Genomic DNA, 115,799 nt, shown 5'->3' with positions numbered 1-115,799 from the left:
CACATATCAACTGCATAAATATTCATATTAAAAGTGAAAAAAGAATAACTAGACACAAAGCAGGTATAGTTAACACCGAAATAGTAAACAAAATGCCACTATTTCTGACTATAATGATAAAAAAGAACAACATAACATTTGATGTCCAAAGTATAAGTTGCTTTATCTGTTTTTATTTGAATGTATTTGAGATGCATAAACATGCTATAAAAAGTTAAGAAGTGCGTAGTTTAGTTCAGTTAGATTCTCATATCAGGCGGAATTTATCAGAGTATTCTTATTAAGGAGCCGTCGTTACAAAAATCTGTCGAGAGGAGAACCAAGCATAACAAAAAGCCAGAGACCACAAAACCAGTCTTAGTTTGTTATTTGGTTGTTGCACTTTAAAATTTGAAAAAAAAAACTTGAATTATGTATTCTATTGTTTCCGTTCTTTTTTTGTTTCATTCGGTTGGTGATAAGTGAATGGTGTTCTAAAAATTGAAGATCAATACACAGAAAACACAATCGTTGTTTTAAAACATAGGATAAGTTGACCGAAAAAGCATCACTTGTTTAATTGGTATTTTTTCATCATAAATCACATCTAACATAGTTAGTGTCTGAATGTTTATGGACTGGTACTTAAAGTACACCGATTTGACAGTCATTCTTTCATTCCTTGTACTATCCACGGATATTCAAGATTAAGAGCAAAATGAAATGGAAAAACTATTGTAAACAATACACAGTAAATGGGATTAAAAAGCAAAACGTATTGTCAAATGCAACTGAACAACAACAACAAAATGTTGACTCTGACATAGTCTCATTATCGTATTTTTCTAATCTAGACGTTCAATGTACATAAAGTTTAAAAGTTTTTTTATGTCGAATCAAACCATAGTATTCATCAAATCAATAATTGGTCATTGGCTTCATCTGATTTTGCGGAGGAAGATTAATCAAAGGAACCAAGGTTAACGCGGTAATCAAAATAATGTAATCCAGGGGCAAAGACCAGACATGGAAAACAGCCATACACACCAAAGAACATAAAGTAACTAAAATATACAAACAAAGTAACAAAAGCAAATGAGCAACTCGGACTAAAAACTAAAAACTGAGAGCATGGACCAGGTGCATCTTTGCTTTTTTAGAAACACCCGCCGGGTGGCTCACAAAAAGTCAAGTCCGGGTTAGAAGAAAGAGGAAAGGAAAAATATGACAAGTTGAACAAATCAGTTTTCATGGCGCAGATGGATACACCGTAGCGATCCTCCAGTTCATGATGACGACCATAAATCTTCTGTAGTGATGACTTGTAGCAACATAACCCTGTTCCAGCAGCCTGTTTGTTAAAATTCTAGCGATATACAAAAAAGTCTTCGTAGTTTCGGCAAGCTCTTGCATAGGTATGAGCTTTGATATGAACACTCCATACGCAGATGCGGCAGGGATGTTGGCAAAGATGAAAAGAATGTTGACAATTCTGAATGAAAAGTCATCACGTTTGTCGTAAAGTTTTCCTTTACCATCGATTTCTAAGTGTAGGTCAAGATATGAGGCCGATCTTACAGTGTCTGTAGTATCCTTTATCTCAACTTCTTTGGGTAGATGCGATGTATAAAATCCTCATGTTAGGATTGTTTACAGATGATACGTCATCTATATACAAGTCATTGAGAAGTTTGTATAAACATTTTACAACAATCTCATGTAGGCATCAGAGTAACTTACATTGATTTCATTCTGTTTCAAGTAAAATTGTATATGATACAAATATATCACTGATTTCAAGATTTGTGTCCCTTACCTTGGGTCTACATCCTTAAATAACATAATTAACACTTATGCTACGAACATTATTTGACGTTCGAAACTGACTTCAGACGCTGTGGTCAAAAGGAATTATTTCAACTATACGAGTGACAATGAGCAAACTTGTTGAGAGAGGTTGAATCTTAACTGATACAAATCGTTGCTGAAGAAATTAGAAAACATTACAGCTTCCTACAGTATAACTCGCAGATTTTACTGGCTAAAACCCATACTTAAAAAAACTATATCGCTTTGAGAAATAAAAAAACTCATTCATTAAAATGTAAGTAGCTGTATCTCTCAAAATTGTCGTCCTTCGGAAGAGAAGCACCCGGATACAAATTGGTACCTATAGCGTGATATAAGTGAACTGTGTAGAAAGCTTGCAGTTTAAATATCAGTGAAAAGGTTACGTACGGCATACAATTTATACGAAAATTTTGGGTATGGCATATGTGCACTGAGGCTAGGTGGCACACGACTTTAGTGCTTTCACACACATTAGTCTCCATGTGTATACGAAGCCTTAACAAAAATCAAAATATGATGACGTAAGTGAAGAACGTTTATATAACATTTCAATCTTAATTTAACGAAACAATTGACGTTTTCATACATGTACGCTACTTGACGTGTGAATAACAACCCTACATTAATTAGTAGATTAAACACCGAAAAGTTCGGGTGAAACAGTTCTTAAGTGAATCGTCGTGGTGTTGTAAATATTCGTCACATACGGTGCCCTTAACTTATTAGAAAATTGCAGTAACTTTGTCCATGTATTGTGTTAGTACATGTTTGTACTATGAGCAAAATTATGTTCGTAAAAATTGGTTCGTGGATTGTACAAGTTCATTTTCAGTCTGTGGATTTGGCAACTTTGTGGATTGGATTATAGTTTCTTTATTATATATTTTGTAATCTCAGTTTTGTTTTATATTTCGACACATTTTAGAATTAAATAAAAAACTGACCTTATTTTTTGTTGGGTCGTTTTAACATTTTGTATTGAAATAAGCATGCATCCGAGATTCACTTGATATGGTCCACTAATTAACACAGGTAAAATCCACCTATTGTTTAAGGGGGCACTTCTTTTCCTACTGACTAGCATGTCAATTTGAATTTATTTTTTTTACCTCGGTTTCTTCTATATAGACGACGTAGAGTCTTTAACAATCATAGTTTCGGGGGATTTTATAAATTGTATCAACCCCTAAGAACTTGAGATAATGGACACTACAGATATTCTGAATTTAGCATCATATCTTTACGTACACTTAGAAATGGATAGACCAACGCAATGACTCTTCGATGTCAATTTTTCTTTCATCTATTGGAACATCGCTTCAACACCTTGGTTATGGAGTATTCATATCACAAGTAATACGTTATACCAGAGCTTGTCTTACTTGAAAGCCATTTTGTACCCTGCCAAACAACCTGCAATAAGGTATCTTGAACAAAGTTATGTAGCTATCACTACAAAATTTATATAGTCGTCATCATGGATTCGTGGATCATTATGCTGTATCCATTTGCACTATGATAACCGCTTTGTTCACCTCTTCATATTTTTCCTTACCCTTACCTATTTCGTATATCCCGGTCATGATATTTTAAGAGCAAGTCGGCGGGTCTTTCCAGACAGTTATAGGACGCTTACCTTACAGTGTACCTGGTGTAGTTGAGTCCGGGTTGCTCATTTACACTTGTTTCTTTGTACGTGTTATTTAGGTTATTTCGTATTTTTTTCTTTTGTTATGTGTGTCTGTTTTCCCTACGTAGTCTTTATCTTCAGAATATATTCTATTGATTCCTCGATTGTCCTGATATACACGAGGAGTCAGTATAATGTTTTTGGCACTCTCTGACGATTGATAAAAGCATCACAGCAAATGTCAGATCAGTTTTCGGTTTAACTTACATAAAATAAATGTTACTTTCGAATAACTTGCAATAATGGTTTGCTTGTAGTCATACGGACATCTGTGGTATAATTTAGTGTATATTTGTTGAGAGCTTATGCTGAACCTTAATAAGAGTGATTTAAGAGAGGGGTTTACATGGTTCAAATTTGATGGCATTAAACCGCCATATCACAAAAAATATCGTCTGGTTATAATCAGATGTCCAACTTTATATTTTTATTTGTATAAAAAAGAAAACAAACTCACAGCCTATATCGACAGTTCTACAATCTTAAGTCTTATACAATATTCAAAAACAGTCATAATATATCAAACATGCGTTACGAGTTCGAGATTATTTCGATTTAAACTGTTCAAATTACGCAATTTACATGTATATATAATACGTAATTAGTATGTGTGTCTTTATTGTTTTATATTTATGCATGGATGTTCAAGTCGTTTCATTTGTTGAGAATTTATACTAAGCCAACTGTATTTATTTACCGATGTTTCAATCGAAAGTATATATTTTTGAATTGGTTTCGAATTTCGGGAGTTATCCACGCTTATAAAAAGGGATTTGATAAAACATTTAATGATATCGGCAAAAATAACAACATTTAATTCTCCATTGGGAGCAGCATCCCAGAAACCATGTCTAACCAACTGAAAACGACCAAGGGACCTGTGAACATTATGACGGTTACAGCCACAAACAGACTTGTAATAAAGCTCTCAATTCCTACCCCTATCTCGTCACCATTCGGTTGCCTTTGCCGATCTTCCCCTCGTGGTTTTCTAGATAAATGTTTCCTTTCCCTCCTTTGTCTTCTTTTGCGTTTTATTGGTAGTAGAAGTTTCGCATTGGCCTCTGTCAGTATTAGGGTCATCTGGAAGGAAACTCAATTTCACCATGTCTGATCATGAGATATCTCCAACTTTTCTTGTGCCATCGCCGTCTACAATATCAACATTGAAGACGTTGTGTTTTCTCGTTCTCTTTTTGTGTCAACGATATTTTGAAAGTGATTTTTCGGTGTCCTATGTAGCAAAAAATATCCCCCCAAAAAATATTCTCAAATTGAAATACCCGTAAACGTTTTCTGGATCACAGCTAGCAACAGAAACGCCTTCATATTCTCGAGGCAAGAATGTTGTAGTGAATGTGAATGCACATTATATTTTTCCTGTCGATTTTGTTATTCTGAAAATATTAGTAGTTCAAAGCAATCCTCTATCTGCAGCGTTTGTGAGGTATTAGCATGAAACAGCAAATATCACTAATTATAAAAAAACATGACTTTTTGGAAGATAATGTCAAGATGTTTTGTCGAAACTTCTAACATTCTACATAACAAATATAGATCTAATTTTTTGCTATCTTTTACTTTTTCTTGTTTATCTTCAAACAATTATAAGGTCAAATTTGAAAGTGACCATTGATCTATGATCTTGACATTTTTAAACATGTAATATATCCTCTAAGACCAACAGTGAAGGTCCCATGTCTGCACGACTTACGGTTTTCAAGTTTCAGAAGCCAACCTACCTCGTTTCGTTTTGTCAATTAGTAGTGCGGTCTGTTTCCGAACAATGTGCAGCTTTGGGGTTTTGTCTAACTATAACGACTTACGGAGATCCGCGATTATATTTTAGAGATGAAAATAAGCACACCATGTCTCACAAAAATCATAAATCTCTTTTTTGCAATTTTGTTTTAAAATACGCACCGAAAATTAACATGAATCCTGTGTAAACCCTTTCAACAGTAAACGTTGTTTTTATGAGTCTGTTTATAGATATCCGGCAGTATTTTCATTAACTGATTTGGACAGCATTTATACGCTGTTGCAATCAAAAGAGACAGAACGCAATCTCTTATTTGAAATTTGTTTGTGTTTTACTTTCCGAGTTATTTTACCTACATCATTTAAATAGATAGTCAAAAACTATTAGATTTCACCCACTGCCTATCCAGATTTACGAATGGGTTTAAGTTCAACCCTGTTTGAAATAAACATTTCCTTCTCTTATTCAGCCGATTGTCTTTTTTCAGGCGGTACAAAATGTCCATCCTAAAATTGGAGGCTCAGTTATTAAGTTATTAATATATTTGATAATATATGTTTAGCATTGGAACGTCATTACATTGGTTAGATAATTTCCAGAGATGAACAGGTGAACACGCTCAAACGTAGTCCAAATAATTAAGCTGTCTTAATTTTCCTGGGTCACCTTCCCACTACTGATTGAATGCATTGGCAAACCTAATGATTATTTGGAGTAGTGTCAACTAGTAAACTAGTTCAAAACGATATTAAATATCGTACATGCTTAACAAATGTAGGCCAGTAACGGAATGATTTGTCTGCTCCATACAGGTACAGCGATCATATGTGCATTGCTTATATGAAATATCGCTCCTCTAAATCTTGTTATAACAATATCTACTTGTAATTAACCGAGAAGAATTCCCACTTTATTGTTCTAAATGGTAAATTTAATTTATTTAGGTTAATGTAATCCTAACAGGTTTTGCTTCTGACAGGTTTCACTATAGATGGTCTCTGTAATGTAAATGTGCCATCTGGAGTCATCCGTAACACTGATTGCAATGAATTGGTATGCTTGTATTTGGTGGATAATCCAAAGGCAATGTTCCATGTATACCGTTTTAAAGTGATTTATCTTGCCAGACTGTACCAATATAGTCTTGAATAATGGGAAATTCGAAATTAAGAATTCCCTATATCACAGTATTTTCTTCACGACTGTTCACTAAATTAATTTATGGCGGGTCCGAAGACATGGAGTTAATCTCATCACGACCAAAATTAAAGATATTTGAACAACTACTTTTTTCATAAACTTATCAAAGTGTTTTAAGTACCTTGGTTATATCACTAAAGTTTCCTTTTTGTTTTGTTTCACTTGTTTTAATTCGTAAAATAGACGTTCACATTATATTGTCAGTAATCGTCATTTTGTTTTGTTTTGTCTTGTCTTGATTTTTTTTCTTTCTACTTTTGTGTGTGTGTAGCTTTAGTGATTGAAATCTACTTACTTGTTATTTACTAGTAGGTTGTTGTAAGACTTAAAATCTCAATTGCAGAATCTGTGTCCAATTTTTAGGTAGAAGTTTCATATTGGCCAATCAATCCAAAAGACAGTAAGACACCTTTAATGGTAATATATACAAAGGCCGATCGTATCTAAAAAAATTCCCCTATATTTCAAAAACAAATCCATACCAATTATTTCATATTCCTATATGTCATCCATTGCATCCCAAATTTTCAATTATAAAAGGCTATTGCAGAACCTTGATATTGATTTTTTGTCAGAATGGTTAAAGGCCGTGAGGTATTTATTTTGAAAGGAATGCAAGTTTTAAGTAGGTCAATGAGTGCCAATGCTACTTCAGTTTTCAAAGACCCTGATGAAGCAAACAAATTGTCTACTATACATGACAAATATGTTGTCGTACCCGCAGACAAAAACCGCAATGGAATTAATTCTATGTGGATCCTAACGAATTCGAAAGATCTTTTGGCGATAATCAGTTCAAGACTATTGTCAGAATTTAATAGCATTAAACATATGATTTTTCAACACTGTATACTTCTATTCCACATACTCAGTTAAAGTCCCGACTTAAAAACATTTTTTTTCCTTTTTCGTCTACCCGTCTATAACCTTGGTTATCTTGATTACTCTTCCATAATAATTATAAATTTTGGATATGTATTGTGTGGTATATTGTATGATGGAATATTAAACTTAAATGTATGGGACTTTACATGTTTTGATAGTTATCTGAATAAGACAAGTAGCTTTTAACACTTATGTTTTAAAGTTTAAAGAATTTGTTTTAACACATTTTTCAATTTCAACTAAAACACTTTTTAAATAATTACAACAATCAAACTACTGTTAAAAGTAATACAACAGTTTATATTTTGAAAATTTAGTCAATGGGGCCAAGCCAATAGCATTGATTGATATACAAACTGCATTCGTTTTCCCAGGAATGCTTTTCCATTCTGATAGTGGAGATATGTGTATCTAAGCTTAAAAGAAGGAAACTGTCACTTCATGTCTGTTCGTCTTACGCCCCGTGCAGGTCCGGTTGTCAAAAGAATAGGCCTGCAGCAGCGCTAAGCTTGTCGTAAAAGGCGACTAAATAGTGCTCAGAAACCTAGGCTAGGCGCTCTACTCACAGAGCAACTGTGTTGTTTGCCCTGGGCGATGGAATGGGGTACCCCTGGCGTGTTACATATTTGGATTATCAGGCTATAATGCGGAAAACATGATTGCAAACCATAGTGGTGCACCGTGTTGGGAAAGATGCCACGTTTCTCGCTCGTGAATGAACCCTGCTGTGGTATTCGATGGGAGTAGGAACCTTTGTGCTTTGAGGCTAAATTGCCCAACCTTACCCATCCCTCTCATTTTTGTGGCAATCAAAACTTGTCGACCCTATTTATCCTTGTGTTCCATCTTTTTTTTTATTTCATCATCATCATTTCATGTTCATTTTATCATCATTGATATACATATAAGAACATCAAATGGTGTACTACATGTGGGAGTATCGTGTTATGCCAGTATTGTTTTTACAGTTCATATAGCACCTATAAACTAAAAAAGAAGGAAATAACACTTCTTAAACTTTTGATCAAATTGATATATTTACTTAAAGAGTGTCATTTCAGGATTTTTAAACGAATATGTAACAAAATAAAAAAAAGCAGGAAGGTAATTAAGTGGCAGAGATTCGATCATATGTACATTTACCTTACATGTAGAAGAGACAATCAAAAGCATCGCCCGAAAACAGTTTTTGTTAATGTAAAAATGTATGTGTGTACATGTACGCAGAACCAAGCTGGAAGTCAATTAAGTCAATATTCACTATCCTATTTTGTTGGTCAATCATTATTACTAAATGGAGTCATAGGTGATAAATACTGGAAAATTTGTTGTCATATTCAAGAAAGTAGTTTTCGAGTGGCATTAGTTAGAATGTAAGATTGTTTATTGACATGGTCTGTTAGGGTCCTGAAACATAACGAATTTCAGTTTATTCACTTTCTAATATATGTTGTTAAACAACAATTAGCTTACTTTCTTTCTTTTATATTCCGAACCCGTATATGTTCGATCAAAGAAAAATTCGTCGTAAAGATTGAAGGGCAAATGTATTTTTTATTCATTATTTTTTATAACGAAACTTCAATACCAAAATTGTAGAATTATACAAAATCTATTGCTTTGTAATAAGGGGAAGTATGAATAGATATACTGTTAGAATTACACTATTTCAAAATGATTACAAGATTGCGTGACACTTATAAATAATCATTAGAACATCTGTTTTATAAAAGAGAAAACTGACAAAAATATTAACCAAGACAACGACGGACGCAACTTGTTGCATACGGAACACCAATTAACAAAAAACAAGGTCAGTAACAACCTTTATTAAATTATTGTCCTAATAGGGAACCATACTTATTATTTCAATATTTCTTACGCTTTGGACTGTCTGTTAGAAACCTCAAATTCGAATAAAACACTTTTACTGTCACCGAATAGACTGTGTTTTTCCGATTTGCGATAATTGCTTGTAACAAAATCGATGTTAATTTAACAACCGCATCTTTCATGGTTTTACTTTCTTGCGATGAAGTTTGCAAAGTAAACCGTTAAACTTAGGGTATTGGAACAATGTGTGTATGTGTCGTACTATTTTTAGGGTATTGGAACAATGTGTGTATGTGTTGTACTATTTGTATGTGACAGGGGTCAATGGGTGATGGTGCAGTAGCATGTTGTCCTAATGAGTTATAAAGCATATATTGGATAATGAAGTGTCGTTTTGAAATTCATTTCTTTTCATGATTTGTTTTGTTGCATTTTAATTGATTGAACAAAGACCCTAAATATTTACAGGTTGGTAAAATGCTGATATCCGTAGTTTTTGTGTTAGTACTGTTTATTCGCAAAGCAGCAACATTTCCATACCTCTCTAATGAGGCAAAAGAAGATTTGGATAAGTCCAGCAGAGCCCTGATAAACATGAGGAACCATTTAGGGAAGACTATTTCGTCGTTAGAGACTGACAATTCTAATCTAACTAACTTCATCAAGTTATCCGTTGGGAAGCAGCTTAAAACTGCCAAGAGTGCCCTTGTTGCAGTTGACAGTAAGATAAGGACAGTATATGACGACTTCAAAGCTTTAGGAAAGGATCTGAAGAGTCAGTTGAATAACATTCATGTATCGTTTTTAGTCATAAGAATAATTTTATTGAGACTCAATGGAATGTAACATTATAACGAGAATCACAAGTACATTTGTAAAATCATGTTTTGTAAAAATACACGGAATGTTTTAATAAGAAAAGAAAAACAAGAAAGTTGGAAAAAAAACCAGGAAGTTTATTCTGATAAGATTTCGTTTCAGATACGAATTACTAAATGCATGTAAATACAATCCATTAACGGAAATAATGAGCATGTTATAGATCTAGAGTACGTCCGATTCCAGTACTGATTCTGAAACAAATCTGAGATAACTCTTCCTTATCGGTGTGGTACCTTCATAAATAAACTGTTGCAGATCCATGGTCGGTGATTTGAGTTTACATTTTCAGCGATCATATTGTCCTTATGATATTGAGCAGGGAACCAGATTAAATGTACATATTATTAATTGTAGAGTCTAAGTGGCACAAATACAATGGGCATTGCTATTATTATGGTACTACGACAACAAATTGGTTTAATGCTGAGGTATGTAGTAATTGACAAAACAAAAATAATTAGGGTATGAATAAAAGAGGCAGTATGACAGTGATTTGATAATAACATACATGTAACATGAAGTATGATACCCTAAAAACTATGATTATAAATATCTTGATGTACATGCACATATACCAAGGTAAGAATCCTTCCTCACTGTTCAACTTGTTATTTAAAACCCTAACCAGCATAGGAAAATATCTAGCTCTGATTATATTATTCTAATCAAAACACATATTTTTTGACATAAAAACAACAAAATACTACTGGTTTTTTTGTTGGTTCTTGTTTTCGATAAATTTGGTTGTTTTTTACTTCACGTTGTTAGTCGTGTCAACAATCTTTAGAGTGTGTTTGTTTACGTCACTAGTCGTGATATAATATTCCCGCCCTCCGTGGAGAGCCGATATTTGTATTTCGAGAATCCGTACGAATTATGAATCAAAACCTACTTAAATAAAAAAAAAGAATATTATTTGGGCTACTCATTGGGGGTAAATTGAAAAATGTGAAGGTCATGGTGGTCTTTTAAAATATTACAGAAATCATCTGCATCTTGTTCGAAGGTAAAAACAAACACACAACTTTTCTTGAAATGTCTAGTTATCTTGTGTAGATGCTTTAAATAAAATAATTGCTTGAAATTTTACCTGTTTTCACAGAGAAATTGCAAAGAAATGGGAGGATATTTGGCACAAGTAACCAACGCAAAAGAAAACACAGAATTGTACAAGAATATGCCATCACGAAGTATGTATCAACTATTGTAACAATCTAGCATTTTTTTTTCATAATATTCTTTTGTTCTTTTATTCAATATGCTTGACAGGGATTTGATTCACATGCTATAAATGCAACAATTTAATTTGTGTCTTACTACAGGTTACTATTACTGGATCGGTTTGACGGACCTGGTTGAAGGACAATATAGGTGGAGTTATGATCAGACACTCTCTACATATAAACCATGGTATTCTAGTTATGGTAAAAGAGGAAGCAGTTATAACTGTGTGGCAATGTTGCATAGTGGTTACAACGGTCTATGGATAGATTACCCATGTTCTTCAAGCTATTACTACATATGTGAGAGTAACTTTTGTAAGTATTATAAAACTTGATCTCAAGCCAGTACTAATTCTTATTGTAGAAAAGGGCAAATTGATACGCCCAAAACATTGTTGAATAATCATGCGATTTCATAAATCTGATTTATTCATTGGTTTATAGACGAATCTATGAAAGAAATATTGTATTGCATGTTCCATTTTTCATGTTCAGACTAGCAATAACAATTGTCGTTGAATATTTTTGTTGGATTATTTCAGATTTTTAATTTCTTTGTTTTCTTTTCAGGTTATTGAATAGAAACTTTAGAAGTTCAATAAAGTTTCGAATAAAGCTACAAAGAAAAGCAAACATGTTGTTACTACTCTTACAAAATGTGCCATTGTCTAATTTATTTCACAAAAAAACAACTCTATTATTGATTTAAACACAAACTCGCAAAGAATATGGAAGGCCATATGTTATAACTTAATTGTAAATCAAAAGTACTAGCACAAACATTTCGTCGTTAATATCGTGTCATTTATAAAATCCCGAAAACAACATTCCCAGATATGCAAAAATTGTCTGATCTTAGACTTTATACATGTACCTACTTTCAAATTTCAATTTGGAAAATGTAATATAGAGAAGAACAAGAGATCTGAAATATACACCAAGATAGTTGAATTTAGGAATGAACTTAAATATTTGAGTTTAGCTATTCCGATAATTTAGTGCACAACAACACGATTTGATATGAAATAGAGATGTGATATGAATGCCAATGGGACATTCATTCACCAACATTTATGCAACGATCAAATAAACTTCTACAGGTCACCACATGGTTTTAATGATTACAAAAACCATACCACAAAGCAAACTCTAAAAAATCCGAAAAATAAATGAAGTGATACTATTCATTAAAGCTAACAAATCGACCTAATCCATAGAAAAACATTAAACAATTAACAATGAACATTAAAACGCGGCCACTGGACGACAGGTTTATGGCTTGGGACAGGCACATAAAGTATGTGGCGGAGTAAAACATGTTTGCGCTCAACCCACTCCATAATTTGGGACAATGGTGGGTAAATACAACAATAAAACGAAGTATGAAAATCTGTTGAATTCAGATTCAACTTTTAAGGTCGATACAGATCTAGAATACAAACATTTTTAACAAATAGGAAATAAAACAACCAAAACAAATAGATAAAAAGACAACAAGCTGTATTTATTTCGGAAGATTACTCGCTTTTTCTGTAAGTTAGCTCAAAGTCTAAATGCGACTGGTAAGCACACCTTGTTAACTCAATCAAAAGATAAATAAAAACACATGGACAACAGGATTATTATAGGAATACCCCAAAATGTGCGTTTCATCCAATACATATATATATATATAAACACCTCATGGCCGTACACTTGTGGTAAATTCTAGTCCAACGTTATCATTCTGATAAGACTTTGGATTTACATGACTTAAGGTTCATAGCATAATAGTACGATGAGTGACCACGATTCTTTTAAAACGGACATTAGTGGAACTGACCGTGATCAAATAAATAATATTCAATCATAAGTAATAACGGACAGCCACTTTAATGATCAAAACATGTTAAATTTGATAAAATCAAGGAATGGACATAACCATCGCAATACTTTTGAAAAAGTCATTATTATCTTTACTTATGTTAATGACCTAAGACCAATAAGAAACTCCCTGTTCGATCTGAAAAGAAAGCAAAACAAATCGAAACAGCATTTAAAACTTTTTGAACGAAATCCGAACATGCATATCGAATACAATGGCAAAGAACAAAATGATATTGCATTTAGTCATTTTTCTCTACACTATCTAATAAGACTTCAAACATTAAGCTATATCGATCGGGAATCGAAGGATGTATTTCATGGGTGTCAAACAACGCGTAAAAATGCATTGTCTTATTTGATGGTAATGCTGATAAATCTGTTGAACTTGATAGGCCAGTTAAGACATTCCTGGAACAAAGGTGCTCATGTGACCATTACTAAAATGTTAAAGAGATCTTAACAAAAGTGGCTAGACTATCTGAAATTATTATTTATGAAAATTTAAGCAAAGTAGAAAATGATAGCCAATTGAAGTTTGACCAGTGGGTGCTTATGCACTGTATTATGTCCCTTATAAAAATTATCAAAGAGGTTCACACTAGTCGTGATACAATCACTCATCGTTACTTTTTAATCACTGCATGTATACTCTTGAGAAGTACACTTAGGTCTCTACATTGAATATGGGAGGTGTTATAATAAAAGGACACTGAAATTGACAAAAGCAGTTGAATTTGAGCGTATATTGTACCAAACTTAAATAGATGTACTATTGAACTTCGAGATCAATTGCGCGGACGTTACACTTACCGAGGTAGATGTTTATTGACATCTTGACTAATCAATTGCATGTCTCTTAGAATTCAAGCATACTGGCAGGTTAATACAGACCATATCTTAAACTTTTTAAACAGAGAAAAGCATGGAAGTGATGGATAGAAGAAAATAGACTTAGGAATAGTAACAGTTCATCATACTGTTGTAAAAAAAATTAGAGAGTTTAAGAAAGGGAAGATTTCTGGAAAAGAAACTTTGGCGAGATGAAAAATTTTACAGATGAAACCATCAAATGAAATAGACATCGGTGAGTTTCGTCGAACATTTATAGATTTTTGCTGTTTACGAATGACAAAAAAATGTTCGTAAACAACAAAAATCTATAAAGCTTTATTCAAAACTTTATTAAACTTTTGAAGCACTTATTTAATAACCTGAACAGAAAACAAAGACATTATAAAAGTCTGAAACAATGCGAAGAACATTCGAAGGCAACAACTGATAATAATATATATCAGCTATTGGGTTAACATTTAAGTAATTTATATTATCATCCAACTGAGTGGACCCAAAAGTGCACGAGTAAGATGACACTAGCATCCAATGTTCTTTTTCGGAATAGAAGGTGATATCACAATAAATGAAATTTATGAATAATCTAACAATCTGGAGGGCAACAATACACCTGAGCCTGCCGGAATCCAAAATGAACATTTAAATAAGCTTAGAAGCAAGATGTTAAATATTTAAAAAAAGCTTCATAATATCGTACTTAAAATTGAATTTCGTCATGGGATGAATATGCCTATCTGTAAAGGTAAAAACGAAGACAACACGTGCATGACATTACCCCACCCATTGGATATCTTGAAGAGAAGATGAAGAAAATTCTTGAATCTCAGAACTTTTTTTAAAGCCTCATTTTCTTCAATTTTGCATTGTAAAGAATTATAGCTCTATACTTACAATACATTATTTTGAGATGAATACTGTAATCTGATTGGTTAAAATAATTTTTTTATATCTCAATGGATAGAAAAATATCGACACGCCCCATTTCACTTAAATTCAGAGCTACTTTTCTCATATTTAAAGATAAAAATATGTTTTAAAATTAATTTATAAGAATTGTCGCGCAATAAACAATATGCACATGGAAAATTTATGTTATTTTTCAATAGAAAAAAAATTTATTATCGCCAATTCTTAAATATTCTTCTTCATAGATTCAATATGCCATTATGTTGAACGTCAATTCTTGATATATGTTGCTTTCCTTAGAAAATGAAAATGCTTTTGACAACATTTGGCTAAATGGTTTACTATACCTACTGTAGAAAGTCTTTTGTTATACTAGCACAGTTGTATCATCTACGAGAAGAATCGGTAAGTAAATTTTCTTTATTTTAACCTAAGTTTGTATTCATAATTTTGAATAGTAGGCCATTGATGAAGAGTGCAAATAACCAAGCCAATAAAATGCTTGGCAGACACCTTGATACAAGGAGATTCTGACTTGTTAACCCATTTGCTTGAACATACGGGGTAACTGTCTTGTACAAAGCAAAAATAATTTTCCATTTTAGATATGTCTGGTTTTTAACCAAAAGAAAGTACAAATCATACCGAATTCGAGTTCAAACTAGGTGAAATTAAAATTCCAAATAGAAGAAGTGTGATGTGACTTACGCTGGTACACTCATTGACTCATCTTTAAATACAACTGTGCGACATAAACTGCATACAAAACACTGAAACAGAAACTGCATTCTTTATACAATGCAGGAGTAAGGAATTAATCCAAATTTATGACCTCTGTGACATGGAAGAGAACATTGTTATCTACAACACTGTACTATTTGATGTGTAGGGTCAAGTATCTACCTATGAAATTCAGTCACTATAATTGGTACAACATTATTTTTGCAAGAATTTTACTTAGAATTGCAACGACTCGTGTATTAGTAGTTTCGGATTTTGGTCGCTAGACGGATTACTGGATAATTTTAAATTGTAATCTTTTGGAAGGCTCTGTAGAGTAAAACAGAATGCCATACACACATGTTTGTACACAAATGTTTGACACTTGCGTATGTTAACCTTTTTTCGGAGGTCTGGACAAACATTCCATAACTTATGCTAGACTGTTGTTAAATATAATCTTGCACCGTTCCTACTAATTATTTTATATATTCATTCATTCCAAAATAAGCAAACAAATGTGGTATTAAAATGTTATTCAAACAATAGAAATCTATACAGAAAATAAATGGAAATTGTCATTAGAACGAAGAGAGGAACTAGTCCGTTATTAGGTCATAAAGCACTAACCACATAATAATCTTAACCTAGTTTTGACGGAAAACATAGGTATGATAGCAATTAAATACAAACAAATACCAGTTTTATAACTTGTAAATTTCGATATTGTTGCACGCATGTTTCAAAAAGAAAAAACGGACATTGTAATCTCTTTGGAAACATGATTTCAATTCTCATTGGAATTACAGTTTTCCTCAGGTCTTTGGACTCTGAATCGTGAAAGAGTAATCAAGGGAACCAAGGTTATAGTGGTAATAAAAAGAATGTAATCCAGGGACAAAGACCAGACATGGAAAACAGACACACACAACAAAGAACATAAAGTAACTAAAATCATACATACAAAGTAACCAAAGTAAATGAGCAACTCGGACTCCATTAAAAACTGGGAGCATGGACGAGGTGCACCGGTAGGGTAAGAGTCCTCTGTTTTTCTAGAAACACCCGCCAAGTTGCTCATAAAAAGGCAAGTCCTTGGTAGACAAACGAGGAAAGAAAAAACTATGACCCGTTGAATAAATCAGTTTTCATGGTGCTGATGGATACATCATAATGATCCACGAGTTCATGATGACGACCATAAAACTTCTGTAGTGATGACTTCAATTTTGTAGCAACATAACCCTGTTCCAGAAGCCTATTTGTTAGACCTCTACCGCGATACAAAAAGTCTGCGTAGTTTCGGCAAGCTCTGGCATAACGTATGGGTTGTGATATAAACACTCCATACGCAGGTGCTGAAGGGATGTTGCCGAAGATGAAAGGAAAGTTCACAATTCTGAATGAAAAGTCATCACGTTTGTCGTAAAGTTTGGTCAATAGTTTCTAAGTGTAGGTCAAAATATGAGGCTGACTTCACAGTGTCTGTAGTATCCTTTATCTCAAATACTTTGGGGTAGATGTGTTGTATCAAATCCCCGACATTAGAATTGTTTAAAGATAATACGTCACATATATAGCGGAAATTGTTATAGATTAAAGGATCTAGCTAAAAGATATTCGTTCTTTCTGATCAGATCAGATATAAAGTCAGATCTTTCGAATTTGTCAGGATCCACATTGAATTAATCACACTACGGAGTAACAAGTGTTTTTTTCCCGACATTTGCGATACCAAAAAATAGTATTAAAGTACACTTATTGTATAAGAAGCGGAAGTATAACCTGATACACTGTTAACAATACAATGTGTTTCAAATAATTTCAGAATTGCGTGATAGTTAAGTAAAACAAAATCATTACAACATTTGTTTTAAAGAACAACAACTTGACAAAAATATCAACAAAGACAACAACGGAAGTGACCTGTTGGAACATCCGTAATGACAATAAAGTCAGTATACGATCCGTAATTATCATTACTAAATAACTTTTTTTTCAATTAATTCACTGGTATTCTGAGTTTTAATACTCTCATATGATGCGGTCATATTGCTTAATTCTTCTTCACCGTCCGTTCATTGTCTGTTAAAAAATGAAAAAAAAATGGTATCATTTAGGGTTTTATTTTTATATGCAGGTTGATATGATGATATGCACACCATCTTTATTTTTTTCGAGTTGTTGACAGTCATTTCATGTTTTGAGAACTTGGATTGTATTTAAAATGAAAATTTCAAATGATGTTCTTCTTTAATAAGCATCTTACACCTACTCGTAAAAGAGGGCTTACGCTACGAACACATTTCTGTCCATCTGTATATTCACCCTGGACAAATATTTTCTACGCATGAGCTCGTTTTGAGACAAGATCTTATATTATGAGTTTGTAAGTCTTGTCTTAATAAGGAATCAAATTTCACGCAACTTGGTTTCGTATAAATAAAAAAAGTTTTTCGCTGCCCATTCTTAGTCCAAAAAAATATTTCTGTGCACAGCTTTGATGGGTTCGAAGTACGTCGTCTTTTCTATGAAGCACCAACAGCACCTGTTTAAAAAATCTAGAATATATTTTTTTTTAAGAATTCAGGTTATTGCTTTTGACGACGAAGTGTTGAAGCTCGTGATAAATTTACTATTATGCTATTAATTGAATTTTTTGTTCCCGTGGTCTAAATACCACAGCGAAATTTTGACCCCTTATAATAATTTGACCCCGTGTAAGATATTTTAACCCCCGCAATATTTTGATCCCTACCGCAAGTTGAATAAAACAAAGAGATTTTAATAGCACAATAGAGGGAATAAAATATCAAACCAGTGGTTAAATTATTGCAGCAGGGAGGTTTATTGTCATAAGAAGGATTAAAATATCGCAGAAGGGGGTCAATTTATCAAAACAAGGGGGTTAAAATATCGCAGCAAGAGGATTACATTGTTAATCATTACAGCAGGGGTCTAAATATAAAAGTTGGAGTTAAATAGCAGGGGGTTATAACATCAAAACAGTGATGTAAAAATATCGCAGCAAGGGGTTAGAATATCACAATAGGGTTTTAAACATCGCAGCAGAGAAATAAAACATTTGAGCAGAGTGTTTTATTTAATATTGCAACTGTAGGTTTTGCATCGCAGCAGGTAGTTAAATTTGTTGCAGCATGGGTAAAATATTATAACAGGGGCGATAAAATATTGAAGCAGGAGGATTAAAATATTGCAGGAAGGGGGGTAAAATAACAGGGGTAAAAGATCACAGCAGGGGGTTACAATATCTCAATATGGAGTTAAAAAATCGCAGCAGGGGGGGGGGGTAAAATATCGCAGCAGAGGGGGTTAAATACCACAGCCAGAAGTAGCAAAGTATCACAATAGGAAGGTTAAAATATTTCTGCAGGGGGGTTAACATATCAGAGCAGGGCGTTAGATATCACAGCAAGGAGGATTGTGAAATGCTACATTACGGGGCAATTTATAATTGTTAACTTGTTAAGTTAGTACAAGTTATATTCTTTTTTCTGCAGTTCAGTATTCATGCTTTTTTTGTATGTTTTCGTGTCTGTTGATATAACAGGCACCAAAAATCAAGAAAAGCGTATTGAGCTATAGTTTTATTTATTTTTACATCCTTATGAATAACATAATGTAAGGTCTGAACACCTTTTGTTTAAAGGAATACCAATCAACATTGTATATAGCAAAGACATTGCATGAAGGTTTTTTAAATGTCTATAAGATTACTAAAGCACAGTAGCTGTTGTATAATTGCTATAATTGTGTTTTTCAATATAGTTACAAGGCTATTGATTTGATTTTGTAATACATATATATTAGAATAAACATTTACATAATTTAATAAAGACTACTAATTACAACCATTAAGGTGAAAATAACTGACTTAGTTTTTTCCTTCTGGAAAAAGATAGATGACAATATAAAAAAAAAATATACATGTACATATAGTGTCATACACTTTTTCTTCTCATGTGCGCACTCCCCAATATTTACAGTGAAAGCTACAGGTATTTACCCTCTTGAATCCTGCTTCCTTAATTACATGTATATTGTGGGAAGGGTGGGGCTCTTTTGGAAATAACAAACAAACTAAGACGTTATGACAACTTATCAATTAGAAAGACATACTATTTTTTTTTATTTAAATGGCGATTACCACGCTTAACCTTCTTATCATATTCTAATGAAACTCGAGCAACTACCTTAGAAATAAATATTCTTTGACGGAAACATCCACTTCGTCAAAACTTTCAAAACGTCCAAGACTGAAATGTCCCAGGCCAAATGTCCTAGTCCGAAGCGTCCAAAATGGCCGAAACGTCCTACATTCATATTTTACCAGTAGACCTTTACAGAATAGACCATTCATACTTCAATTATGTTATAGGATTAAAAACAATTACTTTAGAGTAAAGGAAAAACGAACATTAATGTTATAATTGATAAATATCATTAACACTATTGATCGAAAGAAAGACAATCTTTGTAACTTTTATGTTGTATTTGTTTTTTTTATTTCAAACCATTTTAAACATAGAAAAAGAAAAGTTTATTTGCATTTCTACCAAGGAAAAACAAAAAAAAACATTGTTTGTCAAGTACACGTTATTACGGTAATGTTAAGCTTTTTTTCAGCTGTTTTAATAATTATAGAGGTTTGAGTGTTTTTTCCTAGAAAAGCATATAAATGATTCAGATAAAAGTAATGACCTTGTATTTCAAATCTGTAATAAGTTTGACAAACAATGATGTTTTTTACATCTTTCTCTTTAATTATCATAATAAGTAATATTGTGACCCCCTGCTGTGGTACTTTAACCCCCTTTCTGCAATAAATCCACTACCCCGTTATGATATTTTATCCCCATGCTGTCTTATTTTACTCATTCCCTGTGTAAAATTTAAACCCCCTGCTGCAATTTATTAACATCCCTGTTATAGTATTTAACCCCCTGCCGTGATAGAACAACCCCTTGTTATGATATTTTAAGCCCCTGCGTTGATATGCTTATCCCCTGCTGCGATATTGTAAGCCCCTGCTTTGATATGTTTATCCCCTGCTGCGATATTCTAAGCCCCTGCTTTGATATGTTTACCTCCTGCTGCGATATATAATCGCTCTGCTGGGACATTTTAACCACCTTGTGCAGTGACAACAGAACATTGCTAGACCGACAAACATGTCTGGTAAAATTGCCCTGGTCCTGTATAAACACGTAGTGATATTTTTTTTTCAGTTGCTCAAATAAAAAAAAAATATGTTCAGAATATGGGATTTGGTCATGTAAATTCTTATGGTATTTCGCATTTACAGCTTTTGCTATTACTTGATCCCCCTTATGATAGCTTTAACCCATTGCTGCGATATTTTAACCAACCTGCTATAATAACTAAATCTCCTGTTGCAATTTTTTAAACCCCCCTCCCTGCTGGGCTAATTTACCCCCGCTGTTTTGATTTTTTAACTCCCCTGTTATTTAATTCTAGCCCTAAGTGGCGACAATTTACCCCCTTATGTGATAAATTATGCCCCTGTTATGACATTTTAACTCCCATGCTGCGATATTCCCCTTTTTGCGATAATTTACTCCTCTATTGCGATTAATTAACCACCTCTTATGATTATTAAACCCCCAGGCTGGGATATTTTAGCCCTCGTGCTGCGATAAATAAAAGAATCGATATGGAGAGTGCCATATACTGATCTATTACATCAACTATATCCTCAAGGGTTAGCGGTCCGCGGGGTTATATAGGTCGAGGGTTGATTCCACATGTGAATGTCATTTTCGTTATATCATATATTTTAACTATATTTCAAGTATGGTCCGTAAAGAGCTGCGATATAGGATATATGATATAGGTCTAGAGGTGTGATATAGAGTTTGCAATATATAGGTCTAGAGTTGTGATATACGGTAAACGATAAAATGCTTAAACAGTAACTTATAATGTATATACAGACACCGTACATATTTACCTTAACATATAATAAAAGTTTAACAAATGTTATGGTTATTTTATTGTTTAATGCAATACTGAGACATTACTGATATTTTTATAGCAGTTTCAAAAACGTTATCGTTAACGCAAACATTAAAACCAATATTAATGATTACTCTCACAAAACATTTATTCCTAAAAGTAGATAATTGATTTTTTACGGAGCATTTTACACAGAAACTGGTATGGTAAAATTACAAATGTAAACGGAAAAAAGCCTAGGCCTTATCAATGGGAGAAAAGTGTCGGGAAATTCTTTCAAAAGGACAATAATTTGCGGCAAAATAAATTACATAGAAATGCCATTGAAGCTGTCTTTAATATTACACCATGTGAGTTAAATGGTCTTTATCTAAATTTAGAAGAAATCTAGAACTTACCATTTTTAATAGTACGAGAAAGAATGACAATTGCCTACATAATCCATATAAAATGTAACAAATGCCTTTGTTTAGGCTCAATTATCTCGAAATTAAATTTGGTAACCTATGATTTTTACGTTAGATTCTGCAGTATGTTTATTCAAGGTTATTTTTTTAGAAAAAAAACCAGGGCAATAGAAATATTAGGTGTGATCTACCTTAAGGAAATTATGGTTAACACCTCTCTCATACAAATAGAATATAAGATTCCATTTGCGAAGTTAATCATGAAATCACTTGTTTTGTTTTGGAAACCAGTTATGGTTTAAAATTACTAAACTAAAAGCTAATAAGTGTCGATGTTGAGGTATGGCTTTTTTTTAATCAATCTTATTTTCTAATACATGAATTAAATAACGACTTTAAACAATTACAGGCTTGTGAAATGGTGGTAATCCTAGTTTAAGTATCAGTGTTGTTGATAAGCAATGTATCAACACTCCCATACCTGTTTAATGAGGCTAAAGTAGACTTTGACAGGTCCAACAAGGCCTCGATAGACTTGAGAAATCATTTAAAGACTATAATGTTACTTGAGGATGACAACTCAAAATTGACAAGCTCTATCAAAAAGCATTTTGGAACCATCACGTCATCCGTTCGAAAGGAGCGTAAGACTGCAAGGAGTGATTTTATTACAGTTGACAATAAAATAAAGAAAATAAACGGTGACTTGAAAGTTTCGACAGCCTCGTCGATACTAGAATAGTGTGTGGTGCAATACTTTTCGTCAATAAAAACGTTGACTGAAAAATCTGCAGGGTATGTCATAAAGTGAATTAATCGGAAATCAGATTTCTTCTTTGAAACTAATCATTATGGAGAAATTCTCAAATTAGGCAGCGGATGACATCGCAAAGGCCCGGCGACTCTGCCAGCTTTAATTTCTTTCGCATGTTTTCTTTCACTATCGAAATATTAGCCGTCGCATTTTTAAAATTTTTAGCTGAAGTTGCTACCGTTTAATGCAAGGTAAAACCTTCAAGCGTAATTTGTAGAAGTGAAAATAATGTGACAAAAATTATCTACATTGATGATTTTATAAGACTCTTTTGCGATGTTAAGTTTTGTTGATACTCGATTAGCGTTATACCGGTCAGTGAAAAGATGTAAATAAAACACTTCCACACCATTCTGTTCTAGAAAATGAACTATACCAAAACGTGGCGATTTCACAGTTATACCGGATAAGTAAAACCTAGACGATTGCTTTCTCGTTTTAACTCCTACAAACACATCATGATCAACTGGGGTAGACTCATCCGTTTTATGCGGACCCGTATTTTGTTCATTTTACTTGCTCCTGTGAGAGTCATCATTCCCAACATGTACAAGTAGTATTAATTTGCTGCTCGTTTTAGCATTGACCTTGTGCTCGGCATTTATCGATTTGTCAAATACATGTATCGCATGTGTATAGAGTAATGTCGATTTCCGATGTGTTGATCTATTCAAAGAATTCGATTGTTCGTTTACTAGGTGTAGCCATTAGGGCATATTAACAAGTAGTTTGAGATCATTCGGGGATTTCTGAATCCCAATATGAATTTTATTTTGTCTGTCTAACTCTGGTTTGAAGCTTTTGAAATTTTCAGTAAATGCATTCAAATCAACATCGTCAAATGCCGTATTGTATGGTGCTAAAATTTAGTCTGGAGTTATAATGAAACGATTTGTGCTATTTGTCTAGTAAGATTCTATTTTATTTTTTGCTTTCTGGCTTTAATACCATCAATAGTTTTTTTTGTATAATTCTGTTCTGCTTTCTCGAGAGATGTAACTCTCTTTAATATTATTTCAATAGCAACTTGCGTACTTGCTAATTATGTGATTGGTGGCCATGGGGTTTCGTTCTGATTTGAAATCATCGTGTTGTTCTCTTTTTGAACACGCAATCAATTGGGTGTTATCAACCATTGTTGGGGAATAAAATCTCAATCTTGCAAATCCGTTTGGGGAGAGGCGAACTCTTTTTGATTCACGGCCACTGTTGATATTTTGAGACTGGGGAATCCATACCTCTGTCAAAGTTCTTACAATGTATAAGTTCTCGGGTGGATGTGCATTATAGGACTCGATTTACAAACCATCTTTCAAATTACACTGTTCTTTCGGCACAGAACGTCTAGTATTGGAACACATGTCCACATTTTCATCTAATCACAAAACACGACTGGCACTGTCGTTTCCAATTGTTTTTCCATTATAAATTTTAATGAAAATGGCGTTATTTCTTCCATTCATTCTCTCCGGTTAAAAAGGTTGGTAATCGCATCAATATATTAATTTGCAAATGCTTCACCCGTAGCAAACAACTGAATAATACAACAAAACCTGCCGATAAAGACATAGCTGCAGGGAGCGTTTCATTATTTGATAACACTAACACTAATTATTTCTCGAAACTAACAGACATCAATACCACCAATAAGCTTGTTACATGATCATCAATTGATACATATATTTAATTTAGAATTTCTTTCAGAAGAATGCACGATCTGTAGCAATATATTAAATGTTATCGCTATTTTGTTTAAAATCCATTTGATCTTGCTATACGATCATTTTCAATTTCACGCCAGTCGAATGATAATGAAAATTATTGCTAGTTTCTATGTCCTCGCGTAACATACAAGCAACAGCGTAGGAAAATTTGACGACCAAAGTAACCATCTGTTTGTTTACTGCGTATGATATAATAGCTAATTTGTGGCAATATTTTATAGTCTACAATGGAAAATGATTAGATACAGTAACCTACCCGATTAGAATGAATATATCCCAAAGTTATTTAATAAACGTTAAACTCTACATGTTTTTCAAGGAGCATTAACAGCATAAAATGTATATTGTCCGTTCATTTCTTTCCAAGCTTTCTAATGGAAGAATCTTAAAACAGAATGCGCATACATTGTATATGTTTACATATTTTATGAATTTATTGCGCTTACAATTTTTAAATGTCTTTCAGAATATGATTACTGTGTTGTGTCTAAACCATTCATGTTATGGTTCGTAAACTAAATTGTTCATAAAATGTGAAAAAAAAACTTGATAGCGTATTTCTTATCAGAAATAAGAATTTCAACAGCAAGCACAAGTGATGATTCTGCAAGTGGATTTGACAACACAGTCACTAAACCAAGTATGTGTTTTTATAAAACATTTAAAGATAACTTTCATTCAAGTCTAACATTTGTTAGTTTATTTTTTTGTATTTTGTTTTTCCTGATTATGATAATTAAAAATATTCTATCATTTAATAGTGAATTATACGGCAGCCAAGAAGTGACATACATAAAATAATAGTATACTGCTTTGTCCATTACATATACAGTACTACAACAGTAAGCTTAAAGAAGTTAATTGCATTATCATAAGGAGACCATCTTTGATTTTTTATTACAAATATGTTTACGTCTTTTTCTGCCTGTTATTGCCACAGTTAAATCATATATTTTGCCAAAATAAATGATAAGTATGATAATGTGTGCATGTTAAAAGAAGGAAATACTTTAATGTTCTAGGAGTAATGCACAATGAGGATGCACTTGCTTTTTGACTTTCTCATTAAAACTTTAAGAGATTGATAGATAGCTTAATTTTAAAGAATAAGGAATAGAACAAGATCTGAGCAATATTTTAATGGAAATGGAATATCCTGAATGGTAACAGTGAACTGATCATTATACATATGTTTAAAGATTTTGGGAGATATTTTGAAAATACCCGATGGACGATAAACCAATCTAAATAGTAAATATGAACTATTTGATAAGTTTATCTACCAAAATTATTATTGGTTTGATTCTTACACTCATGATTTCACGCTATAATTGAAAATACGAAAATGGGATGCTCCACAAGTGAAAATGAAACCGCATTGTTCAATTTTAAAACTCTTATTCTCTGATACAACTTTGCAGAATTAAAATTATCGTTGGCATGACAGTTTGTAGGAAGTCCTGTTCATAAATTGTGGCTGGTGTTTTGACGTGTCAAAACATTTTGGCTGTTGATAGACTTTTATTGGATAACGCTTACTTGCAATATGGCAGATGCCACTGGCAGAGAAGAATTTGCTTACTCTTCTGGAAGCACCTGATGTCACATCCGGTTTTTATCTAGGGGTTCATATTTCTTGTGCTTTATTTTGTTATGTGGCTTCTTGTTTTCCTTATATTCAGTTCTTATATGTAAACTATTCTGTTCGGTTTGCTACAATGTGTATATACCTTTAGATCAGATCATTTCTGTTTCCTATGGTTCAGGCCATGCACTTGGATTTTGATGTATTTGAATTATTCCATTGTTGACGATTCGGTAGTAATTACAAATATTTTCTACTTACAAACATAGGGGTTTCCTACAGTTCCTGAATCATAGATTTGCAATAAAAAAAAACTACATACAGGTCCTGTATGGGATATACTTCCCACTTGCCCTATACCCCATTGCCCCATCCCCCATAGCCCCATCCCCCATCGCTCCATACGCTATTCCCTATAGCCCCATACCCCATTGCTCCGTCCCCCATTGCATCGACTTATTTCCTGTTGTCAAATGCCTTTCCCCATTCCAAAATGAAAAAAAGGTTAAGTAAATGTTTTATCAAACCCATATAATGCATTAGGATGCAAACAGTTTTGTGCAATCAACATCGATTTTAGAATCTCGCCGGCAAGTTCGAAGATTACCGGAATCACGGGATATTTGCATTGTTTACATGTTTTAACCATTGTCTCATTCTTGAAAATGAGATATTTTTCAAAATTAAACGAGTGCAAGCAACTAAAATTGCCTTAATGGTCTAAAATATATATATTTTTAAAATGTTAAAATTGTTAAAATAACCATCATATGTGTGGTTGTGATACATTTATTTAAATAAGATTTCTCACAAATTACATATTTCTGCAGATTGAAAGAGTTTGAACAATTTCATTTTCAATAATGGTCCAAAACTATTATTAAAAACATCACAAATGGCAGTATTAGTACCCGGTTGGTGGTTGCGACACTCATATTTCAGTCAAAAATCTTCAAAATGACGTATTTTTGCAAAGTGTATGTATTGTCATTATTATGTTGATGGCTGTGATACATATATTTCAGACAAAATTTTTGAAAAAGAGATAGTTTTTTGCAAATTCAATTAGTGCGACCACTGGAAATTACCTTTATGGTCTTAAATAATTGTTCATAATGTTAAAATTGTCAACATAAGCATCATATGTTTGACTGTGACATATTGATTTCCATTCAATTACTTAAAAATGACAAATTTCTGCATATTGTAAGGATGCGAACAGTTTTCATTTCAATAATGGTCTAAAATTCTTGTTAAAATATTAAAAACGGCAACATTATTATCCTTTTCGAGATTGCAAAGAATAACATATTACTGCCATTTTTTTTTTGGTCTTGTTATTATTGCTCACTGTGATTAATTTGTCAATATTAAAATCATACAAGTGTCTCCAACACAAAATTATTTCAGTATAAATTTTCAAAAATGATTTACGTTTAGAAATCGTATGCGCACAAACATTTTCAATCAATAGCAAATGTACTTCCGGTTAATATTTAAAAAAATGTCAATAAATAATGAACTGCGACACCTGTAATAATAAAAAGATTAGTCTAAAACAAGCTTGTTAAAAAATCACTTTAATTGCTGTCATAGAATTATGATATGTACGTTGCTTGCGGAAAAAGGCAGAACAATTTGTTGACCAATCAAAATTATCCCCTCGCCCAATTCTCATTGCCTTATTCATTTACCCCATTCCCAATGCTACATTCCCCATTTCCCCATCCCCGATTGCTCCATCCCCTATTCCCAATTGCCCCATCCCCTATTCCCCATTCTCCATGCCCCATTGCCCCATACCCGAAATAATGGGAAGTTTATCCCATACAGGTACTGCAACCAGGTGAGCCATTAAAGTTAATGGTAGTCTTTGCGTCAGAGGATAAACATGTTTAACTGCATTAGGCGTTATTATCATAAAGATAGACTGAAATCATCCAAATATTTAGATATAAGAAACAAAATTGTTCTAGATTTAAAAAGAAATGTTGATAAGCTCGAACACATTAAGTAGCTGCATCATAAAATATTTAAAAGTATATATAAAGATTGGCTATACCAATCACTTATTCAAGACATTATCTATATCAAAATATCAAATACATTGCAAAATATCATTGACATTTTAAGTCACGAGAGCTTTGAGAAGCCATCCCTTGTCGTCGACGTTTTAAAAAATTGTTTCTCCTAAAACACTTGATCAGCTTAAACCACAACTTAATATAATTCTAAATGTTGATTTGACACCAGTGTTAAGCTTATAATTGAAAACCCCAAACAAATATAAACATATCTGAAACACCTAATTGTCTTCAATTTCATGAAATTTATTTTCAAATTTGAAAGTTGATCTAATGACCCCTTTAAGAGTCATTATCCTATCATACAATTCTGAACATATTTGGCAGTTTGGGTTATTTACTTCAAACTGTAGTAACTGGCTTCATCATATTAACTGAATTATCTTAATAAAGACAAGATAATTCATCAAGTATAATGTTAGCAAATTTAGATCGCTTTTATGAAGTTTGACTGTTTTTTTGTCTTTGTAATCATCTATAAGTGTTCCCTGTGACTAAACATGCACCTGACTAATTTGAACAGTATTCGGTATGCTAAACCTGGTTGTATTTTGACCATAACGTGTGTGTATATTTTGTTCTGATAGAAGCATAGGCTGAAATAAATTCAAATGTAACAAAGGTGCCCGTTTTAATTGTTAAAACGAGAATTGAAATAGTGAATATGTCAAAGAGACAACAAAACCACCGGCATGAAAAATGTCAGCTCAAGGCCGACCATCAGTCGTCAGTGAACGACGAGGAACCCCTCACATCCGAGGGCAGCTTCAGCTGGCCCGAAAACATTATACATAGGTACAGCCAAATAAGTGCCGCTATGTACTGTAGCAATATAAAAGTAAACTAAAGGTGTAAACGGAACAATAAATACAGAGGCCAGAAAGTCCTGATTAGGATCAGGCGAAAAAAATACCAGGGAAACAAAAAAAAATAAATTAAATATGTACACACAATGTATTATAAGAGCAGCTAAATCCTGACCTCAAAAACATCAAGTGAATGTGATGAGCCAATGGTTTATAACATGTGTAAAATTAGACTACTAGTTCAACCAAGTCATTGACTTCATATCCACATAGTAAACAGATATGCTTATTTTGAGAAGGTTAATATAAATTCATTTGAACAGGCACATCCTGACCTCAATAAGTATACTTACAATACAATGCAATGTATTTTGTATATATATGTACACGGGTTTAATGAGCCACCAGATAATTCAAAACTGTATAAAAGTAATAACTTCTATGGAACTACAGTAACAAAATGCATGTAAGTAGGTAGAGGCAGGCAAATCTTGACCTCCAGCCATGCCCCTTATTACAAAATATTAAGTCACAGGGTCTCTAAGAGATAACTATTGTGTTTGTCAATAACTAATAAAGCTGTATACATTGTATTTCAAATCAACATGAAAATATACCATACAATATCATTGCTATAAAATATCACTCAACGAGTCATTACAAATCTTTGAATAAAATTTTGTTTACCATTATTATTGGTAAAACTAAATGCGCATTGATTATTATGAATTCCAAAATACTGCATCTGATAAAATACAGAGTTCGATTAATATCGTATTACACATTAACAGTCAACGTGTCTCTCTCTAACACTGGCTTGATTGTAATTACAAAGTAGTTTGTTTTTTTTTGTGACGGGAAGTATTTCTTGTCGAAGAATTTTAAACAAAAGCATATTACACGGTATTGACCAAGTCGAATTCGTCCTTTTTTCGCGGTAAAAATCTCGATTCCATGTCTTTAGTCTTGAAGGAAATCCTAGACTTCGGGTGGGCTTCCTCCTTTCTGAGCATGTCGACGGCATTAATGCATTTCTGGAAATAGTTTTTCTCTAATACGGGTTGTAGTTGCTTTTTGGCCGTGTGGTTTGTACCGGAATTAACCAATTCACTCAAATTAGGGGTTGATACATTCAAACTCGTGTTTCTCTTCAACATGTCGATATATTCTAGCTGGATACTGTCATTTGATGTTTTTATGGAGTTAATTAAATCAGCATTGCATAATTGATGTCGGATATTAAGACACTGATTACAAATAAGCATTTTATGTGGATAACAAATGTGAGTGAATTCACTTTTTCCATGCAAGTCACAAAACATCGCGCCAATCTCAATAAGCACGTGTGAACTTGTCATCTTCATTGACAAATGATATTTACGACACAGCAGACAGTACTGCTCGTTGCAATTGGTGCAATATACACATGCCATGGTTCGCTTGCCTTGTTTCTCACATGGTTCGCACTGATATTCCTAAAACAAATATGTTCGACAATTGACTAAATATAATTTATACTTTTTTTACATTTGCACAAGAAATGCCACAACTCAGCATTGTTTGGACATGTATCTTATTTTTTTCAACCCACCGACGATAGGGGTACATACGTTTAGGGTAAAAGAATACCGCAACGTTTTTGTAACCAGCACTTTATGACAATTGCTATTGTTTCATGTATAAACTTAGAGTATAAACACAAATAAACGAATTAAAAGCAAAATTACGTCAAACATGTTCTTTATTAACTAAGTCGTGATGACGAACGTCGCATTTGCATTCGATATATCGATATGTATGAATAAAAATATATTAACATTTTCTTTTTCATATTGTTGTAATGAATAGGTTAGGTACAACTCACCAGACCAGTCCTGTTGTAAACATCGATAACTGTGCACATGTTTCCTGTTGACGGAAACAAAAATGTCGAATGAGTTTATTGATTCAAGCTGTATGAACATGCATATCGGTAAGTTATACAATTTGTCAAGGATGGTAAAGAGCACAATGAATTCTGACCATGCACATCTTTAACTTTTAGAATATCGGATGTAAGCTAATGTAGGATGTAAACTGATTTCAAGATCACATTTATATTAACCTTTCTTACACATATACAAGATCTGGTTAACGTTTTGCACGCCCATAACTCAAAATGCATGCTATCTTCAACTATATATCAAAGGTACTAATAACAACAACAACAAGAAGAAAAACATCTTCTATTAGAAATAACCACTATAGTATATTCATTCTCTATAACTCTGAATAAGTGTTGACATTTGTATCAGAATGTTAGAAGATTTAAGAAATTGACAGATTTTACTGCCCTTGAACTACCCATTTGCAATGCATTAAAATGAAAATCTAACTATATTATATCCCAATATCTCTCAGACAATCCTTGATTCTGATGGTACGAATAACATATGAAATTAGGCTGCCAATGTGGTGTTATTTATCATGTCACACAAACTGCATAAGTCTTATAGAAGTTGTTTGTATATACAATCTAATGTACCCGATATGTAAGTCCCGATTGGCATGCTCTCCATTTCATCTTTTTGATTTGGTGTCTCATCTGAAAATGAAACTGGTGCTATAGTAAAAGTTCCGGTAAAAGTCTGATATTCATACATCCGTTCATACATGCATGAACGACCGCAAATAGCTGTTTAATCCTTTAATGTATCCAATTATATGTTTAGTTTGATTATGAACCAAATCAGCAAAAGGAAAATAATTTGAACATTGTAAAATGGAATCAGAGTTACTTACCCTGAGTTGTGTCAACTCCATCGGTCATGGTTGCCTGACTATTCATCGTACATTGTTTCTTATCTTAAAACGTAAACAAAAATTAATCAAAGATATGATATTAACATAGATAAGACAATATTTATTTCAAGTGGAGGGGGGGGTGCATTAGATACCTTGTTTAACTTTATTTTGTATTGCACATATTAACTGAGATATGATGCAAAAAGCAGGCTTGGATTAAAAAATCTTAATCAAACACATATTAGATAATTCCGTTGCTTGAAAGAGTAATCAAGAGGTTTAAGTTTATGGCGGTAATCAAAAGAATGTAATACAGGGACAAAGACCAGACATGGAAAACAGACATACACAACAAAGAACATTAAGTTAATAAAATCATACATACAAAGTAACAAAAGCAAATTAGCAACTCGGACTCCAATAAAAACTGGGAGCATGGACCAGGTGCACCGGTAGGGTAAGTGTCCACTGCTTTTACTAGAAACAAACGCCGATTTGCCATAAAAATTCAAGTCCGGGGTAGACAAACGAGGAAAGGAAAACTATGACCCGTTGAATAAATCAGTTTTCATGGTGCAGATGGATACACCATAACGATCCACGAGTTTATGATGACGACCATAAAACTTCTGTAGTGATGACTTCAATCTTGTAGCCCTGTTCCAGAAGCCTATTTGTTAGAGTTCCAGCGCGATACAAAAAGTCTTCGTAGTTTCGGCAAGCTCTGGCATAACGTATGAGTTTTGATATGAACACTCCATACGCAGGTACTGAAGGGATGTTGCCGCAGATGAAAGGAAAGTTGACATTTTTGAATGAAAAGTCATCACGTTTGTCGTAAAGTTTGTCAATAGTTTTCCTTTACCATCTATTTCTAAGTGTAGGTCAAGATACGAGGCTGACTTTACAGTGTCTGTAGTATCCGTTATCTCAAGTTCTTTTGGGTAGATGCGATGTATCAAATCCCCGAAATTAGGATTGTTTAAAGATAATACGTCATCTATATAGCGGGAACTAAGATTGCAGGATCTAGCCAAACGATATTCTTTCTTTCTGATCAGATCAGCTATAAAGTCAGCCTCATAAGAGTGAAGGAATAGGTCAGCAAGTCAAGGAGCACAATTTGTTCCCATTGGAATGCCGACCGTTTGTTGAAAAACACGTCCACCACACTGGACAAATATGTTGTCGATTAAAAATTCCAGCATTTTGTAAACATGTACCTCTGTATATTTGGAAGATGATTGGGAATTATTTCTTACAAAGTATGAGGAATCCCTACCAAGAACTATATATCTGTATCTAGGTGTAACATCTGTTTTGGAAAAACAACAATGTATAATATTTGTTTATATATAAGTCGGGATTTTAACTGAGGAAAACTGAAAGTTTTATTACTAGTGAAGTATTGGAAGTTTATTTATCATACGTGTTACAATGTTGAAAGCAAGGTAATGGACATTTACTGAAACGGCGTGACACGTTTGTTTTGTAAACAATAGAGATCTCAAAATATAGCGTAAAACCCTGCGAGCACTTACTCAATAATGGAAGGGTCACTTTTCATTGTCTTCATCAATTGTAATCGTTCACCATATGAAAGCAACAGAGTCAATGATGGTTCTATTATATCACGATCTTAGCACACATAGAAATATCAACATGTTCAAAATACCAGTTGATTGTATGATGCATGTAAAATGACTGTTTCAACCACATTGCTTTTGGTCAGGCATTGAAGGTCATCATTGAAATGTCATTCACAACGAATGGAATGGTTATTAATACGTTAATATTTTCAGACTAACATTAGCGACATAGAGCGACATTTCAACCGTAATCAAATGACCTATATATACGTCACATAATTCTGTTGATTTGTTTATTTGTAAATATGATTCAATTGTCGTTTTCTTATTATAAAAGTTACTTCCAATTAAAATGTTATAATGTGTTCATATGTTTAAAATATTATTGTTTAAACAGTTTCAAATAAATTTATTTAATTGTGAAAGAAAATGATATGGAGGAGTAATTGAAAGGAACGAATATTTCGTTTCCCAAAAGAGTGCCTCACTAACAAAAGCAATAAGCATAAAGCATAAAGCAGGAATTATTTCATTGTAAATTCATATTGCAATTACCTAAAAGGAAAGTTTTTGCAGTAACTTCGTGTTGTCTCCCTCCATAAAGATCTTTCTGTTCTTGAAAATCCTCTGGAAAGCCTAAAACAATGATTGTATTCCGTGATTTAGTATATGCTATTTTTAGTTTTGTCCTTTTCAGCAATCTGTTTGGTTACATTTATTAACATAACACACAGCAAATCACAATTACATTTTGTAAACAGCAACGACCTAACCTAATAAATTGCAGCGTCAGTTTTTCGCAATTTAAAATCTAAGTTACAAAAAAGAAAGGGCAATCGATGTAATAAAGTAATTTTATAAAGTTATGGTCTAGATGAAACCAACAATGCAATTATTTGAAAGCATCTGTCATCGGCATACATGAAAAAAAACAACTAAGGTAAGTGTTAGCAGCACTTGTCAAGCTAAAATAGTATGAATAACTCTTAAAAGTTATAATTTTGTTACCTAAAACGCCTAGATATGCACAATAAACATGTAACACAAAAATGAAACAAAAATAGGATGATAGTAAACATGACTTAAACGCAATAATCATCTACAATTGTGGCTTTGCCCTTTTGGCATTTTTCATTCCGTTTGGACAAATCATGTCGGTATTTTTATATCAAAGTCTTTATGCACTACAATGTCTTTTGTCATATGCTATTCACGTTACTTGTTTTCTTCGTTTAAACGTATAGGCCATATCTTAGCATCATTATATAAATATTAAAAAAAAAATAAAAATAAAAAGAAATTGATGTACAGCTGTAATCTTAGCTTTTTGAACTTTGTTCATTTGTACTTGAGTTTCTGTGTGATTCTTTTTTTTTTATTTAAAGTAGATCATACCTTTTATTGCTAGTAGATAAATTTTCAACAATATTTTTTTTGAAAAAAGTAAAGTTATATTACTAAATATATATATTTTGGTGTTTTAACGTTGGCCCAATTTAGTATAGCAGTTTAGATGCAACACAATATTTGCCTTCATACATCCGTATTTGCTTCCTTGTATTTTACTTTTCTTGAGACCGACATACATTGTTGCATCAAGAATGATATTAAGTGTTTTTAACATGTATGTTACCAAAGTCGTTTCGACGTTGGTTCAATGTTGGTTCAGTGTTGGCACATTGTTGTTATTACAGAAAAACATAAAATAAATTGGTTGTTCAGAATATAGTAGGGCCACCGTTGGACCAACATTGGGCAAATGTAGAACCTTTTTTATGATATGAAAGTATTTAAAATGTCAATATGTCGTGTTTAACCATATAGTTGACAAGTAAAAACCGTTTTGGTTAAAAATAAATCAAGAAGAAACATTTCCATAACTACGGACTACTACATTGGGCCAATGTTGGGCCAACGCCGTCTCGCCAACGCCAACTAAAAGCCAACGACCCAACCATCAGCAAACGTTGGCCCAACGGAGGCATGCTGTCTGGGATATCGATTCTATAGGGGATTTTACACATTTAGCAAGCTTCTAAAAACTGGTAGGTATAATACCCTAAAACCTGAAATTCGTTCGTAATTCAAAATGAAACTGTGGGTCAATTAACTATCTTTCTTTGCAATACAAAAAAAAACCATTAAAATTTCATACACATTTCAATAGAACATTTTCCCGCCAATTACATCCCCTGTAAAAGAATGTTCCCGCCAATCATCTCGTTTTGAAGGCTTTTAAAGAATGTTTTTTTAATTCAACCACTCTAATTATCATGTACAACCATTTGTAACAACTTATTGTAATACATCATGTCTGTATTATTTTGCAAAATTATAAAAATGTGTGCTCCGTGCTATAAGTATGATCTACTTTAATTTGTTTATTTTTGATGTTAACTTTTTTTTCTTTTCTTGACGTAATCTTTGTTCCTGGATTATGGTAATACGGTTTTCTTCCGACATCTTTCCTTCATTTTCAAAGACTGATTTTGCCAGCAAATATTTCATCTTAATTATGTACCCGAAGCCATTTCAGTGCCAACTGTTATCCTATCGTTATCATCTGAAAAAAATCGTGTGCAAATTGTATTTATTTTGCATTGCAAAACCCGCTTTTAGGATAAACGTATCTAAAATCAAATCATTTAAAGGCACTAATATTATTTTCAATACTGTAAAGCGATGAAATATTAAAAACAGTTTCTTAATTTCATTGCATTTATCTCTTGTTAGACGTGGTGTGTTTTACAGAATACTTGATGCAAATGTAATCGATGAATTATTTTTGTGTATTAAGACAATGATTGCAGGATACATTATTTATATTCTAAGTATACCTGGCAAACAGTTTGCACTTCCTATAATGTTTGTAGAGGTAATATAAACAAAAAAGAAATACGACTTTGGTATAATAGATAGACATACCATTATCATCTAAAAGGCGAGTTTCTGCAGTTAATTTGACATCTATACTTTCCTCGTTCTGTTCAGGCAAATTTCCTAGTTATAATACATTTTCAGTACATTAAATAAAATGAGAACAACAGACATTCTGATCTTTAATGTATTTTTGTGTTTATTTCATCATTTCCAAAAAAAAAAACAAAAAACAAAAACAAAAACAAAAACAAAACAAAACAAAAACAAAAACAAAAACAAAAACAAAACAAACAGATTGGACGTGTATAATTCAATACTAACGTAATTTTGATTGTAAAAGTTGATTGTAGGAAATGAGTAAATGTTATAAATTAACTATATGTTCTGTTTTTGGTTATACAATGTTAAAAAAAAGGTTATTTGTTTGATAAAGAAAAATTACCCTAAACTTTACATTTGAAGACTTGCAATAATTTACTTACGTTTAATTCTTTTTTTACATTTTCTCGTCATGAAGACGACGACAAGAAGACTGATAATAACTACCAATAATACAATAGCAAACCATTGCAGTGGATGACCTATATAAACAACAATTAAAACATTCGAAATTAATATTGATTGATTTACTATATCAATATAGACATTAAACGAACTTCATTAATAACCAATATAAATGATGATAAAAATAATAGATAAGTGAACGATAGCTGTGTTTAAAAGTTAAAAGACCCGTGCAGGTCCAGGTGTCAAAAGAATAGGCCTGCAGCAGGCTAAGCTTGTCGTAAAAGGCGACTAAATAGTGCTCAGAACCTTAGCCAGGGGCTAGGGCGCTCTGCCCACAGAGCAACTGGGTTGTGTGCCCCATGTGGTGGAATGGGATACCCCTGGCGTGTTACATGCTGGGGTTGTCAGGCTATAATACAGAAAACCTGACCGCAAACCATAGTGGCGCACCGTGTTGGGAAAGATACCATGTTCTTCGCACGATAAAATACCCTACTGTGGTATTCTCCCGGAGTAGGAACCATAAGGCTCCGCTACAGGAGGCTAAATTGCCCGACCCTACCCACCTCTCTCTATTTCCAGTGGCAATCAAAATTTGTCGACCCTATTATCCTTGTGTCCCATCCCATTTTTCGTTTCATCATCATATCATGTTCATTTTATCATCCACTTCATGTTCATCGCCTGAATATAGCTGAAATATTGCTGCTCGGGCTTTAACCCCAACAAACAATCAAACAAACATAAAAGTTAAAATGAAACCACATACAAATAACATATTAATTAAACGTAAAAACATTAAATACTATGGGCCAACATTTTCGGCATTACGGCCTTCGTCAGGAGCAAGAAGTATTAAAAAGAAAATTGACAACTGCCGACCCACACCACAGAGACGAGGTGTCCTCTAAAATTGATCTTGATCATTGTAAAAAAGTTGTAAATGAGTTGACAAAAACAATTTGGATAATGGTGATTACATAATGCGGGTTATGACATTCATTCCAAAGGGGATGACAGTCTAAAGAAAGCTTATGAAACGTTGTTCGTTGTTCATCTCATTGATGTAAACAATGTTCTATCAAATTAGTCTGGACTGTAAGAATCAGCACTATGTTTGCAAAGTTTTTACAGCCTCTTTTGTGTCATTTACAACATTTTGACAGAAGCAATAGACGCTTTAGAGAATTTCATTGTATGTTCAGATTTTAGAAGTGTTTGTGCTTTGCATTTTTTCATGTGCACTTTATATTTTTGTTTTGTTCTTCAAATTTTTATATGGTCCCAGGCGGTGCTGTGCGTTTCTTTTCTTAACGTAATGCTGTATGATGTGCTCCCTATAATGTCGGTTATCGTCTTGTATGTTTTTTCTTATCTTTAATGATAAAAATATCTAATGACCGTATCTCTTACTTTCCAACTAACTATTAACATGTTGAAACAAGAGAAACTTGGTCAGTGTTCAAATATCTCCTAAACCTTTCAAAAGATGGGATTGGAGAGTTCAGTCATTGAAGTCCAACATAGGACCTTTTCTGCAACTTATGATTGAAACCACTAAATATCTTTCTACAAACCTTGGTGATTCTTTCCGTATTCGTCGTTTGTATTCCCTTGGACATCTTCCGCTGTAAATTTATATAGTTTACGAACAAGTTAAAAGGTTTATTTATAGCATCTCCTCATACAAAAACTATAAATTTCTATAAAGACAGAGTTTTCTTTTGTCTAGAAAATTTGAATATTTTAACAGTTCATCAAATTTGTTAAACAACAAACTTTTTGTCTCTCTAGTCGTTCTTCATTTGATGATAATTCTTATATTAACAACTATTCAGAACATGAAGAACATATATATTTAAACTTACTTGTCGTCCAAAGTTTACCCGGGTGAGATATATGCTTAACCATTCTTGTTCCATTCTTTATTACTTTAGTTTGTGTTTCCATTTGTATGTAATCTACAAATAAATATGATATAGTTTCCATGATTATAAACAATAATTAAATTTTCTTGCACATTTCATGGTTTTCATGACATTAATGTTGACATGCTCATGCATAGTGCTTTAAATTGATAAAAGTGAAAAAAAGTTTCTGAAACCATTTCTGTTATCCCAGAAAAATGAAAATGTTTTACAGCTAGTATTACCTGTTCGGTTAAATTTTATTGTTGCCAATTTGGAGAATTTCGCTGACGTTATTGGATCAGAGAACATCATATCACAAGAGAATGATGAATTTATCGAGGCATTCATATGAAACAAAGCAGAAAATTCGTTGCCCGAGGCGGAACATCCACACACACCGGATTTGCAATGTACGCTAAAATGCATGCATTTACCGGTTCCTTTATCGTAAGTTACACTTATCTCAGATCTCCCATTTATATGAAATTCTGCATTGTGACTAACTGGTTCTTTACAAGATGAACATGTGAGTGCTATCATACTTGTACTTGTAGGAGTACTTTCAAGACTTACATTTGTCTCGTTTATGATTCCTGAAAAGAGAGAGAGAATGAAAGATAAAACAGAGACCTGCTGAAATGTAATATTACAATGCGAGTTTATCTTTTCCGGCTTTGTTGCAGTCGTCTTACAAATACAATGAACTTTATTTGAAATTTACAACACGAAAGTAGTTCCCTTTGCACCAGATTTGTTTCCATTTTATATTCGATGTTATTGTCTAATGTAGATCAAAACCAAAGTCTGAAAGTTTTATCACAAGTCCATTGACAATATGACTATAAAGACATAGCTTAAAACAGGTCCTACTTTATTTCGGTTTCAGGTCATAACTTATCCAAAATATTTCAGATGTGTTAAAAAATCGAACTGTAATTGCAATGTCTTTGAATATATATTACACGTAAATAAAACATATTTTAGTTTTCTGATGAAGTCTACTTGTTATAGACTAACAGCACAACCTATCTTAACCTCCACTGTAGAAAAAGGAGCTCCACCTATTTGATGTTCCAAATATTTACTACTTCTTTGAAAAGGTTTTTGCATACGTGTATAAACTAATTAATTTGTAGCGGTACAATTTGAGATGACTTCGAGAACCGAATCACACATTTTAACGTCTCTACTCTTTGTTCAGCAAAAGAGTGATTGAAGAAACTAATTTTCTAGCGAAAATTAAAGAATTCAATCTAGGAAAATTACCACACAGGCAAATACAGACACACCCAACAAACAACATAAGATAACCAAAAAAAAAGTACAATGAAAAGAAAGGTACGCGTCATCAGCTTTTCTACAAACACCCACCAAGATCATAACAAGTCAATTTCGTCTTGACATTCTATGAGCAACTGGACGAGTGTTTCTAAAAAAACAGAGGATGCTTACACTATCGGTGCTCCTGGTCCATGCCTCCAGTCTCTGGTGTTTCTTTGTACATGTTATTTTAGATGTTTCATGTTCTTTGTTGTATGTCTGATTTCCTTGTCTAATCCTTACTTTTTGATTTTCGTTGGAATCCATTTGAACACTTTTTCCTACCAAATGTTTGTTTATTTTCAAGTTACTGACATAATACATTTTCATAAACACATAATTTGAAAAATATTATGATATTTTTTGTCAACAATCGGCACTAAGTAGGAAGAAAGCGGCATAACAATGAAATATGTCCTGAGAAATAATGTTTCAGATTAATTAAGCATAAGAACCGTATTTTTTCACACCGAGTTAAGCATAACACATAAAAAGAATAGGGTATTAACATATTTTGAACCTGTTGAAATGATATGATTTGGATATTAATGGTACTTCTTGTTTAAAGCAATGAAATTTATGGAATAGATTTCTCATTACTATATATAATGCAAGAAAAAATAAGTAAATGGGTTTAATGATTTTTTTTTGGGGGAAAAAAGAAAATATAGTACCATGTTAATGAAAATTTTGCTTTTGTGTCTAAAATTTAGATAATATCACTTAAGGGAACGGCAAAAAATGAAAATACCATGGTAAAGAATTAAATAAAGATTTTTATAAAAATTGTTAATCAATTTTCTGGTGTATTTTTAAGATGAAGCGTAATGTAAATAGAGTTCAACGCATTCAAGGCAAGAGAGGGTTCTCACACTGTACCCCTAAACTGTTTGTCGACAGATAATTTTCGCCCGAGAACACAGGTTTATCAGCCCAAAAGGTTTAATCTCTTTACCTCCGTGACGTGTTTTTGCCATTGGATTGCTGTACACTACAGTTGCGATCACTTTTCGATTATGTCATTGAATGTTATTCGATGCTGTCATTGAACATATCTTAACTGTCAGAAACTGTTCTGACCCCCGACATATATTTTCATGATCTGTCAAGGCTTGGGACAAGCTCGGTCATAATATGTCATGGGTTGTGACACTTTCCCTGTCATGAATAGTTTTAGGTATAACTGTTCTGTTTTACGTCTTTCTAAATAGCATTACCAAGCCAATCATAGAAGATAAATCCACTTCTATATGACGTGAATTAGAAGAGTTCCTGACAGGTCCTGACAGATTCCGACAGTCACTAGCTAGAAAATACTTATTTGAGCGATGGATCCTATTTTTTTAACTAGTTTCTTTTCAAATTTGACAAGACTTTTATGTACAGTATACAGTACCAACAAACATTGTTAGTACAGCCCTAGCCTTACCTGCCTTACAAGGCGCTACGCCCTGACTTTTTAAAGAATTTGGTCTGAAATGTATGGTCGTAGTCATCAGTATGATACAGATTACCTATATTGACACTTTTTATACATTTTATACCACAACTTTAAAACGTGTTTACACGCGTACATTTTGCAAGAATAGTTAAATTACGATAGTTATAATAAAAAAACCAAAAAAAAAAAAACATTTTATTCTATGGATCGCTATTACTGTCTTAATTGGTCAGTTATATTCATACGCGATGCTGTTTTCTTTATGTTCGATACTTTCTTATTTATATGCGGTTGTATTATCATTATGCAGTGGTTTTATCTTGATATGCGGTGGTTTTACTTTTATATTCGGTGTATTTACCATTATATGCGGTAGTTTTATTCATATAGGCGATGTATTTTTCTACATCAGTACTTGATATATTATTTTTTATTTGCACCAGACTTGGTCAAAAAGTCTAAATTTTTGTGACTCAATTGTTTAAGCGTCCAAGCCTTCGTGGGATAGCATGTGTAAACAAACTAGACATATTTAGGTATCATCATATAGCCCAATATCTTAGCCTTACAATGGTACCAGGGACATTGCATAGCAATTAGTGTTTTGGGGTTAAATGAAAAATGTACCCATATCCCTACGAAAAATCGCTAAAATTGACTTATTTTTCGGTGGCAAAATCCCCAGAGTATTAATGCTTCAGTAAAATCTAACTAATTTGGTATTTTCTGTTTAGTAGTACCAAAATTTATACTACTGGGGATCTTAAGATGTTTTTTTTGTAATTTTCGTTGTCAGAATTTATCCAAAAAAGCAAAAAAAAAAAAAAAAAGAAAAGAAAAAGAAAAAAGGGATTTTCGAATTTTCCAGCCCATGTAGTGGACTTCATGGAATTCGGATCAGATGAGATGTCGGATGAGTAAAACGTCGAAATGATTACCAAGGTTCAAATTTATTTCATAAAGAGCCAACGCTGCAAATTAAAAACCTTAATTATAGAGCTATTTCTTTTGTATAATTTTCAATATTGCTTTTGACCTATTGCTAAATACTTAGAGCATCAAATATTAACCTCTTCCCTTTGCACCTAACTCACCAAATGCACGTTATGAACATAAGAGCACCACTTCCTTACCAATGATATAATTATTATTCATGATTTCAGGAGACGGATTAATATAAGACTTTAAGTCTTGTTTCTGAGTCCTGTAATTAGTTTGCGATTGTAGTTCATTTCATTCTATTGTTTTGCCTTGGTGTTAAAATATGCAAATGGCTTAATAAATATGTTTAAACTAAGTCATTGAAGTCATGCTTGCTTAAATCGTGCATCCTCATTTTTCTATTCAGAACACTTTCAGCAACCAAAAGAATCTTACTAATGTCGTCCATATATATATAATTGTCAAGTTGCGTTCTAATACGTTTTGAAGAAATTCTTCTGGTATCTTACCTTTTTCACCTTTTTTTACTTGGTTTCGACTTCCATAAGGCAAATACTTCAGACGTAATTTCATCATTGTCCCATTTTATAAAATGCTTTATGAGGGATTACAATTAGTACAGGGAGTATTAGGGTTGGTCTTACTATTTTTGCTTTGATATCTCATATACTCAGTTCCGATTTTATCAACTTCCCGCTGTATCACAGTATTGTTGGTTCAAAATGAATTTTTATGTGATATAGGCCATTTCTCCCAAGGTCAAGAAAAAGTTAAGATGAACTCAATTAAAAGTAGCAATGATCTACTATAAAGTTGTTGAAGTGTAAAATACATAATGACATTGCAAGATTTTATACAGAATTAATTTTAGTGAATGTTTTATTAAAGTAATTTACCTCACTTTTTGCAAGCAAATAATGGATGTTACTGATGCTCTATTAAAAAAAAAGGTTGAACAAATGAACGCTTAAATGCTGTTGTAGCTGAAGCCAAAATAGATATTTTACGCTACAAGTGCCTACTCTTTCTGGGTCGAGAAAACAAACTACCATGATACAGTGTAGACGAACCGAAAAAACCCCTTTGCCTTTGAATATTAAAAGTATTGTTCAAGTAAAAACGCATTAGTGAGATGTTTTACAAATTCTTGAATATTTTATTCAACGAACTAAGAGGCCTTTTAGGACCATAAACGACAAACTGACACTAATCTTTAGCGCCTTATAGATATTAAAGTAAGGAATAGAATAATATTAAAGCCAGAAAAAAAAATCATGTCTTAAGTCATACACATTAAACTTCAAAAACTATTATTTGTCTTCTTACGATGGCATAAACTGTAAATGCGAATATTTACGGCAAGAATCAGAAATATCGACACAGTTTTAGTTATGAATTTTCTTATGAAGACGATGAATAATTTCTGTTGAAATCCGCTGAGAAATGTTCAGTGGTGAAAATATTTTTTAAAAGTGCCTTTAACGTTTATAACGACGACGAGGGTTGAAATAGTTAGCGTCAGCTCATATGCAACTTTTTGTCTAGGGATTAGTGAGCCATAAAAGGGTAAATTGTATACTGTTCATACCTTTTGAAACAGACACGATTGATGTAAGGATTTCTCTGCCGATTCGACAACTCCATTCTCCATCGTATTGCCAAAGGTTTTCTCTTTTTACATAGAATACAACTTCGTTTGTTGTGTAGTTAACTCTCACGAAATTGTTATTTTTGGATGGATGGCAAGTTTTATGGTTATCAAAAAAGTGCATTGAGCAAAGTCTATTCCATGATTGTCCATTAATGATATGGATTTTGAGAAGCTAGGTACCCTGCATATGAATTGTATACTATCGTCGTTGTAAAGGTCCCACGTCAAACATTTTTGTACGGCGGATACAAGCAATGATTCTGTAAAGACATTTGGCAAATATTAACTTATTAAAAAGCATTTTGTAAGACAATGAAGTAGTTACTTGTCTTGTTTCGATTATATATCTTTTGTAAGCTTATCTAACGAACTATATTGAATTTGTATTTTGTATATAAATTTGGACATGTTATGGAAACTTTCAATTATCAGTAACATCGTCAAGAAAAGAAAATAAACAAAAGCATCGTTTAAGATTGTACAAATCCATACAGCTAGGAGGAAGCAGCATTTCAGACAAAGACAGAAACTAAGATCTATATACAATTACAAGAAAAATGATAATAATAAAGAAACAAAAAAAAAAAAAAAACAAAAACAAAAACAAAAACAAAAAACAAAAATAAAACAATATTAAATGAGATACTGTTGCAGAACCTCGAGATTTAGGACTTGACTGTTTTTGCAAAAACTCTCCGTTCAAATTTGGTTCTTCCGGTCACATCGTTACGGGAGATTTGACCATCATCGAAAACGAATCTCTGCGTAATATCCTTTCTAAAGGTCCCCAGTACCGTGAACCGCGCTCAATAAATTGGAATTATAACTTTAAAGTTCTTATGGAAGCCGTGGAAGACTACGCAAGAAAATGGATAAAACGAGAACAAAAAGACATTGATTCTCTGTCAGAATGGTTTGTTTTGTTTGTTTGTTGGGGTTTAACGTCCGAGCAGCAATATGTCAGCTATACTCAGACGATGAACATGAAATTGATGATAAAATGAACATGAAATAAAAAAGGGATGGGACACAAGAACAATGGGGTCGTAAGGTCCTTAATTTTGAAACGAATGAACGTTTTAAGTAGGTCAATGAGTGCCAATGCTACATTGGTTTTCAAGGACCCTGATGTAGCAAAAACATTGTCTATTATACATGACAAATATGTTGTTGTTTCAGCAGACAAAGCCCAAAACAACATTGTTTTTGCCTGCAAAACGTTTTACATCCAATGATTATTATCAGAGGTAGACATAGAAAACAATAGCAGTGATAAGACCTACACTGCTACCACACTCTCTAGAAGAAATTGTGGAAAACCATAAATCTGTGCTATCCTCTTTTATTCTCTCTACCAAGGACGATGTACTGGATTCCTAAACTCCACGAGAATCCATACAAACAAGGGTACATAGCTGGATCTGCAAATGTACCACCAAACCTCTTTCAAAACTTTTAACTTCTATACTCACAGCTTTAAAAGAGGGGTTACAGTCCTACCACAACACTTGTTACTCCCGTGGTGGTATTAATTCAATGTGGATCCTGAAAACTTTGAAAGATCTTTTGGAGAAAATCAGTTATAAACTATTATCAGAATATCATAGCATTAAAACCAATGATTTTTCAACACTGTATACTTCTATTCCAAATACTCAGTTAAAATCCCGACTTAAATTCATTATACATCGTTGTTTTTCGAAAAAAGATTGTACACCTAGATACAAATATATAGTTCTTGGTAGAGATTCCTTATACTTTGTAAGAAATAATTCCAAATCATCTTCCAAATATACAGAAGAAGATGATTTTCAAAAAATGGTAGGCATTCCAATGGAAACAAATTGTGCCCCTCTACTTGCTGACCTATTCCTTCACTCTTATGAGGCTGACTTTATAGCTGATCTGATCCAAAAGAAAGAATATTGTTTGGCTAGATCCTTCAATCTCAGTTTTCGTTATATAGATGACGTATTATCTTTAAACAATCCTAATTTTTGGGATTTGATACTTCGCATCTACCCCAAAGAATTTGAGATAAAGGATACTACAGACACTGTTAAGTCAGCTTCATATCTTGACCTACACTTGGAAATCGATGGTAAAGGAAAACTATTGACCCAACTTTACGACAAACGTGATGACTATTCATTCAAAATTGTCAATTTTCTTTTCATCTGTGGCTACATCCCTTCGGCGCCTGCGTATGAAGTATTCATATCACAACTCATACGTTATGCCAGAGCTTACCGAGACTATGCAGACTTTTTTTATCCGGGTAGAATTCTAACAAATAGGCTTCTTTAGCAGGTTTATGTTGTTACAAGATTGATGTCATCACTACAAAAGCTTCAGGCCGTCATCATGAACTCGTGGATCGTTACAGTGTATCCATCTGCAACATGAAAACTGATTTGTTCAACATGTCAGTTTTCCTTTCCTCTTTCGTCTACCCCGGACTTGACGTTTTATGAGCAACTCGGCGGGTATTTCTAGAAAAGCAGACGACGCTTACCTTACCGGTGCACCTGGTCCATGCACCAAGTTTTTAGTGGAGTCCGAGTTGCTCATTTGCTTTTGTTACTTTGCATGTATGATTTTAGTTACTCTATGTTCTTTGTTGTGGATATCTGTTTTCCATGTCTGGTCTTTGTCCCTGGATTACATTCTTTTGATTACCGCTAAACTTTGGTTCCCTTGATTACTCTTTAATAGTATACACATTAGTTAATAAGGTGTTGAGGTGAGTGTTTAGCAATATTTGATATTAACAAAATGGTGGGTTACACATATTGCATCGAATAAAAAATGGAATTAAAACTGTTTAAATGAACCCTTTTATTCAGTCTTTATGCATTTTAAGATATGTTTCTCAAATAACAAATCACGGTGAGTCACCGTGATTGACAATCGTACATACCGTTGTTATTACTGTATGTTTGTCTACGACCACGACTAGCTATATCATGTATTGTGTCACCAAAAATAGTAGAGTCAAACGTTATATTGCGTGTTCCGTAAATCATTGTTTCATTAAAGCTTTCGAGCTTACCTTTGCATGCCGCATTTAACAGAGATATGAAAAAGAGAAAATTAACTGTATACATCTCTCATCAATTTGGTAATTGGCAAATCGTTCTATAAACGTCTATCAATGTGCAATTCATCCTGTAAAGAATACAAAGAAGTTCTGCATAGAAATTGAAGGTAATGACTTCCAGTTCAAACTGAATAAATTGTTCAAAAGTCATATTGGAACTGACGTAAATTTTATAATAAGATTAAAGAAGGTCATGAAAGATTCCCAAAAATGCCTATTTTTTTTGCCAGTCTTTGTTCTTTTTTTTGTAACAGCCGTTTTTAGCTTTTTGGCTGTGTATCAAGTTTCCGAAAATAGAAGACTTTTTTCATACTAATTGACATTAGTTACCAAAAAGCCCATACAAACTAAATAAAGCTTGACAGTAAAAAAATGTATTATATCTACACGTATATGCTATAAAGTTTCTTGCTGGAAATTTAATATTTTAGTTTTTTTTTCAAAATGTAAACTTTTTGGTGAAAATGGGACAATTCTTAAGCGCTTTGTTCAAGAGTCATGCTAGATGAATGAAATACGCATGCAATTTTAACATCAAAAGTACAGACATGATTGATTTCGAATCAAGTAAACATAGCACGGCTTATAAAACTCATTGAAAACAATTTTCTTAGAAAACCCACATGTATGGGACGACTTAATCTTGGTACATATACGATGATGTCCAGTGAACTGGAAGACGTTTCCTTCCTCTTTACTTATTTTCTACTCTTACAAATTTATTAATTTTTGAGTTTGAAAATAAAAACTTACTCATAAGTACCTACTGGTATGAATTGAAATGTTTTCGTATATTCCGAATCACAGAAATTGAATGTACCGCATATTCTTCGTCGTGATATACATATCTAATTCCATTGATAAGAAAACAAAGGATATACGTATTTTAGAAATGTATTTTAGTTAAGGAGAAAGCCTTATTTATGAATAACTAACATTGTGTCTACACTTGCCGAAAGTGAATATAGTACAACCTGTTGTCGTTGTATAATGCTCTACTTTGCAAAATTCTTTATATAACTATAACTTAGTACAATCATGAGGATTGGATCTTCACAAACATGTACATATATATATATATTTTTCAAGTTGGAATTTTATATGAGCGATGGACCACATTGGGTCTACATAAATCAACATATGTCAATAAATCAGTCTCTACAATATACATGTCTGTTATATTTGATATACAAATACATGTATGTTTTATAAAACAAATAAAATATGCATATAGAGTAAACCTATTTAAAAAAAACAAAATATAAATTGCACATATTCATTCGGGTACAGGTTTTCTATTGCAGAATAATCAACAAGAATAATGCAAAACTTAACATAACCGATGATCCCAACAAATATAATACAAATGATAGCAGAATATGATGGAAACAGCATCTATGAAATCCGTAATAGGATAATTTGTTATTATAATTATTTGCATGCTAGTATTTTTATTCCTTGTGTATTTTTGAAGATTTAAGGAATTATTTTACAATATATTCATGGACGTGTATGTATTTTCACTGAAAATCGCGTATCATTAAATATAAAATATAAATGTTAAACCCATTTGGCTCCCTGCCAGCTCGTATTGCGCATTAATGCGTAATTAGAAAAATACTCAAAAAACACGTTGACAATTTTTTTACGTACCTAATGATACTACAAAAATGATCTTAAATCGTTTATGCCGGATAGTTTGACATGCCTTTAGCTTTATTCTTTGAAATTTGTAATGAATTTCAAACATTTGCATGTGGTCTACGAAGGCGCCACTTTGCCAACTTCATTGTTCTTTATGTCTCAATGAAACGCATTTCAGCACTTATGTATCAAGGAATATCTTAAAAAATATACTCACAGCCAAACCTGATTGACAAATATGCTTCTACAAATCATCCATAATGATATGTCCGTACGGACATTATTTTTCTAGACCACGCATTGCTTTTTATATAAACTGTTTTGATTGGCTCTTAGTTAAAACGATTACATCATATGTGTACCTTTAATATCTAAAGAATTTATTTAAAGTCCAATACTGCATATCGATCAACCTAGATTTCGTCAGCCAAATAATGTAAGGTGTCTCGTCGAAAGTGAAAGTTGGAATGTACAAAATCCAAATTATAATGCAAGATGTTACAAGAAGGTTAAGATGTGCAAACTTGATACGGTGTGACAATGTAGAATATTTAACCGTAAAAGACGTTAAACTAGGTAAGACAGCTTTTATCAGGTTCAGTGATTGAGCACACTCTTCTTAAGGTATCCGACCCATAAATGGCCCAAACACAACCAGCAAAATAATTTGGTATTTTATCAGTAGTTATAAGCAGAGGTGTCAAGTGGTACTATAAAATAAAAATCCGTAAAATGTTCAAGGTATTAGCACAGGGCTTGGTTATACACCCCCCTTTTTTGCCATATTTTTGGGGTTAGGGGGTGCACGAAATATTCAAATGACAGTAACCACTTTAATACAATATACTACTATATACCTCAAGAGGAACCATAAAGATGTTCTTATCAATTGCAACTAATAAAATTCTCAGAGCTATAGGTTGTTCTATTTGTAGACATGTATGGTTGTTACTAAAATAGAAATAGAAGAAAAGGCTAAATAGGCACAACCTCAGAAGTTAAGGAGTCCAGAAATACAACATTTTTTGAGGCACTCAACATTTGCATTAAAAATAACTTTACTTATTGTTTATGTTGTAAAAAAAATTCGGAGACTTTTACCATGCCAATTTCAATTAATTAAGATTCGTAATGTCCAGGTCATTGTCTTGGGATGTAGACTGGCAATCAATTACATATTTTTTTGGTGTCTCTTTTCAGTTAATCTCTTTCGTTTTTCACAATACTTTAAGTTTGCAAACAACTTTGATAGTATGTCATAATAGGGACATTTAACAACCAAAAGGTTAAAGGTTAAGGTCACTTTAAAGGCTAAACTCTGATAACAATTTCCTTTTAATGCTCAATCCTCATAAGTGTGTATTTGTTTTTAATATTTTGATCAACTGATCCTTGCTATTGACAGTTTTACACCTGAGAAATATCATTAGATGTATATGGTCAAGTCCAACCTCCAACACAAGGTATTTTGGAATTAATATTCTTGCAAATATGCATTTATATGTATCACTATTCCAAACTATAGATATATAAATGTGCGACTATGGTGCACTAGAGTATTACACTATTACACAAAGTGAAATTGGAATTAAACACCTAATTATTAGGAATGACGATTTCTTCCCTGTCGATTCTAAATGATTTCTTGAGGTCATTAGTTTGTAGAAAAGTTTAAAAGACTCTTTTTCATAAATGAGACAATATCAAAGCCAAATAAATATATGGCAGCAAATATAACAAGGGTTCCTCCAACACTTATCTCGGGATCCTAACTGCATACATATAATAACCAAAAACTGCACAAACATAAAATAATTTATTTAAAAGTAATCTATACTCTGAATTCTAAATTCATATAATTCTTTTCATCACTTAAAAGCACGAGTTGCAAATGTTTACAGTCATGTAATGTATTGCAATACATATTTATTCTATTTGGTATGAATCAAGAGATGGTTCTTGACAATGGATAATCTGCAGTAAAAATATGTTTTTATGAAAAATACTTATCAGAAGATTAAAGAAAGAAAAGGGCCAGCAAAAAAAAGCAAGAACCCCATCAACGCAGAAGGCTAATTACATGCATTTATAATACCAACATAATTTATCAAGCATAAATAAAAATAACAAAATAATTTATGACAAAAATATGTGATACAAATGTATCTATCAACTACAGTATTTTAGGAAACCTAATTGCTCAATTGCAATAAATGATTTAATCAACAATATCTTACATAATTCAAGTCCTTCAAAACACTTATAGCTATAGCTGATCACGTCTTATCAAATAAGAATATAAAGCTTCACAGAGTGCAGCATGATACAACTGCAGTGGTTAAATCCTAAACACTTGAGAGTGCAAACACAATATTAGTTTTTGGCACACTTAAGCATAGGGACTTACAATTCATTATGGACAGAACAGGTTTGGACACTATATGCACAAAATTTTAAATTCAATCAAAATATTTCAAAATCAGACCAATTTTTTGGGATGGGGCCTCTTGTACCCTTTATAACTCAAAAACTGAATGGGATATCTGAAATCTTATTGAAAAAAACACCAGCAGGACTTTTTATGAGGAATCAGTTAAAAAAATGTTGAAAATAGACCAAACAATTAACAAAGTCGTAGGAACCTTCCTTTAGGCAATAGTCAAATAATATCCAAATTTCATAACAATGGGTTAACCATACGCAAAGTAATTGCATGGAAAAAAAAGGTCACCGTTTTCACTATACACACACTGCTTCAAAGCATGGGATACGTAAGTCATAAATGACACATAAAGAACTATGGTTCAAATGAGCTATTGAACACTTTAACACAATTCTGCAAAAAAACTTGCATAATTTTTGTACCACAGACATTATTTTTTTATCATTTTAACCCTTGGTTTTCCAAAAATGTTCTTTGACATTAGAACATCAAGAAGACCATCTTCTCCTTTACGAACATATATAAGTTTTAAGTGTACACAGCTTAAACCTGACCCAGCCATGTTCTCTGCTGTTGTCATTTTCATTACACCACTAGCAATAAGGGGATGAAAACTTGGCAAGTTCTTAGATTTTGCCTTGATGAAGTTTTCCTATATCTGATGACTATTTGTTTGACATGAGTAATTAAACAGTTGTTCAGAGGTTATATTTGCTGCAAATAGTATTTTGTCAAGCATCTTTACATCATCTTCAGCATTATGTGCATAAAAGATTTCCTTACAAAAATGTTGTGTTAGATAAGGTTGACTGTATTTTTTCTATGTTTTGAAATTGTAATCTAAATAAAGCTAATGAGTCTACAAGTCCTACTACAGTTTCTGTAAAATTATCAAACATTCTACAATTATAAACAGCTGCTGACAAAACTCGAAAATCAAAACTTTTCCCATTATGTGCTACAAGTAAAACATTATTGAACTTTTTTAACCAAAGCAGCCCTAATTTAACAAAATCAAGTTCTACCCCTTTTTTGTCCATTCCAAACAATCCCAGTTACTTGTTCAGCTTCATCGGACATTGGCATTTCAGGAGACACATATCGACTGAAATTAATCTGTGTTCTGTGTTCTTTTGCTGCTATTTGCACAATGTGTGGAAATATATTTCTTCTGACTGTCAGAAAATAAATTGGAATAAATTTTGAATAATTTCATGCATATTCTCCTTGCCCAGTCTTGCATATATATAAATGACCTGTATTGATTGTTCCTTAGCAGATCTGTTAAGAATGTATGTTTGAACAAACAGACTATACTTTGAAGTAGTCTAACAAGCCGAATCAGATCTTTATTGTGCTAGTTTTGACTTATAGCCAACAAATATTCATTCTTTCTCCTACATGCATTGTTTTTGACTTACATATAGATAGAAGTATCTACTAACTTTAAAGTCTTTAGTGTGATAAATCTCACAAATTGTTACACTTATGGTGAGCATGCCACCACCGAAGCGGTCCCATATGGATGGTATGAATGGTTTAGACATTTGGTATATAAATGTATAATTTGATTCAAAATGTAACAAAAATCTAGCTGAATGTAGGCATTTCAGTAAGTAAAACATCCTCATATTTCAAGACCTCTTATTTCTTTGAAAACAGACATAAAGCTAATTTCATCAAACATGACATCAGTCATTGTTTACTCTAAATGTCAGGGTATAGGAAGAAGGATTTTACAAATTGCATAATTGTATAACTTATTTTTTTCTCTGTAGACCTGATTTGTTACCTGAAAAAAACTATTACTTACTCAAGTCTGTACTTTCTAAATCTATTAGAACAAAAATTGGATTGGCTAAAGGTGGTACTGAAGTAAATGCTGGCTTTGGAATAGCATCAGGAATCATTTCAATGTCATCTGCCTGTTCTGTTAGACTTATCTCTGAAAAGAAACATGTCTGTTTGAGTCTATGAAGTTGACGAAGAGTTTAATTTTATGTTAAAATATTGATAGTAATTTACAAAATTCAAGAAATTTGGTTATATTCACAATTAACTTATTTTGACCCTTATTTGAACATATAGGCAACTCATCTTTAACAACAGCAAGTAAAACTTTACTGCTGTAAACGCTCCATAAATATTAACGATGTCAAAGTAGATGTTACACCCGTAATTAAAACAACAACATTGTCAAGTTTTTTTTTTTGTTTTTGTTTGCATATAAATAATACAAGATTGTCTTACCATGCTAATGTTAAATTAGGAATACAAAGTATAATCGGCCATGAAGCGTTGAACTTTTTATACCAAATCATGCATTTTAAGTTTCTATCAAGTTTGTAGTTTCATTTTAATAGTACAAGACTGTCACGTGGAATTCAAATATATAACAGGAATATATCAAAACATGAACTTGAAGCAGATATACAATAGCTTGCTTTTATCAGCCTTCCACAGCTTACATAAAAGCATGTTTACACTTGTTGAAGACCTTTAGACGATCTCTGATTATTTGGTATTTAGGTTATACACTATAGAATTTGTTACAATGTACAAAAATGTATATTTCACCATATCCGTTCTTTTTTCTACTATGTGCAACTAGTTAAAGTATATGCATTATAAAATATTGTAGCTTAATCAGTATATCGCATAAACAACCAATTCAATTAGTTATGAGAAAAAAATATTAATGAGTTTATCCTTTAAAAATCGATCATTGCCTTCATGAACAAGTAACTGATTTTATACCCAAGTACGTTGTGTTTATAGATAAAACTGACCATTCAGTTTATTTCGTTTTGTTTTATTTATTGTTTTCCAAGTATATACATTTTTGTTTAATTTGGGCTTTGATACGTTGTTTACATTTTGTTGTGTGGGTTGAAGACAACTGGAGTGTCCTTGAATCAAAATGAAAGAATTATCTTATTTTAAATCTTCAGTTTTTTATCAATCGTTTGTCTCAAAAACACGATCTGTGTAACACAGAGATAAGTTTAACACTTTTTTTCTCATTTTCTTAAATACACAGTGAAATATGTTATAACAAAACCATTTTGTTCGGTGTAGAGGACTTTACGGTTTACACAGGTTATAATGTATATAAAATCAATTGAGGGCCTCGTGAAATCTATAAATGCATTCTGAAACGGAGACGTTAAAACTCCACTTTTTATGCTCATTTGTTACATACTTTGCAATTGTAATGGTTAATCTATATCAGCATTGAGTCAATATATTTTTTCTTATGACAGGGAGAAGTTCGGAAATGATAAACCTTTTGATTAAAGTATGGCTTCTTGGAGTTTTTAGTGTTTTCAATGGTTTGTATTCAAAATCCTTGATTATTTAAAAAAGTAATCTATGGAACCAAAGTTACAGCGGTAATAAAAAAATGTAATTCAGGGAGAGACAGACCAGACATGGAAAACAGACATACACAACAAAGAACATAAAGTAACTAAAATCATACATGCAAAGTACCAAAAGCAAACGAGCAACTTGGACTCCACTAAAAACTTGGAGCATGGACCAGGTGCACCGGTAGGGTAAACGTCCTCTGCTTTTCTAGAAACACCCGCCGAGTTGCTAAAAAATCCGGGATAGAAGAAAGAGGAAAGGAAAACTATGATACGTTGAACAAACCAGTTTTTATGGCGCAGATGGATACACCGTAACGATCCACCGAACAAAGTTCGTTAATGTTGTTGTAAAGTACAGAAATTCAACATTTTATCAGTTTTACAATCATTAACATTAATATATAATAACAGGTAAAGGGGAAAAAATCAGTTCCTGAAAATAATGTTTAAAAAAATCGAAACATATTTATATTGATATTAATTTTAATATTTAAGTGCCGGTTACTGGCATAATAAAGTAGATACCTTCAAAGACATTTTACTAATATCTTTTTTACTAATATCTTAACACATCTGTTACTTTCAAATGTCGAGCCTATGTTTTAGGTAGCAAAGGAGATGGTTGCAATTCATTTGTCTGTTTCACATGGAAAGTAAATCATAACAATTTAACTCTGTTCTGTCGAGTTTATAATCTACGATTTCGCGTGAAGGTTTATGACCCACAAAAGGTTGTACAGGCAGATTGTTCACCTCCTGTACCGAAAATACAATGTGAACCACACTACAAAAACGTTTCCGTCTATCAAAATATCGTTACAAACGAAACGATAGTAACAATACATGGACAAATAAATAGTCGACTAAATCGACTTAACGTCCAAGCAGCAATACTTCAGCTATATCCAGACGATGAATATGAAATTGATGATAAAATGAACATGAAATGATTATGAAATTAAAAAGGGATGGTACACAAGGAGAATGGGGTCGACAAATCTTGATTGGCACTGAAAATAGGGAGAGGTGGGTAGGGTCGGGCAATTTAGCCTCCTGTGGCGGAGCCCTATGGTTCCTACTCCGGGAGAATACCACAGTAGGGTTCTTTAACGTGCGAGGAACGTGGCATCTTTCCCAACACGGTGCACCACTATGGTTTACGGTCAGATTTTCCGTATTATAGCCTAACAACCCCAGCATGTAACACGCAAGGTGTATCCCGGACCTGCACGGGGTTCAGCAAAAGGTAAAAATGCAAAGTTTTTTAAACTTTGTTTGCAGTCTAAAAACAAAACTCAGAGATATGTGTTATTTTCTTCATCAAAGTCCTTTATACATATGAATATTAATATCGTCGACACGTCTTTAAAATTTAGATTCTCGCGTTGGAAATAATTCAGAAAAAAATGTTACAATTTTGACTTGTTTTTTTGCAATTAAACTATAACAGTAGCTTTTGGATCTCTAACTTATCCGTTGACAGTAATTGGACATTTTTATCAGAAGTACTATCGGCTCTTCCACTTCATAATTAGTTTACGTAGTCTTTAATTTCAGAAATGGCAGTTATGACTACCGAAACGTCCCCTGTAAAACACCAAAGAGGTATTTTTTTTTGTTTTTAATATTCAATCGAATTACCATTTAGGACAGACATGAATTATATATGTAATGTTTTCCATATAGATATTACACAGTTCTATTGCTGATAAACGGACATTAACATGTTTATTTGTATGTTATGTAATGTCGTAATTGTAATCGATAGGAGACAAAATTATAAACACAAAAGACAAGTAACCTTACAAAATATATTTTTTTCTCGTATTTAAAAAAATGGTTGAATGCTAAAACATTACGTTTTATTACAACAAATCGATAAAGTACACTAATCTTGTCAAAAGAATCACAGCACTTTTTAATTTGTCGTGGTATAAATGTGTTCTTCTGGATAAGCGAACCAGTCATTTTTTTTTCAATGGATGGATAAATGCTTTTGATCAAATATGATATTTAGATTTTTTCGAAACTTAAAAAAATAATGGTTTAAATGAAAGACACATTTTGTGTGTTCTGTTTTGTAGACGGATATGTTTTAGTATATTTTTCTTTTCAGATAACAATTGCATAAGAAACTCTTTGCTGTTCACAATGGGCGGATTTATATTTTCTGTAGTAATTTCTTTGACAATAGAAGCATTTAGACAGCGAAATATTCGTGGAATAAAAGGTACTTAATATACAAAAAGAAAAAAATGAAATCCAATACAAAATGCCCCTTTAAAAGTATTATGAACTGATATTGACAAGAAATTTATCTCACATAAATCAAGAACATTGTTAGCTGATATGTTAAAATAAATTAAAAAATATTAATACTTATAATTAAATAAATATACCACTTCTTCCTAATGGATAATCTACATATATTGCATAATATGAAAACTATGTTAATTCTTTTTCAGAAACTAATAAACAACACGAAAAACTATTTGGATGTATTAATATTCATACGAGATTTAAAACAGGTAAAATTAAATTTTGTATGTATTACACACGATTTACACAAATGTCATTAATACTAATGCAACAAAGAGCTGTTAAATGTCGTGTTCACGAAGAACCTGTGTTACCGAACAATATATATGTTACGTAGCAAATTGGAATCGAGTATGATCCGTAATCATCATAGGGCAGATTGGAATTCTAATACTACAAAGTAGTTGATTAAGCCTATTTATAAGTAATAGTCCTACGATAACTTATTAATGCACTAGGAATCTGCATCAGCAACACTTGTTAATTATTTCATAATTTCACGATCTAAACATATGCATATTTTATAGCAGTATATTTAGCCTTAAGTGTTTACTTATTTCCACAAATTACAGTTCTCAAGCGACTTACTTTTGCATTATTGACAATGACATTATTGGGCTTAGCTGCTGTCATTGCCTTATATGACAAACAGAAATGCATCGGTAAGTGCGCAGTACATCTTGACTAATCCGGCAAGTCTGTTACTTTCATTCAATTTGTAATGAAAATCAAGGGAACTAGGGTTTATACGGTAATCAAAAGAGTAAAATCAAAAGATAACGACTATAAAGGAAAAGAAGACTCACATGTGTACCAGTAAGGTACGCGTCATTGTGCTTTTCTAGAAACACCCATTGACATGCTTATAAAATAAAGAATAAAATTGACATAAAAAGGTAACCATTTTTTTCTCTTGGTGCAGATGAACGTATAATAACAAATCACGAGTTTACATTAAAAACGGAAAGCTTTTGTAGTGAGAAATTTAATCTTCTAGTAGTCAAATTGCCCGAGAAAAAATGTTGCAAGTCTAACAAGTCGGTTAGGCACAGTTTTGTTTCTGACGAGAGACAAATATGTAGGTATAGATTTGTCCGATATATTCTACTTCTATTGTCATCATAAATGGTTATTTTTGTTTTTCATTAATCAGTTGTTTGTTTTTTTATATCATAGTATTAAATTCCGACTGAAAAAAAATCTTACATATGCATAAGGAACTGTCAATACTTATATTATTATTTTGCAACATTAAATTTCTTCGCTTGAAGACTTGCCAAAAAGCTTAAGACTAGGCTCACGTTAAAACTACTTACTGGTATAATGTAAATTTATTTTATAGTGCAATGGGTTTTATTAGGATTTGCCTTACCTGTCGGTTGGTTAGGTACAATTTTGTTTCTGACGACAGACAAATATGTAGGTATGGATTTCTCTGATATATTCTACTGCTATTGTCATCATATATGTTTTTATGTTTTTGTTTTTCAATAACCAGTTGTTTGTTTTTTCAATAGTGTTATTTCTTCATCAAAAGATATTTCTCTTTTTATTGCAGTACTTAATTCTCGACTAACTGAATCCTTTTATTTAATTGTTTTATTGAAGGGTGTGACTAGAAACTGTATCAAATTCTCGCAATTGTCGTACATCACAAAACTCATTTTGGTTAGGGGATACATATGTGATGATAAGTTTTGAAAGCAACACAGTTTTAGTTAAATAAATATATAAAAAAAGAATAGCCAAGGAAACCAAGGTTATAGCGATAATCAAAATAATGTTACACAAGGACAAAGACCAGACGTGGAAAATAGACAAAGAGCATAAAGTAACTAAAGTCAAAGTAAAAAAGCAAAAAAGCAACTCGGACTCCACTAAAAACTGGGAGCATGGACCAGGTGAACTGGTTGGATAAGTGTCATCTACTTTTCTAGAAACATCGGCGAGTTGCTCATAAAAATTCAAGTCCGGGGTAGAAGAAAGAGGACAGGAAAACTATGACATGTTGAATAAATCAGTTTTCATGGCGCAGATGGATACACCATAACGATCCACGCGTTCATGTTGACGACCATAAAACTTCTGTAGTGATGACTTCAACCTTGTAGCACATATCCTGTTCCAGAAGCCTATTTGTAAGAATTCTATTGCGAAACAAAAAGTTTGTATAGTTTCGGCAAGCTCTGGAATAACGTATGATATGCTGTGATATGAACACTCCATACGCAGGTGCTGAAGGGATGTTGCCACATATGAAAAGAAAGTTGAAAATTCTTCATGAAGTCATCATGTTTGTCGTAAAGTTTGGTCAATAGTTTTCAGCATTTTGTAAACATCTTCCTCTGCATATTTGGAAAATGATTTGGAATTATTTATCACAAAGTAAGAGGACTCTCTACCAAGGATATTTTATTTGTATCTAGGTGTACCATCCTTTTTGGATAAAACAACGATGTATAATGTTTTTAACTGAGTATGGGGAATAGAAGTATACATTGTGGAAAAATTATAGGTTTTAATGTTATTATATTCAGAAACATATGAGAACTATATTAGCTTATATACTATATTCATAAACTTTACTAAGAAATGTTTCATATTATAAATCCGTGAGGTAGTTTATTGAAGGTTATGTAGGTATACGAACAGCGATTTTGTTTAGTTGATAAAAGGAGCATGTATATCTTTACCAAATTCTGATCCTACTATTTTGAGAAAATCGACACAACAAAAAAACAAAATGGTTGGTCACAAGACTATCAGTTGTTTAAATCGTACAAAATGGTTTCAAGCTTTCAGAAGTCGCACATTTGATAAAAAATTGTCTGAATACAATATGCTTTAATTGTTGAAATATCTTATTTGTCAACGAATGCAGCCAACACTTCATGATTTGGAGCGTGACTAGAAACCAATTGAGTACACGCCCTTTCGATGATAAACTTATGATTATAGTAAATATTTTGAACAATTAACACGCATACATAGTTCAATAAACAGGTGACAACTAAAGTTGTGCTCGGGTTTAGCTTGAATCTCACTATAAAGATAAACGAATATAGTAAATGATTTTTGTTTTCTAATTAATTTATTAGTTTCAATCTTATTTTTAGTTGAAGGCATAGGGAGGAGTGAAGAAGAAATACAATGTAGCGGTAAGAAATTTCCTTTAATGACGGAATGGTTTATACGTATTAACCACCTCAATAAAAAAAATAACTTTTAAAGTAAGGAAACCCACAAACATTTATTAAAAAAGCTGATAATTAATTTTAAATCAACATCAATGTACAAAATAACATAAGAATTTTGTCAAACGAAAAATAAAGTAGAACTAGGAATTGGATGGCACATAATTCATATCTAAAAAACTATAAATTCTATAAAATAAGCTTACGACAACAGTGATTGGATGCTATGTTATTGCATGTGTATTTCACAGACGACACAGGCAAAATTATTTCATCAATAATAAACAATTCTTTTTGCTTCCTAAACGGATGAACATTTCCGTTAATAAAACAAAACAAAATTATACAATGCCTTAATTTAATACAAATAGTATTAAAGATATAAAACATATTTTTTGCAGAAGTTGAGATAGATAATTCAGACTCTTAAACTGTCTTAAATAAGAAATGTCTTGATGAAGATATATAAATGTAAGTTTATTATGCTTTATTATGAGAAATGTATATTTTAAATTTAACTGGTAATTGCCTTTCTTAATAGAAATATATACATAATGTGCATACATGTATAACATACTGACAAAACAAAAATAAAACAACAACAGTAAAACACAACCAAACAAAATGAACAAAACATACACACGTCCAAACATTAGACCAAGAAGGAGGAAAACTGTTTTGTTTTTCGATCCCATATATATATATATATATAAGAGATTTACATGTACTATTGCTGAAATTTTAAACATGTTTCTGAAAAGGTGACATTTTTCTTAAAATGTGAAATTTTTCTTAAAAATTTAAAATTATGTATGTGAGTGTTAGTATTTTTATAACATATCAATGAGACATGTCTGTTATAGTTTTTTTAAACGTTCGAATGTCTCACCATTGATTGATTGGAAAAGATCAAGGATAATGTGTTTTCATACAATTACAATAGTATAGAGCTGTAATCATAACTTATTGATAATTCGTTTCCAATATTTTGAATGCAGTACAAAAATTATGTATGTGATGTCCAAATTAGTTTCTGATAAAATGGCAAGTGATGAGTTTGCCCAACACACGTGATTAACTGTCTATTTCAGAGTATGTTCAAACCAAGGACAATGCTCAATGTGACTTAACTATATAAACGTTTGGTGTGATAAAACCTTTATTTACAAGGAATAAATATGATTAAGCGTATATATCATGTATATATATTATATTAACATCAAGATCCAAGATCTGTGAACATATATATTCGAGTTATCGACTGAAGCTCAGATGTGTGATTCTGAAATGTTTTGGTTGCAACTGAAATAAACAGAACCGGTCATAATAAATTTAGTTAACCAACTCATATAGTTTTGAAAAGAAAATAAGTCATATTTATTACAACATTCGATGTACCTTCTTTGTCTTTTAACAAGTTTGTCCCATAACAAGATGAGATGTGTTGCCATTTTGTTACATTTTTTGCGTTAGACAGTTATTGCAGTTAAGAGTATGTACAAGGATTGATTGTAAGCTTCCGTACAGGGGCAGATAGAACATGTCAATGTTGAGTCAGAAATTTTACGGGATGCACTTTGACCAATACAAATGATGATACAGCTCGTTAATGGTTATATCCACTAATTCCATATACTATACTCCCTTCCCCATTGTCCTCATTCCCATTCCCAATAGTCCTTATTAATATCCCCGACTTTGGCTTCGTCTTTTTTGATATTTTAAGCAAAGGGGAGTAACTTTCTACAAATTTGTCTTGGTTTACTGTCAAATTGGAGCAATGGACAGCAATATACTTCAAATTCAAATATTCAATTTTTTAGAGCCACGGTAAGTACTTGGATACTCTTAAATAATTTATTTCAAACCATTCAGGTACTTACCGATGTGAAAATAGTTAAAGTTTCCAACAAAAAAGTTTACTGTTTTCCCTTTCCCTAATAAGACCCCAATCAGGTTGTCGACTGTTGGTGGATTACATCCCTTTGACGACATTGCTAAAATGGCTTGCATTCCGTAAATATGAAAAACAACTTTTGAGAATTACACATTCTCCATTTTAAAAAATTCCCACTCCCTAGAATCCTCAATGTATATTTCGTATCGAAAATTTACATTATCAAATTGAATTTCATATTATAAAATTCTTCAACATTAAAGATGTTGTGTTTAACTAAATCCAATACATATCCTCATATCTATATATCATTTGAGAATAAGTTCTATATCCTCCCAATTAAAAATCCATATACCCCCATACACTATCCCTTTGTCATTCCTATCCTCATCTGCCCATCCCCAATATACCATAGAATTGGAAGCTTTTCCCATATAAGTACTGTAACTATTGAAACATTTTGTAGTTTTCAGATTACATTGATTGGTATCCTGTTAAGATGGATACTGAATGGCGCAATGACCACCTCATGAGTTTGTGCAAGTGGTCGGACACATACTGAGCAGTTGTGTAGCTGCACCATTAGAATGCCTTCTGTGTGCTTAAATACTGTTGTATATGTGTGAAGTGTATGTGCAGGGCAATTATGAGCATCAAAAGAGCCACTAGCAAGAAAAAATTTCATTAATTTGTTCCTTTTAATGTGTTGGAAAAACCTTAGTATTAACTCCTAACCTTGTAAAACCTCATTATTCCATACAAACAATACGTAATTTCTTCGATTGTAAAGAAAAAGTATTGACCAAACTTTACGACAAACGTGATGACGTTTCATTCAGAATTGTCAACTCTACTCTCATCTGTGGCAACATCACTTCAGCACCAGCACATGAAGTGTTCATATCTCAGCTAATACGTTATGCCAGAGCTTGCCGAAGCTACGCAAACTTTTTGTATCGCGCTAGAATTCTGACAAATTGGCTTATGGATCAGGGTTATGTTGTTACAAGATTGAAGTCATCATTACAGAAGTTTTTTGGTCGTCATCATGAACTCGTGGAACGGTGTGGTGTATCCATCTGCGCCATGAAAAGTGTTTTGTTCAACGTGTCATAGTTTTCCTTTCCTCTTTCGTCTACCCGGACTTGACTTTCTATGAGCAACTCGGCGGGTATTTCTAGAAAAGCACATGACGCTTACCCTACCGGTGTACCTGGTCCATGCTCTCAGTTTTTGGTGGAGTCCGAGTTGCTTATTTGCTTTTGTTACTGTGTCTGTATGACTTTACTTACTTTATGTTCATTGTTGTGTATGCTTGTTTTCCATGTCTGGTCTTTGTCCCTTGATTACATTCTTTTCATTACCGCAATAACCGTGGTTCCCTTGATTACTATTTGAAGAATGTTATTCTTGGAACTGCATGCTAATTCTTCTAATTGGAAAAACCCATGGAATGCAATTGGTTAAAATGATTTTTAATAACTGATGTTAAACTAGCTGTGAGTTTTCCCTAGAGATCCTTGGTTATTGGTAATCTAGAGTCTGAGAGTGAGTTTGATTGTTTTGCACAACCTATCAGTAGTTTTTATTAATAATGAACATGTTAGTTGGATCCTCTATGTTCAACATTTCATGTAAATAGCTTATAACTGAAATGTGGAACAAAATTGTTGAAGGTTTCAGACCTGTGCTAAATAAGTGACCTATGTAATTAGCAACTTTCTGTAGTGGATTGGCAAGCATGTATTCGGTGGCCCAAAGTATGTTATCAGTTGTTCCCAAACTATTTGATAAATTGTCTAGTACTTAGAGCAAGTGATGACCTTAAAAACTTCTTGCTTGATCTATTGAATTGTTAATAAGTGAGTCGAAATCTGTACTCCTTCCTTTTCCAACTCTGAAAGCCTTCTGGAATTGTAAGCATGTAGATTGTCAGGAAAAGTGTTGTACTTTCCTGGTAAGTGTTTTGCATTAAACCAAATATTATGTTTTAAGGCAATAGAAATAAAACGCCGTACTAAAAACATCAACACTTTGTGTTTACATATGTTTTTTTTTTTGTTTATAGTATGAACCCCAGTCATATTGTCAGATAGAAACAAAACCTTTTCATCTGAAAGGAAATGTCCCCAAATTTTTAATGTAAAAAAAATAGGGAACATTACATCTCCTTTATGACAATTTGATGGATTTTAAAGTGAATAGGCAAAACCACTGCAAACCACCATATTTTTGAAAACACCAAAAAGCCTAGGAAGCCTAATGCATCAGTATATAAAGCCAACTGGTCAGATGAAAGCCAAGAATGTTAAAAAAGACTGACTTACCGTTAAAAGATTCGATAATATTTTGCCAAACTTTGATAATAACTATGGCTGATTGACAAAATGATGTGGCTTCTTGATACCCATAATAAATTAATCAATCTATGTAAAAACGATCTCCTAGGACAAACCACAGAACAAGCAAAATTTAACAAACACATTTGGGACTGAAGCTCACACAAAGTTACTTTTTGTGTCTTGCAAACTAAAAAAAAAAAAAATAATAATAATAATAAAATAAATAAAAAAAAAAAAAATAAAAAAGACCGTATTCTTACAACCTTTTCATCGTGTAACTTACATTTCAATTTCCGTGAATCAACCTCAATGTCATATAAAGTTATAACATTGGTAGGTAGAACAGTTTTCTCTTCTTTCATGAAAATACCCAAATTCTAACATAAGTGAAGGAAACATTCTTAATCATTTAAACATGTATCAGATGTAGGTTTGTTTTTGTTTGTTTGTTGGGGTTTAACGTCCGAGCAGCAATATTTCAGCTATATTGAGATGATGAACATGAAATTGATGATAAAATGAACATGACATGATGATGAAAGGAAAAAGGGATGGGACACATGGACAATGGGGACGACAAAATTTGATTGCCACTGGATATAGGGAGAGATGGGTAGGGTCGGGCAATTTAGCCTCCTGTGGCGGAGCCCTATGGTTCCTACTCCGGGAGAATACCACAGTAGGATTCTTTAACTATGGTTTGCGGTCAGGTTTTCCGTATTATAATTTGACAACCCCAGCATGTAGCACGCCAGGGGTACCCCATTCCACCACCTGGGGCCCACATCCCAGTTGCTCTGTGGGCAGAGCGCCCTAGCCCGCGGCTAGGTTTCTGAGCACTATTTAGTGCCTTTTACGACAAGCTTAGCGCTGCTGCAGGCCTATTCTTTTAACACCCGGTCCTGCACGGGGAATCAGATGTAGGAGGCTAAAAAAATCTTCAAGAATATAAGACATACCACCTGCATGATATTTGTTTTGCATGATCCATTGTAAAGCTCTACTAAGTAATTAAAAAAAATTGACCCTAGCTACTTGCTCCCATAGCCACTCATTTATCATAATAATAAAACTCATTCAAAGAAAACCCTAACAATTGATAATCAGAAAGGTTGGAAGGTACAATGGGAAAGATATTTGCATTGTCTTTGCCTTTTTTTGCATTAGAGCCATATTTTTTAACAAATTTACTTTATCGATACTATCATATGAAACACCTGAAATTTCAACAGGTAAATGGGAATTGACATAATTTCCCTTAATGAACAATAAATCATGAATAAGGCGAAACCTCCCATCAGATTTCGGTACTAATCCCAAAAGGTGAACATATAATTTGTAAAGGGGTGGAGAGGCAAAATGTCCAGCAATTTTATCATGCAAAGATTCTTTAGCCATTTTTTCAAATACTGCTTCCTTGTTTCCAAAGCAGAGTTGAGTTTTTTACAAACTGTTCTGATTATATTGTTCAGACAACCCAGAGAAAAATTTCTTAAAACCATTAACCTGTGTTTTGTCCTATTGCTTGTTGTACACTTGCAAATCAAAATCTAATTCATTGGCTTCTACCGGTGTAGGTAATGGGTTTTGAATTTGTGTCAGCGAAGGTGTTTTTGATGGTGTACATGTGTTGCAGCATTTTTGCTTTGTATTCACTGATTTCATGTTCATTGTATCACCAACTTCATGTGTATCGCCTGAATATAGCTGAAATATTGCTGCTCGGGCGTTAAACCCAAACAAACAAACAAAACAAAACAAAATTATATTCACTGCATTGAAACCTTGCATTAGGACCTCTGCAGAAATGGCAAATATGTTTATGAGGACATGGTTTTTTCCATGATTATCCACTGTTGAAACAGATGCATGTTTTGAATTTTTGGATAGGTTGTGATTTTGATACAATTTAAAATTTTTCTTATTGGAATTGGTGACTGAAATCCTGGGTGACTGAAAGTGCGAAGAAATGGCTGAGGACGAAAATTTTATCAGTCTGTTGTTGCATAAATTAGATGTTTTGGTGAATAGCTCATCTACGATTTTTCCCCAAGGCAACCAAACTGACTTCCTTAACTTTATAAACCTTTCATCATAAACTCTCCAGGGTCATCCCCATAGGGGTCATGCGTTTCCCCAATATTGTGCATGTATTTAAGTAGTTGTCTAGCCTCCTTCTGACGTTTTTCAATGTACACGTCCATAAAAACTAACAAAAGGCAGTGGTCTACTGTCCAGTGGTGATTGGAGTTTTATTATTGCCTGTGTTGTTGATAATTGAGAATCTCATTTGAGTAACCAACAAACTAAAAGTGTCAGATTCGTAGTGGGGAGACAGCATATTAATTTCAAAAATAAATTCACCCTCCAATATTTTGTTCTTATTTTTTTCAGTTAATGCTTACACTGTAAGCAATATAGGTAGATAGGCTTATGTTGCATTAAACAGTCAAAACTGTGAACTAAATATTGTACATTGGCATTCCATGTACGTGTATCACAATGTATCACATCACTCAATGTACAAAAGGTATGATGTACTAATTTATAAACATGTCATTCATTCATTCTCACACTGTGAGAAATCATATATTGTATTGGAAACTTACATTGTAAGTTGTTATACCTGCAGTGTTTTTAATACATATGTACTACTCTAAAACTAAATAAATAGATGGAATTTAAAGTGGAGACTTATACTGTAAGTCAATTATAGACATGATTGAAATAAGTGATATGTTTACATTGTAAACAGCAATGCGATGATTTATGCAAACACTGTAAGCTATACATGTATAATTCCAACATATACAATGTAAATGTAATTCATATACAGACTATGAGCAGACAGGTCTTGTAATGGAAACTTACACTGTAAGTAGTTAATATTGTACATACATTTTAACTTGTTGAGTTTATGAGTACTCTATAATCTTTGTCATGTTTCACTTTTTTAACTTACACTGTAAGTCGTATGCATGTAAAAGTAGCTCATGATTGCACTCTCAGCTGATTATTTTAAATTCACACAGTGAATGAACTTTGTGTATAAATGATACTGTATACGTAACAATTTTACTACAAACTGTGTAAAACATAACTGCACCTTAATGCCATGTAAATTGTGACACTATATATATATGTATCATAATTGATGTAGTTCAAGCAGTTATGTCCAAAAGATACCTACTTTAGACTGCTAATGTGATGCTGCATACAAAACAGCAGCACTTACACTTTTAAAGTAACGTCGGATTCCAAAATGGTTCAAATGCGTTCCATCGAAACACAAAAAGTCATGCTGTCGCCAGAATTCGCGGTGATGCCAAAGTGTTCTATAGTCAAACATTCTGTTTGGATTCTTACTTCAATGTGGCAATTAATAGTCTTTATCTTTTCGTTGTACACTGAGGAGGTTGATAGTTCACTTCTGGGTAACAGCTGACCTATGATTATTTTTTTAACTCCCTTCCCATGGTAACACAAGAAAGCTAGAGAATAAATACCAGCTGCTAATTGGTATGCAGTATTTCTAATAGTGACAGCGTCGTTACATCAAATTTGAATGAGCAATATATCTGAAACTGACAGAAAGGATAGAAGTGACAAATCCGGGCACTGAAAGTCTCCTTACAGTTAAACCGCCTTGTGCACGACAGGAAATAACAAATTCATCAAAGTCTAAACGTAAATAATTGTCACCGGAATTCAAGAATCTATTCAAACGCCATATAAAACTGTGTCCAAAAAGCATCACATCTCGCTGGGTCATGGTTATACATTATTCACATCCGGTAGAAATCAGAGCGCCATCTTTAGGCAGGAATGTCAAGGACTAGGTCAAATAAATCCTATCACGTTACACACCATTGCAAAATACGAAAATGTTACTATCAGAGTTTGTGCTCTCTATTAAAGTTCTCTATGAATGAAACTACTGTGTGTTTGTCATACACAAAATTGCGATTAAAAATAAATATATCTAACACTATAAAATAGCGTTTGAGATAAATATATAAAAGATAGACTCAGTTGTGTCATAATCGAAAACAGGGTCCAGTAGATTTATATTGTATCACGAAAATTCGGAACTATCGTCAATTTATAATTTCCAAAAACAGTAAAAGCTTTCAAACTAATCTCGGCTCCGCAACCCACGGCAAAAACACAATGCAAAATAAATCAATTGATTTTCGCCAAAACAAATCTATAGTTGTTGGTGGTAACATTTTCCATTGATAATGCTAAGAAGCACGCAAACGAATACTTGTATCTGACTGGCTGATAATAGGAGTGTGTGAGGGGACTAGTCTTATTTTAGAAATATTGACAATAAGCCTAACTATATAATATATACCACCAAAAATCTTACACCCAGTTGAAAATCAACGTGCAAACAAAACAATATTCATAGCCGACATAAATTAATTTAGGCCCCTAAATTTGGGATTTACTCTATACAAGCACTTACCAAAACCCATACTACGTAACCGCACATTAATTTATTTATGTCCTACATTAACTTTGTTCAAACGAATATAAACAATTATTAGCTTGTATACTTAGGCGCATATTTGACCTCATTCACAAATTCGTACCAAGAGGACAAGGTAAATAGTAACGAAAACACTAGATTTAGTATTGAATGTCGAAATTGCCACCTCCACGCACACAGAAAGCAGATAACGAATAATATGATTACAACGTAATCCTACGTTTTTTTAGATAAAAGAAACGTCGTTGCAACTTCTTTAAAACGTAACGGTTCTTAGTTGTTTCTGATTGCCAGCGGCCATTTATTTTCATCAACCGATCGGAAACATTACCTCGAGCAGCGGCGGTTGCAACGCCTGATATAAAACTATGTAAACCAAAATCTGAAATATCATAACCTAATTCAAATAAAATAGAGCTTACTAATTTCAATGGTAAAGGAAAACTATTAACCAAACTTTACGACTAACGTGATTACATTTCATTCAGAATCGTCAATTTTTCTTTCATTTGTGGCAACATCCCTTCAGGGCCTGCATATCACAACACATAAGTTATGCCAGATCTTGCTTGACGAAACTATGCAGACTTTTTTGTATCGCGCTAGATTTCTAACAAATATGCTACAAGATTGAAGTCATCGCTACAGAAGTTTTATGATTGTCATCATGAACTCGTGGATCTTTACAGTGTATCTATCTGCGCGATGGAAACTGTTTTGTTCAACGTGTCAAAGTTTTGCTTTCTTCTTCGTCCATCCCATACTTGACTTTTTATGAGCGACTCGGAGGGTGCTTCTAGAAAAGCAGATGATACTTACCTTACTGGTCCACCTGGTCCATGCTCCAAGTTTTTTTAGAGGAGTCCGAGTTGATCATTTGCTTTTGGTTACTTTGTATGTATGATTTTGGTTACTTTATGTTCTTTGTTGTGTATGTATGAATTTTTATTTTCATTACCGCTGTAATCTTGGTTCCCTTGATTACTCCTATGCATTGTTGTATAAGATAAACTGACATTTATTTAGCTTTGAACAAACAAATTTGATTTTTTTTCATTACAGATCTAAAATATACATTTCAGAATTTAAAAGGTGTAGATGCAGTTAATTTTTTTTTAATTTTAACTCCATCACATAAATGTCTGAAACAAAATTTCCATTATTATAAAGACAAATAAATATCGATTCTTTCATATTCCTATACTTAACATATTGAATTTAGAAATTTCAATTATGAAAGGTCAGGTATTCACGATTGAGAACTTTAAGGCTTTTAACTTCAACTGACTGGTGTTGCAAAAACTCTCCATTCAAATATGGTCATTTCGGTCACGTCATTACGGGATATTTAAACATTATAGAAAACAAATTTCTCCGTAAAGTCTTCTCTACAGTCAGAAGTACAGTGAAACACGCTCCATAAATCAAAAAAATATAACTTTAATTTTTTTATGGATGCCTTGGAGAACTATGCAGGAAAAAAGATTAAACGAGAACAAGAAGACATTAATTCACAAGCAGAGTGAGAAAATTTTGAAGCTTATAAACATTTGAAGTAGGCCAATGAGTGTCAATGCTATATCAGTTTTCATAGACCCTGATATAGCAAAAACATTGTCTACTATACATGACAAAGGTGTTGTCGTACCAGCAGACTGACTCGAAAACAACTTTGTTTTTGTCTGCGAAATACATTACATCAAATGTGTATTATCGGACGTAGCCGTAGAAAATAATAGCAGTAATAAGACCTAAAGTGATACCACACTCTCCAAAGAAGACACAGTGGAAGACCATAAATATGTACTATCCTCTGTCGGTCTCTACCAAAAACGATGATGGTGATCTACGGCCTGCAGCAGCGCTAAGCTCAGAAACCTAGCTGGGGGCTAGGGCGCTCTACCCACGGAGCAACTGGGATGTGTGCCCCAGGTGGTTGAATGGGGTACCCCTGCCGTCTTACATGCTGGGGTTGTCAGGCTATAATACAGAAAACTTGACCGCAAACCATAGTGGTGCACCGTGTTGGGAAAGATGCCACGTTCCTTGCACGTTAAAGAACTCTACTGTGGTATTCTCCCGCGGTAGGAACCACAGGGCTCCGCCACAGGAGGCTAAATTGCCCGACCCTACCCACCTCTCCCTATATCCAGTGGCAATCAAAATTTGTCAACCCCCTTGTCCTTGAGTCCCATCCCTTTTTCATTTCATCATCATTTCATGTTCATTTTATTATCAATTGCATGTTCATCGTCTGAACATAGCTGAAATATTGCTGCTCGGACGTTAAACCCCAACAAACAAACATATATGATCGTAACAACAATGTTGTGGAGATCCTCCTGGGTTTGTCCGGCGGATCTAAGATGGTGACTTAGAGGAAGGTTTGGTTTGCATTTGTAGTCACTGCGATGACCATTCATACGCCAGTTGAAAGGTTGCTATGTTTCACCAACGTACTGCATACCACATCGGCACTGGAGAAGGTATATGGTATTTTCGGTTTTGCAAGTCACGTCGCAAAAAAGGGCAAATTCCTTTCCAGTGCAGTAGCTTTTAAACGTTTTGGTGTGCAGCATCTGGGTACAGGTCTTACATCTCCTATCTCTACATGGTCGACACTGGCCCGTTGTATTTTGTTTGGGCTGAGATGAAATCTCTGCTCTTACTAGGGCATCTTTTAGGCTCCTAGGTCTACGGAATGCCAGGACCGGGGCCCCAGGAAAGAGCTTGGAGAGCTTGGGATGATTTTGAATGTCTTTCCAATTTGAATGCAATAACTGCGAGAGTTTCCCAAAGGCTGGATGGGACCCTTTTGTTCTTTTTCTTAGGTTTGTACTCGAGGAGATCTCTACGGCTGATTTTGTTAGCACGCAGTTACTGCATTAAAATTGGAAATACATTCAAAAACATCTCAAGCTGTATTTCTGAATTGCCCTTATATACGGTTTGGTGTTTATGTCGATATTTCCAGATTATCAAAGAGCAGTGGTGTAAGTGTTAGCAGACGTAATTGGAGGTCGAACATCTAGTTCTCTTAATTAGGTTTATTTGGGGGAATTTCAGCATTCATTTTTATTAGTTGCGCACAAATGTGTCGAAATTATTCGGCATTTCTGTTTAATCGAATGTGTACTTTTTGTATCTTATGCACCAATTCAATTCTAACCGTGACTTTTATATACCATAGAGTGATAGTACAGTTTTATTTTAATATCGCTGAAAAAAATGATAGAGCATGGCATGTTTAAACCCAGATTAATAGAAATGATTACTTTCAAAATGAGTATTCGCATTTTCTTGATTTTACAAAAAACAAAAAAAAAACAAAAAACAAAACAAAACAAAACAAAAACAAAACAAAACAAAACAAAACAAAAAAAATAAATATCTACATATACATCTCCGCCATACATGACTGACTTGAACGTAGTATAACGATTTTTTATTGAAATAAATCTTGATTAGGGACAATGTATACTAACGATCACGCTGATGGGCAAGTTAAGAGAAAGACAGAGCTTACACATGTTAAGATTGTTTCGTATGTACATCATACACATTCACATTTCAAATGATAGAAATAAACATATTTGTTTTACATTCCTGTCGAAGTAAAGTAGCATAGGATTTGTCAAATTCCATACTATAGTTGGAATTTTTCATCGCAGTTGTGTCGATTTCATTACCATTCTTGCTTAATAAGTTCACCGATGAGAATTCTCTTGACGATGTCTCAGGTACATGTGATACTTTGGCCAATGTTTTGTCATATTCATTTATTTCTATTCTTTCTAATGTCTCAAGCTTTTCGTGGCATTCTTTAGGAATCATACAGTAAGCGTAGTTATTATGTAGTTATTATTAAGTCTATGCTTATCTTGATAAGTGTTTGGGTCTTCATAGCCGTCCATCACATCAATATATGGCGCAACTGAGGATAAGGAGGAGGAAATGGCTAAATCAAACATGTAGAATCGTCTAGTTCAGCTACAACCGTTTCCGTTGCAACATGAGTCAGTCTGGAAGAACTATTTTTCAATTTGAATCATAGTTCAATACCTTCGTACAAAGATGACATACTTTTTGAATTGCATTGTACATCATCTGATTCCTCACCCATCAAATTCAACAATCGTTTCTGTCTGTATTAAAATTTTTCTACATCCAAGCGTTCCTACTTTCAGTAAAGCTACAATGGAAAGTATCAGAAGCAATGCCGTACTTGCCACTGAAACTCCATATAAGTATACATGATCGGAAGTGGTATCTTAACACAAAACAAAATGAATATTAAAGCAATGATTGAATTATCTATTCAGTTATGTAAGATAGCTTGATAGTTCAATTGTGATATATTACATATTTCATGCCCATAATAAAAGAAATATATTAAAAATTAAATTTATTTTAAATAAATGTCAATCGGAAATCACGGTTCCTTTTCACTATAACCAATAAATGTCTTGAACGCTATGCTATCGCATTTCCTTACTGGCCAAATTATTCTTTTTCTACTCATTTCTGCATTAGTAAGAAAATGACATTCATCAATCAGCATTTTAAACAGAAATTATAAACGAGCATATAATTTATTAAGTAGATGAAAAATTGATTGATTTTAGTTCCTGATAAAAAATTGTTTGCTGTCGGTGTTCTTTTATTAAATTTATTATTAAAAGCTGGAAAGATCAAACCAAAAAGACCAATTTACAACAAGTTACATGCACCTCCTGAAACATGTAACTTTCCCAACCCCACGCACACGAAGCACACGAAACACTCACACGATGCTCACGAAACAAAAACACGAAGCACACGAAACACGCACACGAAGCACATGATACACGAAAGCCATACGAAACACGCTGCACGAAGCAAGATACACGAAATAGTGTCCGGACGTATTCATCTCAGTAATTGATATAGTTCGGAATCTAACTCGCAATATGAAACAAATAATAAATTATGGTATACAGTGTACGTCTGTTCGCCGTATTTTGTTGATAACTAACATCTTACACATTCAAATTCCGCGCTTTATCATGATTAAATTGGCTAAACAATGTCTACCCTCTTCGTTCTTACCATGTATATATATGTAACACTATTGCATTTTATGGTGACATGAGTAATCAAATGTTGTCGGTAATGTCATTTGTTTTGATGATGTACTTTTCCAACAATTGCTTAACCACAAATATGATAAACATTAGTACCAAAATACATTTTCCAAATATATTGCCATTGGTTTATATATTTATATTATGTTTATAGTTCTTTTCTGTTGCAGAAAAAAGTAGCCAAAAGCTGCAAAGAATACGTAAAATGAGCCATCATTATTTATGCGATTATTTAAATTCTATCTAAATCAGATTATTATTCACCCGTAGGTGTAAACAGGGTGTTAAAGAAAAACATATTTGTCCAGTGTGTGGACACGTTTTTTAACAAATGGTCGGCATTCAAAAGGGAACAAATTGTGCTCTTCTACTTGCTGACCTATTCCTTCACTAACGTGGATCGTTATGTAGTATCCATCTGCACCATGAGAACTGATTTATTCAACGGGTGATAGTTTTCCTTTCCGCGTTTGTCTACCCTGGACTTGGCTTTTTATGAGCAAGTCGGCGGTTTTTTCTAGAAAAACTGAGGACACTTACCCTAACGATGCACGTGGTCCTTGCTCCCAGTTTTTAGCGGAGTCCGAGTTGCTCATTTGCTTTTTGTACTTTGTATGTATGAATTTAGTTACTTTATGTTCTTTGTTGTGTATGTCTGTTTTCAATGTGTGTTCTTTGTCCTTGGATTACATTCTTATGATTACCGCTATAACATTGGTTCCCCTGATTACTCTTTCACTCTAATGAGGCTGACATTATAGCTCCTCTGATCCAAAAAAAAAGAATATCGTTTAGCTAGGTCCTTTAATCTTAGTTTCCGCTATATAGATGACGTATTTTCTTTAAACAATCCTAATTTCGGTGATTTGATACAATGCATCTACCCCAAAGAACTTGAGATAAAGGGTACTACAGACACTATAAAGTCGGCCTCATATCTTGACCTACATTTAGAAATCGATGGTAAAGGAAAACTATTGACCAAACTTTACGACATACGTGATGACTTTTCATTCAGAATTGTCAACATTCCTTTCATTTGTGGCAACATACCTTCAGCACCTGCGTATGCCTGAGCTTACCGAAACGACGCACAATTTTTTATATCGAACTAGAATTCTAACAAATAAGCCTTTGGAAAGGGTCATATTGCCTTTCGTCTACCCCGGACATGACTTTATGAGCAACGCGGCGCTTACGCTACGTGTGCTTATTTGATTTTTTAACTTTGTATGTATGATTTTAGTTACTTTATGTTCTTTGTTGTGTATGTCAGTTTTCCATGTCTGGTCTTTGTCTGGTTAATATGTTTGCCGTTTTCTTGATGCTCACAAAAGTGGGTAAATATTACCAACAATATCGTTTCACTACGAAACAGTAAATTATTTGCTAAATTGTGAGAATTAAAATCAGTTGTAAGAATTCAGAATGAAACAAACGTTCTCGGTACTGATTTTGTTTCTGAAAAGTTAAATTATTGTTTGTGCAATGAATGTACGTAAACAATAACGTTTTTTGAAAAGTATTAATAAATTCGGTAACGAGTTTTTCTCTGAATTGCGTTTATTGTATTTCCGTTTGTTGAATTCGTGGATACTTGAAAATAGTCAATATTGACTAGTGTACAAGTTTTCTTATTGAATACATTTTTTTTTGCTTTATTCACTTTGTATGTATGATTTCAGTTACTTTATATTCTTTGTTGTGTATGTCTGTTTCCAATGTCTGATGTTTGTCCCTGGATTATTTTTTTTGATAACCGCTACAACCTTTGTTCCCTTAATTACTCTTTTACCTATGGAACACATTTGATAACAATTATTTTAACCGAATTCGATTTAAAAACGTACTGTTTTCCATGATTTTGACCTTCCTTCAACATATTCTTATAGTATAGATTCCAAATATTTGTCTAACTGTCATAGTGATTGATTGGTAAACACACAGTTTATTGCTATGTAAACTTGAGTTTTATTTTTATCACATGTGGTGTTTTAACAAGCAATAAGATGTGTACCAGGCCTAGGATAGATGAGAAATGTCAAACAATTTATGGCTATGTAAACTTGAGTTTTATTTTTATCACATGTGGTGTTTTAACAAGCAATAATATGTGTACCAGGCCTAGGGTAGATGAGAAATGTCAAACAAATCTTAGATGTTCCCTTCTGTTCTTTTTTTTTTTTACTTATATTAGGATTTTAAGAATCTAAAGTTATGTAAAACTCGTTTGTTGGTTGTTGTTTTTCTTGTGCATGCACTTATTAAGAGATTCCCCTTTCATTGTACTGAAAGGTAAACCTTCGTCAACAACATTCTTAATAAAAGGTTAAACTGTATTATCTTCATACTTATTAGTTTCCAGGAATTTGATTGGCTATAGAATCACAAGGATTATGCTTGGTCACGAAATATCAATTTTGCAGGCAAAAGATCTTGTTAATTTTAAGTCAAAAAGTATACTTCCAAAAAATACATTAAATGTATGGAGAATGTATTTTCCATGTTTCGAACCAATCAGTAAAACACATAACTTAGGTTAAGGATTTTCTAATTATCAAATGAAGAATACGTTTACAAAAACCGCATAGTAAAGATATAATCTTCTTTAGCAGACATAAATTATTGGTGATGTTTGGTTTTAGAATGCACCAAAAAAAGCAGTACGTATTCTTTGCCTTGAAAACGAGCTGCCTTTGTAGTATGATACCTTACTATTATTTAATGCTACCTACTGTGAATTGTATTGTTGACCTATTTTGACGGTGACATTCAATGTAAACTGCTGTGGTATGATTTTGTACATGCTTGGAACTATACGATAGAAAATAAATACACGAAAATCAGGTTATGGTAATTACGATTTTTTATCATAATTTCTTACATCTATGTTTAGAGCTATTACATTTAATAAATTTCAAATCAGGTTTGTAAACTATATTCAGACTTAGTACATAAAATGATATTGCAGGCAGGAACTTCGAAAGAAGTCGATGTTTTTATTATCGTCTGGTTCTGTCCATAGAATTCTCCGGTACTGTTTTAAGGAAAGGTGTTTAATCAGATAAAACGATTAATGATTTTAAAAAACTAAGGGTGAGCTACATGTGTGTTTTTATAGATTGTGTTTCATTTGTTGAAACTCGCACAATTCGGAATTAATATGACACACACACATGAGATGGAAAAGATTTGAATTCAAAAATACAGATACAAGTCGTCCCAGATACAACTTTTCTGTTTTCCGTTTTGTTGATTAGAAATACAACTATTTTTATTGGGCATGTTCAATTTGTCCATTTTCATCCCAACATAACTTCATGTATCTAGTTGGTCGGAGTGAATCTCAATCTAACAGACTAAAATAATCCCTACTAAAACATAATATAACACAACAACTGTTCATAATATTGTGAAATTGTTTGGAGTTGGAAGTCACCTATTGTCATTTTATTTCCACAGGAGTGCTAATCTCACGGAGGCGACGATTGTTATTTTGTTGAATTAAAGCAATATAACACAAAATCAAACGAGATGTAATTATATTTTCTTCTGCAGCCTATAATTGTATAAGAAGTCTTACTACGTATTCGGCTTGATACGTTCGCAAAGGCGATGTCCCGACTTTGTCCGTGCATGCATACTCATATACTGTCTGTATCATCATTAATATTTTCGATAAGGGTAATGACATCTCCAGTCGTTGTGGTATTGAACATCAATGACCAATTATCAAAATATGTATAACAGTCAGGCGGAACGAATGGAATGCAATATGCAATAGTTACATTACTCGGGTTATAGATGAAAACCCTTAGATTCTTTGTTTCACTTTACACCTTTAGGACATTGTTCCTGCCGGATCTTGTCCATTTAAAATGTATTTTAATGAGATTTCTGTTATTAGTTTGAGCTTTAAAAAACATAACTATTATCCAACCAATTAGGCTGTTACATCAAAAAGGCGTACCCCGTGCAGGTCCGGGTGTTAACAGAATAGGCCTGCAGCAGTGCTAAGCTTGTCGTGAAAGGCGACTAAATAGTGCTCAGATCCCTAGCCGGGGGCTAGGGCGCTCTGCCAACAGAGCAACTGGGATGTGTGCCCCAGGTGGTGGAATGGGGTACCCCTGGCGTGTTACATGCTGGGGTTGTCAGGCTATAATACGGAAAACCTGACCGCAAACCATAGTGGTGCACCGTGTTGGGAAAGATGCCACGTTCCTTGCACGTTAAAGAACCCTACTGTGGTATTCTCCCGGAGTAGGAACCATAGGGCCGACCCTACCCTTCTCTCTATATTTCCAGTGGCAATCAAAATTTGTCGACCCATTATCCTTGTGCCCCATCCCTTTTTCATTTAATCATCATTTCATGTTCATTTTATCATCTATTTCATATTTTATCTAAAGCATTAAAATTCATAACTAATTACATACGTTATGCCAGAGCTTGCCGAAATTACGCAAACTTTTTGTATCGCACTAGAACTCTAACAAATAGACTTCTGGAACAAGGTTATGTTGCCACAAGATTGAAGTCATCACTACAGAAGTTCTATGGTTGTCATCATGAACTCGTGGAAAGTTATGGTGTATCCATCTGTACCATGAAAACTGATTTATTCAACGGGTGATAGTTTTCCTTTCCTCGTTTGTCTACCCCGGACTTAATCTTTTTTTGAGCAACTCGGCCGGTAGTTCTAGAAAAGCAGAGGACGCTTACCCTACCGTTGCACCTGGTCCATGCTCCCAGATTTTAGTGGAGTCCGAGTTGCTCATTTGCTTTTGTTACTTTGTATGTATGATTTTAGTTACTGTATGTTCTTTGTTGTGTATGGCTGTTTTCCATGTCGGGTCTTTGTCCCTGGATTACATTCTTTTGATTACCGCTATAACCTTGGTTCCCTTGATTACTCTGTTTATGGCACTGTAGAAGGTTACTGGTTGACGGAATATTTTGCTCATTATACGCTTTATTATAGTGTATGAACATCTTTATTGGTATCGTTGTGCAGTCCTTTAGACCTTTGTTATATATAACTTCGCCCTAGAAAACTAAAGCATAAACATTTAATATGTGTAGTTATGTGTATATATAAAAGTTTTATGAACTAGTTTTCTGGGGCAATATTATATCGTGTCTAATTTTTTATGCAATGAATCTGTTTATTTATCAAAAGTGGCAGATTTTCAGCATTGACATACACTTTTGCATTGTTTCAAAGTAAAATATAAATATATTTGATACTTTCCATAGTATAAAGTAATAATAAAAGAGCGTTAAAAATGTTATGAGTGCAAATATTTTTTGTGCTTTGAACTAATTAACCAACCGGATTAAGGAGACATGAATCAAATTCCAACATTACTTTTATTCGCTTGTCTATTGTTTAAAAGTAATGAGTACATGAATTATATAAAATTTTGAAAATACAGATGATCAGGAATATATTGACGCTTGGTATCATATAACAGGAATGAAGGTACATGCATAGTTAATTCTGTTATATTTTATTTCAATGTTATTCTTTTTGTTGAGCACGTTGTTACATAAAGATTGTGTAAATGTTAAAAATATATTGAACTTGATTTTTTTATTTCTGTGTTCAATATGTATAAGGACATGTATGTGATTGATTATGTTGTTTACAATGTGTATATTGATTCTATTTTCATCCTGTTTTTCATTTTTTTTCGGTATCTTTGATGAATGATGTCACAGTATTGTCCATTTGATTGATGCGTTGGTATTTTTACGGTTATATACCGGGATAAAACTTAAAAATGAGTAGGTTGAACCTTTCTCTTGAAAGCAATTAAGAGACAACCAACCAAAAACTTGACGAACTTAATGCTTTTTGTGTATAACACTGTCATGTAATTTGTTTTACATATGTAACGCGTGCATATACATATCTGCTTATTTTAGAAAAAAAAAAAAAAATAAACAAATAAAAAAAAAAAAAACTAAAAAATAAAAAAAAAACAAAACAACTGTCTTCTTTAAGAATTGCTTTTTGTGACTATATGTTAATATTCAATCATCTTTTTTATATAAAATACTTATGATTTATAAAGAAAATATATTTTGTTCTTATTGGTGCAAATCCTAAATCATTGTGAAATCTCCAGAACTATATTTCATTTGATTCCGGTTTTATTCAGTAAGAATGTTTAATGATATTAAGAGGCTATCTATGAAAAAAAATCAAACAGATCCAATGATATGGGTGGTCCCAAGGATTTTGTTTATTCCAATGTAGTGTATATATCATATGTGTGTCAAATAGTATAAAGTTTTTTTAAATCGACAATGGGAGGTCAGAAAATGATTTTAAAGTACACTTAACAAAGAAGCTAAATTTTACTAAAAATAAAATCTCCCTTTCTTCGGTGAAATGCAATGGTTTCTTTGTAATTTATTTCTCTAAAACCAAGGAAGTAAATCAGGAACCAACCTTAATGTGGAGAGATGGAAAGCTGAAAACAACAGCACTTAGAAATTGTAGACAAGCCAATTTTCACTTAGCTGTCTGTAAGAATACAAATAATAATATACATCCACATAGTAGTAGGCATAATTGACAATAGTAAAACAAGATAAAGTTCTATCATCTATAGAAGTTCAGCAATTAAGTAGAGTAAGTAATATATATATTGCTTGGTCAAGTCATATGGAATGCCAACACATGTAGAAAAAATTGTTCTTTTGTAACTTTCTGTACGACACCTTTTATGGTTTCTTTCTCTTTGTTTTTTTTTCATTTTCCATTGGATTTTTCTCTAAATCTGCTTGAAAATCTGTTAAAAGAAGAAAACCATTAATAATTGTAACCATGGAATATGCTACCCCAAGTATAAATATGCGTACTTTATTACACACAGTCATTATACAACTTTATATACTCACCAAGTTATGAGTATCTGCCATTTCATTGAAGTTTTAAACGGAAGAAAACATTAAAAATGATGGGCAACTCCCATGATTTGACTAAATTCACTAATATTTTTCATGGGATATTGAGAGTATGATCATCTACTTTATATATCTACTCCGAAATATTATAGGTACATGTACAGCTTTTTTTTTAAACTTTTAAGGCTTTTATTTATATTCTGAGGTATGAATTTCTTGTCTTTTACCATATTCAAGTTAGTGTATATTACACATTAGCTATTAATTTAAAATATGATTGAAACCTTATAAATGGTCTTGCCTTAGAAAAAAAGAAAGTGTCAGAGGTGAATCCAGAGGGGGGGTGCAGTTAGTTTGTACCTCTCCTATTTATTTGAAAATTTGTCATTTTCATGTGTAAAATTCAGTAAAAATGGTAAATAATGTCAAAGCACCCGCTTCCTTGGTTGGCATCCTTCTTTTCAAAATGTCTGGATCTACCATTGAGTGTTGCCTCTTGCCTACTATAACCAGGTGTGGATTACCATGGGGTTGGGGAAGGATGATGGTTGTCCCAGCATACACCCGATAAAATTTTGGACCGGCCTTTAATTCTTCCTACCTCCAAAACTAGATATTCTGGATCTGCCCTTATTCTTTGTTATTGGAGAAGTACAAGTTGCTGTTATGTATTGAATCCTTACAATCAATTTTATCTTTCTTGGTGGTGTTCTGAGGGGCCATCTGTTTCTAAACAATCTGCACCTGGTCCGCTTTTTTAAATTTGATGGGAACTTCACCCCTTTCTCTTTTAAAATTGTCTTCAAAATGTTTATTAGAAATACAAGTAAATTATACCGGTATTTATAAAAACACAACTTGACCAGTGGTACATAAATATATTGTTAGGATTTTACTTAATGTCTAAAATAATAATTTCAGATTAGTAATAGCATTGAGTTATGAGAAATCATTTATATTTATGTTATAAATTAAGAAATTAAATACACTGTATTTTGCCTTCACAACTAAAAGACTAAAAGTTGGCGGACATCTAGTTTCAGCATGGTATTTTTATCTGTATTTGTTCCTCTTCGACTTCATGCACATGCTTGTTTATTGAGGTTTGATAAAAAAAATCTATTTAGTAGCTTAGAAGCTCAGTGTAATGTTGTTTATTTATTGTAAAGCCCAAATGTCAACAGACCAATCTGTCATATGAGGAGGGAGGGGCATCATCTGTGTCGTCTCGGGAAGTCTGGAATAAGCAGTTTTGTCTATGTGGAGTGTGGGGCCATCTCTTTGGCTATGTTTTTTTTCAATGATTTAAGACTTTTACTTTATTCGTGAGTTTTGAATTTTTTGATAGATGACAAGAAGTTATCAAGTTTGATCATGAGAATAAGTATCACCACTGATAGTACATGCATATCAATAAGGTAAATAATTGCAAAATAAAGGAAGCAACCTGTAATATTTTTGGGATGGTAAAGCTTAAGTTACTTGAAATGTGTCGAGGCATGAATAGGCCTTGTAAATCAAAAAGGCAAAAGCTAGATCAATGTATGGAAAACAAATGTTAGAATTTCTATTCTAGCCACAACCCCAATGAATATCAAATGGTTGCTTTCTGTGTGAGTTCTTAATTATACAATATGTCAAACAAAATTTTGAACAATCGTGTAAATTGATCATTTATAGGGGAAATAGGCATAATTTATGTTTTCAGACAGTTAAGTACATATTATGACATAGACATGTATTTTATTGCCTATTCAATACTTAATAAAAAGATCATATAAAACTCTATGATTAGTCAAGTTCACATAACCAGAACACAATTAAGATAAAGGTTAGTACAGAAAAAAACCATGCCAGGCTCTTCTGCTTCTTTTTTTCAATGTCATCATCTGATTGTTTTACATACTTGTATGTTAGTTATTTCTGCACTAAAATAAAGATAAAGAATCTCACGGTAATAAAAATTCAATCATTTAAACACCTATACATATATATGTAGTAAGTAATATTTTTTTTTATTTCATTTGTCAGAGAATGTTTTTACATATAGCCCTTTGGCATGCCCTCAACTCAATACAATTGTCTTTATACATACAATGTAAAACAGAACGACAGCTAGAGTAAGGAATTTGAAATGGGGAGAGATTAGGTTTCAATATCGTCTACTCCGTGTTGCCTATTTTGTACCAAACCAGGGACAATATGTTATATATATGTACCAGTCTATAACCCTATAATATATGTTTTCATTAATACCTGTCATTTTTTCTGTCGGACCTAACTTTATATCATCTTGTTTGCGCTTTTTAGCTTCACATCTCTTTTTATCCTCAAGTTGATCCTGTTCTATAAGCTGACTTATTTTTGCAAAAGACACAAAGTATACAATAAGATTATCAGTCTATTAGTATTACTAGTCCCGACACTCACATACTTGACATAGACTTGTTCCCCATTTTCCTACATGCTTGAGCACAGGGAAAATAAAAAAAAATATATTTCAGAGCTTCATTTAAAAAAAAGCTTGTTTAATACAAATGTAGTCAAGGATTTATATATATATATAACTCCTTTATGTAGTGTAACCCCAGTATTTATACAAGAAAAATATTTGACGACAAGGAAATTTATATTTACCATAAGTCATTCCCAGGAGAAAACATATATATTAAACTTTACTTCACTTCTTAAAAAAACTAAGCATTTTGGACAAATTCACAATTGTAGATCATTTTTGATTTCTGTATATCGTCCCATTACCAAAGAAGGATAACTCATTAAAAAACATAAATTAATGAGTGCACCCCTGAAACAAGAATATAGCTTCTACTTGAAATAGATTTACCCTGGAGATGAAACGACAATAAAATATATGGGAATTCCTTGCTTTAAATACATGTATATTGCACACAGGCCAACTTCAATAATACAATGATATTCAACAGAATATTCATAAACTAACACATAATTATGATTTTGTTCCACAGATTATATAGGTTGACAAGGGAGACAACTGTTTGAATTATGTATTACCGTCATTAAGATTAGTGACAAAAGCCTCTTCAAACTTGTACACACCTCCAACCCATTTGCCATCAAGATTTGTAACATATTCTGTAGCTGTTATCCACTGAAAATCGTTGGACTCAACTAAGTGAGTAGACAACACGTGCTTATGAGTTTCTTTGGCCGATTTGGATGAAAGAATCTGTATAGCAATATCCACATGATCTTGATTATTTGATGATTTTTCCCACTTGAAAATAGGACAGGCACTTTTCCCTCTAACTGGTAATTTGATAATTCTTTTAACAACTCCAAAGGTAAATTTCCACTGTGTCCAGGAAGCAACCAATTTACTGTGGAACCCTGCAGTCATTGTTTTGTTGTTTGACTTTGCTGCCATTAATTTATCAAGGAGAACATAGTTACTGAAGAATCGTATTAGCCGGGCTTGTTTTGGCATATAAAACTTTCCATGCTCCCATGATATAAATTTATTGATGTGATACCATCTGCCATGATAAAATACATGTGTATTTTTAGACTCAGTAAGTCTTCATTGTCAAGTGTTTTCAGCTCATCTTTTTCAGTTTTCTTCACTTCTTCATTATTTGGATTTACTTTTGTGACGATGTATTTTATTTCTACAGTACCTCTTTCACTAACTTTTAAAACATTAGCTGGCAAAAGTTTGTTCAGCATCCCAGCTTCTGAAATCATTTTACATGCTAATATGTCTCCATTTAACATTTGTCTTCTAACTATATTTTTAATTTGAGCTACAATTTCTTGCTTAGGTATGAAGATATTTGCATTATGATTCTCAAATGTTTTTTTTCTAGTTTAAGGACCAGGGTGCCTTTCGGATTCTGATACTTTCTGCAAGCGTCTGCATATATCTAGAAATTCTGCATGACAAAAATTGGTGTTTGTTCTCACAAAACACCTGGCTTTGCTAAAAAACTCTTCACATGTGTCGGAGCCCTATGTCCATGTTCAAAAGGTTGGCTTGCTTTGTAGAGATAATGGTACTGAGAAAAGAGAATCATTGAATGTCCGCACGTGCAGGTCCGGGTGTTAAAAGAATAGACCTGCAGCAGCGCTAAACTTGTCGTAAAAGGCGACTAAATAGTGCTCAGATCCCTAGCCGGGAACTAGGGCGCTCTGCCCACAGAGCAACTGGGATGTGTGCCCCAGGTGGAGGAATGGTGTACCCCTGGCGTGTTACATGTTGGGGTTGTCAGGCAATAATACGAAAAACCTGACCGCAAACCATAGTGGTGTACCGTGTTGGGAAAGATGCCACGTTCCTCGCACGTTAAAGAACCCTACTGTGGTATTCTCTCGGAGAAGGAACCAAATATTTCTCAATTTTAAGAAGTCTTCTAACATTCAAAAGTGCCCCGTGCAGGTCCGGGTGTTAAAAGAATAGGCCTGCAGCAGCGCTAAGCTTGTCGTAAAAGGCGACTAAATAGTGCTAAGAAACCTAGCCGGAGGCTAGGCGCTCTGCTCATAGAGCAACTGGGATGTGTGCCCCAGGAGGTGGAATGGGGTACCCCTGGCGTGTTACATGCTGGGGTTGTCAGGCTATAATACTGAAAACCTGACCGCAAACCATAGTGGTGTACCATGTTGGGAAAGATGCCACGTTCCTCGCACGTTAATGAACCCTGCTGTGGTATTCGATAGGAGTAGGAACCTTCGCGCTCCGCCACAGGAGGCTAAATTGCCCGACCTTACCCATTCCCCCTTTTTCCAGTGGCAATCAAAATTTGTCGACCCTATTATCCCTGTGTCCCTTCCTTTTGTTTTCATTTCATGTTCATTTTATCATCCATTTCATGTTCATCGTCTGAATATAGCTAAAATTTTGCTGCTCGGACGTTAAACCCCAACAAACAAACATTCAAAAGTTGATTTCGCCATTTTTGATTAATTGTCTGGAATCTGGGAAGCTGCATTCTGCATTATTCCTTAATATATTGATTGGTAAATGAAAAAGAAAGTCATTACGGTCAATTGTTAAAAATTCAAGGCCTGCAGTTTTTATGGATAACATTGGTAAATAATAAGACCTGACTTTGGAATCACCATCAGCTCCAACTCCTAGGATGTTTATATCATTTTTCTTTGCCCAGGTAACTGCATTATTTATCCATTTATTCACAGTAACCTTACTCTCTCCTTTTATGACTAGAGGGGCTGCTAGTATAAAGAATGGGATTTCACTTCTGTGAGGTGCAAGAATGAGTACATATGGTTGGTGAGCTAATTCTAAGTCCTTATCTTTGAAAATGTGTATGATGTCATTGGCTGAAGAAATTTCTATTCTATGCTCAGTGACAAATCCTATTAAGGTGTTACATCTAGCTCTTGCTAAGGGAAGAACTGGGGTTGCATATATGGCCAATGTAAATAAGATATCTTTTAATTCAATATCTGATGGAAGAATATTTTTATAGCAGCACTATTAAATACCTGGGCATCTGTAGATTGTGTAGCTTTAATGTAAACCGTTGATAAATGTGGTCATCCTAAGTTTTTTTCTTACTAGCTCTACTGTTGATGGTCCACCAGAATTAAGAAGTAAACAAGCTCAAAGTGGTTTCACTCCACACAGGTCGTCTCTTTTTCATATTATCAATAATGTCCCATAGAAAAGTTGTAAGAAAATGTCCTTTTCCATCAAAATTGACAGTTTCACCAAAGAATCTGTTAAAGGTTTTGGCTCATTCCAGATTGTATATTTAAGTTGATGTTGCATTTCTTTTTCTGTGCACAAATCTCTTATCTGATTCTCAGCTAATAAAACTTTTGATAAAACCTGATACTGTTTTGTGATAAAAGATTCAGTAATTTCCAACAATGCTTGATTTCCGGTTTCTTGTTTTTCAAAGTCAAATGAAATTTGTGATGCTAGTTAATAAAGGCTTGAAAGGAATAGTATAGGAATATAATTGATATAATTCAATTTGGATAGCATATCCCTTCCATTTTTTGACAAAATGTGTCTTGCAAAGTTTCTATACTTGTAGTTAGCTGTTCAATTAGTTGATAGTTTTGTTGACCTTCAGATATAAAGATAATCCTTTCTTCCGCAGAATTGTTTTGATTAGCTGCTTAGCTTTAGAAATTTGAAGTTTTCTTTTGGATGACAACTTCATACTCTCTTTGTTTAATATAGCTGTCACAATTAATTCAGGTAATGTTGTAGATGAACTTGGCTGAGATTTCCCAGTTAGTATACCAAATGTACTTGTATCACACATCTGTGATGAAAATTGAATTTCAGATTCAGGTTGATATTTTTCTTTACACCGAAAAATCGCAACAAATTAGTTTTTTGAACTGTTGAAATTATTTTACATACACCATCATTACCTTCTTCAACTGACCACTTTGCTTTTGATTTGTAGTACTCACTTGTTAAATGGCAAATTAAATTGCTGTAGTGGCTGGCAGATTTACAAAAGATTGAAGTTTTGCATGGATTACAGATGACAGAAATTGGACTGGTGAGTTGAAAGTCTGCTCCATGTCCAGGTTTTATGATAGCCTTGAAAAGGTTATCTGTTCTTCCACATTTAATACCTCCTAATACTTAAGTAGAATGAATGTATGTATAAAATCCATGGTTACCTTTTAGATTATTGAAAGCACTGTATTACCAAATTGAGTGGTGTGCCCTGTTTACATATTCTACACTAGTACCATATGGTATTTTATTGGACGACCAAAAACAGAGAAATACTGTTATAACTGCAGGTGACCAAGGAGATTATTATCAATCTCAGCTGTTGTTACTTTCATCTTGCATGGCTATGAACAAAATTCCGGGCTGTTCAACACTTGAAACAATAATTTTTATTTTGCTTCATTAACACAGAACACTCACGTTTTCAATAATGAGTTAATTTTCTTATTCAATACTAAATGAAATACCATGTAGGCATTAAATTCAGTAATCTTTAACTTGTTTCAATATCACAAATGTATGGTCGAATATTGTTAAACAAGCCATGATGTGGTGTTAACCATATGGAACCAATATATACCCAGTCCGTGGTCATTTATTTTATATCATGGCTTATCAGATGATTCATTAAATCTTTGTGGTCACAAAACAATGGATGATTTTTTAACCTTTCTGCTGACTCTAAACTTGACTATGAGGAATATGAGGATATTGGTGATACTATCCTGGTTAATGTTGACTTTGATAGTGCCATAGATGATGAATCAGATTCAGAACCATTTCCAATAATCAACAGGCCTAATGCAAGGGCACAGAAAAGAAAAAAAGACTTTTTTGTTGATAACACTGAGAGTGAGATTGAAAGAAGCTTGACTGATCAAGAAAGTGAAGTTGATGTTGATCATAGCAGTGACCTGGGTAGTGAGAGCGACCACAGTGCTCAAGCTGAACTTGATGTAGAACATGACTCTGTTGAACCTACTATAGAATCACAGGAACCTGAAACTCATTCTAATCCAAATTCTACTTTTTCAAGTGATGAAGATGAAAACCCTATGAATATCAAAGAAATTACTAATCTGTTTGTAAAAAAGTTGAAAAAATATAGAATATCACAAAGACAAGCAGCAAAAAACTGATCCTTAAATGCTCCCAGTCTAATTTATCTGAAGCGATATCAAAAGCCAACAGAATGGAAACATCAAACAGCATCACTGCTAGGGGAATGATTATTTATAGAGTGCAGCAAAATACTAAACACAAAAGTAAATATATTTTGTAATATTATTACTAAATGGTGTTCATGTAGAAGTGTTCAATTCCATACATGTGGAACAGATAGAATCAGTGGACTCTCACAGATTATTACATACATACATTGTATCCTTCGTTTTGAATGATTTAATAAACTTTTATGCTTTTATTGTACTGGTATTACTCATACTTTTTTCTTCACTATTTTTGCAAAACAATTGTAACTTTTAAATTTATACATAAAGTACGGGTATAAATACAATGCAAACAGGCATAAATAATGTATATTTGAGACCATTTTTTGAAAAAAAGATTTGTGTAAAGCATTCCTAGCCAGGCGAAAGACACTTCAATATTTAAAATGGATGCGTGGTGCTGGAACAAAATGGAACAAATAATATTCAAACAAATTTCACAATGGATGGCGGCAGTGTTTTTTAGAGAAATGCTACACAAATCCATTAACTACATGTTTATACAAGAAGCAGTCAAAAAAATATTTTACTATATATGAAATATTTGGAAAATCACAAATAATGTGTTAATATTATACTCATATTTTTACTCACTTTCCTGTGATGAGAATGAACAAACTAAATACTGTGCCCAAATTGATTTTGTTTATTAAAGTGCCCCTTTTTAGACTATTTCACAACGAATGCAATCAGGTCTGTGCTGATTTGTCAAATAACCATTTGTCAAATGTTGATTTGTTTGTCCTATAACATTTGGCTTTAGTTCATCGAAATCTGATCACTTTGATCCTTTCATTTGATGAAGATTGTTTTTAATGGAAGATCTTACTACATTTATGTCTCTAGAAAGCAGAGTTTTGATAAACTTTGATGTTTGTGGCTACTGTTGGAAAAACCATGGAAGAGGTTTTAATATCTGCATTATTTTTGTATTCCTGACATCATATATTCATAAGATGGTCTCTAGAGCATCTACTGTTTATATTGTATGCATATATAATACATGTAATTGTTGCTAGTTGTCTTACCTCAGGCGCTAAAAGTGATACATGAATTCTACTTACCGCTTCTTTCAGCAATATTTTGGGTTTGTGTTTTATTCCATTAAACGGATTGCAACTTTGAATCTCAGTATCAAAGTGTTACATGTACTTTATCTTCATTTAATTCTTGTTTCAGTTACTAGACCAAAGAAGACCAATAAGCCTGGATCTACCACTAGAAACGGGACACAGTTCAGTTTTACTCAATTATGTGTTCTGGTGGAATTGTATAAAAAAGATTCAAGACCCTCAAAGACCAGAAAAACTCTCATAGGAGAAACATTAGAACTAGATGAGTGTCAGGTGACAACTTTTAATAACCAAAGATCTAGAAATTTTTCGACAAAAATGTAGAAAGATGGAAAGAACCCCAATATTCTTGCCGCATGGGGCTCTTTATTGAATGTGTGAGACTCTTGTGCACATTTTCAATATCATTCCATGCATAATGATGTATGTATGTTTTTTTGTGATTTGGTGCATTGTAATACACGTAAACAAATTAAAGGTTATACAAACTGCTGAAAAAAGTTTGATTTTATTGTTTTTGGACATATATCTACACCCAGAAAACCAAGTCTATGCAAAAGAAACAAATTTATATTTTTACATAGAATCAAATCTTCTATCCTTTCATGCAAGAATTTTTAGAGATCCTTATTTTTGTTCTTAAATATCCACAAAGGTCAAAACATAATTTTTAATCATTTATTGAAGTACATGTATAATAATTTACATAATGTTAATAAGGGGATAGTGAATTAAAATAATGGTGTTTGGGCATGAAAATGACCATTTGTATATTCATGTATTATAATAAAATTGGTGGGTTAACTATTTTCTTGCAACTGTATAATTTTTTGCTATTTTTTTCAAATTCTTATGCTTACATAACTACATGTTGCCATTTTGTCGCTTTCAAGATATCAGTTGGGAATAGGAAGAAATATATTTCAATATTTATAGATTTTTGATTTATCAAAATATCGCCGGTCTATCACTAGAACTTCCTTACTATTTCTGAACACTACACAAAAATATAGTCCAAATGTAATTCCTATTGTATCATTTAATACATCTCTTATAACCAATAAATATGTTTCTTGCAACTATTCAGCACAATAATATTTTATTATTTCTGCAAATAGAATTGAGATCTAGTCTTCATATCAACCGAAGATTTGAGGGACTCCTTTTTGGCCTTGAAAGATATTTAGTAATAATTTGTATATATATAGTAAATTTAATTATTGCAGTAGTGTGTCAATAAGCATAAAATGTGATAAGCATGTTCCATTTATCAGTCAAATTCTCCAGCCGTTCATTAATAGTTTATCATTTATAAACAGGAAGTGACGAGCAGTGATTTTAACCAAGTAAAACTGGTGGGAAAAATCAAATTGATAAAAATGTTAAGTTTTTGGAAATCTTATATTCATCAAAGAAATGTTTTTCTGAAGCTGAAATTGGTTTTAATTGGGTACATTGTATAACAAATAATCTGTTACTGTAGTTTTTTTAATGTTGATGCATATTAACTGTTGGACAGTTTTAAAAATGTAGGAAAACGGTGAAATGGAACAAAATTTGTATTTGTGTGTGAAGTTGGATCACAAGTATGGATTGACATCTGGTTTATACGTATTAGGGAAAAACAATTCTTGATATTAAATAGGAAAAATGCAAATGTATGATCACAATTTTATTTTACATCATGTAATGTTCGATATATTTTTCATGCTACAATTTTCACATGAATAAAAAAATCTTTGATTTATCTTGTTTTTGGATAGGTGGTCTAAAGAACATTTTTTTTAGATCTCATAAATATTAGTAATGCTGGCTGTCTGACTGAACTTAATGAAAATTTGAAATTAAATTCAATATTAGTTAGTATCAGTACTGTACATGTATATGTCATACGTTTTGAATTTAGAAAAATGCATGCAACAAAAATAAAGGACATGCAGTTGTTCAGGTTTTTTATTCTTGATTCAAATGTACTCTTTGCATGTAATGAGTATGTTAGGTATATTAGAATTGATATATGAATTGTGCTTTATATCAATCATTCACCAATACTTTATAGTTATTTTCTTTTTTCTTAATATTTGATTGTTAATACTAAAATGAGAAACTGAGAAAAGAAACTTTATTATTATCCTGTATGTGATTGCACATGCCTGTGATTAAATTACAAACTGTGTACATGAAATGATTTATGTAAAGACACCTTTGATCATAATAATCATATTCTTGAGAATTAGTACTAAATTCGGCTTTAGCTTTTTAACATCTTGGCTGGACAGTCAAAAATATGGGTTAAACAATTTTATTACAGACACTTACCACATGCATGAGTTATTGATTAGAAATCAGACATGAAAAGCAATAGGGTTTGTTGACTCCAGGTGGTTAAATTTGCAGGAAATTGTACATTTGTATTTGATTTACTGTTATGCCTACTGTATTGAGAATAGATTATGTAATATAGTTATACAACTTTATACTTGCCAAGAAATCATAGAATAAAGCAATTTGTACTTGATTGGTGTTTATTTTTATTGATTGAAATCCAAAAAAAAAAAGGTTGTAGAAAAAACTTAAGGTTTTTTTTTTGTTCTTTCTGTTTGAAATTATAACTTTAAGCTAGATATGAAAGAAATAAAACAAGCATTTCAAAGGAGAAACGAATTGGTTCAAATCTTAATACTCAGTCAAGTCTATTAATACTCTTCTTATGCATGCAGCATCGGGTTTTGTATACAAGTAAAAAGATGGAATATTTTTCAATGGAAAAACTCAAATAAATATTTTAATAGCTTTGCATATCACATGATATCCACTTTCTGAAAACTACAGACTTGATTAATTTCTTTGACAAAACTGGCATTTTTTGCAATGATATATCCCTAACAAATACAAACAGGCTATTTACTTCTTTGTCCTAATACTCATACATATATCCAAGATTTTGGCATACCACCCTATCCTTGTTAATAGTGTGAACTAGTATAAGTACAAACATATTCATAAATACAGCCCAGCAACAGATACAAAGACATCCATAAGCTACTTCAGTCTTTTTTGGTACAAAAACATCTGTGAATCCAATAGTTGGTCCCTCAAAAACATCTCTGCTCAGCTGGACATATGGCTGAGAGTTGCTAGTTTTTACATCATACATGACTGAATAGACCAGACTATGTAGCTATGTTACCAGTAATTTTCTCAAGGGAATTGTAACTGATAGTAGCTAGGTATTAGGCATATTTATAAAATTACCAGCCTCATGTTAACCACCCCTGACAAAACTTGTACAAATAACTATGTAAACAGAACCATCTCTGCATGATCTCTCCTCTGTTACATAAGGTGTTACTACCATACATCAGTAAGAAGTTTTATTTCAGTTTCTTCTTAAGCATGGAATGTGCAGATAGAAAAAAGTTATATGAAGAATTGGCAAATATATGTTATATAGTGTCCATAAAATCTGTAGTCAAAGGAATGCACAATAGTAATAAAAAAGATACAAATGAACTCTTGGTAGTGGCACATGAGCCAGATAATGAAGTGGATTTCAGAGTGTGTAGAGTAAATCCACTATTTCCTGCTTCGGCTACATATGGGCATGTTCCATCAAGACTAAGCAGAGGGTTTTATAACATGAGAAAATTAGCAGAGGAAACAGGAATTGCATATGAAATGTAGTGGTAACATTTTACATTTTTAAAATGATACATTCAAATTAAGTAATGCTTTCATTTAAAAAAATGGGTATATCACAGGAAAGCTTTTGCATTTTCCCCAAATAGCATTGCAGACAACCCGGGAAACGAATTTGTTGATGTCAGAAGTTCATTATTAATTTCAACTTTCATTTTATTTACAGTCAACCAACTGTTCCTTCCAAGAGTAGCACCAGCCCATCAAGATGGAGGACTGGGGTAGGAATAGAACAGGATTGTATATATATATGGTGTATTGTGGGAAAAACTTATGATGGAACTGGAGTTATTAGAAGCATATTATTGTGAGGTTAGGATTTATTTTATGTGGATTAGCCAAGGCATGCTATGTAATTAATCTGGAATTAACAAGAAGATGGTTTTACTGATGTATTTAATTCTTACACAAGGTGAAATTCTTCAAAAGTGCTTAGTTTATCAGAAATTCATCAGGGATCCCTTTAACTAGTCATACCAAATTCATCATTTCAAATTACACAATTCCTATTGACTTATTTGATGAATTTCAGTGCTTTCAATTTTCTACCTGCTATTTTCATGTTTTATTCAAATGCATGAGGAGTTGCCCTTGTGACAGCATATACTTTACCCCAGGCTTTCAACACTGAACTTGGCAACAACCCAGATAGACCTATAATAGGTGCATTCTTTTTTTTTAGGTTCTTCAAAACTCAACATCTAGAACACACTCATGAATTTTTCAGTATTTTCATTGTTTTAATGAATTGCATACTTTTCAATATCTTCCCGTTTTCCTAAATATGTATCAATTCATCCTTTAGGTACTGTGAGATTTTTGCAAAACATGTGCGGGCAAAAGTAAATTAATATATTTCATGGCAAAATATGTAATATGATAGTATTAATAATTTTATTTTCATAATGGACCAGTTATGCCATGTCCAAGGTATTTAATAATGGCCCAATGAAGACTAATAATTTGAGGAAAGGCCGAGGATAGTTACGGTCTTCTAAGGGCCATTATTACTGATCGAGGACATATAGCTGGTCTATTATGAAGGAAAACACATTTCTTCATACGTTTATTAACCAGTTTCAAAAATAATTGTTGAATTTCTTTCCAGTCAACGCATACATGGAATTTTAGTAACAATACATTGTCTCATGTACTCAGTTCATAATTGAAATAACAAAATAATTTGTAGTTTATTATTAGTTTTTTAGGCCAATATGACATATTGGACGTCTGAATCTCGTATTGGACTGGTAAAATTCGTATCGTATCGTAGTCCTGTATTTGCGCACTTTTGTATTTTGTATTGTATTGACAGTTTTTATCATATTTAGGCTAATATTCGAACTTAAGTCAATTACATGGCCTATTTTTAGATGGTCATAATGATAATAAGTCATAATGACCGGTCTAAGAAACCATAATATAGCATTTTTGCTTAAGATGTTCCATATTGGCTCATTTATTGGTACGAGGCTAGCCATATTAGACTGAGATGTAGCCAATATTGCTAGCCGAGGACCAATCAATCAGCCAATATGGAAAACCTTACGCAATTATATACCTTAATTGACTAACTAGTCCAGTAAGGCAAAATGATGTATTAGACGGCTAAATCCTGTATTGGCGCATTTTTGTATTTAGTATTATATCGGCAGTTTTGATCATATTTAGGCTGATTTTTTAAAGCTAGTCAGTAAGATCTCATAATAACCGGTTAAACCCATATTTGACTGGCAAGAACAAATAGTGCACAGTTTGTTGTTATAATAACCAGGCAAATTCAATCAACTAGTTTATAAAAGTGTATATCACACCCTTAAATCTGTATTGCATACCCTATATCACACCCTTACTGTGGACTCAACTGAAGATTAGTTAAAATGTATGATATAATGAATATGACGTGTTGAAATCTGTATCACATGTGAAAATGATATCCATACCTGTATCATTCCTTGGGCCAGCAGCAGCTTCAGAGATGAAAAAGGGGTCTTGTTCTGATACCACATGTGACACAGATTTTAATATGTAATATTCAGTTTTTATACATATACATGTAAGTAGCAAACATATGTTATATTTAATATAAACTATATTAAATATAACATATTTTTAAACAAATAGTTGATTTGTATTGAATATTCATATTTGTTTTTCTTTTCTGAATTTGTTTTAATGTCTTTCAATTTCTTTCTATTTTAGATTGATTTTATTACCAGATCCACAGTAGATGATCTTCACCACAAGTGAAAAATGAAGGAACAATAAATTTCATCCATGTAATGATCTATTAATATTTTTTCATCCTACATGTACTTAAAAAAATAAAAAAAATAGCATCTCTGAACATTAAAACCCTTGCTGTGGTATTCGATAGGAGTAGGAACCTTTGCGCTCCGCCACAGGAGGCTAAATTGCCCGACCTTACCCATCCCTCCCTTTTTATTGGAATTAGTCGACCCTACTGTCCTTGTGTCCCATCTCGTTTCTCATTTTATCATCATTTCATGTTCATTTTATCAACCGTTTCATGTTCATCGTCTGAATATAGCTGAAATATTGCTGCTCTGACGTTAAACCCCAACAATCAATCAATCAATATTACTGATACATATACTTCAGCAATAGGTAATCATTCAAAATTACTTATCAATAAGTATTCAATCAATAATTGATTGGTTATCGATCACTGATCGATACAAATCGATCAAAAAAGTGTCATCAAAATAATCGATCACTAAGCGATCAAACTCTTCAATGAGTTTGATCGATAAGTGTTCGATAAGAGAAAGTAATCAATCGATTAGTGTTCAAAATATGACTGATTACTGATCGATGATATATTTGATCGATTAGTTATGTCGGGTATGGGTGAATGTTTTTTTTTAAAACGAAATTTGTCATGTGCCACGAAGTGCTTGATCTCTTCATGAACTCCCTCTTAATTTTTAAAATAAACTACATTATGTTTATACAGTTATGTTTATTTTAGTGAAGATTTCGTATAGGCAAAGTCCTGTCAAAAAGTCACATCAAATATCTGGAAATTGTACTTAAACTTAATTTGTTTTCATTATATTTTAAATTATTTTGGCAATCTCTGTGGATAATTATGCATTTTGGAAATCAGTTTTGGTATTGAAAGCCAAAGATCATTCGTAGTTCCGTTAATGGTTCAATTAAACGCAATTGTGTAAAAAATAAGGTAAAGTTCTTCTCGCGATAAAGACTGATGAAATACATTATAGTTTGTGAATATCTGCGAATACTTTGTGGATTTTTTTAAATATTGTTCGTAATTTTCTTTAACCAATGTAAGTGTAACAACATTGTAGGTTCAGTGCATCATTGTCGATGCTTCATGTATCTAAACTAGTCATTAACTAACAACAAACTAACCATTAATTAACAAGTTGGAAATCTGAGATACAGAGTATATTTCACTGATCCAGATGGTATCACCCAAGCTGTATGTCCTCCCCCCTTATTCACATGAATGCGAATCCTGCAGTAGTTATTCAATAGCAAGTCAGGAAAATGAAACACATGTTTTCGTTTTGAAGACTATAAAACCTAATCTTGTAGATTTATACGGCAATTGGACATGCATGCATGGCACCAGAAACCAACATCGATATGAAACAATAAATGAAAATGTTACGATAACGGCGGGTAAGAATGTTATCGTCTCGGTAAGAGATCGATTTAACATTAAGTACCTCTGCAGTATTATGTTGTTCGAACTTTCTTAATGTGCATTGGCCACATACACACTAGGTGACCCCCCACATCCTTGCAGAACTTTTGAGACCACATGTTCTTTATTTATTCATTTTCTATAGAACTAGATTTGATCTGCTTGCAAACAGGCAACTACTGCAGAGAATGAATTCGAGGAATACCACTGCCGTAAAATATTTGATTTTCTCGAATTTGTACCCTTAAATATCATTATTGAACTAACCAATTAATGAAATTGTAATTTCTATAAGCTAAAATAAGCCCTGACATTTTCCTTTGCATTGAAGTAAACATTATAATAATTATCAATGTCTTGTAGCAGTTTAAGTGCAAAAATTATTCCAAACCAAAATCGAAACAGTGATTTTGGTTAGGTTGACAATGTACCCCTACCCCGCCGAAAAACGCTAAATTGACATATTTTTCAATGTCTAAACTCTTAGAGTACTAATGCTTCAGTAAAAATGACTTATTTGGTATTTTCTATTTAGCAGTATCACAATTTATACTTTTGTGGTTCTTTTGTTGAATTTTGGCAATTTTAATAGTCAGAATTTATCAAAAAATGCGAAAAATTGGATTTTCGATTTTTCGGTCAAAAGTCACATAAAATCGACTTAACAAGGTATTGCTCAACTAAAACGTCTCAAATATGTATCATTCGATAGATAATTCAATTTACTACATATATTGTAAATGAACCACGATAAACTAATTTTCAAGAAAGGACCTTCAAAAAATGTTAAAAATATTACCCCTACCACTAGAAAATTGTTCTCAGTATCAAACGGAATTCTCATTCACAGCATACCGATACCGTAAAACTCATATTTTAGTCATTCATAGTTAAGATAATGATGTTCCCAATATATCTGATCCATTCAGTCGCTTAGATTTTCTTTTTGGGGTAATGTTTACTACAGTCCCTGTATGGGATAACTTCCCACTTGCCCCATACCCCATAGCCCCATCCCCCATTGCCCCATTCCCAATTGACCCATGCACCATGCCCCATTCCCCAAAGCCCCTTCCCCCATTGCCCCATCCCCCATTGCCCCACACCCTGTTGCTCCATCCACCATTGCATCGACTTATTTCCCGTTGTCAGATGCCTTTTCTCATTCCTAAAAGAAAAAAAAAGATGAAGTAAATGCTTTATCAAACAAATATAATGCATTAGGATGCAAAAAGTTTTGCGCAATTAATATTGATTTTAGAGTAATTAAGGGAACCAAGTTTATAGCGGTTATCAAAAGAATGTAATCCAGGGACAAAGACCAGACATGGAAAACAGACATACACAACAAAGAACATAAAGCAACTAAAATCATACATACAAAGTAACAAAAGCAAATGAGCAATTCGGACTAAAAACTGGGAGCATGGACCAGGTGCATCGGTAGGCTAAGCGTCCTCTGCTTTTCTAGAAACACCCGCCGAGTTACTCATAAAAAAGTCAAGTCTGGGGTAGACAAAGGAGGAAAGAAAAACTACGACCCGTTGAATAAATCAGTTGTCATGGTGCTGATGGATACACCATAACGTCCACGAGTCCATGATGACGACCATAAAACTTCTGTAGTGATGACTTAAATCTTGTAGCAACATAACCCTGTTCCAGAAGCCTATTTGTTAGAGTTCTAGCGCGATACAAAAAGTCTGCGTAGTTTCGGCAAGCTCTGGCATAACGTATGAGTTGTGATATGAACACTCCATACGCAGGTGCTGAAGGGATGTCGCCACAGACGAAAGAAAAGTTGACGATTCTGAATAAAAAGTCATCACGTGTGTCGTAAAGTTTGGTCAGACGTTTTCATTTACCATCGATTTCTAAGGGTAGGTCAAGATATGAGGCTTACTTTACAGTGTCTGCAGTATGCTTTATCTCAAGTTCTTTTGGGTAGATGCGATGTATCAAATCCCCAAAATTAAGATTGTTTAAAGGTAATACGTCATCTATATAGCGGAAACTGAGATTGAAGGATCTAGCCAAACGATATTCTTTCTTTCCGATCAGATCAGCAATAAAGTCAGCCTCATAAGAGTGAAGGAATAGGTCAGCAAGTAAAGGAGCACAATTTGCGCCTGCGATATATGCATTGTTTACATGTATTATCGCCATTCCGAGTTGCATGAGAAATAATCATGCATAATATTCTTAAAGCTATAAATATGTGTATAAATTGTGAATAAATTTTGATTTGATTTTTAAAATTATTCTTAAGAATGTCAAAATTGTCCAAATAAGGTTTTTGTTGATTGTTGTTATACATATATTTCGGTATTGTCTAAAATGTGTAACCCGTATCAACTTTTCCCCGTAACCAAATAATATTTTGTCTATTTCTTCATTATTCCTCGATATTTCCTGCTGAAATTTGGTACAAATTTTCAAAAAATCATGATAGTTAAATTAAAGATTTTTAAAATGTTTTTTTTCGAAAAAAAAATGATTTAAATGGTTTTTCCTTTTTCAAAAGGTCTAAAATGTGTAACCCTATATTCCCGTGCCCAAAAATCAAAGTCCCTTATTTTTGTTATCTGTTCTTATTTACTGCATATTTGACATTAGAACATCACAATATTATCAAAGTTTTCGTAAAATCGCACCAGACTGTGTTTATGAGATTTTTTTTTCATTCTGGAAAAGACCGTATCCATTCTTTGCTGGTACGGGGATTTACGCCAGGTACTCTATTTTAAACCAAATACTTGAAAATGAGATATTATTTTCCTAAAATTAGATGAGTGCCAACACTTAAAATTACATTAATCGTCTTAAATAATTGTTTAACATGTGAAAATTGTTAAATTAAGCATCAAATGTGTGGCTTTGACACATTATTTTCAATCAAATTTCACAATAATGATATATTTTTGCAGATTGTAAGGGTGTGAACAATTTTGATTTCAAAAATGGGCCAAAATTATTGTTACGATTATTAAAAATGGCAATATTTGTATCCGGTTGGAGGCTGCGACACTGATATTTCAGTAAAAAATCTGCAAAAAGACATTTTTGGAAAATGCATGTGTGGGAATAATCTAAATATACCTATTAGACTAAAATTATTGTAAAAATATTATAATTGCCTATATCATTATTATGTTGATGGCTGTGGTACATATATTTCAGACCACATTCTTGAAAATGAGCATTGTTTTGCAAATTAGAAGAGTGCAAACACTTCAAATATCTTTAATGGTCTGATATTATTGTTTAAAATGTCATAATTGTCATAAAAAGTATCATGTGTGTGGGATTTACATATTTATTTCAGTTAAATTTCTAAAAAATGACATATTTTTGCAGATTGTACCGCTGCGAACAATTTTAATTTCAATAATGGTCTAAAATTCTTGTATAAAATATTAAAAAACGCCAATATTATTATCTTTTTTCGAGGTTACGACGAATGATATATTTTTTCCTATTGAAAGGGGATCGACATTTTATTTTTTTTTATATGGTCTTGTTATTATTTCTCAATGTATATAATTTGTCAATATAGAAACCATACCAGTGTCTCCAACACAAACTTATTTCAGTATAAATTTTCATAAATGATTTACGTTTAGAAATCGTATGAGCGCGAAAATTTGCAATCAATAACAAATGTACTTTCGGTTAATATTTAGAAAAAATGTCCATGGATAATGAACTGCGACAACTGTAATAATTAAAAATTACTCTAAAACAAGCTTGTTTAAAAATTATTTTGATTGTTATCATAGTATGCAGAACAATTTGTTTGATCGACCAATCAATATTATTCCCTCGCCTCATTTCCATTGCCCTATTTATTTACCCCAATCCCAATGCCACATTACCCATTCCCGCATTCCCCATTGCCCCATCCCCCATTCCCCATGCCCCATTGCCCAATCCCCCATTCCCCTTTGCCCAATTTCCCATGCCCCATTGCCCTATACCCCATAAAATTGGAATTTTATCTCATACAGGTACTGTATAAAATCGTAAAAAGCGGAATCTTTCAGAATTTCTGAATTTCTTCTATATCACCCGTTATTTCTCTTTTTTTAGAATACCGTAGTTCGATCAAGCTTTCGTGTGATACAGTTCATTAATATAATGACTTAGCTTCAAAATTAGCTCAAGTAATAAATATTTGAACTTTTCTAAGTCAAGCAAGGTGAAAAATTGCCACCACTACAAATGAATAAAAATGCTTCAACATGAACCCAGATGTTAATAATTAATATATAAACGGTGTACAATAGACATGTTGGGTACTATTTTGAGTTTCAAAGTGACGTTAATAAATTTTTTTCATAATAAAGGGAATTTTCAGAATTTCATATTTCCTTTCATTTCAACTTTCTTTTCTAATACCGTACTTCAAATAAGCTTTTGTATATTCAAATACAATTATATAATGTTTTTGCTTTGTAATGAGCCCAAGTAATAAATATTTGAACTTTTCCAAGTCCAATTATGTGAAAATTGCCAACCCCAAAATGTTAATTTTAGCACATAATCGATGTAAAAAGGAATGTTGGGAACTATTGTTTTAATTATCGTTCTATTCAAGATACCTTTTCGTTTCAGGCGAGTTATTTTCAGTTTCAAGCTGACAATATAATGAGTTTTTCATAAAATTAGGAATTTTCGGATTTTAATATTTTTTTCCATTACGCCTTTAATTGCAATGTTTTCAAGTTCCCTACTTTAAACAAGCGTTTGTATATTCAACAACGTTTAAGTAATACCTTACCTTTCTAATGAGCCAAATCAATGCACAGTTAAACGTATTCCAGGCTATTTGAGCGAAAGAATGGTACCCCTACCCACTAAAATCCTCCCCAATGTGAAAGAAAATGATCGTATACAGCATACACGAACTGCACGCACTGTCTGTCTGGCATTTATTATGGAGATCTTCTTGTATCAGTCACATTGTGAGGCAAAATTATGCTTTTATTGTCCAGAAGACGACAAAATATTCCAAAAAGGAAACGTAAGAATAAAACAGATTGGTATGCATTTTAGCACGTAAATTGTATAATGTTTGTTTAAAATATCATAGTTTTTACATGATTTGAATATGTTTGCTATCATTATTTTTATACATATAAGAGTTCAAAGATGCAACTACGGTGAATGATTTGCAAACATGTATCCAACACCATTTACAAAATGCAAATCTTTTTAGTGGGTATGGGGTACCATTCTTTCGCCTTTATGGCTTGGAATACGTTAAGGTATGCGATGCCTTAGCTCATTACATAGCTTAGATGCACGGTGGACCCTTCCACCCATGGACTATAAAAATTCGATTCCATTTTCCCTATATTTGGTAAGATTATAGAGATATTATATATTGTAAGATATAGACCAATTGGATCGTTTTTTGGAATATATTGTGTATAAAAATAACAAAAATGAACATGTTGTAGTTTCACAAATCATCATCTCGCTAAAGCGAAAAAAATAAAACTTAAATGTGTGCTGTTCAATCTTTATTTCTAAACATTATGTTATTAGATTTTTAAAAAAAGAAGATATATTGTTGCTTTTTTTCTGTTTGTTTATAGGATGCCTTTATAAAGTGAAATTCTTTTAATTATGGATTTTTGCAATGTTCGGTGACTTTAGAGGCTGTTATTCAAAATCATGAAATATGCGTTTCATAGTACCTGGTCTACTAAATTTGTAATCAACAACATATTTGTCCAGTGTGGTGGACGTGTTTTTCAAGAAACGGTCGGAATTCCAGTGGGAACAAATTGTGATCATTTACTTGCTGACCTATTCCTTCACTCTTATGAAGCTGACTTTATAGCTGATCTGATCAGAAAGAAAGAATATCGTTTGGCTAGATCCTTCAATCTCAGTTTCCGCTATATAGATGACGTATTATTTTTAAACAATTCTAATTTCGGGGATTTGATAAATCGCATCTACCCAAAAGAACTTGAGATGAAGGATACTACAGACACTGTGAAATCAGCATAATATCTTGACCTACACTTAGAAATCGATGGTAAAGGAAAACTATTGACCAAACTTTACGACACTCGTGATGACTTTTCATTCAGAATCGTCAACTTTCCTTTCATCTGTGGCAACATCCCTTCTGCACCTGCGTATGGAGTGTTCATATCACAACTCATACGTTATGCCAGAGCTGGCCGAAACTTTCCTTTACCATCGATTGCTAAGCGATTTCTAAGCGTATGTCAAGATATGAAGCTGACTTCACAGTGTCTGTAGTATCCTTTATCTCAAGTCTTTGGGGTAGATGCAAAGTATTAAATCCCCAAAATTAGGATTGTTTAAAGGAAATACGTCATCTATATAGCGGAAACTGAGATTAAAGGATCTAAAACTTTCATAAACCTTGTTGGCAATATGCAGGAAATGTAAGCTGCTCAACTATATATTTGAATGACAAAGCAAATCTGTGTTCAATTGATACGTTTCACGTTCCTTCCTGGAGTTGATACACACGAAATAACTAAACGTTTTATGCGATAAGCTTAATTGAGCCGAAGGCCACGAAACACATTTGTACTGCATATTGCCAAAGAGTTTGTGAAACTTTTAAATGTCTTCAATTCGATATACAGCAACGTCTATCGTCTGAAAAGAACTGATCACAATACATGGAAAATGTGGAAAAAATCAATCGAAACATTGTAGGATTCTTTTCAACATCCATCTCTTTTTCGTATTATATGACAACCTGGATTATCATTTTTCATACATGTAACTGATGAAGAAAGACGAAAAACAATGTTTTATCAAACTTGTAATGTATGAATGTTTCAGATGATAACTGCATTCTCAACGTCTTGCTCTGTTTCTAGAAAGGTTGTACGTGCGTGTGTAAAAACAAAAATAAAAAAAACAAAAAACAAGGTCACAGGTTATGACGGACTTGTGACGTCGGTGTACAAAACATTCTGTTTAGAACATTAAATGTCAAATTAGTTAGGTTGCTACCATGGTTCAAATCATTAATTTATCACTTTTTCACTGTGTGTTATATAATTCAGTTTAATTCACTTTTTTCATGTATCCTTCATATTTGCAAATGGGCTTACTTCAAGAAAGCTGATCCACATTATTCTTTATTTTTTTCTAAAATCATTAAATTTAATAGTGCTATGTCTGGGGTAATTCCTCTTTTAGCAAGTATGTGCTGATCTTCCTTAGCTATTAGCAGAAATAAAACTCCAATGCATCCATTTAAAAAAAATATTCGATACAATGTATTAAAACACTAGCTATTGCAATTCTGACAATATTTTAGTCTGATTCGCAGCACTAGTTGCTTTGCTTGACGAGCATGGATGTATTGGTAAGTACACACAGTATAGGAATGTGTGTGTAATAAAAATGACCATGCACCTCTAAACAGTTAAACATTTTTGAGTAATTAAATTAGTGTTCATCTTTTACCCCTGACACAATATATCAAACGCCATATAAGGTGATCAAAATAAAAGTTTGAACTTAAAGGGTTTATTATTAGCAACATTGTTCAAAACATAATATCAATGTTACTTGTTACAATATGTACAAATATTTTTCTCCATTCATGTCATGTCATTTAAAACGTTGTATCTCTTTTCTCAATTTTTTGTTGGTGTTGTATAAAAGCAAAATGTCATAAAATTAAATATAATTACCAACGAAACTACGTTACTAATTACAAACTACCCCTTCCGATGAAGTAACATTTCAGGGGATAAAATGTACACAAAATTGAAGTAATGATTTAATAACGAAATACTGGCTTGCAACACTTTGCTGGACTTTGATCTTTGCAGCTAAACTTAAAAATCACTTCAAATGAGACACACCTAATTGAATTAGCTTCAACACATGTTACTTTAAGCTGTAACAAGAAATGGAAACGTGGAAAGAGGAGCATTTTATCTATTTCTATTTTATTGAAATTGGTGAAAATGTCAAAATACTTTTCAATATTAACGAAGCACTGAATGAAAGTAGTAATAAAAGATAAACTATGTAATATATATAATGAATGTATTTACAAAATATTCATTTGTTTTGGGGGGGGATGGGTTGGGGATACAATTTCCTTGCCAAAATATCCCCAGAACGTGACGAAAAGATATAAAATTGATAGAATATCAGAAATCTGGTAAACTTCATGCAATTATTTTGTCCTTTTAATGATAGAGTTATTAAATGTTTTGCTTTTTCTCATAAGAAGCTTTATCACCACATGATCTTTATTTTTGGAGTATACCTTTATATGTTACCTCAGCTGTTTCGAAAGACATGTTAGGTTTCTAGATTTAAACAAACTCTTGTCCGCAAATGGTTCAAATTCATTCCTCATTTGTGTCTGTTTATTTTATTTCAACTGAATTGAAGAAGTTAAATACTTAAGTAGTACTCTAGCTAATAATCATGCAGAAGATGCAGAAAATAAAAATTATCTCTTAAGGGCAGACTGGTTAGAATGAATACTGATCGATTTCATCATATTGACTTAAAGAAAATTAATTACAAAAAAAATGTGTAACCTTGTAGTGTATCGTATATTACATGATTTGCATGATTCTTACAATGAATGCTACTTAAATATTTTGTATCGCAATTTTAAGATGTATCTTCTTGAATGATGCATTCATATGAAATGGTGATATCTCAGATCAACGTCTTTAAAACATCATTTGGCTAATGGTGGTGTGCTTACTATAGTCCATTTCTTGTCTTTTTTTTCTACTGAGAATCATCCTGGTCGGGTTCTTATGAATAGACGTATCTATACTTTTCATATTAATGTTCCTTGTTCGTTTATAATATAAGTGGAAAAGTATACGTTAGAATTTGCTTTTTGTTAATACCAATTGTGAACTTTGGAATAAATTGCTTATCAATGCTTTCCAAATTTTCCCATTATAACACTATAACAAGCATTTCATTAGTTGCTGTTGTTAGCACATGGTATATTGAAGATATTTGGATTCACGGAAACCTTATTTTAACATTTAAAAGTGGAATATGGGAGTCAGACACATTTAATGATTCACAACTGGAAAATATTTGTTCGTGCATAAAATGGTAATGATTCCAAATAAATAAGAAGATGACAAAAATAACACTAGAAAGAGATATATTGTTTAATACGTTGAATATAAGATGCTTTATAAAAATAGCTTATAATGAATTTCATCTTTTTAACATTAAGATTATATAAATTGTATTTACACATTATTAAAAGAAAAATCTTTCTTTTCATTAGTTGATGAAACAAGTCCAGACAACACGAGTGTTGAAAGTAAAATCAAAAAGTCAAATGCATGGAAAATTATTTGTGAAACGTGATGCAATTTCCTGTGTGTCTACTACACAATATAGTTGACACAAGTCGGAGAGTAATCAAGGGAACCAAGGTTATAGCGGTAATCAAAAGAATGTAATCCAGGGACAAAGACCAGACATGGAAAACAGACATACACAACAAAGAACATAAAGTAACTAAAATCATACATACAAAGTAACAAAAGTAAATGAGCAACTCGGACTCCACTAAAAACTGGGAGTATGGACCAGGTGCACCGGTAGGGTAAGCGTCCTCTGCTTTTCTAGAAACACCCGTCGAGTTGCTTATAAAAAGTCAAGTCCGGGGTAGACAAACGAGGGAAGGAAAACTATGACCAGTTGAATAAATCAGTTTTCATGGTGCTGATGGATACACCATAACGATCCACGAGTTCATGATAACGACCATAAAACTTCTACACCAAAAATAACACTTTAACGTTTTAATAATAATCAAACGAAACGATGGTTGACAATTTAGTACAACATATTTTGTTGATAAATTATCGATTAAAACACATGACGGTAAGTGCGCACGACCAATGATTTAAAAACATATCAACTCTGCTTTATACACTTTATCATCAATAACCTTCTGAATAGTTGGGGCCCGTACAGGTCCGGGTGTTAAAAGAATAGGCCTACAGCAGCGCTAAACTTGTCGTGAAAGGCGACTAAGCAATGCTCAGAATCCTAGCCGGGGGCTGGGGCGCTCTGCCCACAGAGCGACTGGGATGTGTGCCCCAGGTGGTGGAATGGGATACCCCTGGCGTGTTGCATGCTTGGGTAGTCAGGCTATATACGGAAAACCTGACCGCAAACCATAGTGGTGCACCGTGTTGGGAAAGATGCCACGTTCCCCGCACGTTCAAGAACCCTGCTGTGGTATTCTCCCGGAGTAGGAACCACAATGCTCCGCCACAGGAGGCTAAATTGCCCGACCCTACCCACCTCCCCCTATTTCCAGTGACAATAAAAAATTATTGACCCCAATGTCCTTGTGTCCCATCCCTTTTTCATTTCATCATCATTTCATGTCCATTGTATCATCAATTTCATGTTCATCGTCTGAATATAGCTGAAATATTGCTGCTCGGACGTTAAACCCCAACAAACAAACTGAATAGTTGGGCGAGAAAAGCATTTCGTCTTCAACCTATGTGCGTTGCTTCATTTTTCAGCTAGACATTTGTACTTGTATTACTGGTATCAGTACAGAAGATAATGGCGACTGTTTAAAACTCAAGATTGCGTACCAAAACGAGTAATAGAGACCTTTTTTTTAAAATATGACTTATTTTAATGTTCGTGAGACTGTTTTCTGTGTGTATGTGGTTGTTAGCTGCATTTTATGCAGAAACGGTAATGATGTTATGATTTTGGTTCGATTATTTGCGTGTAATTTTGTATTACTACTATTATCATATCAAATCGAATACCAAAGACTGTAAATAAAATGCTGGTTAAATAATTAGATTATAAACAAGTTATGTAATACTAAAAATCATAGACAGTATATCGGCATAGATTCACCTGATTTATAGGATATCAATATAAATAATTCGACCTCAATTGGCAAAGTGCTTGCTGGTGTATGTAAGTAATAATCGAGGTAAAAATAAATTTTGTCTTTGAATATTTTATGACCACATGATCGTAGCAAATGTTAAACAATGTAAAAAGGAAATTATGATTAGGATGCTGAAAAATATATACATAACACTGGGAAAAAGATGAGAGCAAAACAAAAATAATAAAAAAATACAAAGGCAAAAACAACACATGAAACATAATTACCGAAACTATAAACGCACAGGTAGTAACAAAAATGAATGAGTAACATAGACTACAGTACAAACTTTGGGTATGACCAGGGCCAATGGTAGGATGAGCATCCTTTACTTTTCTAGAAACAAATATCATGTCAAATTAGGCCAATTGAAATTACAAAAACAGTGTTTATAAATATAAAAGGAAATGAGATAGTCCTCCGCCAAATGACAAGCAACGAAAAAAAATAACTTCCATAGGTCATCACAGGTTCTCTTATATTTACAGACACCAATATATTAGTGGTTCGGCAATAAATTCCATTTCTTAAGGTCTGTGGTATAAAACTATTTTTTGGGGTTGCTCTTAATTAAAGTCCTCCAAGAATCATATTTTAAATTATATGAAACAAAATTTAAGTTTCGAATTTTGCGCTCTTAGCATTATCTGATTTTTAGATTTAACAATATTTCATATATCTTTTACAATACTTTATCGTATTAATAGCAGTATTATTTCATTTTGCTGACGTTAGATTTTTGTGCTTTCTGTATGCAATAATTGGCTTTTTTTTGCCCATCCTGGAAGGATCTATTCTCTACCAAAGACGTACAGAAGTCCAGAAAATAGTAAACGATGCCTACAATACAGATGATAGAATATTATATGGTACTCCAGTCATATCGCAATCATGGTGAAATTTTGAGAGTATTTGTCATTTTGTTGATCACTTTCTTGTACCTATTATGTCACAACATACGCATATTAAAGGCTCTACACCATGCGTCAATTCGCGAACTCATTACACACTGTCTACTAGTTACCTACGAAAAAAAAACAAACAAACAAACATGTAAACGAGTTGTCCGATCAATTAACTTTAATCAACAGCAGGGAAAAAATCATACACGTTTTTCGATTACACAAAAATCCTTTGACATAAAAAGTGCACTTACAAAAGACCTGACCTTTTTACTGAAACATATTTTAAGAAAACAAATATTTTCGAATTTGAAAACAAACTATTCAAACAAGAAATAGAATGGCTATAAAAGCAGTTTCAAGTTCCAAGATTTGTGACGTTCTTTTTAGCGAAATGTTTGAAAATAAAATATTTTAAACAACTCAATTTGACCGCACAGGTCAAATTTATTACTGAAGACTTTGTCGTGATGATAGATTATTTACCTATCAAGGAAATAACCATGAAATTAACAAACTTTTCAATAAAGCAAACAATTCACTAAATGCAATGTCCTAGATGTACGGATATCTAGAGGTAACAAAATGATACCTTTAATATTTTAGACATGAAAACATAATTCAAACCCACAAATTGGTTCTCATTATGCAAATAATTAGTTGCCATAAGTGACAATGTATTTAGATATGACCACATACCTAAACCGACGAATTCGTTCTCATTTTGCAAAGAATTAGTTGCCATAATAACAGAGTATTTGTATTTTATACGCAACGTTTAAATCACAAATAATAGAAAGACCCTGGAAAATATACAACCTAATTTTAAACACAAATTAATAGACAGCTCTATAGGGTGCATTGGAACGGATATAGAAAAACAAATATCGTTGACAATTAAAAGTTTCTATGAAAGTATACGAAACAGAATAGTCAAAAATTGATGGAATTTTGTTTGATCTGAAATTTAACACTTGCTTTTGTTTTAAATAATACAAAAATAAGTCTAGGAGGACCTTGATGAGAGCTACATGGTATTTTCGTTTTACATAAACAGAAAAGAACCATCCACTATGCCCTTCAGAAAGGTTATTTATTGCCAATACACTTAATTAGTGTCGGGTCCGGCAATAAATGGATGTGTGGAAGATTAGCAACAATTTGTATAAGATAAGCCTCTGTCTTCAATAATGGACAAGCTGAAAAAACTCCTAAAGTGAATGATGTCAATCTTTTCATAAAAGATGAGAATATACCTTTTCTACAGGGAAAAACATGTAAACGAATAACAATGAACATAAACAGCAACCACTGAACAGGTTCCTGGCATCGGAGAAGCACAGAAATTATGTGCACGTGGCCAGTTAAATATGTTTGTGAGCGCTAAATCCTCCCCTTACCTGTGATACTGGTGGGAAAATACAACAGTAAAACAAACGGTAAAATATATTTGCTCCGAAAGAATATACGGTGTTTCTGTAAGCTCATCCAAACCTAGAGGCAACTTATTATCACACCTCTTTAACTCAGACAAAAGGATCAATAAAAAAAACCACGTCAAACAGTATTCAATTATCACATATCATAAAATGCCTACGACAAACAATATTTTTGTGCTGATGTCGAGATACTCAGTATTGGCAGGAAGGAGGGAAACATGTAATTGGTGAGTTATTACTTTAGATATTAAAAAGAGAGTCAAGATTAGTACCAACGATTTAACATAGTTCAAAGATTTAATAATGATATGGTGAGGATAACCCTTACGGATATATGTATTTGAATATTTTTCCAGACTAAAATAATTCCACTTTTTTTAAATAACGGAATAAGTTCAACCAAATCATCAGCAGTGTATTTGAAAGAGTCAAAAATGACATAAAAGTGTCAATAAGTATTACGAAATTTGTCCGTTAGATCAGATTTGGAATGATCCTTATGAACAGTGGCCTTAAAACGAAATTCATTACAATACAAAAGTAGATCTGCTATTAAAGGAACACACTGTATGACCATCGGAATTTCTTTATACTGCGAATAATTTGTTATCGCCGAAACGGATATACATGTTGTCAAGAAAAATTTAGTAATTTAATAATGCCCTAACAATCCCGAAAAGTATATTTTTTATTTCGTTCTTTTGAAAAAAATGACCTTTCTTTATTTCAGCAAATATATTTCTGATATGTTTTGTCAAATTCCATTTGATAAGGTAAGAATTTGTTTGTTTAATAAGGTAATGTAAAAGTGTGGTGTAAGGTACACATGTATGGAGAAATCATAACTATCCACACTCTCTACGGGTTTTTCAAAAACAAGCAACTTTTTCAAGACTTCTGTCGAGTTTTTTTCTCATTCACAAAAATCTTTAAAGAGTTATGTTCATAAGATTCATTACGATAAATTAGAATAAGATCCTTTATCTTAGTGAGCGAAGTGGTTAAAACTACATAAATGTAAGGTGTAGTTAACTTACTGGACGCTAAGATGAAACGGAAATTGAAGGGATTATTGTGTAATGTAGGTAACTAATACATGATAGGGACTTGCAAAAATTCAGACGGGCCTTCAGCTTATATGTGTCAGGACTGTCAGATATATTTTTTCTATTTGACTATTTGACGAGTACACGGCTTGATATACAGAGGAATTCATAATTTTATTATTGAGTTAATTCAATAAGTATTGACGCCACATCACTACCACATTATTGCTGCTTTGTCTGCCGGTACAAATACGAAATAAAAACGGAGTTTCTGAAATGCAGATTTAACTCATGAACATTGATTAGGATTTCTGTTAATGTTGAAGTCATCTTCTCAAAATACTTTTAATCTTGTGGCAACGTATATTGTAATCTTGTTTCAACAATTAATTGTACAGAGGATAAGCGCGGAACAATCTGATTATACTCACAGCTATCTTTTTAACAAATCCTTTCACGTGGTAGTAGAGACGGATTTATCTAAACCGTCAACGAGTTCATGATATCAATCGTAAACTATTTAAAGTGATACCTTTAATCGTGTGGCAACGTGCAAATGTATTATAATCGCGTTTCAAACACTTATTTGACAGACGATTTGCGCGGTACACTAACATCTATATTTTCAAAAGAACTCTCACATTAAACATTCCAGAATTAAGTGGCATTTTAATTCAATGATTTCAATTTAAAATAGTTCTTGTATAAAAGTTGTCAGCATATGTACACACTTTGTGAGTATGTTTAATAAGGTATGTACCTTATCAAATTTAACTTAAATATACAATACATGTTCATGGATGAAATATCTGTTAGCCACGTTTCTTGTGACTTCAAAGTAAAGAGTTAAACATATTATTTCGAGAATTTGAAGTAGTTGCAGTATCATTATGTCTGCCAGACTCTATGGTTGAGTGAGAGCTTCTATTAGAAGCGTTCCATAGTTCATAACTATTCTTGCTCGTGTTTTCACATGTCTCGGTATAACTTTCACTTGATAATACATCTGATATACATGATACGTTTGCGATACTGTTGTCTTTTTGGCCAATTGTTATGCCTTGCATCTCTTTACACCCATGTGGCATCATACAATAATTATGATTATTCCTGTCAAGGCTTTCCATATCTTCATACGAGTTCGGATATTGATAATCGTCTACTACATCAAGATATGATGGAATTGAGGATGATGAGGAGGAAATGGTTCTTTCATGATTTGCAGAATTTCCAAATGCATTTGCACCAACTAATTCCTTTCTGACTTCCATGAAGTTGAATGGTGTACAATCCTCTACAGATGCAACGTTTTCTTCATTAATACTTTCGTACAAAGAGGATATATTTCGGAACTCATCTGATTCTTGGCGTGAGGAGATGTCGTTCGTATTGCTATGTTCTGCATCGATTCTTCTTTTTATATTATTTTTTCTCCATCGGCGCTTTCCTACGTTTACTAATGCTACACCCAACAATGTCAAAATCAATGTTATTCCTGAGAGAAAAACTCCAAACAGGTATATGTGATTTAAATTCGTTTCTAAAAAGGTTAAGAAGGAAAAGAAAAAAAAATATGCAAGTAATAAGTTCTTTAAGTTGTTGTCTTACAGATTCGAATGACTTTCAGAAATCCTATTTCGTATAATTTTGTGTTGTTTTGTTTTGTTTCGTCTTTTTATGTGTTAATTATTGTCTTTTAGATGCTTTTGTTTGTACATGTAAGTTTTTGTTTTCATACTTTTATTCCTTTATAAACTTTCACGTAGGCGTCTTATATTAATTCTCCCAAAGGTATAAAGAATGACATTGTCATTGTTTTATAATGGCAGTTGTAAGGAGATAAATGAAAATCCATATATTGACTTATAAAATACGTTAATAAGGTAATAAAAAGGCAACAAAATGAATTGGGAGATTTTGTTTTTACCTTTTGAGGGCGTCTTTCCATATGTTACTGATTCACGACCTGTGTCGACTACGTGATCAAATGCTGTCGTTACTGACACATATTCTAGAGGTATGGGCTCATTCGTTAATGCTAAATATGAATTGTACTTAATTAATGAATTTAGCATCTTCATACTGGTGTGGTATTTTTCACTTCGAATCTCTACACCATTGCAGTTTTCAAGTCATTAAGTCTAAGAAGCGAATTAGTAATCTTTCTTATGTGTCAGTTTTCAGAGAACAATGTTTAGTAAACGAGGAACAACTGCAGAGAATTACTATTAATATATGACCATTTCAAAAAACATTTTTGTTAATCACAACAGTATAATGTTACAATTTTGATACCTTAACGTTTGAACTGACATAAACAATGGTGTGTCAATGAATAGTAGTGACCCATGTATTTCAATCCCTTAATGTAGGAATGAATGCTTAGTATGCACCAAAAAGTGTTTTTCAATTAGATTATCTAACCATCATGTAAGTTTAGTTTACTACCGTTCATTTTACTATCTGTATATCTATGGATATTTAATGTTGAATTTCGTCTTTCCATCTCATATACTGGTGTTGCTAAAATATATTTAAGAAATAATTCATGGAGGGTGTATATTTGTAATCATTTCAACATGGGTACAACATTTATATTCGATTGTTTAACACCAAGCAACTACGCGATGTTAAATGAGAATATAAATGCCAAATCCATGATGAAATAAAATCTACCCCCTAAGGCATTATTTTTTTCTAATATGACAAATACGGTAATTTTTGCCCTTAGACGTAACCAAAATAACAGCTGTTCCGTATAACCTCAACCGAAGTTTGATTAATTAAAAAATAAACCACATATCCAAGTAAACCATCTATTAAATAAGTATCAGTTTAGTATTAGATAAAGTTTTTGAATGAGTGTTTTGTCTCGACGCGACAGCGAAAGAAAAAAGACAGTACGCAGGTGCTAAAGATGGGGTTGTACCGACATATACTGTTTGACGATATGAAGACGTCATATCATAATTTCAATTAGTTATGTCTCATAAATACGAATTCATTTGCTACAGGTTTTTCTGTAATCTTGTTACAACTTATATAAATGTTGCTATAATTTTTTTCTGTAGAAATTTAAAAAACAACATTTGTAATTGATAACACAGTATGTTGCCGGGCAGAGTTGGGGGTACGTCGACTTTGTAGTTTATCGATAGAATGTATACCAAATAATTAATGTATTTAAACGTTATATTGTAAAAATAATAGTCTAAATACAGTTAAACTTTGATCAATAAAAATAGTATGTCATGTAAAAAAACATTAGTAAGGTAATATACTGTATCTGCGCACACAAAATTGCGAGCTATTGGTTATTTTCACTAAAACCAGTCCATATAAGTTGATTGAACTACTACAACTTACCCTTGTTAATGGTAACTGTTTGTTTCGTTGTTGTATAACGTAAAATCCCAAAGGCATCCCATGTTGACTGCTGTTCAGTGGAGGCGTGCAATTGTCCACCTGAGATTGAAAGGAAAGGTAAGCCACACGTAGTATGAGTCAATTATGATTTTAGTTTTTTTTTTCTTTTGACAGGAATGCTTATGGTATCGAACTGTCGTGTAAATTTCGTGTGCGAAATTGACCTGTTCAAAATACAATGTAACCAAATCTTTATTTATAGTCACACTGTTACAGGTAACTCATCTTACGAGAAAACACATTTTTTTACCAATGATTTGTTATTATTTTCGCAAAAGTTAATAACTTTTGAAAACAAATACAATAAAATAATTCTCATTAATCAAAAACAATAATTATATAAGATGACTGTACCTTGCTTTTGAGTAGAATGAACGTTTGCATATGCGATGTCGCGACTTTGTCCATGCTCGCATGTCCATATTCCGTCTGTATCATTCTCCAATTTTCCGACAATGGTAATGATATCTCCAGTCAATGTAGCATTAAATATCAATGACCAGTTGTCAATATAGGTAAAACAGTCAGGGGGATGAAATGGGATACAACTTGCAACGGTTATATTGTTTGGGTTATATATGAATACCCTCAAACTCATATTTCTCAGTTTACACCTCAAAACAATGTCTGTACCAACTTTTTCCCACTCGAATCGTATTTTGATGGCATTTTCTTTCTTAGTTTGGACTGAAAGAAACAGTACCCGACAATTACTCGACAAATCAAGCTGATTTATTTAAGTTTCAGCAAAAGGACATACATTTTGTTAAAAATTAAAATTATCAATGAAGCTCTCTGACAAAAAGAGCAATTATAAGCGTAAAGTATTGCTCAAAATGAATGAAAATTATACTAATTATTGTCACTTGCTTTAAATGTTCAAAGAATATTACAAATTATAACTACTTGAGAACAGTAAGTGTTCCTTTTGAAATGAT

General features: G+C 32.9%; 4 protein-coding genes and 1 long non-coding RNA gene across 16 annotated transcripts in view; 2 read left to right on the top strand and 3 right to left on the bottom strand.

The window, feature by feature from the left end:
* Positions 1 to 9,118: 9,118 nt before the first annotated feature.
* On the top strand, positions 9,119 to 11,938 carry LOC148609479 (perlucin-like protein). The gene is made up of 6 exons (XM_088540549.1): positions 9,119 to 9,180; positions 9,669 to 9,975; positions 10,437 to 10,510; positions 11,185 to 11,272; positions 11,405 to 11,620; positions 11,876 to 11,938. The coding sequence occupies exons 2-6, from the start codon at positions 9,678 to 9,680 to the stop codon at positions 11,881 to 11,883; spliced, it is 684 nt and encodes a 227-aa protein (XP_088396675.1). The 5' UTR covers positions 9,119 to 9,180; positions 9,669 to 9,677; the 3' UTR covers positions 11,884 to 11,938.
* A 17,702-nt stretch (positions 11,939 to 29,640) lies between these two features.
* On the bottom strand, positions 29,641 to 49,195 carry LOC148609478 (uncharacterized). 5 transcript variants are annotated; one of them, XM_088595808.1, is made up of 14 exons: positions 49,052 to 49,084; positions 47,143 to 47,258; positions 44,028 to 44,350; positions 38,979 to 39,329; positions 38,695 to 38,787; positions 38,404 to 38,454; positions 36,802 to 36,900; positions 36,365 to 36,439; positions 35,961 to 36,002; positions 33,995 to 34,075; positions 31,848 to 31,910; positions 31,591 to 31,650; positions 30,931 to 30,974; positions 29,641 to 30,541 (listed from the first exon to the last, which is right to left on the bottom strand). In XM_088595808.1, the coding sequence occupies exons 3-14, from the start codon at positions 44,209 to 44,211 to the stop codon at positions 29,963 to 29,965; spliced, it is 1,722 nt and encodes a 573-aa protein (XP_088451934.1). In that variant the 5' UTR covers positions 44,212 to 44,350; positions 47,143 to 47,258; positions 49,052 to 49,084; the 3' UTR covers positions 29,641 to 29,962. The 5 variants fall into 5 exon arrangements, with proteins under 5 accessions (XP_088451934.1, XP_088451937.1, XP_088451936.1 ...); XM_088595811.1 differs by having other exon boundaries at positions 39,310 to 39,329; XM_088595810.1 differs by lacking the exon at positions 44,028 to 44,350 and having other exon boundaries at positions 49,052 to 49,195.
* Positions 49,196 to 49,218: 23 nt separating this feature from the next.
* On the top strand, positions 49,219 to 64,084 carry LOC148609476 (uncharacterized). 8 transcript variants are annotated; one of them, XM_088595820.1, is made up of 11 exons: positions 49,221 to 49,410; positions 50,240 to 50,297; positions 54,541 to 54,609; positions 56,206 to 56,253; positions 56,765 to 56,878; positions 57,114 to 57,176; positions 57,540 to 57,629; positions 58,310 to 58,390; positions 60,084 to 60,125; positions 60,563 to 60,632; positions 62,525 to 64,084. In XM_088595820.1, exons 3-10 carry the CDS (start codon positions 54,555 to 54,557, stop codon positions 60,589 to 60,591), a joined length of 522 nt encoding a protein of 173 aa, XP_088451946.1. In that variant the 5' UTR covers positions 49,221 to 49,410; positions 50,240 to 50,297; positions 54,541 to 54,554; the 3' UTR covers positions 60,592 to 60,632; positions 62,525 to 64,084. The 8 variants fall into 8 exon arrangements, with proteins under 8 accessions (XP_088451944.1, XP_088451943.1, XP_088451942.1 ...); XM_088595818.1 differs by lacking the exon at positions 50,240 to 50,297 and having other exon boundaries at positions 49,219 to 49,410; positions 60,566 to 60,632; positions 62,532 to 64,084; XM_088595817.1 differs by lacking the exon at positions 50,240 to 50,297 and having other exon boundaries at positions 49,219 to 49,410; positions 60,566 to 60,632.
* On the bottom strand, positions 52,109 to 53,422 carry LOC148609477 (uncharacterized). The gene is made up of 2 exons (XR_015924717.1): positions 53,091 to 53,422; positions 52,109 to 52,452 (listed from the first exon to the last, which is right to left on the bottom strand). It is a non-coding gene; the product is annotated as an uncharacterized LOC148609477 (long non-coding RNA).
* Positions 64,085 to 111,034: 46,950 nt separating the features above from the next.
* LOC148609475 (uncharacterized) overlaps positions 111,035 to 115,799 on the bottom strand; it is a 4,910-nt gene continuing 145 nt past the window's right edge. Inside the window, exons 2-6 of the mRNA XM_088541903.1 lie at positions 115,216 to 115,548; positions 114,802 to 114,900; positions 113,884 to 113,958; positions 113,363 to 113,473; positions 111,035 to 112,975 (exon numbers count right to left, since the gene is read on the bottom strand). Of these exons, the coding sequence (XP_088398029.1) occupies positions 112,269 to 112,975; positions 113,363 to 113,473; positions 113,884 to 113,958; positions 114,802 to 114,900; positions 115,216 to 115,548 (1,325 nt within the window). The 3' untranslated portion in view covers positions 111,035 to 112,268. The remainder of the gene's footprint in view (positions 112,976 to 113,362; positions 113,474 to 113,883; positions 113,959 to 114,801; positions 114,901 to 115,215; positions 115,549 to 115,799) is intronic.

The sequence above is a fragment of the Perna viridis genome, chromosome 8 (genome assembly GCF_037379345.1).
Source record: "Perna viridis isolate PV_CMFRI_1.1 ecotype Kerala chromosome 8, ASM3737934v1, whole genome shotgun sequence".
NCBI lineage: Eukaryota > Metazoa > Mollusca > Bivalvia > Mytilida > Mytilidae > Perna > Perna viridis.
Note: the sequence above shows the minus strand (reverse complement) of the source record. Positions and strands in the feature narration are given on the sequence as shown.

What these genes read in the sequence shown, in the direction of transcription:
- LOC148609479 (XM_088540549.1), top strand. Translation starts at nt 9,678, where the DNA reads ATGCTGATATCCGTAGTTTTTGTGTTAGTACTGTTTATTCGCAAAGCA. An exon ending in CAAATTGGTTTAATGCTGAG is followed by an intron (nt 10,511 to 11,184) that starts GTATGTAGTAAT and finishes CTGTTTTCACAG; the next exon opens with AGAAATTGCAAAGAAATGGG. An exon ending in CAAGAATATGCCATCACGAA is followed by an intron (nt 11,273 to 11,404) that starts GTATGTATCAAC and finishes GTCTTACTACAG; the next exon opens with GTTACTATTACTGGATCGGT.
- LOC148609478 (XM_088595808.1), bottom strand. Translation starts at nt 44,211, where the DNA reads ATGCACTTTTTTGATAACCATAAAACTTGCCATCCATCCAAAAATAAC. An exon ending in TGCAAAAACTTTCCTTTTAG is followed by an intron (nt 31,911 to 33,994) that starts GTAATTGCAATA and finishes TTACGTTTTAAG; the next exon opens with ATAAGAAACAATGTACGATG. An exon ending in AATCGGGACTTACATATCGG is followed by an intron (nt 30,975 to 31,590) that starts GTACATTAGATT and finishes TTCCGTCAACAG; the next exon opens with GAAACATGTGCACAGTTATC.
- LOC148609476 (XM_088595816.1), top strand. Translation starts at nt 49,302, where the DNA reads ATGTACAAAATCCAAATTATAATGCAAGATGTTACAAGAAGGTTAAGA. An exon ending in CCCTGTAAAACACCAAAGAG is followed by an intron (nt 56,254 to 56,764) that starts GTATTTTTTTTT and finishes TTTTCTTTTCAG; the next exon opens with ATAACAATTGCATAAGAAAC. An exon ending in AGAAGAAATACAATGTAGCG is followed by an intron (nt 60,126 to 60,562) that starts GTAAGAAATTTC and finishes TATTTTTTGCAG; the next exon opens with AAGTTGAGATAGATAATTCA.